The following is a 125,205-nucleotide window of genomic DNA, read 5'->3' as shown; positions in this document are numbered from 1 at the left end:
GGAAATTTAGTTTAAAGTTGAAGCAGAAAGTTAACAAAGAAAGTTGAAAACCACCTTCTGATACCTGAAATATCTGAGTTTTCACACAAAGAACACCTGAACATGTCAAACTGGTTCCATAGTAGAACCATCATTGTAAAACACACCATCATAGTATGGTGTGTTGCTCAAAAAACATTACGACCCGGCTGTCTAGGGTTGTCAAGGAGCAACACAAAAACAGGACAAACGCTGGTTTCCAGGGGGTTAGGCAGGTATTTATTTGAAAGTGTAAGTTTACAACAGCACAACATGTGAGCAGAAAAATCACAAAGTCTGTCTTTAGTTCAGCTGAAAATATTAGTTTTTGTCTTTCTTATTGACCAAACTTTTCAGGAAGTAGATGAAGAATAATTGAAACTCTCATGTAGAAGTCCAACTTATTTTGGATCCTTGTGGAGAGTTTAATCTTAGAGTTTGTACAGCTGTTGAGTTTTTAGAGTCACATGGATTGTTTTGACATTTAATAACCAAGTCCTGAAATAAAATTACAGTTGTGGATTTCTGTCATTTAGTCTGGACTAAACAAATAACAGCAGCATAAATCTCTGGATTGCGTTTTCTAACTTCATAATGATCAAAACATGAAATTTAGGTTGGTTTAAAGGAATATTCCACCTTAAATCTTTGAATGTTGACCTAAAAGGTTGGTTTCAGGAAGTATTCCACCTACAAGGTCCTCAAACATCGACCTTTAAGGAACATTCCACCAAAAATCCTTGGATATGCACCTAAAATTTTGGTTTAACCCAGTATTCCATCCAAAATCCTCAAAGAGACCTGAGGGGCTGATTAAAAGGAATATTCCACCAAAAACCTCAAATATAGACCCGAAAGGGTGGTTTAGAAAAAGATCCTTCAATGTAGACCAAAAAAGTTAGTATGGAGGAATATTGCACCTGAAATGTAGACCTGAGAAGTTGGTCTGGAAGAATATACCATCCTAAACATCCTTAAATGTAGACTAAAAGACGGTTTGGAAGAAAATTCCACCTAAAATCCTCCAATGTAGACCTAAAAGGTGAGTTTAATGGTATATTCTACCTAAAATTCACTACTGTAGACCTTGAAGGTTGGTCTGATGGTATATTTCACCCAACATCCTTGAACATAAACTTAAAAAGTTCGTTCAAAGGAATATTCCACCTAAAATCCTTCAATGTAGACCAAAAAATCTTGGTGTAAAGGAGTATTCCACCTTAAATGTAGACCTAAAGGATGGTTTGGAGTAATATTCTACTCTGAAATCTTCCAATGTAGACCTAAAAGGTTGATCAGATGGTATATTCTACTCAACATCCTGAAACATTTACCTAAAAGGTTGGTTTAATGGTATATTCCCAGAAGAACCCTTGAACATTGGGCTTAATGGTATATTCCACCCAAAATACTTGTACATATACCAAGAAGCCAGTGTAAAGGAAATGTAGACCTAAAAGGATTGATCAAAGGAATATTTAAACTGTTATTTTCATTATTTAATAACCTGTTATCAGTCAGAACCCTGGCAAAGTTATATTCATGATTTTTTTTCGTGGAAGTCACAAATAAAGGAGCTCTTGGTTTTTAGCGGCGTTACTAAGTCAAAAGCTGCTGTTTCAACACAGATACGTTCACATGCATCCACAAACCTCTCAGCACTCAAACACCCACAGACAGGAGGCCGGCTGAGCCGAGGCTCGGCGGCGTCCTCAGACCCACGAGTCGGGGAGTCGCTGAACTTGTTGGTCCGGTTTGAAGGCCTCCATGTGGTCCAGTAGAAGTCCACGTAGTCGGTGTTGGCTTTGAACCGCAGCGACTGGCCTCTATCAGGTGGACCGGCTCGTCCTCGTAGGACTCCTCCTGGAGCCTTGAGGGGACCACAGGAATATTCAGTAGCTGTTGTGAATTCCTAAGGCCAGTAACCTCCTAAATCAATCAAATAAATTAATTAACTATCAGAGAATTACTGGACCAGCTCTCCATCTAACGGGTCCGGTTCCCGTAGCCCATATGGGTCAACCCAGATGGGATCTGAGGAACGTTTTTAAGCTGGTAAGCGAGAAAATTCGCCTAGCTTCTAACTGCCTCCATCCAGACGCCTATCCTGCTTCCTCTGATAACTAACTCAACTGAGTAGCCACTTTCGAATGGTCAAATTAATTACCAGTCACGTCTGTTAACGGCAGCTTTTCTCTCATCGGATTCTGCACTTGGTAAGTTGCTAGGTTTAAATTTAGAGGTTAAGGAATGGATAACCCCAAGGATAAGTTTAAAAAAGGCCACCCTCGGCCCCAACGACTAGGTAATCTGACAGAACCTGTTTTAGATGTAATGCACACAATAACCTGACTTTTTACAAACTGAGAAGATATATGTGGTTAATTCATCATGATAAAAATAAATAGAATTTCCAATCTGTTAACTTTAATTGCAGGATAAATGTTTTATTATAATTTCAGCAGGGAAATAGCAATAGCCCATAAATCATCAGACAACCAATTAAACATTAATTTCTATAACAATCCTCTAATATGACCCCTAACTGGAACTATGCTTTTATCTAAGAAGAGCAATAATCACCCAAATTATGTAATTTGGAGGGGGAGAGCAGACGGTGTGGCCACACCTGCTGCTCACCTGAAGACCGACGCCCCGCTGGGGCTCTGCTCCAGGGAGGAGGTGGAGAGAGAGTTCAGTCCCGATTTAGATCTGCTTGTATCCTTTACGTTGTTTGGCCCAATAAAAACTTTGTTAATCCATTCTGGTGTTAATCCTTTGGAAATAGTAGAGTTCAGTTATATTCCTTCAGTCAGCGTTATTTTTAGATCACAGTCTTTTGTAATCCTCAAACAGTGCAGAAAGAGCACTCCTTCAGTCCATAATTCCAATAGAACAGATATTCCTTTGCAGATCATGTTGAATCCCCCGTCCGAGTTACGTGGTAAAATCCCCTTTGCTCAGAGCATTTCTACCCTGGCTTGCAACGAGTGACCACCTCGCAACGACTCCCAACTCGTGTCTCGATCCAGTGCAATTTATACAACAACTGAACCTGTTGCATATGCAAGAACTGCACCCTTAATTAACATACGTGATGACAGCATCCATCCCCCTCCTTACTCGTGCACTGCTCCCATCCACTGACCTCATGGCCTCTGCGTGCTCTGGGGGAACCAAAACCTTGGACCGCCCGGCCACCGCCCGGCCCCCGCGTGCTCTGGAGGAACCAAAACCATCTATTCAGGACTGTTCCACCAGCCCCCCCCCCAACTCATCCTAAGACCCCTCCATGTTTGAGGAAGTGAAACTAACTGTTTGGACTGTTTGGACCCTTCCACTCAGTCTCACTTCTCTGTTAATGTATTTGTTCCATCTGCAGCTCAGAGCAGGCCTCCGGTCAGGAAACAGATGTCAGACTCACAAAAATCCCTGACATTTATTTTGAGCTTAATAACCTTCACTGTGAACACTTGACCCCAGTTCACCTCAGCTCTTGACTTCTCACTTCATTACTAAGTTAAAAACCTTAGTTTTAACAGTAATCAAGACTCTTTCTAAAACATCTCAGTTTCATAGTAATCAAAACTCTTAAAAGCATTTCCATTCAATAAAGCATTAGTTCCTCATATTTGTCATATCAAAAACATCAGTTTCCCTGGTAACCAAAACATCACTTTTCACAGTGAGTTGCTGTTCTGACTTAGTTACTTCTTAAACAAAGATTATAAAAATAGGTATTTGAGTTAGCTTTAACACACTTATTAGGTTATAGCATGAATCAGTTATAAATCACAGGTTATAACATCACAATGTTCCCTTATTTAGCTGTTTTCTGCCAGAGTCTCCCCCTTGTGGCTGATTCTGGGATCTCATACCTCCATGTTTCTCAACACTGTTGGAGTTCTTCCTGTCAGGCTGGTGGTAGAACGGCTCTGAAGAATCTTGTACTTGTCTTATCTGGAACAATCTAACAGCCTAAACTGTTAACAGCAGTGTAAAGAAGCAAACACACAGGCATAGATTAGGACTCAAACTAGATTTATTTTAGAAAACAAATCAACTTAGAGGCATTTGTTCACACGTGGTTGAATAGGAGGCCGTCCAATCAGATTTAAGGTCTTCACTCTGTAGGTTGGTTGTTCGGTGACACTCTTGGACCTCCATCAGTTGACGTGGATGTTTGATGGTCTTCTTCTCTAGTGCCAGATGATTTATCCATGAATTCAGCAGCTACAGACTGAAATGAAGCTCATGCTGCCGTTATTGAATTCTTGTTCCAATCAAATGTTCAGAGCTCACCTTGAATGCAGTCGTCTGCTGTCTGATAGTTTTTCTCATTGTAGTTTTCAATAAAGTCTTTTTCCTCATGTCAGGATGTGGTGAGACTCTTTCTCAGTCTCTGCAGACGTCCCTCATTGTGCATCTCCAGAGAAGAAACAGAAAAACTGGTCACTGCTTCAGCATCAAACATTCTCCAGCATTGAGAGTGTTTTAGGAATTCATTCATTGTGTTGTGAACTTTGAAGGAGCAGAAACTTTACAGCTGTCAAAGATATGAGCTCCAATTCTATATGTTTTAGGAAATGAAGTTCATCAAATGATCACTTGATTATTGCTGATAACGCTCATTAAATTACTGAAGAAATCTAACATAAAAACCTGTAAACTCTCAGGCAGCTTTTGTTAAATTTTGTCTATAATTCTATCATCATGTTCTGGAACCAGGACTCTGCAGAAGTTCCTTCAATCAGATACTTGTGTGTTTCTATTTAAGGCCTCAGGTTTGAACGTACAGCAGAGGATTAGAAAGGAGTGATTTAATATTTAAATCAGTCCAGTAAATGTTTGGAGTAAAAATGATTAAAATTTTGATTTAGATAGATTTGTGTCTCACTTAAATATATCCAAATGAGTTCAGTGTATTTACATTTTATAGAAGATTTGATTTCTTAATCTCAATACTGTAGGGTCTGACCCTAAATATAATTATGTAAATGTAAATAATAAATAATACTGTAGTGCAGAGTCATAAACTTTAATCAGCTAAATTTACATAATAAATATCACTGCACAATCTTAACCTGAACATTCATATTATTGAGATAAATTTACATAAATCATGATATTCTAGAGTCTTAACTGGAATATTTCTAACATTAATCTTTTTGTATTGTGCTGATAAACAACAATAACCCGACTTTCAGATAATATTTGTTGTCTGTGATTGTGAGACTAAATTCCTCCACATTCTGGAACTGGACTGCATTTCCCAAAATGGAAACATGGACAGAATTTAACACTCATGAATCCATGGCAACGTTAACGTTTCTGCTTCTTACCAAAGTTCACAACACAAGTAAAGATTTTAATGTAAAACTTCAGGGATGACTGCTGACCATAAGTATTCTGATCAACATTTCATGATCAATATCAGGACAGATGTTACAACTCCAGCTGTTACATTAGACTGCAGTTATTCACAGAGAAATTAAAACATCACATTCCTCATAAAAACTAGATGGGACTTTTATTAAATAAAGTGTTGGTGAATAAACAGTGTAAAAAGTGCAAAGCAGCTCCATTAAATCAGGAGATGTGAGACTTCCACAGCATGGATCACCATCTGCTGTGTTGATTCATAGCTGAATGTCAGAATGAACTGAGATAGAAAAGCTGCTTTGAGCTGCAACATTACGGTCTGACAATCCAACACCATCACAGTTTTCATCTGGTTGTTTTGCTCCAACATGCTGTGAAGTTCAGTTTTTACCTGAATCAATACAGAGATTCTATTTTCAACCAAGACTGGAATAAAAAATAGAATGTTATGAGGTTATTAATGCAACTAGATCCTTTCAGATGGAAGGATTTACTTCTAAGTTCTAATTCAGGTTTCAGTTGGAGCACATTGCATTCACAAAGAAAAACAGCGAAACCTTCATAGCAACATTTAATAAACCTAAAGCTTCCCTGTTGGCACATTGGTGAAGTTTGTTACTGAGCATCTGAACCTTAAATCCAGTGAGACGACCATCTTCAGTCGAGGTCAGTCAGAGAACTTCAAGACCTTCCATCAGCTGGACCAGATGTGGCATCATCTCCCTCTGAACATCTGGATGACAGGAGAAAAGACAGAAATCAAACACAGATCACAGAAACACAATTTATTCACTTTCATCATTTTATAAAAGTAGCGTGAACTTTATTAAAACTTGACAATATCAGTAATGACAGTAAATGTTTTTATCTCGTGTTGAAGCTAAATTTAAAGTCAATTTTAATGACAGTTTATCCTGAGAGGAGTGAGAATGGAGCTTTTCTTTCCTTTTTAGAATATTCCCTCAAAATATTCTGTTTATTATTGGCTTTAGAAGCATTTTTCTTTACTTATTTGTTTTTAGATACCTCAGAATGATGCACTTGGCTGGTTTGCAGATAATTTCATGTACAATACAATAAAGATCTTCTATTATAACATTTTGCTAAAACAAAAACTGCAAACCTTCTCAACCATCTCTCAGTCTGCAACATTCCAATTGCAACAAAGAATTATCTGATGTAGTTATTAATATAATCTTTACTGAACCAGCCCTGGAATTAATAAAAATCTGTATGTGGATATGATTTTCTCTGATGGGACCACTATGGAAGCCGTAGTAACAATTAACTATCCTTTGAAGGGAAAGATTAGGTCTTCTTCAGGTGGATAAATAAATGCTCTCCCTTAAAAAAAAAAATGCATACAATAAAGTAAATCTCTTCTGCACTGCACACATACTACACTTTTGTATAACTCTGGATGTCAGAGTAAAGGCAGACAGATCCACCAATCAGCCACAACATTCTGACCACTGACAGCTGAAGAGAACAACATCCATCATCTTGTTCTAATGCAACGTTCTGCTGGGAAACCTTGACGTTCATGTGGATGTTTGACATGTACCACCACCTAAACACTGCAGGACAAACAACCCCCTAGTCTCCATGGCAACAGCAGTCCTTGATGCCAGCTGCCTCCCTCAGCAGGACAAATTAAAACTGCTCAGGAGTGGTCCGAGGAACACGACAGAGCTAAGCTGTTCACCTGGGTTCCACACTCCCCACATCCAGATCTGATTGAGCATCTGTAGGATGGTCCAGGATCAGCCTGGTCTAGGTAGGACCCACCCTGCAACCCACAGGATCCACAGAATCCACAGGACATCCCCAGAGGTTCTGATGAACCACTGGGTCAGAGGAGTTTTAGCAGCATGAAGGGACCAACACAGTATTAGTCAGGTGGTCAGAATGTTATACTGTTATATTGTCATGCTGATTATATGATCAGTAAATGTTACCATCAATTAGAACGTCCACATTGATCAGGGAAAAAAAAACCTACCAGTTCATTCAGAAACTGTGGGGTTAAACCTAAAAACACAGACCTCAACAGCAGTTTGTTTCAAAGCAGAACACCAGCCAGTTTTCACTAAAGAAGCTTTCAGAGCAACAATTAAATGACAGTTTTGTTCTCAATAAGTTTAGAGTCAGCCAAAATAATGTACACACATCAGGAAAATAAATTTTTTTAATAGATATTTCATTTTTGTAAGTACTTCTATACATATACATACCTCTTTCTAAGTTTCATCAAATCACGATAACTCTGTGTCCTGTTGTACGATGTTTTCCCAACAGATGGTGCTACCCTCATGAATGGAGCATCAACAAGTGACGTCTACAACACAACAGAAATGTCTGCAAGCCAGTGGCAACCACTTTGAGCACCTCTTGTAATTGTAGAGGCCAAAGATAACTTTTATTAATCTGGTGATGTCTGAATAAATTTGGTATTGAAATATTTATGCAAGTTTTTCTTTTCCTGATGTGTGTAAACATTATTTTAGCTGACTCTGTATAATGGGTTTCTGACAGGTCACCAGGCAACATCTTTTTATAATAATGACAAACATACCTGCATTCTACAGGAGTGATTTTCCTCATGTGCAGGTAAAGATGTGTGAGGAGTTTAGAGATGACAGGAGCAGGAGTCATCCTCACTAATTCAGCTTCCACCTAGAAACAGAAAGACCACAAAGAAACACATTGATATACTCTCAAACGTTCAACCTCACAGCCTCAAAATATCTGTTTAGGAAGTGTTGTGTTTCTAAATTCTGCTGAAAGCATTGACAGACATTCTCTTACAAGGTTGTGTAAAAAGCAGCCTGTCCTCTGAGCTACTGAGAAATTTTCCTGAACAAAGTTTCTACATGTAAATCAGCTCAACAAAAGCTAAAGCCTCAGTCACAGATAACAGGTATCGCAAATTATAAACAACTTTCTTTGTTAACTCAGACTTTCTGCTTCAACCTCACATAAAAGGGGGAGTTTAACTCATCAGGCGACTGAAAATGAACGGCTTGTGCAGTTCTAGATCCAAAAGTAGGATGTTTCAACTTATGTTTTACTACAAATACATGCAATAATAAATAAATACAATGGCTGGTTGTTAGTTTAGTCACTATTAATGTTACTTTATATACTGGATTGAACTTGAGCAGTGGAAGAGAGAAGGAATTTAATGAAATTATGGGGATTCAGAGAGGTAATGTTGCGCAATGTTAAGCGCGGTGTAATTCAAACCAGCTGAATGTTAAACTTCAGTGCAGCTCAGCGGGTTTCAGTTAACCTTAAAGTAAAATAACTTTTTTAAAAGCTAAAATACACAGCAGAGAAATACAGGTTGAGAAGGTCATTCTAATGACAGACAGCGGCAGCAGCAACTAACACAGGTGTTCAGCGGTAAGTTAGCCACCTGTGTTAATTAGCCCCCTAGCTAACTTAGCCGCTTAGCTAGCTAACGCGTCCGGACCAACTGCTCAAACACGACAAACACAACTCTTCACAAGTCGCTGACTTAACGTACAACAAAACAACGCTACTGGTGAGAAGTACTTATCTTCTTACCGTGTTTTACACCAAAAACAAGGTCAACAGCAGCCAGAGATGCTACCAGACGTGCCTACCACAGATATATATAGAAGACTAGATACGCTAGCGCGCTGTCTTCTATATTATCTCTGGTCTGACCAATCACTGCTCTCTGGCTCCGCCCTCTGAGAATCTTGTTGTCGTTTGGCTCCACACTTGCTGATGACCACTTCCGGTCTCAGAAAATGAAAAAAACGGACCTTTTTTCGTTTCTGTCTCCTACTGATTTTATTTTTTTGTTATTCTAAATATAAAATGAAAATCAAAGCATTTTTAAAATTTCGTACATCCCTTTTTGATTATGAAAAGGAAAAATGCCTTGTATTTCAATTTTAATTTTTGTATTTTAAAACGAAAATCAAATAACCACTCGTTTTTTGTTTTTCAATACCCGTTTCAGAACGGAAAATCAAATTGCCAAAATATACACGGACCAATATGGAACCAGTTTGTCATTGATTTATTAGGAATTAATAACAACAACTGGGGCTTAATTAGTATTTTCAACCAGTGATTCTTACTGGACTATTTTTAGACTGTGACATGTAATGTGAGAGGGCAACTGCATACACACGCCACAGGGGGAATCCTGCTCCAAGTGCAAAAAATAGACTTTGTAGTCTTCTTGCAGAGTAAGAAAAAGAGTTTTTCACGAATCCGAAAGGACTTACTGATGAGGTCAACCAGCGGAGTTTTATTTAGGCCTGCAGCTCCTCTGATGTTCCCCAGCAGCTGTCGTGAACGTGTCTGAGCGCATGTGTGCGCGCGTCCGGACTTTCCAATACTTCCCATCGGACAGCTCTTTCTGGTAAGACAACAACTCTGTTTAACGTTTGGTATAGATTGAACACATGTTCCTTTTCAACAAAACAGCTTCCGATGTTCGCCACTGTATCAGAAGAATAAGGGCAGATTTAGAGGTAAAAGCCTATAAATAGCAAAAAAAAAGGGGGGGGGGGGGGGGCTTTGGATTCCTGCTGCTGTGTGTGTGGGCCTACAGAAAGTCAGTGTAGAGGAGTAGCAGCATGTAGTACAGTAAGATATGGTGTGTTAAGGTGCTTTTGCATTTTCCTTTTCAAGTTTTAGTAAGAAATCTTAATGTTAAATACAAAAATGTGTTTATTAATGGGGAATCTCAGATGTCCTGAAGTGTAAAGTTTTTTTTTAACATCTCAGCTTCTCCTTCTTAATATTATGCATAATCCAACGTCTTCATTTCCACAGAAAATCACAGTCACCATGACTCTCCAGTGGACTGCTGTGGCTTTCTTCCTGTATGTAGAGATAGCAGTCAACCTCATCTTGTGTATCCCCTTCATATCAGCACAGAGGTAACACAAACCCAACACATCATCAGAAATTGCTGTGCACCAGCTCGGTTTCTGAATATGCAAAAATTGGATTGCAGCTTTGGAAAAAAAAAACGCTGAAAGAGGCAGTTCACAGAAACCACCAGCAGAGTGCATCTATGTCCTTCCCATGCAGAGCTACTGTATATTATGACAGTTGCACTCACAGTGTCCTTTTGACCCACTTCGCAGATGGCGTTTGATTTTCAGCTGGAGAATATGGAGCTGGTTATCTCCATATTGGAACAAATGCTTCTTTACCATGATCATGGTCCTTATTGTTCTTTTCCTTGGTAAGTAATCTGCTCTGAGTCAGAGACAGACTCCTGTAAGTGACAGACAGTGAATAATATTGAGCATGTTGTTGGCATGTTGCTCATCCAGCCAACATGTTTCTGTCCACGCTCAGATGCTGTCCGTGAGGTGCAGAAGTACTCGGGTCCAGAGCCCATGCAAGATGCTAAAGTGAACCCGAATTTGTACGACCACGTCCACATGAAGCTGTTCAGGGCCCAGAGGAACCTCTACATATGTGGCTTCTCTCTCTTCCTCTGGCTGTTGGTCTAATTTTATTCCATTTTCATTCAGAATGACGCAAACATTACTTGTCCACTTGTTTATTCATCATTCACAATTCATATTGTGAATTCTGTCTTCATTCTCAACCTGGTTCTTGTTGTTTTTCTGTCCTTTGACCTCGACACAGTATCATGCGTCGGGTTGTCACCTTACTAAACCAGGCTGCTGTCACTTTGGAGAACAGTGCAGGTCTTCAGGCTCAGATGGAAAACGCTGTCAAGGCAGCCAAGCAGCACCAGGAGGACAACCAGACACTCAAACAAGTAAAATAATTACTTTAAGACATATGACAATCTTTAAAGTTCTCTTTTCTCTTGGGAAGCCAGTTAAGGTTTTCTCCTTACTGTAACTTAATGTACTATGAACTAAAAGTGTAACATAACTGCACATTGCTGCGTTTTCTGGGTCACGTCTACCTATTTAATTAATACACTGTACGCATTAATCCATGCAGTGTTTTCCCACAGAGCCTTTTTTTCTTTGATTTCTGTTTTGTGTGTGCTGTGGTGTCTGCTGTTAAAATAATCAGCTTAAGCTCAGTAATTAAGGGGAATCCTTTGTGCTCAGGCTCTTCTGGAAGAAGAAAAATCCATGTCAGCAAAAAACCAGCAGCTGAAGCTGGAGGTTGAAAAGCTGGCAGGTCAACTAAAGGCTGCTGAGGATGGTGAGTAATCATCACTTCTTTCAAATATGATAGTCTGCAGTAATGGTGCTCAGTTAAAAAAAAACAAACAGATACCACTATTAAACATTAGCATAGCATGAATCATCATCATCATCCCTGCACTGAAATGAAAATTGTAGCCTTTTAACAGGGCTTTGATAGTACATAAAGCAATTTACTGAATGTGAGTTTTGCTTGTGTTTGCAGCTGTGCACAAGTCTCATGCTGAAGTGGAAGCAATGAGGAGGCAGGCCAAAGGTCTGGCACACGAGTACGACAGACTACTGAGGGAACATCATCAGCTGCAGGTAACAGTAACTCAGAATGTCTAATGTTTATTCATCCCTCTAATACAGGAGTGATTCTCTTTTTAATCCTGTATTTAATCCACAGAATCTTCAGAGCACAGAAGACAAAAAGGATCAGTAAACACAGATGTTTTCTGGTGTTTCTGCTCCCTCCATGGATACATTTTCTTATTATTATGGTGGGACTGTGCACCTTTTTTTAAAAAAAAATATATATGATAAGACAAATTGTATGATATTAGGACACATTGAACAATAGTGTTTTGTGGGGTAGTAAACTCTGAATTACTAAATTCTGTATTAAGTGTCTTTTGTATGTTTTTGTAATAATATTTTAAAGTCTCTAAATGAATGGGAAACAGTAACTCAGGGGTTCAGGCTTCAAGAATACTGTTATTTAAGAACATTTAAAACCTGAGAAGCACTAATGCTAAGATTTTTTTTACTGACTGTACGATTTTCATAATATAACAGAGCACCCCAATATTGTCCTGCAGTTAGCACACAATGACCAGTTTATACCTGCCAAATAGAGGTTATTTATCATCATTTTCATGGTATTAATGAATGCTAAATCACTGCTTTTACAACAATAAGTGTCTGTCACACAAGTGTGTCACCTCTGCTTGAATTTACTCTAAACTTTTTATTCAGACAAAACTGTTTTTTTTTGTTTTGTTTTGTTTTGTTTTTTGACGACAAATTGAAGGAAAAATCTGAACCTTTTGACCCCTCCAGCGAGGTTGGAGATCTTTTTGTTGCCATGGTTTGGCTCCTTATTCACAGGGCATGAGTTGTCTGATGAGTGAGAAAATGATGTCATAACCTTCACAGCCACCAGATTTCTACTCAATTTGACACCTTTGGAAGACTTTGCACCGACATGTCAGACAGCGCCCTCCACCACTATCATCATAACACCAAATGAGGGAATATCTGGTGGAAGAATGCTGTTTATCCCTCCAGTAGAGCTTCAGAGAGGAGCATTGAAGCGGCCCAACACCTCTCTAAGACACTATGATTTTTCCTTCAATTGGTCACCTATGTATTTGTCTTTTAACACCAACTTTCCAGTAGTAGATCTACCTACCTACCTGCAATTTGATAGACTGATTTTAGAAATGAAGCTAAACTTGACATCTTGCAGTATCATTTGTTGACTGGTATATGGCAAATGCATGAGGATGAAAAATAAATAAATTGTCATCGTCATGCTGAAGTCACCGATGGAGTTGCTTAAAAGACTGATACCACACTGACACAAAAACAGATTATATGTTGAAAACAAAATGTAATGAGGTTCATGATGAGGCACACTGGTGACTATAGACAGTGTATAACACACTGTACAATCAGGCATTATCAAAGCCAAGTATAAACATAATCACATTGTGTTCACAAAACTAGCATCTTTGTTTTTCAAGCTACAGTTCTGGAAAGTATTCAACATTAGAATTTGTGTTTTTTAGGTTGATTTGGTATGAAATGGTGACCTCACTACAGTTACCTTTCTGCTACCTCTGCACATGGAGCGATGGTTCCTGCTCTGTATGCAATCCAGATAATCTGTTCCTGTGTTGCTCTTAGCTTTGATCTGCCTGTTGGCCTTGTTCATTCACAGGCTGAAACACTTTGGGTGCTTTTCATTATGATAACCTATGCTTCCTTGCATCCCCGTTGCTCCTGTGACCTAGAAATCCTTGCCCCTCCACCACTATGTAGCATCTTCCGATTCCTTAAAAACATACCAAAGACACAGATTCATCCTACTCCTCGTATCTTCATGGGAGGAGCTAGAACACAAACAACAAAGACGAGTGAGAAAAGAGGGCAGACACACTAGCATAATGAAAAGCAGCCTTTGTCTCAGTGCAGACACATTCTTAGTTCCTAAACCAAGTGTGCTGCAGAAATACTGTTTGGTGTCCATATGGACTGTAGGCAAGGCCATGAACACTGATGCAATGGGTAGTAGCCATCTTATTCAGGCACCTTAATACATGTTAAATCCAAGCTTTGATTTTATCAATTTTAATCATAAAAACAAACACAGAAAATACAGCACAATTACATTCTTGTTTTCTACAAAAGTCTTCCATTGATGAAAAACACCAACATGTATGCAGTCCAGCAACAGCATACCTTGTTTAAAAAATTACCCATTTCAGATATTGCACATCTACACAAATCCTGTACAAATATATACTCTGTGTGCTACGAAAAATGTCCACAGTGTGCGTTGCTCAGTACATGTGAGGTGCTTTTCTAGCTGAGACAGAGGATTCGCTCACAAGCGAGTCTCTCTGTCAGGGTTGCAGTCCGGGCCCAGTATAAACTGCTCACAGTGTAACGAGCTGCTCTCCTCTTTCCTCAGCGACTCCAACTCAGCATTTCCATTGGTCAGTGCAATTTTTTCCTCCTTCTTAATATGTCGTTTAAGTAGAGCAAAACCCAAAATACAAAGGAAGAAAGAGACGGTCCTCAAGCCCAGTGTCAGGCCCAGGTACACTATCCTGTGAAAAAAATCGAAAAAAGTCAAACAACAAATCTTTCTCAAAGGTAACCTGCTATTAAATTTGAACTTTTTCCATTCTAAATTGTTTAGATTGAACTTCCCTTCGAACATTTTTATGAAACTAAAGCAATGCGGACTGAACTTTGCACAACACACTTGCTCAGCTGTTCCACAATATTGCCTCTTATACAACAGACAGGCTCAGAATAAAGACAAGGCTGAATTACTGTAATTTAAGCTTTGTGTTTAATACAGTCAAAGTATTCTGGTCTAACATAATGTGTCTACTAAATTCAGAGCTGAACTTCGGTGTTCTTTTCGCATTTCATTTTTATAATGTATCTTTTTACAAGGTGTGTATTAGATAAAACTGATTAGGGCTCAGATTTTTTAAAAAGTACCACCTTTCTGTAAAAGCGAATCACACAGCTGAATAAATGCATATATAGCCTTTAAAAAAAACTTGCAGGTAGCACTGTCTTTCCATTGGCACCACCATGATGCCCAATAGTAGAAATCCCTCTTTCCATTTTTCATCAGTGTGATAAGTTTGTTAATGAGCTCTATCAGATTTCAGGGTCACTAAATCATTGCTTTAAAACATAGACACTTTGATAAGAAACTGCATACAGTTTTAGAATAAAACTCTCTTCAGATTACCTGTACGCTGAGGTGTTATATATTCTGCAAGCTCCTCTTCCTCCACACGTCTTGTATCCCCATTTGAGGCAGGTTGTATCAATTATGGCTCCAAAGTATATGGGGGCCGGTATTCCAGCTGTGGTACAACATAAAATAATTTGCTACGTCATAAAAAAAGCACATTCAGGAAGGCTTTATCATATTCATCAACTGGAAAAATCATGATTTACATAAAATGACTTATGGTATTTAAAATATTGGTAATTAACGGACATCAGATGCCTATATGGTTGGTGGTTTAAAATGTTAGATTCACATGAGACCTTAAAAATTTTAAGAAAATTTAACAATGGTGATGATTTGCTGCCATAAAGACATTCTTCCTCCCTTCATACTTTAAGCTGAATGTCAGCTTTTAGGAGATTTTTGTGTGCCTGACATTGAAAGTCAATAGACAGTAATGTACAGAATACTAAATGTGGTTCTTACCAAGTGTACGAGTGGCCAGTGTGTGGATTCCAAGAGCCAAGGATTTCAGCTCAGGCTTAATGCACCTATGGGGAGACTGAGGTGTTAAAGAAGACTCAACTTTTCAACCTGGCAACACTAAAGGAATGGTAATGACTCACAGATTTCTACTTTACATTTATATGCTGTTCTAAGTTGCAAAAGTTTAAAATAAAATCCTTCAACTTGTATATTTTTTTATTATTTAAAGAATATCTGTACTGATGAGTCAGTATGTTCCATGAGTTCACATGGGAGTTATTGACAGACCTGACAAGCAGCATGAAGCCTGGTGTTCCCCCAAGAGAGATGATGAAGGAGCTGAGGACCGACAGAGCCATGAAGTATGGAAAGATTTTGTCACAGCTGTCCCTGCGGAGACACTGGCCCAAAGTAGCCGTCAAGTTGCCCGGTCGGGGATTAGCCATCGCCACGCACCTGCAATCGTCCAACACCTGACACAAAAGAAAACAACGGAGTGATCAATAATGGATGAGGCACAGCACAGCAGGACACGCTGCATGCAAATACAACCGAAATGTCACATGCTATTCTGAGGCATCACAAAAAGACTCGTGCATGATATGAAGGAAACACAGAAACGAAGTCTAAATATTATGCTTTGTATATGAGGTATTGGTTATACTGAGAAACATGGAAGTGTTGTGCAGGCAGTAGTGTGTCTGACCGTGTTCCTGCCAGAGCCGGAGGAGGAGGTGCATCCAGCTAAGCATGGGGACACATAGGTAATCCCATTCTCTCCACAGACCGGATCCCACTCTCTCCTTGAGCACAAGCAACCCGAATTACAGTCAGAGAAGAGAGAAAGTTCCTGATAAGACAAGCCTTCCGCTCTGCATGTGACAACATGAGAAAATGCATATATTATTGACAGCTCATATGAAAAATGGATCAAATACGAAAGCAGCCATTGCTGTGCATGGAATATGAAAACAGAGGCGGATAAAAGCAATGCAAAGGAAAGGAAAACCTAGGAAGTGCATTAGCTGAAATCTTTAGCAGCAGAATAGGACATAAGAAAAATGCACACATATTACATACCCGGTGTACGACGCTGTGATGCCTGCCACCTTTGAGTTCTCACAGCCCAAGGCTAAGAAAAGGAGTGACAAGAGGTAGCCCACCAGGGAGGTGCCAAAAGCAAATTTAGCTGCTCCCATGATACCCAGCTTGTACTTCTTCATGACAACTCCTCCAGAGAACATCCCAACAGCCACAGCCGGGATGTTGATCATGCCTATCCAAAACGCACAATACAGCTCATTCATTAAAGCACAGAGAATCAGGAAACAGCTTAATCAAGCAACATCGCTCTTCAAAAGAGATCAAAGTCATTCAATTACATCATAGTCAGTTGTGAATTGAAATTGTGTTGTAAAAGATAAAATGACTTTTGTTGGTTGAGAGGATACAGAATGTATTTCTAATCAGTCTCTTCAATTATGGGGATAAAAAGAGGGGTTGTTGCAACAGTTCGACCTTTAAAGTGGCCTCATTAATCTGTGTGCTTCTAAATCAATGCCTGTCATTTCAGTACGTCCAAGGACTGCGGTAAACCAGGCTGTCACACTGGAGCTGCTACATTTACCTAAGAGGGAATTGGGAGTTGGAGTATAAAAAATTCAAAAGCTGGCTCATGAAACACTTATGATGACCCTCCAGCTCACATCGCTTTGCATGCTTTAATGCTTCCCTTTCAGGAAAGCAATGCAGGTTCTAAACAAGCTTTTAACACTGCAAAAGTCTCATTTACAAAGATATAACAAACAAAAATGATATAAACAAGGTGAACATGAAAAATGATCAAAATAGTCTGCTTACCCATGAGAAAATTGGCTTTTGATACTGACTGGCCGTAGTGTTGCTCGATGTATTTGGGTTTGTAGGTGACCATACCGATGAGAGAGTTGAACTGGATGATGGTCACACATAGGTAGACGATGTACACGGGATTTCCAAGGAGACTCTTCAATGTGGGTACAAATTCTGTGGGAAGGTTTCAATGAATGAATGATACTTCTTTAAATACGAATGATATTTTTGTGGGTCTCCATGTCATTATTACGGACAATTGGGAAATAGCAGGAAATGTGAAAGAGAGAGGCTGGCTTTAAACGGGGACGATGCATTTCATAGCTGGCATCTTAACAGATGTTATAGTTGTATTAATGGAAAGCATATACCTTTTAATGCTTAGCCTTAGCATGTATTTAAAATGGCACATTTTTTCATGTATCTGAAGACATTTAAAAATCATAAGAAGTGCCTTCAAAAATAATCATAAAAAAGACAAATATTGTGATAGTAACTGGACGTTAAGTTGTTACAACCCTAATGTTTTACACTGACTGTATACAGATTACAATGCCAGTACTCATTATTCATTAACAGTTTTCCAGCACTACTTGCTATGATCATCATCATACCATTAGCCATCAGATGTAAATTAGGCGGCTCCTCCGGTCTGAACTTGTGCTCCATGGTTGGGGAATCTTTGATAAACCTGGTTTGCTCTGGGGTGCAGTTGCCATCGTGTTTCTCCACAGGCATCGGCAGTGATTTAGGTAGGAACCAGAAAGGAACAGCAGACATGAGGGTGATGGCACCAGCGATGAGGTAGCCGAGCCACCAGGCTCCCACCCAGCGGGCATCACCAGGGGTAATGGTGATAGTTTCTGTGAACAGACATGGACACCATCAGCTCTGTATGTGGCTTCATTTTGTTTGACTCTCTGAGCTCCAAGCGGTTTCTGGTTGTTTTGTGCTCCTGTCACATCTTTACTCACTTCAGGCTTATTTTTCACTACAATATAGAGTCCTGAATCTTTGTGGAAACGCACAACCGTGACTGGAAGAGGACTCAAAAATGTCTTCTGTGCAGTATAATGCACTTACAATGGCAAAAGAAAAGGAAAGAAGAAAAGATAAAGTTGTTTTTTTTAATGATAAAAAACTGGAATCAACATGTACAACATTTTTCCAAGTGCATTTACAGTTTTTATTTGTTTTGATATTTGTCTGTAAACACCTACAGTTCAGTCCAGTTCTGCAGAAAAGTCCTTGAATTTTTTTGTCACATTGTGTCAAGAACTGCAGAGTTTTTGCATTTTTACAGAATCTATGTACTTCAAATGGCAAATTTTTGGCAATTTTTTTTGCGAGACATGTGATGTACAGCAATTTTGCTGAAATACTGGAGGCTTCCCCAATGTAATGGTATGTCACAGATGAAAACTCACAGAACTGTCAAAAAGTTGATAATCTGCCAATTCTTTCTGTTTTTACAGTTTCTGTCTTTGAAAAATGGTGTGGTTTGGGGGATTTTTTGGTAGTTTTTATGACAACATAGCTGTTCAACCTAGAAGTGGGTTTTGGAGCTTAGGGGATTAATTTGCCTCTCAAGGAGTGTAGTCACATGTTCATGTATTAACTTCATTTATTGTTTTAGGTACAATACAGTATTTAAGAAAAAAATCAAGCAGTTGGTCACTCACCCATGTCCACATAGCCAACATCAACGTAGATTTTGGCACACAGTGATCCAAGCAGGTACCCAAACACAGGACCAATAACTGATATAGTTTGGACGCAACCTAAAATATATAACAGAGAAGGGCATATGCATTTAGTTACACTCATCACCTACTAGCACTTGGTATGTTATTGTTTGGGGTCATTTCTGCACCAATTTATTAGTTTTTATTTGCTGTATGTATGGAACAAGATTCACTTTGTCCCGAGTGTCCTTTTGTATGTCCTACTGCCTGCCAATTCATTTAGTAGCCAAATACTATGACTCTGGCTTCAGCAGTGTGACATGCAAAGCTTATTTCATATTGCCACCACTGTACTGCTGCAGTTTATATACTCAGATGTCTACAAATTAGATTATTTTAAACAAAATTAAGATTGTCATCGTGTTTGTAGGGATGAAAACACAGGTCTGAAACTGACTGTTAGAAGGACTGAAAAAAATGTATATCTATATTATGCTGTTTCAACAGACATTGCCTTGGTAAGTGGTAGCAGAATGGAATTAACAGCAGAAAGTAAAGAGGCCTTGGCTTACAGATACTAAATCTTTTCATTCTGATATAGGACTGTAAAAAATACCCTTCTTAAATGAATTACATTGAAGATAAAGTGACTTTAATATTGGCACCTACAGACCAAAGCTACTATCAGTGAGTAAGGTGCATTACCAATATAGAGAGCAGCGTTCTCAGTCTGGGCATAGTCATCTATGTAGGAGATTCCCAGCGGCTGCACTGGAGTCTCTCCAATCCCACGCAGGATGTTCCCCAGCAACACATAGATCCACATCGACACACTGGACTCTCGCTCACAGCCTACAGCTTGAAAAAAAAACAAGTGAAATGTGATTACTACTTGCAATGCAAACCAAATGAAATTCACAAAGCATTAACTCATTTTTTTTTTTTAATCAAGGTTTACTGTGTTTGTTAAGAGATAATGGGAGACAAACAATGTCCTCAAATGTGAAAAATAAGCCCCACACGCTGGACTCACTATGGAACAAACAATGCAGGAGCAAGGGAAAAACATTTTGACCGTCCTGACATATAAATGCACGAAGAGCAGCATGTTTTCAGATCGAATGCAGCAAAGATTCTATTCCTTGTCTTACCTCTGGAGGGCAGTATAGATGGTCTGTCACCTGCCCTGGAAGATTCAGGTGAGCTTGCTGGACATGGAGAGAGGTTATTGGTTGAATTCACTGAAGATCTAATAGATGTTTCGATCTTATAGCTGCGTATAAAATACCAATGTGACTGTTAAACAAGGGAAGGGAGAAAGCATCAGGTATTGTTAGATGCAATAAATGCAATAAACACATCAGAGGCTGCAATTTCAAGGCCCAAGAAATGCTGGCATTATGTTAGGATTTCAATGCTAAGATCAAAGAAATATGTTTACAGAATTTTTAAACACCAGTTAATGCATACTGACATGACATTTTGCCTACCGGCCAATGATGAAATGAGGCATGGCAATCAAGAAGGTCCCAAAAGACATCAAGATACAGCCAATTGCTATGATCTTGGGTCGGTGGAGCTTGGCACCAAAATAACTCACAAAGGCAATTACCAGCAAATTCCCTACAGGGTTGAGAAGATCAGAAAAGGAAATAGAGAGGAATCAAAGGCAGCAAATATGAGAAATACTGTGAAGAAAATCTATAGTCTATAATAAATTTAAGTCCTCACCTCATACGCTAAATAAAATGTGTTGGTGCTGTAATCTCTAGTAAACACCGTTTCTGACCTATACTCAGGACAGTGCCGATAAAAAGTATTCATCCCCTTGGAAGCTTTTGCCTTTAATTGCTTTTAAACATTGAATCATGGTGAGTTTAATTTGGCTTTTTGGACAAGAATATAAAAAGGCTGTTTCATATCGAAATGAAAACAGCTTTCTACAAAATAATATAAATTATTTAAAAGCATTAAAAGTATTCACCCCCTTTAAAGTGACTCAATTGAATTCAGTAATTCAACACAGTTTCAGCCAGTTGGTGCTAAAAGTTAGACAGTTAGTGAAATGGAGATCATCTCAGTTCACTGAATGTGTCTCAAGTGATTTTAGTATAAAGACACCTGTATATGGAAGGTCCAGTCATTGGTGAATCAGTATGTCTGGTAATAACTACATCATGAGAACGAAAGCACACTCCAAGCAACTCAGTGAAAAGGTTATTAAAAAGTATATGTCAGGCGGTGAGTCAAGAAATTTTCCAAATCACTGAATATCCCTGAGAGTACAGTTAAATCCACCACTGAGAAATGGAAGAAATACTTTCAGCCTAGAGAAGGCTGTCCTGAAAAACTGAGTGATCATACAAGATAGAGAGTAACAAGGATGGCCACCAAGACATCTATGAATCCTCTAAAGCAGCTACAAGCTTCAGTGGGACAGACTGTTCTTCAATAGTCAAAGCCTAATAGGAGAAATGTGAAAAGAAAGCCACAGTTGAAAAAGCTCATTTTAAATCTGGACTAGAAGTCATTAGAAGGCATGTGGAAGACTATTAAGTCAACTGGAAGAAGGTTCTTTGTTCTGACAAAACCAAAATTGTGCTTTTTGGCCATCAGACTAGATACTATGTTTGATGGACACCAAACACTGCACATCATCTCAAACCCACCATCTCCACTGTGAAGCATGGTGGAAAATGGAATGCTTCAAAGGGAGAATATTTTTTATAAGCATTGTGTTTTTTTGTCTGGATGAGACCAGTGTAGGTCCTAATCAAAGTCGGTGTGAATATTTACATATAGGCATATTTATCTACGGGACATACAGGCTGTCTTACATATTATTCCTTCACTGTCCCCAGTCTGGCAGAAACTAAGCGAACCATTACAAAATCCCTCTATTCCAAGCCTACATGCTGTAGCTTCAAAGGATTTTTCGCTCATTAAGAGTCAATTTGGTATGCGACTAGAGACTAGTCAAACCTCAAGGGGGATGCATGCATGCTACAGTAACAAGCCTGCCGACATGCTGAAGACATATTCTTGGCTTCTTGCATTAGTATTTAAGTGTATCAAAATACTTGCATGAATATCCGGTAAATACAGAGACACATGGCCAGAAACAGACTGAGAAACTCACCTATTTCAAAGCTCCCATCTATGATGCCGATCAGGTAGCTGGGGATGTCAAATCGTCTTTCTAGTTGTGTAATTGTGCTCTTCATGTAGCTGCCAGACAAAGCCTTGGCAAAGTAGGCAAAGGACAAGGCGGCAAGGAACATCTACAGAGACACAAAGAGAAAACATAAAAATAACAGAACCCTGTGTCAAAGTAAGTGGCTCTGAAGTGCTTTTTTTCTTCATTTTAATTTTAAAAGAATATGACAACCTGTGTTCTAATTATGAGCATCACTGTTTTTTGTTTGTTGTGGTTGTTGCAGTATTACAGAGTCAACTACAACCAAGTGATCTGAGCAGCCACATAAGAAAAAGGAAAAGTCCATTTAAATTTCAAAAGGCTGGACTAAAAAGTAAAACAATTTTTTTAGGGAAAAAAAACAACAATGAAGAAAAAGTGCATTGATTTAACTGGGCACTACCTGGAGATTTAAGAGAATGTATTTCTCTGAGTGAATATGTTTGTATAGACGACATGAATTTGACATGATACATCTTTCTAAAATAGGAAGCTCGAAACGTGCAGAGACTGCATCGAGCCACCTCCTCTTTCTGCCCAGCCACCTGTGGACACTGACAGCCAGTAACAAAGGGAGGATTAGAGGAGCCAATCCCACTAGGACACATTCACATCTGTAGAGCTGACAGACCAACCGACAAGCAGCATAATTGGAAGCAGGTGAGAGGTAACCTGTAGCTTTCACTCCTAGCAATGAAAATAGCCCAAGCTCAGAAGAGATGCAAGCACCACTGACCACCACATTATTTTCACCTGAAATATATTAGAATAAATAAGCGTTTTAAAGAAACTTCCCTTCAAAATATGTTCCAAAAAGTCTAATACAACCTACAGGAGAGTCCAAAAACATAATGAATGCACAACACAAATTGACCATAACAGATGGGCTCATTATTCACTGGGTTTATGCATTTATTTACAGTTTATGGTATATTATGTACATATCAAATGCTTTGTGATCGGAGTTTCTGTTCTAGTCTAAATGGTCAGAGGATCAGAGGACCTGAATGCTCTGATCTAGGTGGCATGCTGGTAGCAATTAATGATCATCATCATTACCACACTGATTGTTTGGAACACCATGAGTAATGAACCCGACAGCGTTAGCCAGGCTCAGTAGTCCTTCAGAGAGGCTCAGGATGAGTTTGTTTATAGAAGTGATGCCAAATATTGCAGCAGTGCTACTGTGGGCGTTCCACACAGTTCTGATTTTGCATCTCTGAGCTGCACAGAGAGTCATGTGAACTCTAAGCCCATTTGTCACTGACATTGTCCAATTTGAGTCTAAACAGCTTGAGAAATGAATAATACTACCTTTACGTCCAATAATCGTTTTATTTATAGATCCAAATTATGAGGTATTGGTATAGAGCAGTGTTTTCTGCACTGTGTAACCAAACCATCAAAGGGGGCATCTCAGATTGCATGTCATGTGTGTCTTTAGTCTAGGAAACCAGTATTTTATTAGAGAATTACCCAATTTAACAAACAATTATGTAAATTCTGCTATCTGTCTGTCTCAGGTTTCCTGCAGCTGTATCTCCATTTGCATTGTTTAGCAGAATTAAAGAAAAGAACAAAGAACAGCCCAGAGCGAATACAGAATTTGCTACACTGTCTGTCAATCAGGGAAGTAAATGAAGTGTATTTCCTTGTAGGTGACTAAACAGGCTGTTACTGTTTGTTTATTTTATTGTACAATGGTTCAGTTGTCTTTGACAGATTTTTCATACTGATTTTAAATGTTTTCAGACTTACATTGTGATGGAGGCCGCTCAGTGGCTCTGTGGTTAGCACCATTGCCTTGCAGCTAGAAGAAATCCGGTTCACCTCCTGGTCTGGGCCCGGGATCTTTCTGCATGGAGTTTGCATGTTCTGCTTGTGCATGTGGGGGTTTTATCTGTGCTCTCCGGCTTCCTCCCACAGTCCAAAAATATGCTGAGGCTCACTGATTATTCTAAGCTGTTCGTAGGTATAAATGTGAGAGTGATTGTTTGTCTCTGTGTGTCGCCCTGTCATAGACTGGTGATCTGTTCAGGGCGTTCCCTACCTTCACCCTAAGTCAGCTGGGATAGACTCCAGCCCCTAATGAGGATTAAGCGGTATATAGATAATGAATGGATGGATTTTGTGGTGTCTATCTGTGCCTTTTCCCAGAATCAACATTGTTGTTGCAACATTTTGTGCATTAATGCTTGTAGTTCACACTGGAAGGCTGTCAGTAATGTGCCAACATGGGCAGTGAAGAAAAGTACTACTGGGTCTCACCACACTGTCTTGTGGTCGGTATACCACAGGGCAATGCAGAAAAGGTAGAAGAGACATGGGACAAAAGAAAACCAAAATGTATAGGTGAAGAAAAAAGTGTCCTTGATTGAGATACTACAAAGTGCAGAATGAGACTTTACTCTGTAAATTATGCAGAATACGGTGTTACAATTTGCAAAAGCCTCAACAAACTTTGAGCGTAAAACTTCAAACAAGGGCACGTGGCAGCAGCTATGCACAGACTGTTGCGCTACAGAAAAGCAGCTTCTCTTTCCATGAGCTGTGTTCTAGCTGTGTAGCACTCAACACACCATATCAGAGTGCTGAAGAGAAAAGATCTTTTGTAAATTCTCAATCAGAAATCCTTGTACAGAGAAAACTGCCAAACCATTATTATTAATTTTAATTTTGCCCAGTGTGTTGTTGACAGTCTCTTGAGTTTTGCTTATTGTTCCACAATGAATGATGCTGCATTTCAACCTCTATCAACAGAACAACCACAGCTGACTGCTAAATCTTGTTTCCATCATCATCACGATACGAAGATCTGCAATAAGCACATTTCAAAATACTGCCTGAAATGCAATGAATAGGAAAAACTTTATATTTACACATTGCATGCATTCACACTCAGCAAGTCAACACGGAGCCCCGGATACATGGGCCACGTATTCACACCATTTTACACCTGGATTAATCTCCAGCCTGCCGTCAATTGCCCTTAATTGGTGTGATTTTAATTGATTTGGTCAGTTAGTTCAATGGTTGGGGATGGAGCAAAGAGTGAGGAAAATGTTAAAAGATTTCTGTTGAGTTCAGTAGAAACTATTTTAAAGGGAGTGGGGTACATCAAAGTCTAATTTCCTTTAACAATAATGATTATTTAAATTATTTAACTGGTTGGGTATTCACATTCTATGTGTTCGATAAAATAACTCACTGCATTTCTTTGTTCAAAGCCAAAAAACATAGGGAACAAACACACCTCAATATGAATCATTCACCTCAATTCACGTCCAACTATCCTCAATTTGACAGATTTTTTATTTTTTTTTAATGGTGAATATTGATTGAGTTGAGCATGTGTAACATCTCGGGTCATAAGTATTAGTTTTTGAGTTCAAAATTCATAAAGACAAGTTTTGCAATGCTTGAAGTGCAGAAACTTGACAGCTAACTTAGCTAAAGTCCTGAAATTTTGCAGGTTTGTTGATATGTACATATGGTCTTCAGTGGTACAACCTGCTTTGACAGAATAATAGAAAAAGTTACATAATGGTGTAAAATTACAGTTCCTATTGGTGCCAATCACAGGGGGAAAAATTTGCCACGTAGTTTGAAAAATAAAAGTTTTACGGATGGTGGAATATCGGAATAGAAAAAAACACAAACATAGAATACCATATGTACGTCTAAATGAGCTGACAAAACTTCAGGACTTAATTACATTATTTCTCAAGCTATGCACTTGAAACATCGCTCTACAGATTGTCATGAAGAAATGAACGCAAAAATGGACATGACATCCCCTTCTTTAGTTTTTAAGTTAAAAACTGATGATACCTATGACCCCAGATTTTACACATGGTCAACTCAATCAATATTCACCACAAAGTCAAATTAAAGATAGGCAGGTGTGAACGTTTTAAAAAAGTTGGTAAACTGAGGTGGCAAGATCTATTTATGTTTGTTTATTGCAAGTCATATCGTCTTATTAATATGGAACAATGTTATCGCACATCGCAGATTTTCCTCGTTTGGTGCAGCACTAAAACAATCCTAATCCAGGATTAGCAAACATGCAGAATGCTGCCAACATGTGTGTGCAGACAAAACCTCTTTCTCTAGATGAACAAGTGAATGTTGTATGAACAGAACCCCACTGAGAGGTTCATTGTAGGATTACCATTCACAGAAGGAAAACACGCATGGACAAGACGGCAGCATGACTGGAATACCTTATAACCGTTTCTTACGGTTGCCCAAGCATTTCACTAAGCAGCTTTATAATTAACATTCAATGCTTCCTAATCCAATAAAGAGGTACAAACCGTCCGTTCTGACCTCTTTTACTGAAGCACAAACTTTGTTTAAGGAATTTTTCACAGCTACTTAATACGAAGTCCAAAGGGTGCTGAGAGCTGCTGCACTCAACACCTTGCATGGTCTCTAACTGGCCTACTAGTAACAAGCGGCACACTCAACTCAGACTTTCAGTGGGTGTTCAGACATTTGAGGATTTGCACCAACATGCACAGAAAAAAGCAGGAAAAAGGGTTTCTTATAAATTAGGCAGGCAGAGGAAATCACAGTGCAGAGTTGCCTAAAGCTAAAGTCTTTACACATACATGAGACACACAAGGGAGAGCATTCAGCAACACATGCTCTCTGTGTCTCACTTCCTCACATATGTATCTGTGTGTTCCCTTTACGCCAGTCACATGAACTTGAAGATGACAATCATGTGAATCCCTCTGTCCTTTCCAGCTGGAAGACTTCATGCATGTTCTTATTACCTTTTTCTGGCATGTAACTGTGTCTCCACTGGCCTGTGATCTGTACTGAAGACCTGATGAAATGACTGCGGAAATAAAGGCACTTCCAAATTTTTTTTTGAATTGGTAGCATTTTTGTACTGTCACTAGTAAAGCCAAGTACAACATGTCAAATTCAGGAGCTGTCACACATGATAGTATGCAGTCTGACAGAATGTCAAAGAGCTTTTAAGGATGGAGTTACTTTTTCTACGTAGCACAGTACCTTCAGATTGGGGTGGCAGGAGTTCTTGGCTGCAGAGGAGACAGCGTTGTTTTCTAGCGTCCAGCTGCTTGTGGCTGTGGTGTCCATTTTGTTCATGGCAGATTCCCACTGTACGTTGCCTGGACTGTGATCTTAGGATGATTTACTGCGGCTGTTCTCAGTCGCACCTGTTGGAAGGAATTCAGATTGAAAGATCAGCAGATATCTCAGGCTTGACATCGACAGTGATAGTGAGTTATAGATAGATAGATAGATTAGATTAAACCTTTATTGATTGCACATGTTTTTGAAAAGATATTCCACCATTCTTGAGAGACACCTTTTTTCCAATGTCTCTTTGCTGCAGAGGTTGTGTTGAATTAGCTTTTTCTTTGAGGTAAGGTGCTATATTGGATTCAAGTCAGGAGACATACTTGGTTGTCAAAGTTTTCACTTTTTTAGAAATTTTTGTGTGTTTTCACAGTATGTTGGGGATTCTGCTGGCATATTTCTCTTGTGCCGAGCTCCTGCAGCCTGGGAGTCATCTTGTCAGCCTGTATTTTACCAGTATATCCACCAGTTTTTAATGGTGTTATCTGCAAATGTCATCTCCCAGCACATTCTGCACTCATACAGGCCCGTATCCCAAGTGTTTCACTGTTGGAACTATCCATTCGTTGTGGTAGTCCTCACCAAGTTCACACCAAACATGCTGGATCACATCTGAGCTGAGCAAATGTATGTTGGTCTGATCTGAACAAAGAACGTGCTCTCAATACTCTTATAAATATTCATTATTCATGCTTGCTTTCGTGTTATTTAGCAAAGTTTGTACTTGCAATTTTGTACCAAATAACAAGCTAGGGTATATTTTCTCGGACATCATCTGAGGTTGACATTATGCACTGGCTTTGCACTGCCTGAGATGTCACACAAACTTCAGTGTCCACTGATAACCCCAGTGCCAAGTCGAAAGCACTTGCCTGTCTGTTTTTCACTGCAAGATTGTGCAAGTAGTGCCAGCGGCGTCATTTTATGAGGACAATCACTGAGACTCTGATTAGAGGTAGTCAGGCTCACTCTATGCTTCCTGATTACCGCTGCAACTGTGTTTCCACTGATTTTTATCCGGTCACTGATCTCTGTGTGTCCTTTTCCATCTTTGTGAAGTCTCAAAATGTGATTTTTTTATGTCCTCTGGCAATTCCATTTGGAGTAACGATGGAGACAGAGAGGTAGACACTAGGTCTAAAGTTGAGAAAATTCAGGTGGCTCTACTTTGTGTTCTCTATTTTCAAGATGGTGTCTATAATGTATGTGTTTTGATTGTTTAGAAGAGTAAATGCCTGGTATGCCAACACACCAATGTAAATGTATAGGTTTTCAGTAATATTGTTCCCTGGATAAAAAAAATTACCTGTAGGCCTGACAAAGAGTGAAAAAAAAGCAATGAATGTATGAGTCACATCAAAATTACCACCAAATGCAAGCACAGCAAATGCATCTGACAGTAGTGCAAGTCTTCAAAACAGAATGCGACTATTATCTGATGCAAACAGAAGAGCAAGACATTTTCTTAAACACTGACGTAGTCAGTGCAGATGACGCTCGCATGATGCAAAGAATGCACAGCGTTAAGGTTAAACAGATGCCAAGACATATAATTTATGACCCCTGGTTCACACCAAATTTAACATATGGGTCAGCTATGCCTACAGTAGCATAGAGCGCAACTCAGGAACCTACTGGGAAATACAAGCAAGCCTTAAGCAGACTTAACAAGTCAACTGGTAGGTCAGCAAATACAGAAAATTGGCTATTTCACACTGGATAGGAAACTGATTACAACTGATCGTGTTAAAACAAAGTTACAAAGACTAAGTGAATATGAAGTACACAATACAGGAAACAACATTTTCAGAAAAATAATATGGTCATGATAGATGCAGAAATAAGTTTAGTAGAGTTTTGAAACAATCAGATAAAGAAAATATATACATGTATTTAGTTTAAAGAAGTTTTTTTTTAAACTTCAGAGGTTATAGAAAACCTGAAACATTCATCTAACTGGAAATATTCTTTTCAGTAACACTGGTCATATAAGAGCTTTTTAGGAAATGTACTCAACTGATTAAAACTGTGCAGAAAGAACAACAAAGAATGCAAACAAATGACCACGGTGGTAAGATTGGGTTCTAAGTTAATGGGTCTGAATAGAGATTGGGAGTTAGTAAGGTTTGTGCCAATTCTTGTTTTTGCAACAACAGTTTTAACATCATGCTTCAAGTCCTAGTCCTTGTTAGTTGTATTAAAATTACTTAGTATTTAATGGTGAGTTTACAAATGTAACAGCACATCGGTTTCAGGGGAAATCTTCAACATACAGCAAAATATAGTGGCATAAAGCATAATGTATTCAATTCTAACCAGCTAGCCAAAAACAGAAGAGCTGTTTCAAAAAGCACAAGTTGCTTGCATTAAATCGGTGTATTCTGATGCAGAGAAAGATATAGATTCATGGGAGCAGAGCTGTGACGCTTTTCATAAACCAGGCTGATTATTCAGTGACATGACAACTCCTTATAGATTTCTCCTCCATGCACTAAACCACAGCATGGCTTTGAATTCTGAGAAAAAATAAAAATAAAAACATAGCGGCAGCGGAAGACATAAAGGCTTTCATGCTCATCTAACATGAATACACATTAAGCAGAGCAGCAATTTGGCACAGCCAGACTGCAAACAAATAGTGATTTCCATACCACACTCTTATATAAACCTATCAATTAAGGCGGCACATACAGTAGAAACAGGAGTAATCTGCCTCGTCTTCAGATAATAAGACGATGACAACTTAATCACTAACAAATTTCTAAAAGGTGTCCCATATATTCAGACTGTGAGGATGCAATTCACTAAAAACTGTTAAAATGCTTCTGTTTTGAACCTTGTGTCTGACTGTGGGGTTCACTACGAGAGACACTGCAAATGCAAAATGTTCATTTTGCACAATTTTCTCAAAGACACTGTGAGATTTAAACACAACAGTGCAGTGAAGTGCACACAGAAGTCTACAATATTTGATAATGTGATTGTTTTAGTGTTCAAGCTGTATAAAATGAATACCTGCCATAATAAATGTGACTGATGTGGGTGTGTAGTTTCACAAAGGGCCTTGAAATCACACACAACACTGGGAAACAAAGAAAAGAACAGTGAAATCCACTGAGCAGATAAAGAATTGCTTTAAATCATGATGTTTAAAGCAAAAGGAAACTTTAAAGAGGGTTTAAAAAGATATTATCTACCCAGGATTTTTTTTAAACAGTCATGTGGTTACCGTTGAATTATTAGTGATGCCACATCCACGAATTAATCAATGCATACTGAAGAAGCTTTCTCTGCAAATCTCCTGCTTTTCCCACGGGCAGTTTGTGATGCAGAGTTGCTGCCTCCCCGGCTATGTTTTCTGTCTGCACTTATCCGAAAATACATCCATGCCAAGTCAAATAAACACAAATTGCACTAAACTAATGCGCGCAGCATGTTTCATTCATTGACTCTACGGAGAACATCCCCAATACTCACCGAACTCGGAGCTTCACACTGTCCCCTCCACGACGTCTCTAACTTCTTATTTATCCCAGAAAGCGGGCTTGGAGTGAAATCCCGTGGTTTGATTGAGAGCCTTCAGCCGGACAATATGACCTTCCTCTCCTGAAGTCACCTCCTCAGTCTGTGCATGGCGGAGAACGGCGCGTCTCGCAATGATCGACAAGGTGGATACTGAACACGGTGTTCACGGTGCAGCGCCCAGAGAGCTGCAGAGGACTAGTTGCCATGACATATGAGCTGCGATCAGCTGCAGGCGGTTGCTGTAAACATCCTCAGACTGTCGGAGAAGCTCAACACCGAAGCTGATTTCCGCAACGAATGACTGATCGATCAGACCTGTGGCTCTCAGGAGCGATCACTCGGCAGAGGGACTGCAGACAGGCTCATGATTTGGGCTCAGACAACACGTATGGGTTATTCCATAGGGAGGAACGGCATGTTCTCCTATGGAACAATCCATGTATGCGGCTTTAAGTGAGGATCAGGTGATAAAGAACATCCAAAAATGTGGGGCATTTATGTTTTCACAGTGAGGACACTACATTTAAGTATAGAGTATGAAATGTTCATAATGTCCCATGAGAGGTCAAGTATTTCTAATGGGAATAAAAATGGATTGAGAAAATGCAGACCACTTATCTTTGTCTGAAACTTTGTTAGATCCAAATGTGGTGCATTCACTGTGAGATCAATTTCCTCCATGCAAGTTATTCTAAATAATGCAGATATTGAAAAAAAAAAAGCATCAGACTTTCACTGAACATGTCTGGGTTATAAATCTGTCTTACTTAAACGTACTGAGGCCCATCCGCACCTTAAAACACTGGAAATAATAATAAAAAATACTTTAAAATATTAAGAAAATATCAAAAACATTAAAAAGCAAGTGCATCCTATAAGAGCTAATGCACATGCTAAAACCAGACAAATTTATGACCACATTTGTTTGCTTTTTAATAAGCCAAAAACCTTTCCTGGTGGAAAGCTGTGGAGTTTCAAACACTGTATTTACCTCAACCAACTAGTCCAAAGTTTAACTTAATAAATATCTTCAAACTGCAGTGTGCTTCACGAAAATTACAAACCAAAACAGACCAACAAAATGTGAGGATGGAATCAAGTTCCACATTGAATTTGCCTGAAAATGAATCAGACTGAACTTTTCTTGACCTACAAAAACAGACTCAGACAGAAGTTGATAAATGCAAGAGTGAATTACAAGACAAAATGTCAATTAAACTCATGGTGTTCTCAAAGAAGGATATTCGCATCGGCCTCAGAATGTATGCGTTTACTTCTGCAAGAAATGTCGAAGCAATTTGATAAAATACAGGGAAAAAAGGTACATCAATGCATAAAACCCATGCAAACATTGAGGTTCAAATGCACCTTCAGTGGCCCCGATAAAAATGCATCATTAGATAAGGTCACACCTCCCTTACTGAGCCCACTGACACACCAGGTGGCTAGACCTAATTTCTCAAGTTTCCCTGTTGCCATGGGGACCACAGGTCTATATACAGCAGTCTGTCTTACTCTGAACATGTTCACACCTCTGTAGCATCATTAGTAGCTTAACGCAACCTGTTAAGGACTCAAAGCGAAGAACTGGCTAAGGTGCTAAACTGCTTGATTCATTTCTGCCTCTGATTTATTGTGCTGCATTTCTGATTTTTACAACTGCAGCTGGAGGTTGAAATGACACTATTATGGTCTGTGATTACGACTCGATTTACACAAATCGGAACCATTTGAAAAACCACAATATTACCATTATTAGTGCAGCTTTAATCTTCTCTAATCAAAATTCTGTGTTATATATTGTGGAATATACAAAATGGGTGGGTATATGGATGTGAAATCCTAGATAGCAGAGTGGTATATATTGAGATACAGTACATGTTTAAAAAAAAATCAAGGGTCTACAGATAAAATAACTAGACAGGAATGAATGTTTTCGGAAAATTAAGCTGATTGAGTAACAAATCAAAGTACTGAAATTAATACAAAAATCACTCATTCACTTTAAACCAATAAAAAATATACAGATTGCTTTTTGACTGTTTTTTTTCTTAGCTCATTTTTAGCTTTATCAAGTTTCCAACTTGATAGCTCAGACTGACGTTGCTTATTTGACCATCAGAAATTGCAATCCTACTGATATAGTTACTCTAATATTAATTACCTGAACAAATACTGCAATGTACTCTAATGTACAGTCATTTTTCATCACTTCCACTCATAACTGTAATACCAATTGAAATGCTGCACTGAGAACTTAGGAGGAAACTGTGTCATTTCAGACTGTTGCATCTTTACAGATTTTAACGTAAAACAGATTCATTAAAAAAAAAATTGCAAAATAAACACAATACCGACACAAGGATACCACAGAAATTGTAATCTTGTAATTCAATGTATTCACATTACAACATCCACATGGTTCAGTTTGTGACAACGTCTAATGATCTTCAAATATATTCACTGTATGATACATAATACCAATATAGGCACTTCCAGTAAGTCTGGCAATATTGAAGCTACAGTATAGTGTCTAAATTACAAAATGGTAAAAATAAATAATGTATATCTAAAAGAGTTTTTGTAGTTTTAAAATTTCTTTACTGTACAGCATATATGTATATTGTACAAAATGGAGCATCAACCTGCAAGGAAATTAATTATTTTACGTTCACAAATACTGTGTATTTGGACATATTCTTCCTTAGTACATGTGGTAAGTGCAAGGTACTAGTGAGAAGAAAGAAATTCATTATTTAATCATGTGTCAACTATATAAAAATACTCATCTCATTTTGTTTACAGAATTGTAAAGCTTGTTTGGTTCCCATGGTTACAATTATTGTACACGTGTGAATAAGCATGACAATCAAATAAAACAAATTAAGACATTAAAAAAAATATACAAAACTGATATACTGCATCAGGTCGAATGCAAGTCTGACTTGAAACAGATGTAGCTGGGGAGCAAAATTCACACACTGTCCACTGTAGGAAACTGTGGTCACTGACAACAGTGGACGGAATTGAATTACCTCCAAAGATGAGAGCTGTTGTGCGACGAACGCTCTGCTACTTTTGCCAGCGAGGCGAAGCAGATCAAAGAGGAAGCGCAAGGAGAAATATGCTATAGGACCTTGTGTGAATAACAATTTCATCTGAGCATCTGTGAAGAACTGAAGAACTACTTACTGCATCGCTTTGCCCTTCATTACTTCACCGTCTCTACTTGTGAGGAAAAGCAGCATCCCTCTCTCCCTGACAGTACGAGATAACTGAATACAGGACAGAGTCACATTAGAGGGGCCAATGGAAGAATTCAGAGACCAACTCGCACCATTGTCTTGCTCTCGCACGTCAACTCTACACTGTACTGTATATATACATTCACAAAGCAGGAGTGTTGGAGGGGATGCTGTTATGCAATTGTACCATCCCAGTAAATGACTGAAAGAAAAAGGTGTTGGTCTAATTCTGGACCGCTTCAGTTAAAATGGCTGAGTTGTACCGAACAGCTTTCCTGCCCAACATTTGTGATATTTTGTCAAGCTAAATACAAAGTGTCCATTGTGTATGCAACCATGATTATAGCTCATTAGGGATGAAACGCATCAACATACAGAAAAAGAACACGCATGACATACAATGTGCAATGCATGATCATTGGAGGCCAAATAAAGAGACTGTAGCTGTTCTGATTCAGTGGCTTCTAACAATTCTGGTCTGATTTGGGGTTTGGGGTAAATGTCAGTCCAATGCCTTACTAATCAGGGGGTGGACCAATTACTGAGCTTGTGTGTGGCCTCGCTGTCCTCTGGGACACGCCGTAGCAATGACAGGGCAGAAGTGAAGCAGGCCCCTGTGGAGGCAGCGTTCTGTTCACCACGGCCAGGAACATCGTGTGAATACGTTAATACGGGATCTGCAAGAGTACAAGCACTTGATGTTCTACATCTGCATCTCACAATGTAATTCCAATTAAACTCTGTCACATATATGCGCACCGGCTGAAATGTGTGCTGCCAGTTTAAAGAAATGAGATTACAGAGGAGAGTAGAAGTGGAGCGTGAGATATCAGCCCATACGGTCATGAGAACTCGACAAGATCGGTAGTAGATAATTCATTACATACGGCCTCACTGCACTCGTAACAGTAGCAGACCCGCCAGCTCAATGTAGAGAGAACTCAATCAGCTACTTACAGATCTACTTACAAGTGTCTTTTCTTTATAGTCACTTTGAAATGTGGATATCAGTGATGAAAAGAGAAGCTGAATAATTATCAGACTCTGTGAAGCTGAAATGTAATTCGACTACATGACGACTTTCTCTGATTTAAAACTTGGCGCTTCGTGTAAAAGTACTTAACATTTTTAGAACCATCTTTAAATGTTCACAGTGATTGTAATGTTATACCAATGCAGCTGTGTTCGAATATTAGAAGGAGATGTTGCACAGAACTTGAGCAACAACGTGGGCCAGAATTCACATAGACTGGGTGATGGGACATTCTATATGACAGGCTGAATGTTTTGAAGAACGAAACTAATATATTAGAGCATACTGCAGCCATTATTGTTGTCTTGGCCTTGCAAAGAACCCTATCCACTGTGCATCAGTTTCACTAAAGGAATCTTTTTTACTGGCATCACACAGTAACAGTAGCTAATTCTGGGGAACCGTTTCAGCTCTCATCGCCTTTCACCGACACTGCTGAATGAACATTTTGAGGTGCGGACACGTCACCTGACAGACTAATAATTCGCTCATGTATCCTCTCCAGAACAGATGTGATCTATATTTGGCTGAACTGATGCACTCTGGAGTGGTGCCTGGTCTTAACTGGAAGAGAATGAATGTCTCCCTGAGGTGCCAGGAGAGGAGTCAGACAGATTCAGCGTGCAAAGATCACAGGAATAGTTGGGGGTGTGTGACATTAACGTCAGCCTCATTCTCAGCCTTTTATGAACATGCTTTTAAACTATTCTAATATCTCTGTGTATTTTTCACTTACTGTCCGTGTAGGCGGTACACGATTGCTCTGAATTTCAACAGCTGAGGTTTTCCTGAGGATTATAGATCAGCACACTGAGACCAAAAACACAGTCAGATGGTGTTGCTCAGTTATTTTAAAACAACTTTGCAGGATCATAGATTTCATTTCGATTTGATTTTCGCTTAATAGCTTACGATTTGTGTTTCTTTTATAACCTTTAAATGAATGTTTAACAGCTTTTCACAACGCTTTGGTCGTGTTTGTACTGTCTACTGGTTTTCTCTTTATGGTCCTGTATCCAGTGCAGATTAATTTCAACATCCCACTGTTTCTTGTGACTGCAGGTCTCTTGATTACAATGTTTGGTTCAGTGATGCCATATTTACCTGTATTTACAAATAATAGGTAATCTGCTGAGTTGAATTATGTCCTCGGTAGAAGAACTGTGCATATGAGCGAATTCATTTAAACACACAGGCACACACGAATGAACACACGTATAAAGTGTAAGGAGCCTCGAACCTTTGCGTGAATCTAAAATGGCTCCACATAATGGCATGAAGTGCTTCATTTGGCAACAAATGTAAAACATAATACGAATAAATATCTGATTTTGTATGCTAAAGCCCATGGGTGAGGGATTAATTTTGGCAGAAGTTGAAAGGAAGAAAATTACACCAATGTTCCTCATTTGTTGACTCCCTTTATAATCCTTGTATAGAAAAAAAACATATTAAGCCCAGATGAGGCCTCAAAAAATGCTAAAATCGAAACACAAGTACAAGTAACCGTGATGTCTATATATAACTGCATTCGGAAAGTAATTATATATAAATTGGCAGCAAATTTCTGCAGTCTTGTGTTACCACACTGGGTTGAGGCCTGTGCAACCAGGCTTTGCTCTTCTCTTGACAGTAGCAAAAGAGTCTGTATCCCAAAGTACACGAATAATCCCGTATTGCAATATGGAAAGCTCCTTTAAATGTTTGGTGAAACCGCATATTCAGATAAAATGTGTAAAGCACAAATTTTCCCACCCTGTTTTTGTGTTTTTCTGTATAGGCACGCATTTCCCAAACATCTACAGTGTTGTGTCTAAGTGATGTGCTGGCAACAACAGGAGTCAGTTGATTGGATAAGAAAAAAAGTAATACTTCTTCACATCCCTGTCCTGACCGATGCCAGATTTCCCCTGCGCTGTTTCACTGTGGGTCCCCCTCCTCTAGTTCCTCACGAGGTTTAGAGTCGTCCCTCACACACTCTGGCCACTCTGGTTCCTCCACTTCCTCCTCGGGATCCTCTCCTTCTACCACCTCCTCTCTGCTGCCTGACTCCTCTTCCTCCTCATGAATGGCCAGAATTGGTTCAGCTACATTGTTTAAATGGACAGACTCTGCTCCTTGGCCCTGCTTCTGGGCGTCCTCTGCGATCACTTTCTTCCACATCTCGTGGTTCTCCAGTAGGTGATGGGTGATCTGGCAGAAGACTTTCCTCCTCTTCTTGGGACTGGATTTTTCTAGTAGAAAAATTAAACAGATCTTAATTAAAACACCTGCATATGGGCTGCAAATTTTGCCTCTCGCCTCCACTAGTGTCACTCACCACTTTTACAACTTCTAAAGACATTTTTCTTTTCTGTTATTGCTCTAGTCAAGCGTGAAGTTTTAACCCTTAGAACTTCAAGCATTTTCTAGGCATTATTTGCTCCTGTCACATTTATACTCATTGTGGGTTCACTTTTTATTACAACATAAAATCCTAGACTTCTGTGGAATCAGGGCAACAACGGCTAGAAGTAGAGAAAATTCAATAATATATTTTGTGCAGTATAACACAGTTATAATGCCATAACACATCAAATAAATTTAAAAACCAAAGTTGGATTTCTTTGATTATTTGTTTTAGAGAAATTGATTAAAACCTGGAATCAACATGCATCAGTGTGATTGAAAAAAAGCGTGTCTCTACATATGAAACATGTTCTACCTGAAGATCTCATATCAGTGTGAACGCAGTCTGTTGTTTAGTTGGATGCTCCCTGAACTTTTGTCATGTGACTGTTGGTCATACCAGAGCTGCTAATGGCTTATGATTGCATCGAGGAGCACAAAGTTTTTGTTTTTTTGAACAGAATTTGGTAAGTACAAATAGTTTGTTTTTGCAGTGACACACGATATAGAGGAAATATCATGATTTAAAACTTTTCTCAACAGAACAGCACAAGAACTGTCAGAAAGTTGTAAAAAAAAATAACTGCTCTTCCTGTTCTTACACTTTCTGGCTCTGATAAAACGTGAAATTTTTGCTATATTTTTAAAGAAAACTTGGCTTTCATACTTACCAGTGAGTTCAGAGGGTTCAGTAATTCCCCATGAAAATGTAGAGATGAAAAAGTTTCCTAGTGATGTGAATTTTAAGGTATTATTGTCAAGTCAGCTTTGTGTCATCATATTGTCAACACCTGCGTTGTATAAGAATTTTAAAAGGAACTGCTCACTTACTGATTTCATGTATTTCCCACAGGATATAAATATTAAATGTGTGGGGATTGAATATACTGAATAAATTATAAATACGATGTACAGTATAGAGTCTTACTAAAAACAACACATCCTTTTGGCTTTCCAACAAGTTGTCATTATTCTTTATAATACGTTCTGATAAGTGGCTTTTTAATCTATTTTTGAACTGCAGTGGTTTTAAACTACAAAAATCCTCAAAGTGAATTAATTTCCCAGCGTTCAGAAGAGGAACAGCTGTTTAATGGTATTATTACGACGACTGTAAATGTCCTGCAGCATGTCGCATAATCCTATACTATTCTCCATATATGGATTTGCTCGTATCCATATTGGGTCAGATCCATAAAAAGTAAGTGATGGAAATAGCACAACTACGCTATGTTCAGTTTACATCTTTCTGATCATTTTCTTGTTGTCCTTATGTTTTGATGCCAGTTTTGTTGTGTAATGCTTACGTGATGCTTCTGAGCTGGTGGATGTGTCTTCTTCGGCAGTATCCTCCTCATCCTCCTCCTCATTCTCCACCATCTCTGGCTCCTCTGCTTCTGGGTTGGGCTCCACCCATCGTCCAGGCATGAGGCAGGCTGAGTCATAGGAGTTACACAGCGGTCCAACGATGTGTGTGATGAACGATTCCTGGAGTTTGGCCAGCTGCGGTGCTGCTCGATCCATGAAGGGGCTGATAGGAAGGCCCAGGCTGGACTCCTCATCACCCTGCAAGAAAAACAAAACATGCATGAGCTGCACTGGTGCAAAGTTATCCCAAGACATGGTATGATTCACATTTCATCACACATAATATCCTCCAAAAAAAGAGTCATTTAGCCAGAAGGGAAAGGCAGGATTGATGTCAGGCCTGTATTTCTCACATCCTAAATTACTTGTTTCACAATTAGGGATGGTTGTGAGTCTTAATAGTGTAAGAATATGCAGTTTTCTGCTAACTTCATCCAGAGACATGAAACTAAAGAACAATATTTGCAGCATGGTTGCTATTCAAACATACAGTCTGACAGGTGCAACAAAAGAGGGAAGCTAGGGAATAAAGCGGGGAATAAACCAGTAGCTCTCCAATCTGTGTCCTAAAGACAAACTGGAGGCATCGTCCTGACTGGACATACGTTGTTGATATCAGAAGAATTTCTTTGAAAAAAATGCCCACTTTGAAAGCAATTATTTCCACTGCCCATATATTTATTAATCATTTGTCTATTATGCAAAACCTAATTCTCTGTGTATGATCAACTGTAGACAAACGTTTGACAAACATTTTTCATGGTCAGCTGATCTGCTATGAGTGAACTACATGATTCACAAGGTTAAACTAGGTAATAGATGGAATCATTAAACTGAAAATGCATATAATTAGTGCCTAATTATAACCTTTTATGGGAACCTTGTGTTAAATTTGCTGTTAGATATTCATTCTTCTCTAAGATGTTACTTTGTCAGAGAGATTTTTATGGGTAAAATAATGGTACCAAAACCTAATATACTATTAGACTGTAAACTAAACAAATGCATCTAATATTTGAGCTCAGGTAAAAGTGCCCACGACAGCCATTTCTACTCAAAGACCAAAAGAAAAGCACAGCATGTGTGCTGTCTATGGTGTCTATATAGATGGGAATGAAAAACAGCTATAGCAAGGTTTCCTGGTTGCCTTGGTAACTGCCCCCAAGTGTCATCCAATACCCTATACAGTAAAATGTCTCTGTTCCTGCACAGCAGCAACATACTAATTTAAAGCACAATGAGATTCAGTGAAAGATTGGGTCTCAGATGGATCTGCAATTTGATGGAATTTCAGGACAGTTCAGTAGAGGTCCTGCTGTCACCATGACAACATCCTAAACAGGTGGGCGTTATGAATACAGAGGCCAGGTGTATTCTGATCAGTCTATCCAAATGAATACGAGATCATTGTTTTGGGATAAGACATAAGCTTCATTAACCCTCAACCTCTGTAAGCCAAGAGCTTTACCCAGAATAAAAATACTGATTCAACCAGGTCCTGATTCATACATCATTAGAAAGCCTGTCAGCAAGGTGAGGAAACCTCATCCTCTGTCTGATAGTGTATGTGTACATTGTGGTGTGTATCTTCGGTATACATGGCTGAACATGTTCTTAATCTAGGAGAGGATGTATTGCTTTGCTGGCTGCTTTTTTCAAGGGTGTCTTTGAAGGCTGTCAAGTGTAATCAGAGGCTGCTGCCCAACCTGGATGACAGTTGCCTGGGTACCCTGCTTGCGTCATCACACCTAGCATCACTAAAACTATTGTCACTGAAGAGCGTTTCTCCTCCCGAGCTTCTGCACTCTGCGTCTCTCCTGGTAAACCTGAAAGAGGCTCGTAACCAGCAGCCTGTGTCACCTAGCTGAAGCAGGAGGGTACATAAGGGCCTGAACATATTCTGCTTGACCCAGAGGCAATTAGCAGAGATTAACAGCCATTTGGTGCCAAGAGGACATACTGTAACAAAGGTCATTGAGGGTGGCACCAGGCTGAAGGCATAACTGGATTCTGTTTGCTATTGCAGCACTGTATATAAAATGAGGACACAATAGCACATGATTTAATAACACTGACAATAAGGCCAAGTATGCAAACTGTACAGCACATATGAATCAATGGTCCAGTCTTACAGCAGAAACTACAAATTAACATTACTGACTCTGCTTTTCATCACTAGTAAGTAAATGTAATGTAACTTTACAATGTAAACACAGACTATGACTGACCTAACAAAACAGATACATTAATCTTGTCAAGGACAGCTCCTCACATAATAGCAGCTCTCAGAGGGAGCACTGTCATTACTATTTCAATATGTCAGAGGGATTGAATGAAAAATGAATTAAGAGAGCAAACCAATCGAGCCTGACGTTTAAAAGGCTACATGGAGGAAAAAAATAAAGAAGGGAAGATTATATTTAAGTGTCTGTATGTTCTTCTATGTGTTTTGGGGCAAAATAGAATCGCCTTACATGAAATTCATACTACGTGACCAGAATGTATTCTTTTACACTATTATTTCATTTCTCTTTACTAAATTTCATTTTGAGAGAAAAATTGCTGTCGAGATGAAACTGGAACTATTTTGTGTTGATTTTTAAATTTTGTTTCACAAATCCCATGACAATAGAATATAGAATAGAATATTCTTTATTGTCATTATACAATGTATAACGAGATTGCAGAGCTTCTCCTTTACAGTGCAAGGAAATCTTAAAGTAGTGCAAAAACAGTCTATTTACATATATACAGTATAAATAACGGAGTGAATATAAATAGCAGTGAATGAGACAGTGGTGTGTATTGCACAGATGCACTATGTTGTTGGCTTTGTGTGAGACCTGTGAGAGTTCAGGGTGGTGATGGCTCTCTGAAAGAAACTGTTTTGAAGTCTGTTTGTCCTCGCTTTAATGCTTCTGTAGCCCCATCCAGAGGGCAACAGATCAAAAAGCTGAGAACCGGGATGTGAACTGTCCTTGGTGATGTTCTGAGCTCTGCTGAGGCACCGGGTGGAGTAGATGTCCAGACAAGAAATCAGAAGTGAATTTCTCTGTACCTTTTGACTTCCCATCAGATCCCATTTGTTTCTTAGATATTTCCTTTTTAAAAGGCATCCTCAAGAGTCACAAATAAACAAATGATTGTCTTGAAATGAACAGCAAGACAGATGTTTTCATAGTCAGCTTAGCTGACCAGCCAAGACTAGGGAGAAGAGCCACATTATTATATGTTATCAATTAATATACATTTTGTCTAACTGTGGACTGATGAATATCTAAAACTATTTGACATTAGTTTATAAAACCTTCCATTTTTAAGGAAATGAACACAAGTCTTCTGAGATCTCTTTTTTTTGCAGTGAAAGGTTCACATCAGCCTGTTTGTCTTGTGAACAGTAACCTCAAAATGTTTTTTTCAAGTCAAAGTAGATCTAACCCACACTTCCAATCTTGTTTCATTAATTGGACTCCAGGTTTGCGAACTCCTCACACCAGTTAGTTTGAGCTGATATCATTAACCTCAGTGTTTACATATATTATCCAACCTGCACTGTGAAGGTTTGATTGATATATTTAGAGTAGAAAAGGAAAAATGATGGTTTGTGTGTTACTGGTTCAAACAGATTGTGTTTATTCATATAACTTAGATGAAGATCTCACCACATTTCAGGACAAACAATGCATTCCAAAGAGTTCTTTTACTTTGTCCTGTCAGTTTAGCAGACAGTGCATGTTGTCAGCTACAGCAACAACATGGCTCATTTTACTGTAAGCACTTCAACAATTTGTGGACAAAAATGGAGGTTTATGAAATATGGAATAGGCTATAGTAGGCTTTTGAATACAGTTGTAATCATTAATAGTAGAAATAAACAGATTTTTGGTTTTGGTTTAAATCTGATTCTTCTACAGCACAAGACTACAACCAGACTTGATAGTGAATGCATTGCATCGATGAGGCCGTAGTCTGTGACAACTTGCTTTTTCTACACTGCAACTGTCAAGCTAATGAGGTTTGGCCTGAGAACAGTTTTATTTATTTTTTTAACAGATATACGAGATTATAATTTACCAGCATCCAAGTTAAATTCTTGTTGCATGGATTCAACAATGAGGTTTGGGTGCATCAAATCTGAATCAATAATATAATCATTTTATGGTTCAAAAATAACCACACCACTGACAAGCTAACAGATATTGTTGATTGTAGTATTTGGTACCAGCCAGATGTTTGTGTTGCTGTTATCCTTCCTGCACGCAAACATGACAGTACATTGATCTTTAGTTTAGCAAATACAAATGAGGCCTTAGTGCCCATCAGAGACGGTTGACACACCTGCTCATAGAACTCGTTGACAATCCCCTCTGTCCACTGCAGATGTAGGTCCTTGCACTTCAGAGGCCCATTGATGTCAGCCAGTTTAATGCACATCTGGCAGACCAGCAACCTGTCATTCTCATTGGACCAGTCGATACCTGTAGAGGGATCATCACCCACCTGGGAGATCAACAAACAGACGTGTCGACATTTAGCGTATTCAAACGTGTTGGCGGGTACAGTGTCTGATATGTAGATGTTATGTAAATGTGATGCCACTGCTCTGCTGTTCAGAAATTATGTATTTCAGTTCATGTCTGGAGCACAGCAATGCTGGAATTCAGATGAGGTTATTTGTCATGATGAAATCCGCTTTATTTAAAAATGCAGAGGTTACAATCACAGTTCTGTAAATAAGCTATAAGCACCTACAGTTTCTGCAAGCTATGACTACTTATAAATTTATTCTAATGAAATCTCGGGGTAAAATTTCAGATTTTCAACATATTTCTGGAGACAAGCCACCACCCAAAGGCCAATCTCAGCACTGGTTGAATGAATTCCTCTTTTCTAGTGACAGTCTGCCTAATGAGCCTCGGATCTGGAGAAACTCAGGAAGCTGAGGACTCAAGAACAAAAACATAATAGGTGCTTCAGAGAAAGCTAATTTGCTTCCAGGAAGAGCCGAGCAGGGTACTTTAGGAGACATTGCTGTTACTTTTGTTGCCAAGCCAGTAATCTCAATGCTAGCTGACAGGCCCTGGCCATCGAGCAGCACCACTGTACTAATACTCACAATGAAAAAACCCAGGACTCAAATCCAAAGCCAACATTTTGTCTGCACTTAAATGAGTTCTTGAAAAGCCGCACAGTGCTTTGTGTTGGTGACTTGAGCTGAACATATTGAAAGTGCTGTGATTTTTCTTTTTGCACAAATAGACTGTACCTCGAAAACCATGGGATATTTCCTTTTCCCTGAAGCTTACATTCAATGTTATACCAGCTGTGGCATGAGAAAAGAACCTCGATTCAAGACACTTGACTCCACAAACTGAATAATACTACAACAATTTAATGCCGAGAATTATTCAAACGTCTGGTTTCAAAGACAGTAACTTCAAACAAATATTTATATGCAAATGGTTAACTTCATATTTGACGACAGATACTCATAACCCAGTATTTGTAGTATTGTTGAATTAAAATCCCAAAGCTCTGCAAAAAAAGTTTTGTCTGCAATATCTACAAACTCTCGAGATCTTAATGATCCTTCTATATATTTAATGTAGAACATAAACAACCACAAGTATGCTTATAGAATACCTTGGCATTGAACTCAGCTAGGAAGTCAAAGTGCTTCTTCAGGTCCGTGGCCAGTATGGCCTCAATGACCAGGAAACGGAACCGTTTGAACTCCACGTGGTCCAGGTTGACCAGGAAGTTGTACTCTGGCTGTGACATGAAGAGGTTCCAAGCTGAGGCAGCGTGGTGGTTTTCAAGAACTGAGCGGTCATTGTAGAGCACTGCCTGCAAACACACACACAAACACTTGACATAAGCATGTGCAAAATGTCTGTAAATGAATCCAACAAGCTTGTGCATACAGTACTAAAAGAACCTTTTAAAAAGTGACATTAGATAGCAGCAGATGATTCCAAAGTTGTAACAAAAATGACAAAACCACATTATGCTTCCAAACTATTGTCAAGTAAAGTAGAGCTCATAGTTTTACTGTGTGACAGATAAACTGTCTTTCCGTATCAAGCCATGATGAGAAAAATACAGTCTCCAACCAGACAGATCATACAATCCACACTTGTGACATGTCAGTGTCTGACAGGCAGTAAGATGTCACTGCAACTGGTGATTGTCTGATTAAACTGTCTAAGATGATGGTGATTTGCATCAGCTTTGCCAGTGCAGTTTGGCAGTGAAATAGACAAAGTTGCAGAAAATAACCAATCAAATAATCATTCTTTTGACTATTACATTGCAAAATATCATAGAAAAATAAAGTAAAAGCAACATATATTTTCTACTTGAGTATTGCTAATTGTACTTAACTGACTTGAATAAATGGGCAGCTGAGAGTTCACTCAAAATATGAAATTACATTATTTAAGAAAGAATATAAGCAGACTTACCAGGATTGTAAGAGACATAAAACTTCCCTGATACTATTTTTTTCATAATAATCTAAACAATTCTAACCATGACAAAACTTTGTTCTGAATTCAGTTTCTACAGCTGTACACTTGTAATTTATCTCAAGGTAACCAGGAACAGCTTCACTGATCATCTTTGTACTGACTCTGGTCAAAAATGATTTTAACAGCTAAGAGTGTAAATTCGAGATTGAAAAATAAAGAAGAAACTCCTTAAAATTAGAAAATGTTAAAGGAAAGCAAGTCTGCCTGTAATCATCCGAACTAATTAATCATTAGAATCACAGGTAATGTTTAATGTGCAATTGACATTGTGTTCGTAGTTTGTTGTTTTAATTATTGTAAATTGTTGTTCAAATTGTGGCAAATGTATTTATACACTTACTTTTACTTATTCTATTTTAGATTTCTTTTTCTACTTCAGTCCAGGACGACCTCCCTAATTTTGTTGTAATGCTGGCAACAGTTGCATGATGACAATAAAACCTCTTATGTCTTTTTGAGGATTTAATGATTTACAGTGTATGAAAAAATGAGCGTAGAAAATCAAAGAAACACCTTCTTACTTTGATCCTAATATGATACGGTTCGATAGTAGACTGAATAGCTGAGTACCTGTGGGGCGCTGGTGGCTACGAGGAAAGCATTTGTCCGCCCGGGGTGATCGTAGTCGTGCATCGCAGCAGCCACATAAAGGGCCATGAGCTCCAGAGCAGGTATGAGGCCTGACAGGCATCCATAACCATCTTCTGACACAGTGTAGGTCTTTGAAACCAGGAAGCCCATATGACTGTGTGTTATTCCACTGTCGGAGTCTAGCCACGGGGGAGCAGACAAAGTGAGGAGGGTTGAAGAGCAGGGTGGCAGGATTTACACAGCACCTATACTTTCATGTGCACATGTCTGAATACACACACATGCAGTCTAGAGCACATACACACTGGGACACACACACACACTTGAACATTCAAATCCACTTATATGTGGATCAAAGGGATGGCCCTAGTAAGGCATACAAATTAGGTTATGGAAATATGAGTAAGAGGGAACTCTAATCTGCCTACAATTTCATGCTGTTCTAGACTTCAAATAGTGTTTGGTACATAAGTGCAAGTGCCAAAAGCAGTGAGTGAGATAAGACAAACTGTGAATAGGCTAAGAACACACATTCCTGCAGGTTTGATGCCCTGACATTAACGAGATGGCTCACAGGGAGGCTGCAGGGAGATGAAAAAATCTAAATGAACTCTGGCCTGAATATAGAAAATCTTTACTGTCATAAATGATCTATCAAAAGTGAAAACTAAACAAAAAAGCAAGATATTGTTCTATTTGTTCTTGTGTGACAACTTTTCTTGACTTTAACACCTTCAGTCCCACCTTTAGTGACTGATGGATTCACATGCGCACCAGCATCTCCTACAGGACATATAAATGTCTGCATGCATGTGCTGGTGAACATACCTGAGTCGCTGGCAGAGCCGTGGTCAGTAATGAGGCTGGGCAGACCAGGCACAGCTTGCGTGGTGAGGTACCAGACCGCATGAAGCACGTCTGTGGCGTGAACCCTGTTGTGATCTGGTTTAGAGAAGAAAAACAAGTCTGCTCAGCGTGTGTGGTCTTCTCCAGCAGGGCGCACTGTTGGGCTGCTTGTGTGTCTCATCACAACATAAAGGCAGCATAGGGTCATATATGACTGGATAGACTGTATAACATTTCCCTCTAGTGGTTGGTTTCATTGTTACAGCTCTAAACAAGATCATGAGTAAACTGATGCAAAATGAAAAACAAGCAGTATGACATTCGAGCTTACATGGTATGTCTCTGTAACCATTCTCCAGGGCGTGGAAGTAGTTCATGAATTCTTTTACAGGGATCTTAAAGGTCTCAAACAGGCCAGTGTCTTCAAAGAGCCTGTACGATACCTGGAACACAAAAATGAACTGTCAGATCATCTGTCAACTTCACCAGGTTTGAGCTGCATGTTATGAGTAAAAGTTTGAATTAACATAAAACTGAAAAACCTAATTTTGAACAATACGATTGCAGTATTGCAGATAAATATACTTTATACACGTTGTAGAGGTTTTTATTAAGCATTGAATTCAGCAGTTTGTTCCAAATCCTAAGTTGTTGTGTTGATTCTTCCAGACGTTCTCACCTGACTGAGGATCCGTCCACATTTCCCGTTGGTCCTCTCCATCAAGGTGAAGATAGGGAAGTTCCAATTGTTTAGCTGACTCATCAGCGGCTCCAAGTCGTCCATTATTAATGGCTCTGGTGCCAGAATTGGTTTGTCCTGTACAAGTGGCACACAGAGAAAAGAGGTAATGACATGAAACTAAAATGTAAATACTAAATGTTGCAATGAATGTCTGATTTACGTATGTTATATTGCATCACAGGCCAGCATCAATGTGACTGAAGGCACGTGTCTGACAGTCACTCTGCCTCGCCTCACCTCTGGAGGTATTAGTGCGTGGAGGATGACATTCTGGGAGGGGTTTTTTCCTTCCCCTGTGTCCTCCTCTGTATGTGCTACATCGCTGCTGTCACTGTGGTTGGCTTCGTGGGTGCTGTCATAGTCTGATGACACAACCACTTGGTCCTCTGCTAGTAAAAGAAAAACAAAGAGATGTCACACTGCGCCCTGAGGGGAAAATCCACTGTTAATCTCCTTAAACTGATGCATATCATCAGGTTTCTTGGGGTGTTGGATTTACTTCTCTGGTATATCCACTTCCCTTAATCCTGGCTCGCTGTAATAAGTTATTTTCTGCAGTTCTCAGAGTTAAGGTCCCAGAGATGGTGAGTGCTGTGTTAATTAACACTGCAGCATCTCTGATTGCTGCTATGCCCCATACTCAAGAGAAGTCCAACACAGTGCTTTAGAGTTCTCACCATTTTCAATGCTGGATTTCTACAGTAATGGATTGGTTGATGACTTCTGGTCCCAAATATGTGAAAAATGTCTTGCCCTGTGAACACAAATGACTGAGGCTACAATCTGTTGTTAACTTTTAGCTGATTATTATCATCATTTTAAAGCTTTATCTTTATTTACCAGCGCTGCATCCTGGTTTTTATGCACAGAAAACCATAGAGAAACAAAAGATCCAGACATGCAAGATACATTCGAAACCTCTGTGCAGTCCTGTGACATTAATATGAAATTCATTACTTGGAGCAGTTATGTGTTTGAGTTTTTTAGTAACTGCTGTGATTGTGTTCTTTCTGTATTAATCCTCTGAACTCCTTCATAAAAAATGAAGGAGTTTAATTTCTTTAAATATTTATTTAACAAAATAATAATAATAATACAAAAAACCACACCCACAGGTGTTACCAATACCGGGAAAAATAGTGGCTTTACATAGTAGAGATATTTTACCAGTTACATTTTGAAATAATTTTCCATAATTATATAAGCATCGCCTGCAGTTCAGCCTAGCTCAAGGAAAAAGTCAAAAATGTTTGTCACTGTTAGATCGCTAATAGCGTCATGGCTGTGCTGAGAAGTGCAGAAATTTTTGTTTGTTACAGAATCAGGTGACTGAAAATACACACAGAATACAACACACATCCATCCATCCATTAGCTATACACCGCTTAATCCTCACTAGGGTCGCGGGGGGGGCTGGAGCCTATCCCAGCTGACTCGGGCGAAGGCAGGGGACACCCTAGACAGGTCGCCAGTCTGTCGCAGGGCTACATATATAGACAAACAATCACTCTCACATTCACACCTACGGGCAATTTAGAGTAATCAATTAACCTCAGCATATTTTTGAACTGTGGGAGGAAGCCGGAGTACCCGGAGAAAACCCACGCATGCACAGGGAGAACATGCAAACTCCATGCAGAAAGATCCCAGGAAAGCCGGGACGCGAACCAGGGACCTTCTTGCTGCAAGGCGAAAGTGCTAACCACTACGCCACTGTGCAGCCCCCTACAACACACATAATGAATGATTAGTTAAAGGACCATCAAAAAGTTGAAAAGCCAATAATTCTGTCTGTTTTTACATTTTTAGGCTCTGATGTATTTTCTAATTTTAGCATTTTCTACACTTTTTTTCTAAGGATAACAGGTTTCAAACCCTCTAGTGGGTTTTTGGGGTACAGAGGGTTGAGCTCCTGAAGCAGCACATTGCAATGAGCACAGAGGGAGAGAAAATAGTGATTGACTGTATGTGACAACAAACGCCACACAAACACTGTTCCCATGCTGCTAGGAGGAAGTAATACTGGTAGAAAGAACAAACTGTGAGCATACCTGATCGTGGTATCCTGTCTCCCTTGTCTATAGAGCCCTCCCCATGGCTCAGTCTGATGTATGGTCTCCCACAACTGGAGAAAAGAAGGGTTTAGCTGTTAGTAAGATAAAAGAGGACATTTTTAAATGAATTCCATATATGCTACTTTAGCTACCATGCACGGCTGTACTTGTATTGCTCATGTTGTGGTGACAAAAATCTGATTTATACAGTCACATTACAGGGAGCCACCCCTCCATTGGGGGATAATGTAAATTATTAAATGTTAGAGTGATGAAAGTACAATCAGAGTCCATTTTATCCTCTGATCTGGGAGGTACATCCAAATGTGTTTTAGAAAATCTTTGTTCTGATTTTGAATGATATAATTATAATGCAGAGAATTCTAAACTGGCGTTTTTGTGTAAAAAATGAGCCCAAAATCAACAGAAAAATCACAGGGGGCACAAATACAGAACAGTACATGTGTGTTTGTTTGTAGAATAACAAAATGTGCAAGACGTTGGTGTTTGCAGCTGCACTAAAGAATTGGGAATAATGCCATTAAGTACATCTGTCTTTGATGTCTAACCAGTCAGCACAAGCTGTCAAGAAAAAAACTTAATGAGATTCCTACTGTGCTGTCCCCACATGAAACAGACGTCGTACAGATGCTTCAAGAAAATACTCATTAATGAACCTAATGGATGCACACATTAACGCAATGCAATGGGAGCAAACAACAAAACAAATTCGAAACAGTTGCTGATGCTGCCGTTGTTATAAATGACTCATTAGAAAGTGAGCCCACCCTCTTAGAGATTTATGACAAACCAGTGTCAGCTTTACGGCCAGAGCCATTCTTAAAGGAAAAAGAAAATATTCACATATATTGACTGGTTTATGAATGAAATGTCATCTTTCATGGAAAGAGGCGGCCTGTAGCGGCTAGTTAGCTGTTCAACACCGTGGGGAGCCTCCTGAGCTGCTCTCAACAGCTTTTCCATGTTCCTCCACTGAGGCCACTGTCAGGCTGTAGGTGGTTCCAATTAAAATACCTCTCCCTAAATGTTGTAAAACCTGCCTTCTCGGAGCAGGAAATGCCTGCCGTTAGAGCATGGTGTCACAGGGAGCACAAAGGCCTGTAGTGTGTCTATCTCCTTCTGATAAAGTGTTTCTGGAACACTTTTCCTCCGTACCCACCCAGCATAATGGTCCTGAGGCCCCAACAAAGGGAGTTCTGTTGTGTTTGCATGGCCAGGTTGGACCACTGTGTCTAATGCCTAGCAGGTGTGGAATATAAAATAGTTTGATAGTTTGGCGGGTGAACAGTTACTACTTTATTGTCAGGGGGGTCTGGGCAGGCAGCGGCGCTTGGCTTAAAAGGTTTACTTTTAATGAAAGTTGAAGAACTGGCAGACACTTTCTCTATTCTGCTAATGCAGCAGAATAACCTCAGCTACTGACATTGAGCCTTCGGCACAGAATGTAAATAAGGAGGCCGGCCATTTTCACTTGAGGAATCTGTCAGTCAGGTATCAAGTGACTCTGCTTTTATCAGAAAAAACTGTGTAGTTAGAGCGGTTAGCACTGTAGTTACAGTAATTTAACTGTCCCAGTGAGATATACCAACAGTATGAAGACAAAATACACATCCCAGCATGCTTCAGCCCCGTCTCCTAGAAATTACATTTCAATTCTAAGAACTTGTTTTGCCTGATAGCTTTGGGAAGAATGTAACTGCCGCCTGCAAATATGTTTGTTCTGTCAAGGAAAGAGCCTGCATCCTGCTGTGTGGTTACATTCAGCCCAAAAAACAAAAACACTTCGGTCAGGGTTAGGAAAAGACCATAGTTTCGGCTAATTATTGAAAAAGTAAACACATCTTGTCCTATACACCGAGTCTGTGTGGATTTTTTTTTAGCCGACAACCAAAAACCACAATGTTTCTGTAACCCTAACTGAAGTAAGCATGGTGAGTGTCTGAACACAACAATGAATACATTAATTATTCTGTCATTTCCACAAGCAGATACAGAATTTTGAAGAACAAAATTATGAATAAAACTTAAATGTTTTGTCAACTAATATTTCACAGACAGATTTAGGGCTGCAACTAATGATTATTTTCAGTTTTAACTGATTTGTGAATAATTTCCTTTATACATACATTTTTTTGGTCTGTAGAAAGTCAAAATATAATAAAAATTCAATTTCAGTCTAAAAGAGATTAAAAGTCTAAAATGACTTTTGAAAACTGTCAAAAAATAGCAAATATTTAAGATTAAAGGGAAAAAAGCAACCATGAGTTTGCTCATTTTGTGTGGTTTTGCTCAACTGACTCATAACTTCTTTTGTATTCTAGTTCTGTACAATCCTGTTGTTTCTTTGCAGACACTTTTATTGAGTAGAAAGTTTCTTTACTATGTCAATATAAAATGTAATTTGGGTGCATTAATCTTTGCCTAGATGCATATGCTCTTGTAAAAAGTAGTTATTATTACTATTATTAATAAGTAAACATAATTTTAGGGGTAGTTTTTCAGTGCTTGTTTTTACTAATCACATAAATTTAGTTTCTTGCTTTATACGTGATCAAAAAAAAAACTTAGAGGAATTGAGTCTCTAAATCTAAAGCACTGTAGCATTCATACTGCAGCTAGGAAGCCTTAAATTGATTATCCTGCTGTAATAAACACTGTAAACTGCCACATTGTCTGCCACTTCTCCTTGTATGTTTGGAGTCAGGCACTAAGCTCTGCTTGGCCTCCGCCTGCTACCCTTCTGCTGCAGTTTACTCCCACATTTTATACTCAACCACTCACAGCAGGTTGACAGATTACCTTTGGTTCAGAGCCCAAACGGACAGTGTCCAAGCCACGATAAACACAGCAGCTATTATTTCTGCTTCCAGTAATCTACCTACTCTCGAGCCAGATGACGTGAAGAAGATAACAGCACAGCGGTCTGGGCTGAGGGAAATGGAAGGTATTCAATCGCGCCCTTTTTACTGGGTCTGTCTGATAAAAGTCGATATTGTGGCTTTGAAGTTGGTGTTATTCCTTCTTAACACCGTACGTCACTGAGGGCTGACATGATGGAAAAAGGAGGCAGAAAAAAAGAAGCCTAATGTCCTAATTAAGATTGTACAGATTTGATGATGGAGCAGAGAGAAGGCAATTGAAGCCATGTGTTCATTTTCTCCCAACCTCCCAACCTCCATGTGTTCGCTCTCACTCCTTCCCTCTTTCCCAAACAATCTCTGTGAGGAGTTACTGCATATCGGGAACAATTATTGGTGTTTGATCTGTACAGAAATCCATATATTACTGCTGCCTTGGCGAGACACGCTAACAAATACAGGTTAGAGCACATAAATTACAAAAACTCGCCTTTCTGCTCCCCAAAACGTGTGATTTTTGTCTCAAAGCCGACTTGAGAGACGATGTGTTGGCAGGTTGAAGATTGCTAAGAGACCATCACAGTTTTGATCTGAACAACAACACGTTGTTTTCCGTAGGCAGGGGCCCCGCTTAAGTGTCTTTAAGCTAAACACTGCAGTCTCACCAGCCATCTTTTTAATATTTAGGCATCTGGATAAGAGCCTGATGCCTAAAAGAGCATCTAACTGAAGTGCTGCCCGGAAGAGACTCTTCTCCGCCGCAGTAAACTAAACCCAGAGCTTCAGCCTGTGCCAGCAGAGACAGCTGTGACAGTGTACCTAAGCCTGTGTGTGTTAATTGTGGGGTTGTGGTGACTGGGGAGAGGCCCAGGTGTTTGTTTACACTCGCACCGCCATAAGTGGCCATAGCTGGAGCCGGGCGAAGCTTCAAGACCAGGTGACAGGGCTTTGTGTACAGAAGCTGCTTGTGTGCTTACATTTACAGAACTTGTTCAAGTATCACACTGTCATTATGCAAACAGACCCGAACAAGCCACTGACGGACGCAGGCCACACAGATGTTTGGAGGGCTCGAAACGCAAAACAAAGCGGAATGTAATGCAGTAAATAAAACAATTTAGAACTAGAGGCTGTACGCGTTCACAGTATTTTATGTCAATATTGCATTATTTATTTATTTCAGCGTTTTAGCAATATTTACCTGAGGATACCTACTACATAATTACATCTGCAACTTTTACTTCACTTTGTAATGTAGCAGAGGCCCGGCAGGCTCTGTTTTTTATTATCCTGATCTGGGGCAGGGCCACTAGGTTCTTATCTTGTGTCATGCTTCAATTTAATGCAAGCCTCCATTGCTTGAGTAACAGTTGTTTTATTTTAGTTTATATCTTTGTTTTGTTTTTGTTATCTTTGTCAGGCACACAGCATTACTGTATGTTCTGCAGATTCACCGAAACAAAGAGATATTAACTCACTGAAAAGATGACGACATACAGTAATTGACCATGACATGTTTTTCTAAACTGTGGGCATTAATGTGATGCCATATCAGCCACCACTCCTCACAAGATTTTGGAACTTTACCAGGGAATTAAGCACCACTGTGTCATTGAAATAGTGTTTGATGTGGTTTAGGACAAGGTTCTCCACATAGAAACCCAGAACTCACACTGCAAAGAATGTTTTTTGGACCTCACATACACATAGGTGCAGCATGATGGCCTTGTCTGGACATTTGCCACAAAGATGCATCCAAAATATTGTCTACAATGTATGTTGCAAAACTACTGTTGCCCATAACTGGAGCAACGGGGCCAAATCATGAAAAAAGTTCACAAAAGTGGGGGAATAGCCATAAAGTGTATTTATAGAAGAGGTATTTTGTATAATAAGACACATTAAAGTAGTTCTTGGAACAGGGTAGATTTCTGCAGAGAGTCGGTTCATATTTCATACACATATTTTGACAATAGTAGCTATGAATACATTGTGCAGGTGCTGAAGTTGCTTTTACTTATATCTCCCATGATCCAACCTGACGAATGCAGAAGCGAATTGATCTGCTCTGCTCAGTATACATTTAACAAGACGCACACATGCCAGCCATGGAAAAATTACTGCACCTAATGTTTAAATGTAAAACCACACGAGTATCAGATAAAGGCCACAAATGGAGAGAGTACTGAGAGAGTGTTGCTGGCTAGTTAGCTCATTTCTGCAGGCAGTACGGCTGGAACAATGAAACTGAAGAACAAGAGCCTCATTTCTTTATGAGAATAATTCAGTTTTACTGTACAACCAGAATTAATTAATAGCTTCTTAAATCAAATCTCTCTCACAACAAAAATTTTAAACAATACACAGCTAAAGACTGGCTGGCTTGATTAACTGGCAACAACACGGATGAATTCTCTTGAAACAAGCATCATTTTACGTCAGCATAATCAGAGTAAATACTAACCATATTCAGTACAATAAGATAGTACTTTCCTTCATGCAGCCATTCGCTGTATAGCCGAATGGACATAATTGCCCTGAGGTGCATTTTTACCCCCAGTTTCCAAATAAAACACATACAAACAAACAGCAACTCCACTGGAAACTTCTTTTTTTCAGAACCCTCCACTCAAAATTAGTTTCTAAATTAATATGAGGATTGAAATAGGCCATGCAGTTGCACAGTCATGCTTCATTTTACATCTACCACTAGTTTGGACAATTGTTAAGAAATTTCAGAGAGTTTGTGGAAACACCGTGCTAGTTTTTAGCGAAAGGTTTGCAGACTGGTCCAGTAACTACACAAACGAGCTGATTTAAATCTCTTCAAATGGTTCAAGGAAAATGGCAGTTGTTCTTTTTTATTTTGGGAATTGATCTTCAGGTGTTCTGAGTTTTAATATACAGAAGGGATTGTTCTGTGCACAGAAGGTTGTACATGAGTGCAACTGAACAACACAGAGGTTAGCATCAGAAACTGTACTGTTTGAAGCCATGCAGCCAGTTTTCAGTGTGTCTTTGAGTCAGACATCAGACATGGCTTTCTGAAGTTCTTCTACACATTAATAATTGAGCTGCAGTTCCAGATTAGAGAAGAGACAAATGTTTTTATACAACATTTGGAAATAAATTACACACATATACAAAACTTACACTATGTAATACTGTCGTCACACCACAGGCATTGGAGACGCTACTTTGCAGCACAAAGACACGCAAAATTGACACGCAAACGTTGGCCTCCATCAGAAGACTTTGGGCTATGTGACACAAACTGACAGACTGAATACGATAGATGAAACATGAAGAGACTCTTTCTTGTTGAGGCATAGTTAATATTTTAAGATCGGGGAGCATGTGCTGACAAGTACTGCTAATGCATGAGCACAGCACAGAAAAATACCGTATGCACGATAACTCATATTTGAGTACACGCGAACATGCCTGTCTGAAAATTTTTCAAGCTGAAACTCCATTTTCTGCTCCTTTGAAAATCATGAAAAAGCATTTTCCCCTGAGCTGTTCTGAGATAATCCAAACATAATGTCACAGTAATCACAAAATAATTGTATGGAATGCAATCACTGCACTAATCACGGTAAAGTGTGCCTAAATAATTCACTTAGTAATCAGAATGACTCTAACAAATTATGACCTTGTGTTAATTCAAGATTTAATGCATCGATGTGACGTACTGGGAGGAAACAGCACTTCATTTACTGCAGAATAACTGTATCTGTATTAGTTCTGTCACATCATAATGCCAGCCTTCTCTATCTTATAACACATTTCTCCCAAAAAGAAAAAAAACCTCTTCAAAACGCCTACATAAAAGCACACACGTCAGAGATCTACTTCTTCTCCATGATACTTCTGTGCAGCCTGAGTCCCGTGCTATCTTCAGCACTAATGTGCTCAGGGTTGATGTGCGTCTTAGTTATTCAGGTTAATGTGTTCGCCCGTGGGGCATATTTCCATTCTGGCTCCCATTGCACACACATCCTTCTCCAAACTGCTGTGCCATTACTGCTCACTCACACTGATGTCTTTGGTATAACTACAGCCACACTGCTGGAAAACCTAATAACCTTCAGATTGATGTGTCATACTGTGGAAGCCATTGTAGCAGTCCTCCTTAAAGTGTCTGAACCACAGCTGTGTTTATCTATAGTACAACGTCACACCGCAGGGCCTAATAGGTAAAATTCTACTCTTTACTTCAAACATAGCACAGATTTTTCATATAACTCCTTTTGGGGAATAGAAAACCTTACACAGCAAGCAAACAACAGGGTAAAAGTGCATTTGATAAATCCTCACCTTGACCAAAGCAAAGGTCTGAGGATAAAGGACAAATATGACAAAGACAAGCAACAAATAAGAAACGTCATTTTTCATCTGTGGCTCAGGTACCTGCAGGTGAGTGTTTCATGGTAGGGTTTGATGCTGGCACTGCGGTCCCTTCGGACAGGCCCGGGCTCAATTGTAGGCAGTCCTGTGGCGGAGGTGGTGGTGGTCCACGTGGAGGAGATCCTCCTCAGAAGGCCAGGGTGGAGACTCCGCCTCAGACGCTGCACAGATGGGGGAAAACGCACACACACAGTTAACACTACTGGAAAACCAACTTATCATTCTTATATTTTGAAATGAGTAACATCTAAATCAATGAGTGACTGCAGGAGTCAAAAAACATGACTGTAATTGCTTTCGCATTAAGATAAAAACGCTACAAGCACTCCCATCTGTGAGATAGGGTTTGAGCATAGTCTCTTTGTCTCCATTCAAACGAATCATCTAGATGAGGCTGATGTTTTTCCTGCCTTTGGCCAAGTAAAGACTAATGACGTAGGTGACAACCTGGAAAGTTTTTCACCACTGGAAGCAATTCATTTTTTTCTCCACTGGATCCAAAGAGAATCAGTGCTGCAGTCACCATTGAAAGGATGATATTGGCAGGCAGCTGTTCCTCATGGTGCATTATTAGATAAAGTGAAGTGTGTCGCATTGCACAGATACATTTCATCATGTGGATTCTGCCTCTGCTTTTTCATTCACTCTGTGAGTCTCTTTTGTCTCGTTCTCTCAGTCGCAGCCTTTATCTGTCTTTTCTTTGCTCGCTCCCTGGGATTCCCAGTGGTCTGTGCCCTTGTGATGCCTCCATCTGTTCAGTGCCATGCAGGAGTTTGGCACAGAAGCGCTGAAAATGGCAGGCTCTCTCTCAGTCCTCTGCAGGGTGACCTAGTAAAGATCGCCTCAGAATCCTGAATGAGCCCATTCACAACCAGGCATCATATACTGAGTGCCTGCACACACGCTCATACACGGTGTTGGCTTATGTCACTTTAGGGGCGCATTTCACTGACTTACATTCACTTTGACGGCTTGACATAACCTTAATTTTTCCTATACATGCACATCAGTACCGCACTGACACATTTATGCACAGAAGACTGAATGCACACAGACCCACAAACAAGAATTCTCTTCCAAAAATCCTATATATGCTGGTGCTTTGACTGTAAAGATTTATCACCTGTGTTTTGTATGCTGTATACTGCATTAAAATGTATGTTTCATTCCTCATTTTGAAATTGGAAAACAGTGCTATGACATGACTTTGCAGCTCCATTGGCTCATTCTTTAATGAAAGCCGCAAACTGAAAACAGAAACACACACGCATCACCATCGGCAACAGCACGGCAAAACCAGGCCATCCTCAAAAAAAAAAAAAATCTGATGCCTGCTGCTGTCGATGTTATTTCAGTTCTATAAATGGACTTATCTCTATATCTGTTCAAATGTGAAGAATTCGATCAGTGTAAGTTCAAACACTTTACAGGTGGATGTGTTTCTGCAAGTTTTTATATATTTTTTTCATGTTAGTGCTTCTAATGCAGTTGTTATTTTGCGGCACGGACAAACAACATGTCCTGTACTGGGTACAAACTGAGTTGGAAAAAGGGCATGAAAGGCATCAGTATGCACCACTGCAGACAATAAACTAGCCAGCAGGCAGAAAAGCAAGTCCATGGCATTCCTCTTTTCCACTGACCGCCTTCACTCTTCCAGTTATTCTCCCAGTTAGAGCCGGGCACATTGTCACTGGGGAGGAGTGTGTTAATGGATGCAGCTTCACTGGCCACCGCTCTGGTCGTCCGAGCCACTTTTACTAAGTTGTAAAAATACACCTGTCAGACAAGCGAGTGTTTTGATGGCATGGCAGCCATCGACCACACAGCAGCTTCCAACATGGCCACAATGGGTATCTCCCTCAGATGGATGCACGATCGTGGTGGGGGTCCATTTTTGTCGACACATTCTCGCCCCTCTTTGTAACCTTTTGAGAAATTCATTCACCTTCATGTCGCCTCCACTCTTCCACTCGCATACCTTACATGCACACACACTGTCTGGCTCTGCACATCTGTCATGTTGACACAGCTGTGGCTATGAAAGGGAGAACAGTGCTCCAAGCAGTAGACGCGCTCTATTTTTCTTTGCTCAACTCTATGAAAATACACTCCTTCATTTGATGCTAAAAGCTCAGAGAGCAGGAAGCACTCATTAGCAGGAACACGGGCTAAAAGATTAACATGTGTAGGGAGTGCTGCGTGGTGTATAAATCATTTGGCCCTAATAAGGTGGACTACATTTCCATGGAAGGATTATTTCAGCTGCTTCCAAATAAAATTGTTTTGTGTCTGGCTCTTGACTACCTCTGATGAAGAATTCTGACTTTAGACATTTGGGTGAAATATCTTCTCTTTCATCTGCTTTTCGCAGTTGTGAATTAATACCAGTACAGTGTAAGTCATGATGTTTCATTACCTTGTGGATGGATATCTTCTCTCCTTTCTCAGGTCCTTCTTCTGAGTCGGAGCAGGTATAGGCATCGCTGGGGTTAAGCAGGGGAGCAGGCCGTGGCCGGTGCAGCGGCTGGAAGGTGAGCTGGGTGGTGAGCAGCTTGCTGACGGCCCGCAGTGAGGTGCAGGTGTTGGGGGGCAGAGAGGGGTCCGCCAGCAGGTCCGTGATCAGTCCGTGAGCTTCTCCCATCACTGCTATGTCCACCATGACGGTGGTGCCGGACGACTACATGGTGACAAGGAGACAGAGGAGCGAGAAATAAACATCATTGCTGCCGCAGCTAATGCGAGTCGATGCTAATTAATGGTCTGACAGCGGCTGTGTGCGGCTTCTTGGTGGCAGGCGTGAAGAGCAGGTGCATAAACTATGTCAGCAGCTCCCTTGTGAGAACACAATGTGGTTCACTGTGACATTGGCATCACTTTTGTTGTTTATCCTACAGAATTGGCAAGAAAACTGCACAGAAGGTACACATTTGATGATGTTTTTACATTACGACAAGCAGTTTGAATCTTTCCCAGTGGTGGAAACTGAATAAAAACATTTATTAAAATACTGCCGTCACTGTAAACTATACAGTTCTGAGGTATTTGTACATAACTTAATGCTGCATTAATCCACTTTCCTATATAAACGATGTGTCATATTACTATGCCTAAAGTAAAGCCCATGAAGAGTTATTACTGGGCTCTGCAGCACTTTTTATTTTATTTTTGCTCCACTGTTTATGAATATGTGAATAAGTATATGAATGCATGTCTGCTCAATGTGTAAATAGGAAACTTACAAATAAATACTCTTGCCATAACAACTTTGTATGGTATGCCAGTGTTTATGACTTACTTAACTGTTCCCAAGTAGCCAAGAAAGAGTTTCATTCACGTTCGTGCATTTTAATTTAAAGCTGCAATGGCAGAAATAAATTAGGCAAACACACAAACGAACCAAAAACACTAGAATTTGAGAATATAGAGCTCTCCTCCTGCAGCTCTTCCCTCCTCACGCTCTGTTCTAGGTGAGTATGCACTTAAAATGCACTAAGATAGTGAAATCAAAGGTTAACAATCATTTGTGGCTTCACCTGAGATTCAGATTTCACTCTCCTGACAGACAGTCCTCTGTTGAACCCACTGTCACCACATCCTGCTGTCACCATGAACTTGCTGCTATTTATACTATTGTATCCGATCAATAAAAAGCTCTGTGACTGGTTGAAAGAACAAGCCTCTAAAGCAACTTGAATTCTAGTGTGCTCACAAGTTAAAATGATTTTTTTGCAGAATGATGCCAAAAATAAATAAATAAATAAATAAAACTGCCCACCCCATCCCGGCATTAATGATGGCTCTCTACAGGGCCTTAAAATATGATGCTTGATTATGTGGTACATTAAAACACACAACAATGCATAAAATGGTTTTAAAGCCTCAGCATCAAAGTGCACCTTAACAGCAGCTCAAAATCTTTATTTTTGCTGACCTGCACTGGTTTTACTTCTCCCCTTGCTGCAGTGATACAGAGGTGTACTCCAGGATGTTTTAGTATGGCTGACTTTGTTGCATGTGGGTACAGGTGCGACAGAGCACATTTGTAGCCAAACCCAACAAAACCCATTAGTGATGCTGACAGTGGTTAGAGGTACACAAAAAAAAATAACAACCATAGAGGCCAGTGAAGCACTGCTTTAAGTTACGCTCTTTATGCTGACTGCACAGAATATGATCCATATTATAATACTACTGTGGAAGGGGTGAGAGTGGGGGGCATTCGGCCTGCATAATGCTACTTTTGATATTAGCATATTTGCATTTTGCTGGTAAGTCTAACATAAATTTCTTTTACTTGTAGTCTAGTATTACCACATTGCTGCACTGCTGCTTTTACGAAAGTATAGGACGTGAATGGTTGCAACACTGGTCTTATTATCCTTCAACTATTATGTCAGACTGCAGCCAATACAACAAAGAGAACAAGTGATTTATAAAACTACCAAAGTCTGTTCAAAAAGGCTAGCTGACACACCAGAGAATGTTTTATATGAGTGCAATGATGGCACACACAGAAATAATCAAATCCTGTTTTAAAAGCGCACTTATCTCAATGAAAAAAAACAAAGCATACAAACACACAAAACCGAAACACAATATAAAAATAAGAAAACCACAGATCGCTGCTACAGGCAACATATTCAACCATAGTGTTAGACTGAGACTCTGCCAAGATTTTTTAAAGTTTGTTTTATAGCCGTGGTATCACACTGAGGTACGCAAACACACAGACACACACATACGCACATCCTGTCACACATCAAAGGCTTTATTTTATACCTTATATGGCTCCTTTTAGCTCAGAGAAAGCAAAAACATGAGGAGGAGCAGAGCGTGCTTCTTCACAGTGGTAGACGCTGACATACTGGTAGCCCTGTTAAACATCTGAACAACAACATTGGGCTGAAACACGCTCAGTACAGCTGTGCATTACTTGATGCTTAATGAATGGACTCGTTAGTAACGTCTCAGCTACAGCCTGACCTTTGACTCCCTCACTCCTGACCTCTCAGATGGCCAACAGCCATCGTCTGTTTCTGACCGTCTGCCGCGCAGCTTTGAAGGCACCAGCGTGGTGTGAGCCGACCTTGTTTTCACAGGGTAAAGTGAAAAGTTCACAACCCGCTCTTAATTGCTGTGCCTTGAGCAGTTGAACAACCACAGCTAAACACAGGTCAGTCTCGGCTGCCAGCTAATTTATCTAATAAGCCCACGAGTTCCCTTTTCCCCCTCCCGAAGAATGTTATCAGATTTTTCTCCCCCAACGTCCCATTCACTTTGACACCAACTGCCAGGCACCCAGAATTATTGTGTTTACTCTGGCTAAGTAGCAAGCGGTTCACCTGAATAACATATGTGAACACCTTTCATTCGTGGGAACGGTGAAGGTTTCGTGTTTTATTTTCTTAGCATCTTATCAGATAAGTCACTGTATTTATAGAATTTTTCCCATTGGTGTGCAAAAATACTCAAGGTGTGTGTTCACTGAGTGTGAGGGAATTCCTCCACATGTGTGGATCCAAACGTGATGACAAGACACATTATTGATAAATCTGGGGCCAAGTTAATCTCTTTTAAAGACAAGAACACATCCTGTGAGCCGCTATGGAACGTTTCTGGACAGACCACTATTGTATTCATTTCTCTCTTCATCTCTGCTACATTCTCCTCTTCCATCTCCTTCTCCTCTTTCCTATACTCTGCTCTATTGCATGCTGGGAGGACGAGATGTAAACACCTGTCTAGCCGCTCATTTACAGGCTGATTTAGGACTTTTCTAAAGAGGGGGTTGAAGAAGAATATGGTTGCTGGAAAACATCTGGCTGGACAAAGACAACAGTGATCCTTAGGGGGTCTCAGTGGTTCCATGAACATACGCACATGAACTCATCTGCAACTTCAGACGAACTTTACCCACAGTTCTCAGACCACAGTCAGCTCAAAAGCCAAGCAAAAGTTTGACACACAAATACGCTGTGACACTGTCGCATACACAAACACTGAGAGAATCATCCTGAGCGTGCAGCACAATGACACGAGTGCATCCAGATAAATAGACTTAGCAAGAAGGATGAGCACTGCATCATTGAGCTCAACAGAGCTGGACCTGAGTGGCCATAGAAGGAGAGGGTGATGATAAATGTGTTGGAGTTGAATTTGCACGAGGAGGAAGCCACTTAATGTCCAGAACCAGACACGAGACATTCAGTGCAGTGAAAGGCTCCAGGTGCACGAGTAGCTTGAGACACGTGAGCTTTGGGACACAGCGGGGGTCTTGCTTCCACTGAATTTGTGCTATTCATATTACTCTGCCACAATACATAATGCCATTTCCTTGTTGAAAGAAAATCGTCTCTCTGAGCTGCTCTACAAAATGTCTGCAAAACCAGAAGTAAGAGCTTTGAGCCAAAGAAGCAAAGCTGACTGCAGGTAAAGATAAGAAAGCGAAGCCTGGAGCATCCCTGGCTTGAGCTCTGAGGCATCCCTAAAAAGCTGAGTCTTGGCTGGAAGGTATCTCCTGATGCTCCAAATCTTCCAACAATCTGTAACTTTAAACTGAAGAATTATCAATGGACACCCTGGAATGGATCAAGTTGTGAGTAAGTTACATAATATCATAAGGTTATATAAGCATTTCCTGTCAGGTTATATGATCTGTCTCATTCATTCTCTAGCAACAGGCTTCACTTTCTGAGGGGACGGATCTCATGCAAGCCTCACATTCACAGACTGATCTCCGTCTGGAGCATTTCAAAATTCACTTAGACTGCAGGTAGATCTCTTAACCTTAGATCTACTGTGTTGTTACATGAAACGCTGTAATTAAAACAATGCACTGCAGAGACTGTATGTGTGTTTAATTGCTTTTTTAAAATGGTGAGCTCTTTTTACTGCAGCCCTGCACAACATTCATAACAATACAGACGAACATCTGGGAACTGTCAACAACTGTCTGCCACTGGCTCGCACTCCCCTCTGTTGACATTTTGCTGAGAAATACACCCTTCAGAATTGTTCAGGGATCCAGCACCTCTGAGAGTTGTGTGGAGGAGAAATGGCAACAACTACTTCAAATTAAAGAGTGAAGGGAAACGGCTGCCTATTGGATTGTCAGAAAAGCAGGTTTTTGGTTTGAAAATTAGTTCCAACTGAAATTGATCAGCCTTTCCTTTAAAGGCAACATAAATGTAGTCAACAGAGTTATGAAAACAGCTGAAACATCAGGCCTGCATGTTGGGAAAGTGACAAACTGACGAACCCTCATTTAGAGATTAACACACTGGATGAGCTGCTCACCACTGAATTTATACTTTAGACATTTTATTTTGATGACTGTGAGAAAAAGACTTTTGGACAAGCCTGAACTACTGTCCTGACCAGACAACAACAGGAGGATTTTTTTACCATCTGTTTGACATTTTGTAAAATTCGCTTTTTTGCAGAGAACTGGATAAGAAAAAATTCTTACCTCTCTAGGGTAAATATGACATTTACACAGCAGCCGGTTAGTTCAGCCTAAAAACTGGAAACAGGCAAACAGAAAGCCCGGCTCTGCGTGAAGGTAACAAAATCCACCTGACAGCACCTTTACAGCTGGTTGATTATATTAATATGTGATAACCTTTTTTCTTCTTGTTTGTGTGTTTTCAGTGCCATATGCTTGCTTGTCTATTTGCAGGGTTATACAAAAAGTACCTCGCTGAATTTAATGTAACTTGGCAGAGAAGTGGAGCTCGGGCAAAGTAAACCTGTTAAATCTTTGTGTGGATCTGGATCATTTTGTTTAAGACTGCAAGATAGGGCAATGGCTTTGGCAGAAGACGGTGCTTTCTGAGTGCCTATCGAGTTTAATGTGTATCTTCAGACAGAGCTGTAGAAGAACTGGCTCTAGACTGATTTTTACTGACAGAGGAATGCGCTCATGTTCTCATTCAACTCTAAGCAAGACAGCAAATAAGGGCATTTTTTTACAAATCTGTCAAACTTGCTTTAAATAAATGAATCAGTCATACAGTACCCAGTGTTGCACTTTAGTCTAAGAAGCAGTAAATGTAAATTACAATCTCATTGCAGTTAAATATCTTGCTTAGGAGCCTATTTCTGTGCCACTGCTGGTCAACTGCAGTAACCTATCCAAGAAGTAATTCTTTGGAACATGTGGCTTCATTCCTGCTTGCAGCCATTTGGTATTTTTGTAGCTAGCCAATCTTTTGCATTTAATGGGCAGGAAGCACACTGCTTTTAAGAAGCAGGAAAGATTTTTGGTTTGCCAGCTGCCAGTCCTTTACTCAACCATTGATCCTCCTAATCCGGCCCCTGTGCCAGCACTTCTAGTCACAAAATTACTACAGATCTGTGTTATATTTGGTCACAAGCCCCGAGCTCTTTTCGACATGCTACATTAGGTAAAAGTGACTATCAGCATCAATAAACAGCTTTTATGACTCCCCAACAAGCTAAGACATATACTTAACCATGCGTGAACATTCTGTTATGACATTTTACTATGAATAACAACTGTGTGCGTGATCAATGGCCTTAATTGCCTGTGTGAACACAGTTTGGAACAGTACGTCAATAGACACGCCATAGATTAACACCAGTGCAGCAGTTCATATAAACCAAGCGGAGGGCCAGTCAAAACAAACCAGAAATCACTCCTGAAGAGTGAGAAGCTGTTTGTCCACACAGATTCTTTGTACTCGAAGCCCTGCTCAGCTGTCTATTTACCAAAAAATGAACTGAACAATATTGCAAATAAGTCTCAGAGTGGAATTAGAGTGAACATTGTCCCTGACTGATGCAGATTTAACAAGAAACAGAAAATTCAAATGCTTGCCTACAGTGTTTATGAACTCAAACCACACCCATCCGTGAAGTCATATTAACAACTACATCAAATTAATAATGCAGGAAACGATCTGCTAAAACCCCTGTGTGTACACATGCATTCCACAACATCTAAACTTGTGGCCATTAACGTCAAATATGAGGCAAAAATATGATGCAAAACTTACATTTCTCACATGGAACATTATGATTTACAAACAAAGTCATCAACTACTGCAACAGCAGTGAGCAATGGAGATGTGATTGTTGGTGTTCCTGCTGCGTCCTCATGTCTTCTGCCAACAACTCTGCAGAGGACTGATGAAATGCATTTGGTGCAACAAACAAAGCGCTGATCCCTCTGTCTTATGATGATTATTAATGGGACACACAGACATGGAGGTCACATATTTGTAAATTTCGAGACCATCCACTTTGTGCACTTTTAACCCCTGGGCTCCCTCATCTAAACATACAGTCCTCTCAGCCTCCAGTAAAACACCCGTGATATGTGGGCCTCTAAAATTGTGCAATGGTGAGAATATAATGCATCCCAGAGGAGAGCTAGAGACTGGACGAAAGTCTCGGGGGCCTACTGGAGAAAGAAAGGTATTTGATTCTCTCAGTAAACACATTTCAATAATGTAAGCAACTCTGCCTCTTCATAAAGAGCAGATACACACATGCCGCAGTGCTTATTTTGCAATTAACTCCACACACAAGCTGAAAAGTGCCGGAATGTGCTGAGCAAGAAGCTTGGGAATATATTCAAAAAAATACTTAAGTGCGTCCCTTCCTTTCATTTCATTTACGCAAAACTCTCAGCATGTTTGAAAAATCATTACGGTGCAGTTTTCTATTTCAGTGGCTGCGCAGTTAGTGTAATGGCCGTGATTACATCTGTCGAGATGGATTAGTCGGAGAGAGGCCTGGGAGATGGCGATATTCTCTGCTTGGAATAACAGAGGAGCGATAGAGTGTGAATCACAGCAGAAGGGTAACACAAAACTCCACCGAGACGCTCCGAGCTCCTTGCCTCAGCCCCGGCTCCGGCCAAAACTACGTACAGCAGCGCTACACTTGCCACTTCCCAACCAACCCTCACCCCTGCTGCGACCCAACTCCCCTCACAAACCCTCCGTCAGACCGAAGCGGTGCTGAGCCAGGTCCTCAGCCGCGGCCAGGATACAATTACACGCTATTATATATTTTATTAAAAGGGGGGGTTGCTGGGGGGATTTAGGGGGATCAAAACACAACAAAAAAGAATAACTGCCTCATTAAAGATTTAATGGAAGAGGTCAAGCCAATTGACCCTTAACATGCAACCATCTCAACTTTTGTTTTCTCTTCCACGTATTGCAGGGTGTTTGATTCCAGCAAAGGAGCCAACTAAGATAGAAAAAACCAGAGGAAGAGAGAGAGAGAGTGGTGGAAGCAGAGGCAAGGAGTACTGGCATGAAGGACGGAGCAAACAAAAGAGATGCATGAGGTAAAACAGATGCTGAGTGATGAGTGAGCGACGATTTACCACACGATACAAGCGGTTAAATGTGTATCCATCATCAGCACTGCAGGAGACAGATAGGAGTTCTTAAAACTCTTGAAAAATGAGTAAGCATAATTTAAATGAAAGCAAGTTAAAAGCCATTCAGTTTCTCAGAAAAATGAAAACTGCTCAGAGGCATTTTACCATCGCACATCATAAAAAGTAGGAGCTTGAAAATTGCTAATGCCTCTGTATTATTTGTGGCACATCCAATTATTTCCCAGGCAGAAGCGATTCAAAAGCACAGGTAGGTAAATGTTTTCATTTCTTTTCAGCCTTAAATTTAGTCTCGCTATAGGACCCTGTGTAATGAGAAAATACTGTACTGTACTGTTATGATGGGATCAACCAGAAAAAGGGCAGAGACCTTTTTCAACTCCCAAATCTGCAGTTTCAGAGATGTTGATCTGTGTTTGAAGTGCTCACAGCGATTTTGAGAAATCTTCAACATGACTGTAATGTCATGGCATGTCTGCCTCACAGACTGCTCTTCCAGCCGTTCTATAATTTAGAATAACAGTCACAAAATCCAGGCCTACAAGCGTTCTTTTCTCCGATAATCTCTCTGGGTACTATTCCAAAACCAGAGTGTTTTCAAGTTGAATACAAATATTTAAATAGCTCTGTCCATACATAACTTTATTGTCAATCCCTAAGCTAAAACATCCACCACAAGCTTTGGACAGGGGAAATAAAAAAGTTGTGGGTTGGAAAATGAGCCTGCTAATGTGCGCATGTTGGCGAATACGACATGGCGGAGATCAATCAAGCGCTCCGGTCTCTCTGTGTGATTTACACGCTATGAGGTGCGATGGAATAGTGAAGTGCAACCAGCTTCTCTGACCAACAACCTGGTCCAAGGCAGCAGAGCCAAGGGAAAACAGCCACGAGATGGAGAGTGATGCCAACACAAGCCTCGACTTCTTACACATCGTGTCAGTCTTTGGCCTATTACAGGATTCCACTGATGAATGCACAGCACCAATCCAAACAAAAAAGACGGAGCTGACCACTGAGTCTAAATGGCAGCTTAGGGAACGCATCAGTCAAAAAATATGTGCTTGCCTACAAAGATCACATAGCAAACTGATGCGATATTTTGACAATATTTCAAAATTATCACATGCTATTTGAAAATTTAAGGCAGCCGGATAATATTTTGGGAACAGATATACCACTACATGAGCGTTAGCATTTCGAGGATATTATAGCGTGTCATTTGTTTTAAAGCTTCAGTTTTGATAACTGTTTGGGAAAAATCCCCCATTCATTTGTAAAGGATATCCTCCTGATAGGAGAACATGCAGTGCAGAACACACACATACTGTATATGGCCATGCCGGTGCCAAGGGCATTGTTTGTTCTTCATGTACTCCAGAGTCCTGCCCTGTGTCTCTGCAGCAGCTCAATACATCAATTTCTAAACACATGCAAACACTCTCTCTCCCCCCAAAGATGGGGAAGGTAATCTCAAGGATGTGCGTCTGCCCTCTGTCCCCTGTGCCGAGTCTTTCCAGTGTCAATTCCCCTGGTCTTTAATGGCTTGTGCAGCGCCTCAGAGCCAAATCACAAACCTGTGTCCTTTAAAGTACAACAGCAACAGCACAACAAAGTCTCTGGTGGGAAGTGACGCCTCTGGACATGCTGTTTAACCACAACTAAAACGAATGTTCGAGCAGGCCTGGTGGTGGCAGGAGTTTGGCTGTTTGCGTCATTTATAAGGTGCGTGTTTTCCTGTCAGCTGTTAATCATTATTCCTATGACCTGTGTGTCTCTTTTTCAGTGCTAACCTGTGATCCTCGAGAGCCTCTCTTGTGGTCCCAGTCTGAGCGGGGCAGCATCTGTGGGAAACACAAACAGAGACATGTTCAAACCACAGTCCTGCGCATCCTGTTTCTGTTAGCTTCCTACAGCTCCATAGTGGGGACAGACTGTAGCAGAAAGGAGGAGGAGCAGGAGCAGCGATGCAAAGAAGCGGAGGACGTGTGAGGGGAATGGAAACGTTCAGAAATGCAAAAATGGGTTTTGTCTATTTTTTTTTTCACTTTCCATTAAGCGCAGACGTCTAATGCAATTTCACAGTCAGGTTTGGTTTACTTTAGCTCCTATTCACTGCCTAAGGGGCTGGTGGAGGCTGAGGATTTTTACGCTGTCTAATTACCAGCCACTGTGTCCTCCCACAGGCCTTGTAAATCCGTTTTCCACTTTCTTGGGAGTCACCAAATGCATGCGTGCAGCTCTGTCACTGACTTTTTGGTAAGCACGTTGCAGGAGAGCCAAGTCAACATTAACACCCCCCCTCCTTCTCTTCCCTGCCTCTGATAGGACTTTCTGCCCCAGAACTGAGAAGCCCTGAGAAACCCAGCATGTAGCTGTGACAAATTGCTGCTGCACACATCGAGGCAAGGGGCTCCGCATAAGAGCCAATTTGATAATTCAGGTGCAATTTACTGTGTCAGTGGAGGTCACTGAGTTGTGTCATGCTGTGAGCGAAAACATGAGGCAACAGTGGGCTTCATTTGTCAGTGCTATGGGCCTGTCTGGACAGCAGTGTTGTTTGGTGGAGTGTAACTGCTCACAGTTGAAGTTTTACATTTTTTGACCATAATAAATACAGGTATGCTTGTATAATGATTGGAAGGCCGAATGTTTTCCCATGTTTCTCCTTTCCTGTAGTGTCGTCTAAGTTTTTGCCTTCTGCGCTGGGATTTGATGCTTCTTCTCCAACTCCAATTCACTGGAGATGAACAGATTTATTTATTTTTTGCTCACAACATTAAATATTAAATGGAAAAAAATGTGCCTTATAGTAGAAACTGCATCCTGTGTTCATGTCCTGCATTATTTAGATGATTCACAGGCCCCACTGACAGCAATTGGAAGGAACTATTTATTCAGTGAAAGTAATTCCAATGAAAAATGTTTAAAAATTAAAAATTGGTATGTTGCATAATTTACTAAAAAACTGCTTTCTGATTTACTATTATGTTTTCAAAATCACTGATGTTAACAAACATTTAAATGTGTCACACAGAACAGAATTAAGCTGCAGTCGGGTTACAGTCACTTCAATCTTAAGTATTCGCTTATAACAAAAAATAATTAAGGCTCCATAAACGATAATTTAAAAAATCTTTGGGTATAATCTGTGAACAGTTTGACGCATTAAAATCTCAGCTGATTTGCTTCATCTGCAATGTGTGGGCATGTTTTACTCACTTTTGACTGACAAAGGCCAACATACACAAACAAGTCTCCTGCTAGCACCACATTTCAAGTCAGATGTTGCTATTTTATATATTTTCAAATCTTGCAGATTCCATTTTTTTCCTACTTGAGCTCCACCTAGGGCTGCACAGTGGCGTAGTGGTTAGCACTTTCGCCTTGCAGCAAGAAGGTCCCTGGTTCGCGTCCCGGCTTTCCCGGGATCTTTCTGCATGGAGTTTGCATGTTCTCCCTGTGCATGCGTGGGTTTTCTCCGGGTACTCCGGCTTCCTCCCACAGTCCAAAAATATGCTGAGGTTAATTGATCATTCTAAATTGCCCGTAGGTGTGAATGTGTGAGTGCTTGTTTGTCTTTGTATGTGGCCCTGCGACAGACTGGCGACCTGTCTGGGGTGTCCCCTGCCTTCGCCCGAGTCAGCTGGGATAGACTCCAGCACCCCCCCCGCGACCCTAGTGAGGATTAAGCAGTGTATAGATAATGGATGGATGGATGGAGCTCCACCTACTTCAACCAGCGAAATAAGGCACAAAGAGAAATTTCTCGTCAACCAATAGTAATAACCCAAACTGTTCCGAATTTACGACAAACTCACATAACGACAAATTGCTGAAAGTAAAAATTAGTAGATAGCGAGGGGGTAAAAGTTTCCAGGGACCTTTAAAGATCTGCACTGTAAATCAAGTTGGGAGTCACAGCAGGTTCACTTCATGTATTTTTAACTTTGATGACGAAGCTTTTCGTTACACTTTAATCATCAGATGTGCCTTTGACATATGTAGCAGGACACACTTTTGACCCCTTGGTTTCCTTGCGGGGTAGTTATTGTATTTCTCGTCCTTTAGTCAAGGTTTTATCAACAATAGGCGCTGCTGCACAAAATGTGGTGACCGTGACAGTAAGCAAACAAGGACACCATAGCAACTTACTGTAAAGCACACCCTTCATAAAAATAAAATTCACTGGGTGTGCTACGGCTTTCCCATAGTTTGACAATAAAATACAATATGAGAGGGTTTGCCCTTTCTCAACCACCATCTTCATTCTCTCAGATTGTGTTTTCTTGTCTTAGCACAAAAGCTGCGAAAAGCTTGGATTCTACGATTGTCAGCAAAAAAACCTCCATCAAACGTCAGCAGCTTCTCATGCACCACAATAACGTTACTATTGTAGGTAGAAAAGGAAGTCGATGGAGCAATCAGATGAGTAAAAGACAAACATGTGAGATTTAAACCACAGTAAATGACAGTCTCAGCCAGTCAGCGCTGTTTGTCTCATTCTTTAGTGCTCTGACGACAGCGCTTTGGTTTTCCAGTGCAGGAGCTGGCAGCGGCCCCTCTACAGTCGCGACAGTCCTGCTCCATTAGAAGGTCCTCGTATCAGTGAGGCTCTCCAGACGCACACATAAACAGCCCTTCAGTCTGACCATCTTATGTAACGGAACCTTTCATCTCCCTGCTCTGAGAGCCGGAGCCAGACTACACAGAAGTCTACATGCGCCTTTTGATGTGCCAAAACAAAAAAAACCACACAATGTTGAAAATGAGCATAAAATCTGAGCAGCGCAGATAACCTCTTGCACGGACTGACTTTACAGAACATAATAAAGGTAATCTTCTGTGTGACTCCTGAGAGGTTTGAAAATTATATCAAGAAAAACAAACGGATGATGTTTGTCTGGTGCCACTGGTTTTTTGTAATCAATAGTGGAAAATCACAAAACAAAATGTTGTTGGTTGAAATTTCCAACCACTACTGTTGGAATAAACAACAGACAAGCATCGTCTGTTTTCAGAAAAAAAAGCAACAGCATTGGTCCTGAAAAGATAATAAGCAGCAGAATTTAACAACAACACTCCACAGAGCCCAAAAATACGTGTATGTGACTGTAGAATAAATACAGAACAAGCTATATGTCTTCTTTTGGAGACAGTTAATCCTCTACAAGTAAGAATGATAAAAACAAGAGAAACAAAAAGTCTTGTTGGTGCTTTATTACCTTGTTTTGCTTCGGGAAGACAGAGAAGAGCAGTCTAAGATTATACTTAAAACATAAGACAGGTCACTGCCAATGTTATGTCTGAAGAGGTAAAACCACACATGAATGATTTCTTAGATATCTCCTGGTTTTTCATGGACACCCTCCAGGCAGTATAACACAGCCGAAGCAGTAAAACTTCCAAATGGATTTGTTTTTGTCCTAAAGCTCCAGTGCACCTACTGGGAAAAATAACAACTTTGTCGAAGTTATGCCCTTTGTTTCACCCTCTGCTAGATTCATTATGCCGCCCCATAACTTACAATAAGCCAGGTCTAGTCGCAGCTTTCCATCACTTCATACTCACGATATATAAGCGGCTGAAACGCAAAGAGAATAAAGATGCTTTGTGTCTTTGAAAATGAAAGTGCGTCTTTCGATCGTGGTGCTCGAGCTACCAAAGTAACACGACACACTCAGTGAGCTCTCAGGCCTGTTTATGAGACTGTGGTCCATTGTGACGACATTCTGGAGATTTACTGTGTCTCCATTATTCAGAGTGATGCTCTCAAGAAACAAACGACACAAAGAAGTGAGGGCAATTTAGTTCAGCTGCATGTTAACAGAAGATGCAGGCCGCCCGAGGCTCTTTTTGCAAAATAAATTGGACATGAGCAACAGTAAAATCACGCTGAGCTTAAGCAGCCCGTCATCGTAGAATCTTCACCGTTTGTCATGTTCCAAATGTGTCAGTATGAATTTTTTTTTCCAGCTGGATGTTATTTAACACTGATAATGTATTTTTTAAACATAATAATTCTGGCACTATGAAGATGTAAGCTTGGCGTTTATTTATTTAGTTTTCAAGAAGGTTTGTTCCAGTTTGCATGTGTGTTACTCACACTTGGATGGGAATTTTTGTCAGTTGTGTGTATATATATATATATATATATATATATATATATATATATATATATATATATATATATATATATATATATATATATATACATACATACACATACTTGTGACTCTACTATGTGATCACATCAGAACTGCTATTGTGGTTCATGTCGTTGCAGCAGTGCCGTGTGCAAAAGGGTTAGCTCAAGTTTAATACATAAATAGGTGACAAAAAACATAAAGTGTCTTAGTAAAGTGTTGGACCACCATGTCCTGCCAAAACAGCTTCAGTGCACCCTGGCATTGGTTCAACACGTCTCTCTGGGCTCTACTGGAGGGATGAACATCATTCTTCTAAAAAAAAACGTCCCTCATTTGTTTTGATGTTAGTGGTGCATATGTCCATCCAAAATCTTCTATGTGGTAGATTGTGATGAGACATGGTGATTGTGAAGGTGATAACAGATGACTCATGTTGTTTTCATCCACATGAAGCCATTCAGTGACCTCTTGTCCCCTATGGTGGGATTTTTATCCTAGAAGAAACCCTTCTTAGGAGGATAGAAATGTTTCATTACAGAATAAATATGATCACTCAGAGCAACTCTGTATAACAGAGGGGGTCAACGGTTTAGATTTTTCCTTTAATTTGTCACCTGTTTGCAGGTCAATCCAGATGGTGGGTTGGTTGGTAAATTCACTTTCAGCCTGTTTTCATTTCGCAAAACACAGTGACACATCAAGACAGAATCAGGAAAAATGGAAAGAGGCTACTCCAGGAAGTTATATTATCATCTGTGTGATGAAGAACAGCACGACATGAACATAAAACTCAAATCTGCAGCCAAAGGCAGATGGTGTAGGTGTTTTTTTTTTCAACTAGCGCAGTCATGGAAAGAAACAAATGATATTACTAATGGTGTCGTCCCATCAATTCAAACTATTTTTGTTTTATTTCTGTATGATCTTGGTTTACACTTTGCCAATCAAACTGTGGAATGTAACACAAGATTTGCACCATGAAATGTTACTTTTACAAAAAAAAAAAATAACCAGAATGTTCTAATTTAGGCAGGCGTGATAGGCTGCTATAATCTGATATCTCCCTAATAAACAACAGAAAACAGAGTCTAACGGACCAGTTTTCTGCCTGCACTACTGAAGTGGTTATTTTGTAGCAGCCTGCTGTAATTTGCATGTGATCTAATAAAGGTAAACACAGTGAAAGGTTGTGCGTAATGGCACTAGGCTCTGGCGAGGCAGTTGTCAATGGACAGGGAGCAGATTGATCAACGTGTGTGCTTCAGATGGCTGCAGAGATTTAATGAACTGAAGGAGTTTTCCAACAGCTGTGGATAACAGCCGGCACTGTTAGAATAACTTCTACTAATTTATAGATCAGTGCATCGATTTACTGACAGTCCTGCTTCGAAAACAGGAAAGATTCATTAATGATACATTTATCTGAAGAATAGTTATTTAAAATGATTTATTACATCACTTCAAACATTTTTTTTCATAGTTTCTGGGGATTTGCCAAGAGTATTTATTTTACTCTTCTTGGTTAAAAAGCAGCACCAGAAAAAGGGCAAGTTGCCAAAGCAAAGTCTAAGACACATTTTCCACCAAAATACTACCAGCTCGCTTTGCACTGAGCATTTCGATGAATCTGCCATCTGTCTGCATCTCCTCCCAAAGGTGTGCCGTGCACTCTGCACTTGGCACCAAAACACCGCACAGATGCACAAAGAGACTGTGAAGGTCAGGTGATTATTGTCGCTGCATTGCTTGCCCTAGTCGTTTCTCAGTTGTGAAAATGGAGCCCTAAATGTACAAATGCAACATCTTGATTCATCAAGCTGACAAATCTTTATATTAACTTTAACTAGTGTGCCGTTTTGCGCTAAAAACGGACAGTAGATGCTGTCCGCCATTTCTTTCTTAGAGAATCCTTCATGGCCGGGATGCAGAAGAGGCGTGTTTGTGTCCTGTCAGTCACTACACAGCTCAATAGGAGTTTGTTTAGAAAGATTGGTGGCATCCGGGTTAATAACAAGAAGGATTCTTGCAAGTATACAATATGTCAGACAGACAAAGAAAGTCACAGCCACAATATGCCACCACCCTTTGTAAGTGAGCTGCACTCTCATGACTCAATATAGCACCAGCCAAGGAAACTCCCAGCCTTCCTCTCACCTCCAGTGTTAAGAGGGCAGCAGTGTGGATGCCAACATGTAACCATGCCCTGCCCACCACCATGGCAAGCTGCCGTGCTTCTGAGGTGCTGGGCAAACACCATGGTGTCAAAGCACAAACAAACTATTGGAATATGCTTGCTGTTTGACTTGTTGAGAACCACTTCTCAGTAGGTGTGAAGTAGTAGGTGGAGTCACAGCTCAAACTCCACTTTCACAGCGATCAACCTGACGTCGCACAGTAAATCCAGACCCATTGTCGTCAACTCACTACGGACAACTTTTCTAAATTTGTGGGGAAGTGAACGGGAAACTGCTTCATCCTAATAAAGCTCAGCGCAAGATAACTGCAAGCGGTGTTTCTTAATCATTCATTCATGATCAGCCCTTCATTTGTCTCTTCCTCCCCCTTTTCTCTCTCATCCTATTTTATCCTTCATTACTGGCTTCATATGAATGAAGTTGATGTGTGTCTGTTTGGATCTTCAGCCGCTGTGTTAGCTTGTTAGTGAACTGGATTTACTGGGATGCAAAGTCATTGTCCGCTGAGGACACGGTTATAAGAAGTGCCAACTAGAGATCACCCTGCTGGAGACAAGGGAAGGAGGAAAAGAGCTGTGTGCTGATCTTTCAGGATGGTCGGGTTAATTAAGGCAGCGTTGAAGGGCCAGGAGATCAGTCTGCAGGATTTCCAATGAGCTTGACCCAAGGGTTTTATGAACCACCTCTCTGTCCAATTAAACTCACTACGCTCTCACTTAAAGTTGGGTCTGCAAAGTCATGAATTCACACATATGCCTACTTACACAAGTGCACACACACGTACACGGACTCACACACACTGCCTCGAGGTCTCTGAATATTTTCTTACTTTATTCCTCCTTTGTTCTTTTATCACTGCTCTCTGTCAAAGATATTCTGACGTCTGTAGTGTTTGACTCAGACATCCCCGCACTCACTTTCACTTCAGCCGACACAAAGAAAGTAGGTCAGGTTCTACTAAGTCTCGCTATGTGAAGACTTCATAAGTGACGGCGGCTTAGATGTGAGGACAACATCAAGACAACAATGAAAGGTGTTTGTGCTCACTTTCATAGCCGTTAGAACCACAGTAAACTCTACATTGTTCATCATGACGTTGGTAATGAGATGTAATCTTGTTCTGCACCTGCAGGTGGAGGTATTCTCATGATTAGTGTCATGTAGCTGTTTTCTCCTGGGAGCCACTTTGGGAAACAGTTTGTTTGCTTTTATTTGTAAATAATTTTGTAAAAAAAAAAAATGTGTATGTACAAGATGACATAGTTTGATTACGATATATAATAATAAAAATGGGATTTAATAATGGAACCATGTAGAATGAAGCACATATTTTGGAGAAGACTAATATAGTATCATTCTTAGCATGAATTCTACAATCTAAATACTGAATACATGAAGGTGTGATAATAGAAGCCTTTGGTCTGCCTGGTGCCCTTTATCTTATTCCTCCCTCTGATGTGTAGACAGATACAGGCCATGCGAGTAGCAGAAATTAGCTTATGTTACTTCCTTTATATCTGTCAGCCTTTCTAAATTTAGCATATGGATTACAGAAACAGCCCCTGCAAGTGATGGAAATTTGCAAGACCTTTGCACATCTAGGGAGTTATCCGCATGATTAACGATATATAATTTTATGGAAATGAGAATTAGACTTATTAATACTTTCTATCTATACTGTACTTTCACTCTTATTCTGTGCATGTTCTGCTCTATTACCTTTTCATCTAATAAACTATCATCTTACGTTCAATTAAAACTGAATTTAATTAAACACAAGTCGATATGAGAAGGACAGCTGGTATTAAAGGATTAACTTGCATGTGTACAGCTCTATAGTGAAGCTGCAAAATGTGCAAAGACAGACACAAATTTGTGACCCAAACTGTGTGGCTCCTCGTCCAGGTGACTTCATAAGCTCCGCCTCACCTTCTCCTCTGCTCCATCCATCCCCAGTGTAGCTGCCGGTGGAGGACACTTATAAATCCGTCCCTGCCTGCCTGCCTGCTGAGGGGAGAGTATGGAAAGTCGTTCCTATTCATGCTGGCTAATGTTTTACAGGTTTTACCGTGGGGGTCAGTCATCGTGGGTCATTTGCGTCATCGCTGAAGGGAAGGGAACGTTTGAGGTGGGCTGCCAAGGACAGGGGGAGGGGGCTGAGTGTGGGGAATGAGGAACACACTCGTGCGTGTGCAAAGATCAGCACATGTACACCTCTCTTTCTCATGCAGCGGCTTGCAAAGCACACTTAATGAAGAAAATCGCACTTGCCCGAGCGTTAAAAGTGCTCACATGCACAAATATGATCCCATGACATCTTTCTCACAGTAGCTCTGCATCTGCACTCCGGCTTCTGTTTAGCCCTCCCCTGCTCTTCACACATTCTTACTCACACTCTTCTAATTTCTGAAGTGCGACTAATGGGATTTATCATCTTTACGTTTCCAGGGAGAGACTTAGCCTGATCCTAGAAGAAGGAGAGAAAGAAGAGTCTCTACCAGAGATAGATCTGTCATTCTCCCAGGGTGGAAGCACAGGCCACAAGGAAGCCGTGGCCCACAGAAAACCTCAATGGGAGTACTCCAAATTCTGACCTCAAAAATGATGAAACACGACGGCAGGAAATGTGTCACTGACAAAATCTCTTCATGGAAGCCTGCAGTGAGAGTATAAAATATTTTTAAAGCCTTATCCATGTGATTTAAAAGGACATGCTTTTAATTTTCTGGTGATATTATTTGTCCACACACAGTTCTCCTAGCTGGGTGAACAAGAGGCGATCTGGCTGGGTAAACCTGGCAGCCCATCTCAAAACAGCATGCCAAAGCCATTAGTGTATAATGGTACAGTCAGGATTACTGCTGGGGCCTGGAGAGCTGAGAAGGGAACACAGCACTCACTTGTTTGTTTGTTTTACAAGCCTCTGCTCTGTTCAGTCTGCAAGGTGCCAATGGGCTTTGTGTGGTTTAATTCCCAGTCGACCCAAACTGTACAGCGCGTCAACAATGGTAGCCACTCTCCGGCCGCAGCACATTTGTTTCCAAGAGTCATGTCCAAATAAATCAGTAATGACACTGCAATTCATTTAAAAAACCTGAGCTAACTTTTCCTCCTCTGATATAAAGACTAAGTTAGTGCTGTCAGTCAGTGGTCAATAGATTTCCCTAAAATTGACTGCACCTGTGTGTTCATTGGCTAATTAGATGAGAGAACAACAAAATTCTACCTTATATGCTTCTCATGTGTACATGGCCTGGTTTTGTGCTTATCAAAAAAAGGAAAGCATTGAGATAAAGACAGCATTTCCTCATTATCCATCAACTTAATGACTGAGCCCACTGGCCTCCTTCGGCGACACTGGTGTTTTCCAGCTGATCTTTCATTACATAATGGAAATGGCAGCATTGATTTATGCCTTCTTATAGACTTTCTGTCGCATTCATGAATTACATTATGACAGGCCAGATGGTTAGGAATGCAGGCAGATAGAAAGGGTTAACACACACCACATTTTCCAGATTTTGTTGCTCATTGGTGCCATTTAAGCTAAGAAAAATGTGCACTTTAGTGCACAGTGCAGGTCTCAGACAACAACCGGACTGGGTGTTACAGTTCCACTGTAAAAATTTTTTATGAAGCCATAAGTCTGACTGGGACAGCGGGCAATATTTCTTTTGGAAAACGAGATGTGCGTCAAGCAGGATTTTCAAAGGTAACAAACAGTTTAATAACAAAACAATTCAGACCTGACTTTTGCATGAAAACCAAGGAAAACACACTAAACTTATGAATAGTGTTAATTTTGGCTAAATAATGAACTCTTTGAAATTACACTGCACTAGCCTGAGGATCCAACTTCAGCTTTGCTGTAAGATAATTTGGAGGCTGCAGAATGAGAATCGGAGAGCAGAGCTTAGTCAAAGGCAACATTATGAAAGCAGTATGGGCATTTGTGCATGCATGCAACTTCCAGTGCATACATTATTTCATCTTTTATTCACAGCCCTGACTCAGCAAGGTCTGTGTTCTGTGTTTTGTCTGTGCTCATCAGAGAGAGACCACACACACTCACACGCACGCACGCACGCACGCACACACGCACGCACACACGCACGCACACACACACACACACACACACACACATCTACCCTACTATTTCAGCATTTACTGTCCCATCAAGATTCCCACAGGACTCCAGTAAACAAACAGACAGCAATTGCCCTTTCAAGCATATGCCTTTAAATCACATCCCTACGTCCTTCATAAATCACCGATGTACAAACATAAACGTGCAGTCAGGACAGCACCTATGCACTGACTGATGGTACTCAAAGCATATGTGTATGTGCATGAAAGTGTGTGAATGCCAGCTTCCAATAAACAGCATGTGTATCAGTGTGGGGGCATAAATCTCTGCTTCCTCTTTTTGCAGGTGGAAGGATTTAAATTACAGAGTCTGCTCCCCTGGAAGAGGCTCATGTCAACCCCATGGGCAAGTTTTACACCATTAGCTTGCAAACTGCTAACTTTGCCAGTGAAATTCCCAGAGGCAGCATTCTCCATGTTGCAGGGATGAAGGGTTCTGTGGCTACAGGGGGGCAGATGATGGCCTTCCCTCATGCACTCTGGAGGGCTTCTCTCCATGAGACACAACACGGAGTCTTTAAGAAAGGGCCATCATGCTGATAGCCGTCCTAGAAACCTGGCTTAGAGCATGGCAAACAGGGACAAGGTACAGGAGATACTGGTTGTCCTCTGGGGAAATAAGCTGTAGGCTCCATGACTGACACAAAGCCATCTTCTTCGATCACACCCTCACTGACACACTGAGGCTTAGTGAGCAATAAACAAAATATACTACCTTAAAGCTCTCTGTCTCACTCGACTAAATGATATATGATGTGATAATAACCAAAGATTGTGTAGTAATAATATGTTGTCACTGTGTCGTTCAGGAGTTACGCTTCTGGCAAATACGTATGGTCTGAGTAGAGCTCAGCTGAAAAGTGACAACAGCCCTCTGACTGGACCACCCAGACTGATTGTTCACAGGCCCATAGCCAAGGCATGTTTTTTTAAACTATGACATTGTAAGTGAACACGTGGTTTAATGTGTTTAGACTGTATGTGTGTAAGTCAGAAGTATTTAGATACTTTGCTTGCGTAAAAGTAGTAATGAAGAAAGCAAAAACATGGTTTCATATGTGACAAATCTAAGGTAAAATATTTGTCTGTGTGCTGCGAGGGGCTTTCCGTATCATTTTCCTTCTTAAGAACTGGTTTGTGGTTCGAACATGTATGGCTGAATTACTCCAATATTGCAAGCAGAGTAATTTTACATTGCTTGCAGAGTCGTAGGTGAGCGAGTAGTGTTGAGGTGGGCGGAGAAAGTGGCAGGGCTTTTATAGATCGAGTTATTTTCTGAAAAAAAAGAAACAAAAACAAAAAAAACTTTAAAATATTGCATCTTGATCCCCCCCCCCCCAAAAAAAATAGATTGTCAGGAATTAATCAATGGCCAGAGGGGTAGTTTTAGTTACAGTCATTATTTTTTTTGCCACTTGGTTGCACAAAAGAGGCAGTAAACACATGACATAATATCAACTTTTAATTATTATAAGTTACATATAAACTGTGAATTCTAATATTCCAGCGCTGTCCAACTAAACTGTATTTTTTTCTCAGTTTTGTTCTCCACCAATCTCTGAGTAAAATTATTTGTTGATAATCAGCTAAATGTTCCAGTCAGCTTGTTGTCATTTTCTTTTTCTAACATTGCGTCAGTATAGATCTATATTTATTTTATGGAATATTATTGTAATGAAATATTATTACTACATTTTAATGTGCAAGTTTCATCTGCTTGTGACTTGAAACAATTTTTATCTTGTTTGTGGCTGATGTAATTGAGTAAAAAGTGCAATATTTCCCCTTGAAATGCTGAATATAAAGTATTAAGCTGCATAAAATGGAAAAAACCGAAGTTGAATATACTTCCAATAGTTAAATTCCACAACTAGTGCAGAGTGACCTTGAATGGATGTTTGTTTATTTGAGGAACGCGTTTGTTTATAACAGGGCACCAGCTCTATTGTGTGGTTACACTGCATGTCTGTCAGTTTATCCATGTGTAGGTGTACAGTAAATGCAGTATATCCCCATATGTGTGGTGTGCATGGATCAATTTTCATGTCGTGTCTGAATATACAAATGTGTAATAGTGTGTGTGCATCCCATGTGTGTTTCGGATCTGGAACAGAATTAAGGCGGACCACAGCTAGGAAAACACTGGTAAAAAACTTTGTTAGTCTGCTGTTTAAACATGGAAAGAATCCTAGTAAAAATACACAAAACATTTGTTTCTTTTAACACACTCTTTTAACACATGGAGCTTCTGGATGCTCTTGATCGGAGCTACTGGTGCCACCCACACACACCAGGCCAAACGGCTACTTGTGTTTACCTAGCCATGTGACTGAAGCCATAGTACATGCAGTGACGTCAGCTCACATTCCACACATTCATCAGTCTCAGTTCTCACTGATACTGTCTCAGAACAGAGGGGCAGAGATCATACATTATAAAAGTTGCAATCATTCACTGGGCCTGCGTTAGCTATATTTATCTTATCCTGATAAAATAAATAAGCACTACTCTGTGTTTGCCATCTGTTTTCATAAGCAGTAGTGCGCTCAAGAGCATCCATTGCCTGAAATAGTCTTCCTGTTCCACTTAAAACATGCAGTCCATAAATAATTGCAAAACTGCTGTCAAGAGATGAATACATGGAACAAACTTCTCACTACATAAAAATGCAGGAATACTTCCATTTTCAACTACAATATAATAATAATAATAAATTTTATTTATAAAGCGCTTTTCCAAAAGCTCAAAGACGCTGTACATAAAATACAATAAGATAGAACAAAACAGATAATTAAAATCAGTAGATAGTAAACAAGTTCAAGATAAAATACAGAATCACTTAAGGAAAGCAGATCTAAAAAGGTGAGTCTTTAAAAGGGATTTAAATGTGGTGAGGTTGGTGCAGTCACGGAGGGCATGGGGGAGTGAGTTCCAGAGTGTGGGGGCGGCAATGGCGAAGGCTCTGTCCCCCCAATGTCGCCGGCTGGTCCTGTGCGGGATGGAAAGGAGGTTTGTGTGGGAGGAACGGAGATTCCTGGGGGGGGTGTAGGGGAGGAGCAAATCGGTAAGGTAAGAGGGGGCTAGATTATGGATGGACTTGAAGGTGAGGAGAAGCAGTTTGTACTGGATGCGGTGTGAAATGGGGAGCCAATGGAGGTTCCGCAGGACGGGTGTGATATGGTCGTGAGAACAGGTTCGGGTGAGGAGTCGGGCAGCAGAGTTTTGAATGAGTTGAAGTTTATTGAGAACTTTGGAGGTGGAGCCGAAGAGAACGCTATTGCAGTAGTCAAGGCGGGAAGTGACGAAGGCATGAATGAGGGTTTCAGCGGCTGAGAAGGAGAGGAAGGGGCGGAGACGGGCGACGTTGCGGAGATGGAAATAGGCAGTTTTGGTGATCTGATTAATGTGGGGTTCAAAAGTGAGGTTGCTGTCAAATATCACACCGAGGTTGCGGATGTGAGCAGAAGGAGATAGGGTGGTGTTATCAATGGTAATGGGGGGGTGGGGAAATGGTGTGAGTGATTTAGGTCCGATAAGGATGAGATCAGTCTTGTCACAGTTTAGCAGGAGAAAATTTTTCCTCATCCAGGATTTAATGTCGGCCAGGCAGCTGGAGAGAGAGGGGAGGGTGGTGGTGGCGGTGGTGTTGGTGGAGATGTAGAGTTGGATATCGTCGGCGTAGCAATGGAAGTGTAGGTTGTGGCGGCGGATGATGTTGCCGAGGGGGAGGAGGTACAGGATAAAGAGGAGGGGGCCAAGTACTGATCCTTGAGGGACACCATGGGACAGGGGGGCGGTGGGTGATGTGCAGTTGTTGACCTTGATGAATTGTTGTCGATTAGTGAGATATGATGTGAACCAGGTGAGGGCGGTGCCGGTGATGTTAATGGAGGATTGAAGGCGGGACAGGAGGATGGAGTGATTGATTGTGTCAAATGCTGCAGAGAGGTCGAGAAGAATGAGGATGGTGACTTGTCCAGAGTCTGAGGAGAGGAGGAGATCATTGGTGACCTTGAGGAGAGCAGTTTCAGTGCTGTGATGAGAGCGGAATCCGGATTGAAAGGTTTCATACAGGTTGTTGGAGGTGAGGTGAGTTTTCAACTGGGCAGCGACGACACGTTCTAATGTTTTGGATATGAAGGGGAGATTGGAGATGGGCCGGAAGTTGTGAGGGGAGGTTGGATCCAAACCAGGTTTTTTGAGGATGGGGGAGACAGAGGCGAGCTTGAGGGGTGAGGGGACACAGCCAGTACTGAGGGAAGTGTTGATGATGTTAGAGATGAGGGGGGCGATAACAGGGAGGCAGTTTTTGAGGAGGGCAGTGGGGATGGGGTCCAGGCAGGATGTGGAGTTTTTAGTTCCAGTGATGAATTTGGGCAGGTCCAGGGGGGAAACGGGCGAGAAGTGGGCCAGGGGGGGAAAGTTCAGAGGGTTTGGTGGAGGAGAGGGGGGATCAAGTGAAGTGGGAGAGGTGACAAGGCTGCTGTGGATGGAGATGATTTTGTTATGAAAAAAAGAGAGGAATAGGTTGCATTTGTCAGTGGTGAACGAGTTTGAGACTGTGTCCGGGGGGGCAAGGAGTTTATTGACAGTTGAGAAGAGGGATTTGGGGTTGTTGGAGCTGGTATTGATCAGGTCAGAGTAGAAAGTGGACCGTGCAGATTTCAGGGCGTCTTTGTATTGTTGGAGGAAGTCGGAGTAGGCTTGGCGGTGAACTGTCAGGTTTGTTTTCTTGACAAGACGTTCTAGCTGTCGTTTATGGGCTTTCATGAGGTGGAGTTCAGGGGTGTACCATGGAGCAGAGTGGGAGAAAGTAACTAATTTGGATTTGAGGGGAGCAAGCTGATCAAGACAGGAAGAGAGAGTATGATTGTAGTGGTTGATGAGGTCAGTGGGGTTATTGATTGACGGGGGAGGGGAGACGGACAATGCAGTGGTCAGTGAGGCGGAGAATACAGAGGGGGAGAGTGATCTGGTGTTTCTAAAAAAGATTGTCCGTTTTTCCTTGGGCAGGGGGGTGGGGAGGCTGATGTCCATAGTTATTGCTAGGTGGTCAGAGATGGAGAGATGACAGCTGGAGATATTTAGGACTGTAAGACCAGAGGAGCAAACCAGATCGAGGATGTGTCCATGGTTGTGGGTGGGGAAATTGACATGCTGGGTGAGGTTGAGTGATTGTAGGAGATCTAGGAAGTCAGAGATCTCCTACAATCACTCAACCTCACCCAGCATGTCAATTTCCCCACCCACAACAACAACAATATGTTTTGTTTAGTGCTTTTGCTCATTATGTTGGCTGCCTATTGTCACATTAATGTCATTTTCTATCTTGTATTACAGAAGAAAACAATGGTGATCGGGATATTACAATGTAATGTGTGAATGATAATGCAGAGTATGTGGATTAACCATTAAAATCAATACCACCAGTACGGGATTAAGTTATCATTTGCTTGGATTAATTTATGCAGTGAACAGTTATAATTTATAAGTAAAATAATTTACTGGTTTCTGTGGAAGTGTGTGGAGCAAGGAGGATACAAAACTTTTTTTTTGTTACAGCTATTCACTGTTTAGCGGGCAACATGACTGATATAATAAAAAACATATTCGAGGTTGCTTTGGTACTTCAGTATTTTTGAAGCTTTAATTGCTCAATGTGGAAGGAGTGATCAAAAAGTTCAGATAACATTCCTGAGTGCAGCACAGTCTCATGCATTTGTAGTTTCACCATGGAGTTGCAGCAGCAGCACTGTGTATGAAGTGTGCCAGGATCTTTGTCAGCAGTGTCAGGACAACCCGACCTTCATGCCAAGGATCATCAGCAGTGACAAGAGGGCAGTCTACAGTTATGACCCAAAGCAGCTTCACAGTAAGGGAGCCTGCAGCCTAAGACCAAAGAAGGTGCATAAGGTTAGGAGTTTACATAGAGCATGCTAATTTACAGGGTGAATTTACACTGTGAATTTTACCCCCAGGGTCAGACTGTTAAGACCGAGTTCTACTGTAAAGTCCTGAAGTGCCTGAAAGGGAACATTCGATGCAAACAATCGTAACTGTGGTGTGATGCCAGCTGGGTCCTCCAACACACCAACACTCCCACTGACATAGTCTTAAAGCGTGTTATTTGGCCGAACAAACACACTCGTCGCTCCAGTCCCGCCTTACATGCCAGATTTGGCTAACTGTGACTCCTTTTCCCTGAAATAAAATGGAAGTTTAAGGTTTGCCATTTTGACACAATGGAGGAGATCCAGTGTGCATTTCAGGATAATGCTTGACCTGCTTACAAACTAGGATTTCCAAGCAACGTTCCAAGCATGGCAGGAGCATTACTGCATTTTTGAAGGTGATATCGACTAAATCTAAACCAGGTATGACTTTAGCTTTTTATTGGCAAAATAACAATATGTAGACCTAAAAGATTAAGTAGTTACAGACGGCCATAAACTTGCAGTATAGTGTGCCATTATGAAAACTTCGTACATTGAGAAAAAGTACATCACATCTCAATGCTACATATTTGCAAAAGTAAATACGGCTTTAGAAAAAAGCAGTACCAACACTACAGATTTTAAGGAAAATGTTGACACTGAACATATTAGCATTTTTACATTTTCCCACAGTATCTGGTCTCACAATACAAAATCCAATTATAGCAGCTAAAGCTTAAATTCTCTTGTAACTTGCTTATTGTATGGGGCAAAGACTGTGGTCAGTATATAATATGAAAAAAATCAACAGTAAGTTGAACATTGCAAAGAAGTTTTATTAACATTTACCCAAAAACACCTTTATTAAACCCATGTCCACACATGATGCATTTGAACATAATCTAAGCAGCAACTATGCTTCCTTTAAGACATAAATGGGATAAATTTGTAACATCTAATTGTAGTTTCTTTGTCAACATTTGATCATAAACGTGAATTTATTAGGAAAAAAGTCAAATTTTCCTACTTCACAAAATGGTGGCGACAGTAATGAAATCAACCAAAACTCTCACAACAGATAAAGCTTAAGACAACAAGACTCTTACAGGGCTTCTGAATTCTTAGCCTATCCTAAACAGCCCACTCTGCTGCACAGCTGAGGAAACAATTTGCTGAGACCTTTGCCTTTCACATTCTGCTCCCCACGCCATGTTCTAAAGACACCACACAACAGCGGCCTCACAATGCTACCGTCTAAAAAAGCAGAGAAAACATTATGAGGAAATGTGATGGGGACTGTGTTTAACCTCACTCAGTCATTGCATTGTCCAAATGCTCATTTGTTATTCTCTTAATTGGCCAATCAGTAATCGTGACAGGATAATTTATCAAACAATGAAAAGAAAGATTAGTTCTCGTTTTAAGATCGTGTTCAGCAGAGGTTCACATCCCGTATAAGTCCAACAAAGTGGGTCTGTAGCCTGAAGCTAGTGTGACTTCTCATCTGTAATTGCTTTAATTGCACTTTCCATAGACCATGTAAAAGCAGAAAAAAAATAATGTCTGCTGCAGCTCTGAATAAATGACGACCATTGTGAAAACAATCCTGGCTCGAAAAATGCCCAATTGGAAAGGATAATCCACTATAATGGGAAGTAGTTCAATTAATTAGGCAGGTAGACCAGAAGAGAGGCATCATAAAACTGGGCCATAAACAGCTACAACTGCACAGTTGATAAGGCTGTACTGTGTAGGACTTGTAAATACAAAATGGCCACCCCGGAGTTAAAAACTGTGGAAATTTGGGCAAACGTTCATATTTTTTTCCCATCTGAAAAATCTGCATGTTTATTATCCGCCTGTGCGCACTAATCTAATGGAAAACAGACCCAAAATAAATTACTTCTCCCCATATAACCTGATTAGTACAGCTGCACCAGCCTGAACCAAATGGATCTGGTGCAGATAAACAGCTGGGTTACAAAAAGAGGGGTGGGGATGAGAACGCAGAGCTCAGATCTGGCTGTCTCTGTCGCTGCCACACCGTAAATCATCTAAGACAAGAATCGAGGAGGAATCCACAGACAGAACTACGTCCACATCTAAAACATTCACTGTTAGCAATTTCAGCATTAAATAACTAATCACAGCTACAATAATGAGCTGTCAGAAGTTAAATGACGAGAGCAGTGCATTTACCATGTGTCACAGTCTGATACCAACTGGTAGATTAACAATGATGGGCTGCCACACAGAGAGACTAGATGAGAGAGATTCATTAAAGAATAGTTTGAGATTTTGAAGATATACTGAAACCACTTTTATATTTGTTCGTTAAATTAATCTTTAGCTGAAATGAAATATAAAGTGTTGATAAATGATCTTAAGAGAATGTGGCAGACAGATTGGCTAGCTGTATCCCCGTGTTTCCAGGTTTTATGCAAATCTAATTGTCTCCTCAGTGTAGCTTCATGCTAAACTCTATGCAAAGAATCAGATACCCGTTTTTCTCAAAGTGTTGAACTATTTCCTTGGTTTTGGTGTTTTTTCCTCTTGCCAAACATTTCTACAGCATCCGCTTTGCAGTGAGTAAATCCACCGCAGCTGACTCTAATGCTCACCTTGTCCTTGTCCTTCACTGGGTTCGATCACTCTGCTGAGCTGGCAGTGCCACGCTAAAACTGTGGGGCGACCAGGGGACCTGCATTGGCAGAACAGGCCTGCCTCAGGCAATTACGCCCTCAACTGTGGCTCATCGGTTTATGGTTCGATAGCGCTTCCAGGGTCCCAGGTCAAAACTCCAATCACATGCAACAATACACTAATGGGTACGGCATTGTCTGTCCCTGGGCCTCTGAAAGTCAAGGCCAAGTCAGCCAGAAACCCAGTCGTGACTTCAGCCTGACGAGCGAGGCAATATTTTTTTTTAACGGCTGTCATCTGGTGGGGCTGACTCTGGCAAACCGCACAGAATCACACATGCTCGTGAACTACCCCTTGTGGTCTGCCTCTTTTTTCCTCCCTCCACATATCCACAGAGAAACTTCACACTCGTGCACCTGTATGGTGTCTGTACACTGGAGTCTAATTAATAGGAAAAAGACAACGACCGCCTGTGAGGGGAGCCTTGTTGATTAGCAAGGGGCACAAAGTCTATTTCAGCAGTCCAGCTCACAACCAAACCGTGTCACGGAGACAGTCAGTCATTCTGATCACACTCCTGACTGGATGAGCGATGGATTCGCATGACAGAGCCGAATCACAGCTTGAAAGATAAGTCCAACGAAGCAATGCCCCTTTTCTTAGCAGCAATGCACCACTTTCAATAGAGGAAGGATATGGGTTGGAAATGGGCAGTGTAATGCGTTCAGCCCCGGCCTCTCTAAGCACTGACAACAGACAAAACACAGAGCCAATAACGGCTTCACTGTGTGAGTGTTTGGCTAGCCAGACAGACCGGCTGTTGCTAGCTAGAGGTTGAGACTGGTCTGATTATTGACATTTTGATGGTTTTCAGGTTCCGAAATAGTCAGACTTTGTGGAACTCTTGATAGATTTTGGCTTCTGCAGTACTTTGAATTCCACATATAATATATTGGCTATCAGAGCGGTACATCCAGTTGAATCTAACTATGTGAACTTGATTACAAATTAATCTAGAGAGTATAATTAGGCAGCAGCTCATTTTTCATGAAACTCTTATTCAGTTTGGCTATAAACTGAAAATGAACTTGCTTTATTGTCCTGTGGATGGCTGGAATTGTATTACTTGTATTCTGTAGGAACGAATTCACAAGGGAGTATGTTTCTTTTTCATCCGAGCCTGTCCTCTCACCAGAGCGAGGAAAGAGAAAGGAAAAGCAGAAACTGTAATGAGGAAGAGCCTGTAGAAAAGAGAGGGGTCTGTCGTTCAGTGGAATTCAACAGTGCATGAAAGGCAGGGAGAAAAATGAATACATCTGGCGTGGAAATAGGAGAGGTGGTTTGCTCAGCATTACAGAGTTTGGAGACCAGAAGAAAGGAGAGGAGGAAGGCAGAGGACAGAGAGTGAAATGGGTTCTAATCATGAAAGAGACGGAGCTGGGAGGCAAGAGGAGACAGGAGATGACTAAAATAGGGACGGCTCAGAGTGGGACGTGAAGAGATGGAGATGAAATGAGAAAAAAAAAGAAGAAGCAGAAGGTAAAAGAGAGCAAAGTCCGTGGCGCTAATCATACAAGCGCATTGTGAAACTATAGATTAGGAGGAGGTGATTTTAGCTCGAGGAGTAATGTGTCCATCCCGAGCCGGAGCTTTGAAAGCTGTAGGACGAAATGTGGGGGAAAGAAAAAAAAATGAACGCACCTCCCCAGAGTGGGGAGCACTGTGTTACCATGGAAACAGCCCTGACGTCAGAGCACGCATTATGTGATTACTCATAGAGTCTGTTGAGGAGCGGGCCAATAAAACAGGGACCATTACTCACACACAGGGAGATGGCCGGAGCTCAGGTTACACACATACTTCAATATGCACACACACATACACTAGGCGCACACACAAAAAAAAGCATATAGACACACACGTGTACACACAGTGCCAACTCATTCTAGCCGCTCCATCTTAAATAAAAAGCAGACTGATAATACACCGTATGAACATTTTTACAATCCAGACTCAGTAAAATGGTCAGAATTTTATAAGGACTCCTGATCTGGAATGGAAAACATGCAAATTCATCTTTTGCTTGATGGCCTCAGTGCTGAGGAATGAGGCAATAACCTGAACATTTATTGCTCGGTGCTAAAATCTCGACACAAGCGTCCACTCGGTGACCAGAAATCTGCCTCTCACACCCGACCAGGAAGAGCACAACCACGACCTCATCAGCACAACCACAACCAGGGCATCACTGACAGAATCTGCATGTTCTGCATTCCACGCACTCTGACCCACGTCTGACTAAGCCCATCAAACATGGACGCTGACATGTACACTATTGTGCGCCACAACACACACACTTGCATGCACATTTCCTCTCGCCGTCTCCCACACATTCTCCGCTGGGAGTTAAAACACTGTTAGGGCTGATAAGGATCCAGGCAAACAGTGTGGATAAACAGTCACTCTGGTAATTAAGAACCACTGGCCTATCAGAGGAGACAAACATGTGATCCAGACTCCATTACTAAGGCCCTGCACATTCCCACCACAGAGACCATTAGGTGAGTCCAGACAGTCGGCCAGAGTTACCATGACTCAAAACTACAGACAGGGAGCTCCACCTCTTCTGTCTTGGCCTGAGAAAGGGCAGAAAAAATCTATTTTATAGACGGGTCTGATGTGGTCCTCGTAAAATTGACTCCGTTACAGTGTTTTTGTGGTTTATTAAACCGATTTTATTATTCTATTCACTACAGGGTTAAAGTGGCGGTGAGACGGATGTAAATGCAATTTAAAAACCCTTTATCAGCACTTACAGTGGCTTTATACCTGCTACTGCTCCAAAACTAACTTGCTTTGACAAATTCTAGGATTGCTAATTTAGTTTTTCATTTGAACAACACATATCCATGACACTCATTGTAAATGCATCTTTTGTACTGAAGCTACAGACTGTAAAACAAGGATCATGGAAAATATATATGACATCTGAGTAGAAAACGGCAGCCTGTCAAATGCTTTCTACAATGTAAGTGTTTGTTTAAGAGCTTTGAGTGGGTCCTTAAGATATTTGTACATGGCGTTGTTTTAATAATTCATTTTATCTGCTTTGTTGCTGCTTTACAGGCCAAGTTAAAGATAAGTTGGTGAAAGACTGTGTTTGATTTAAGATAGTTCTTGATTTCAGGTTGATTGATCTTTCCATCATTACCACTGGAGCCCAGATGATCTATGATTTGGACAATTTTATCAGCTGGCATTGGCCTTTCACAAGAAAATGGGTAGAGGTGGGTAGTAACGAGTTACATTTACTCCGTTACATTTACTTGAGTAACTTTCCGAGAGAAAAAAAAAGGTACTTCTGAGAGTAGTTTTACTCTGCCATACTTTTTACGTTTATTTGAGTAAATTTGCGAAGAAGAAACGTTACTCTTACTCCGTTACATTGGGCTACACTCGACTCGTTACTTTTTTATTTTCCACATTAGATATGCTTTATTTTGCCAGAGATGCCCCATTGGATCTATCACATGACTGTGTTTCACCAATCAGATGAAGGAACAATAATCACGTGACTCCGTTTCACCAGACATAGCCCTGCAGTCACAAAAACTCTACACACGTAGCAGAGGGGGAATGAAAAAAACGGGGGCATTTTCGAGAAGTTTGATCTTGCTTCGGAGTCCGACAACATTAGCATAGCATTAGCATGGATATTTCCACCTTCGGCTTTTGTCTTCTGTTCACTAACATGGGTTAAGTGAAGCATGACGTCACGCTTGGTAGGTCCGCGTGATAAAGCGAGGGGTGGGGGTGGGGGGGTTCCAACTATTGGGATCTCAAAATTAATATTCAGACACCACCACAATGACCGAATATTCGGGTCCAGCCCGAGTTGTACTATTATTTTCTATCTACTGAGCCTGTGCCATTTGGAGGGAAGTGAAATACAGTGTATCTTGTCACTGGAAGTAGTTTGACTGTTCAAATACAAAAACATTACTACAGGTATTGGTTTCAAAAGCTTTATGTTGTGAAAAACTGAAATTTGTATTTCTTGTGCCTTGTCATTTTGTAAATATGTTATTTATTTTTGCTATTGTTTTTATTTTATTATTTGGAAATACCAGAATTTGCACATTATTTTACATTTTTTCTGTCTAATCACATCATTTCTAAAAAAATAAATGGGAAATTACAATCAAACAGTTAATCAGTACTTGAGTAGTCTTTTCACCAAATACTTTTTTACTCTTATTTGAGTGATTTGTTCGATGACTACTTTTTACTTCTACTTGAGTGATATTATTTTGAAGTACTCTTACTTGAGTACAATTTGGCGACTCTACCCACCTCTGGGAATTAGTATTTATGTTATCCAACATCAAAACTTTTTTTTCAAAACATAATGCAGAAAAAACATGCTCGGGACAATTTAAAATACTCCTAGCATTGTGCAGCACATGTAGCACAGTACATATCACAGCTGAGCAGATGGTGGTGCGGAGTAAAGCAGTGTCTTCATGATAAGTTACTCATTAGTTTCTGAAACACGTCGCTGAAAAATAACAACCTTTTTTTTGTTTTCAATGTAAATTTTGGCAAATGTAAAGATATCAGAATTATTTACTGCCTTAAATTAGCAAACACAAAGGTGACGGCCATGCTTAGGAAATTAGCAACAGCGAGCAAAATGTGTACTGAAACTTTCACTGCTGTTGCCTTTAATGTGACTGCCTTTAATTCAGATTTGTGCCAGGGTTTTAAAAAAAATTGCAGAAATGTCACTGAGTTCAAACTACAGTAGTGAGACTGCTGTCAGAACTGTTACATAAAAGTGACTCTGGCACTGCCGTCATATTTATATAATAAGCTGCATGTCTGAAAAGGACTTAAGGCCAATTGCCTTCATGTTTTGTTTATTTCTTTAAAAGGAGTAAATAGGTTTTGATAAATATTCACCTAGATTTCATGTTTTCACACCCTGCCATAAAAAGAAACTGATTACCACCGTATTCCATGTATTTCCCCTATTTAATATTTTAAAATAATATACAGTAAATAAAAAAAATGAGAATTATAAGTAAATATCTTTGAAGGACAGCAATGCTATTCCGTTGTCAGGGGAACACACCAAATACTTGTAATGACAGTCTTCATCACATTCTTATGAAAACCTTCTGCTGCGACTGAGACAGCTTATTACCCATCAGTCACAAGACGAACTGTAACTGCAGCCGAGCGACTTCACAAGCTCCAGTCAGATGTGAAGGTTCAGATCTGTCTGTGTTCCTCTGGGGCTCCAACATGATGTGACATGTGTGAGCTTCTTCCAGCATCAGTCTACCTTCCTCTGAAGTCTCTGTATTTTTAACTGTCCTTAATGTCCATGACGCAAGCTCCGTTATTGCATTTGGGACAAGCGCTTCATGTCACTTGTCTGCCATAAATGTGACTGAGCTCTGGCCAAAACCTGATATACTATACTCTGCATCATCACTAATTTGGTTACAGTGATACCATATCTGAGATGATCTGATTAGAGGCGTACAAGCCCAGTAGCTCTCCCTCCCTCTGCATGTGCTGTAAAGTGTGTGAATGTGTTTTATTGGTTCACCTATTAGCAAACACACATGCATATATTCATGGGATGTGTGGGCAGGTATTACTAGTTTTGTTGTGAAGACCTAAATCTGTTGACAATGTTACATTCTGATGAACTGTTATGTGAACAAGAAGCAAATCCCTACAATGCAAATCATTACATTTTAAGGTGAAGACATGTTTGAAGGTGAAGGTAAAGGCTCAGGTTAGGAAAGCAGAAGTTACGATGAAGGTTCGAACAAGTCTCCAGGATGTAATGTCCTCTGAAGTTAAGGAAACACGGCTGTGTGTGTGTGTGTGTGTGTGTGTGTGTGTGTGTGTGTGTGTGTTGAAACAAGCTGCAGTCCACCTGGCAGGCCGGTGAACTTAATGAGTCTCGTATTCATGCAGCATGCACAGCCACATCCACTGCCTGAGGCCCTGACCAGGTGCTCTGACACAACCCATCTTCAAACAACGTGAGCAGGATCCTCCCAGAGGACTGAGCCTCTCGTAATGTCACCGTGACCAGCAACATACCACCCAGAAGGAGCACTTTTCTTTAAAGCTTCACTCTAATAACATTACCTATGACTGACTTTGGAAAACCTGGGAGGCTCTCCAAAGCATTATCCGAAGCGGGGAAATTGAGTTAACTTTCAAATGTAATTTATTACCGACTAACTTCTGAAAGTTTAATCACATTGCAAATAAGCTTATTGCTTTTTACTGCATTAATAAATGTAGCATATTGAGTTAAATGGGAAATATACTCCAATTTCATGGCAGTAAAATGATTTAAGGTACTTATTTTGCCAACCTAACTTTACAAACTACACATAAAGTCATGTCACGTGCCATGTGTGATATTTAAATAAGTGCCAGTTTGGTTTGAATATCTTCTTCTGGACGCTTACTGTTTCAGATTATTTCACGTGATAATAATTTTCTCTTTCATCATAACACATTACCGTCAGTTATGATTGTGGTAATTCCCATTCAGGAGAATCTACTGTCAGTGGTGCAATCATGCCATAATTACTACCATGATTAAACACAAAGAGCCAAACATCTGCAGCGCTAAATACTGCAAAATCACCCACCAGGAGATGTTTATGAAACATAAAAACAACACCAAATCTGCTTGCCTAAACAAAATGAAGCAATAGTAACTGGAGCTTCCTCATAATTATCAGTTGCATGTGAACTGAAATATTTATGATATAAAAAAATGTGATAACATATTCATGAAATAGATTGGAATAAGCTAGTTTTCATACACATTTTTACACCTATAAAAACTGTTGTGATTTTCATTCTAGAAAATTTTGTTCACTATAGAAAATAAGAGGAGAAAACTATTTTGTTAATTCATATTTTAATATTCAGAATTAGGCCAGATAATGGTAAAGGTTCAAAACTATAATTATAAGCTATAAGCCATACATTTATGCAGATACAGTTGCAATATGACCACATGTTATTTGCATGTAATAGGAATGTGTCTTTGCATGCTGGTGGGAAAAGACAGCTGGTCTTGTAGGAAGCATCCTGTCCTGACCTGGACTCGGTTCAGTCAACTCAGACCCAGCATTTGAAGAAAAGGCCAAGAGAGGGTTTACACCTGCACTGAAGAGAGCAAAATCCTCAACTCTCATTGTAGTGTGGACCAGCAATGACAACTCTGCTGCTCGCTCTCACATTGTTTCCCCATGATCCTCAGATTCTCTCAGAACAAAGGACCAACTTTTAGGGCTCCTGGTGAAGGAGTGTTAGAATATGTTGAGGCTCCAAATGTTTAAGAGAGAGTGAAACACAGGATAGCTGGCTGCTGCGACCTGCAGATATGAACAACTTGGCCAGTGCTTTACTACCAGGGCATCAGTGAAGAGCACTATGGGACTTTAAAGAGAATGTGTGTGTCCAACATGTATCATCCCCTCTAATGTTTTTTTGTCAGATGTGACCTCTGGTTCCAGTTCCTTTCCAGCAGCTGACCACCATATGTAAAAGGCCCGCACAGGTCCACTGAATCCCTGACTAATGGGCTGCACAGATGCCACTTTCCTGGAACAATTCCTCCTGTGTGTGTGTGTGTGTGTGTGTGGGTGTGTGTGTGTGCATGTGTGTGTGTGTGTGTGTGTGTGTGTGTGTGTGTGTGTGTGTGTGTGTCGCTGCCTTGCTCCGTGCAAACAGACTCTGACGTTCCACACATTCCCCTCAATATGTTTCACCACTGTCTGGAAACAATGAAAGATGCTGGGCGAGAAGTGCGGAGGGCGAAGAAAAAAGTGTAAAGAATCATGGAAAATGACATGGTGGGAGAAAGGGAAACACATGAGGGGGAAAGTTATGCTGCTGTTTGGATAAGAGTTGTTGAGGGTAAGTAAAAAGGGAAGTACGTAAACTAACAGCAGCTCAGTTGTGAAGGGAGGAGAAGAAGGAGAGAGTGAGGGCAGATTATTGACTTAATGGCAGAATCAAGGCTGTCAAGGGCTTCAGAGACACTGTTTGTGTAGTTTGGACTGGCTTTGCTAGAGCGTGTGGCGTGATGATGGAAATCTTACACTCGCTCAAGACACGTCCGCTGACCTTTTCATCTACCGGCCCCTGAATCAGTCTTAACATTCTGCCAACGTGAAATGAATGGGTGCTTATTGCATCTGTGGCAACATCACAGGCTCCGGCTCCCTTTATGCAGGCGTGTGCGTGTGTCATGTGTGCACGTGCAAGTGTAAAATGAAGCAGGAATAATCTTTATTAGCATGTAATGTTGTTGGCTCTGCTCTCAGTTCTCTGTCACTCAGCAACCATGAGGAGCCGGGCGTGACGAGAAACATAAAGACCTAGTAAATTGAGTTGCTTCTTGAAGGTGACCAGTCTTCATTACCGCTGACATTTCAAGAAATAATGAGCTTATCATAGACAGTATGAGCATCTTGTTTGCTGGATTTTGAATTTGAAACACACTTAAAAAATAAAAAGCCCAACCAAACATCAGCCTGAAACAATATAGCCTCTGAGTCTTCCCCTCTCCCCCGTCAACATGTCAATAGTGCACAGCTAAGCTGGTAATTGAGGTCGATATGTATTGATGTTTGTCTCTTCCATAGATGTGGGATCTGCAGAATTTTCTCAGAAACTAGAAATTGACTTCCAGCTACCGGTCTGGCAGGTACAAGGCAATGCAAGTCTTTTGAAATGGAGAACAGCTCTATTTTGGGAACACTTCTATATAAAATATATGAAAATATCTTTCAAAAATGCTCCAAATAATTGCAGAAATTCCTGGGAGAAAGACTTGCTATGACATTCTAGTGACGTTCATATGAAAAATTCTAATCGTTCTGCTCACTGTTTTCACCAACATAAAATTACTACAAACACTGTGAATGAACACATTGCATCCATGATGTGACTTAACTGACTCAAATTTGTGCTGTTAACCTGAATTATGTAGAAGTTCAGCTATGCCACAAATGGTGATTCAGGTTTAGGTGGTGAAATCAGATTAGACTGATTAGAATTAGATTAGAGTTTAAATTCACGTTGTGGTGCACAAACAAATCAATAAGCTGACTAAAAATGCTTGCAGAGAAAACCAGAGAAATAAATAAAAGTCACTATTTTTACAAATCCTACAATAGCAGTTTTTTTTGACAACAATCACATACAGAGCAACATATTTTGAACATTTACTTTTGAGAGTTTATTTCCACTTGTGTAATTTCAGTATTCTTCTTTTAGCTCTATTTTGTTCTCCATCACCTCCTGAGGGTAAATAATTGGCTCTGTAGCTGCTTAATGCTCCACATATGTTTACCAGCCAGCGTCCAGACAGTGGATTGATAAACGTGTTGTTACTGCTTCTAGGAGCCAACAGAATAAAGTCGTGGGCCAGAAAACCAAAACAATGAGCTAATATATGCTAAAGAGCAGAAGGGGTCTGCAGAATCAGGGAAGAATTCTGTCAGATCAAACTGTGGCTATGAGTGAGACCTACAAGTAGTCATGTGATCCATTGCTAATATAAAAAATATTGATAATAGATGCTTTAAGATTAACATCAAGTAAAAGTCAAGGAGACACAGGTCAGAAAGCTTTGCTGCTCTGATGGGAATACATGTCAATCTGAGCTGGACTATCCATCTCTTGAAAACAGCCCTATGACAGGCACTTTTCAATTTTCAAATGAAAAGGCAAATAGCAGAGAGATAAAGAAAGCCTACAGCACTGAAACACATTTAACTAACTGACAGACCAGAAAGAAGAGCTTTATATAACATCTGAAATAATGGCAGAGGGGATGAGGAGAAGATTGATGGAGCCGATGGAGAGATGAACATCCACCTTACATAACAGCAGCAATGTAGAAGCTGCTGCAGGCTCCTTTTTCTACCCCTCTGGGACATTTTTAGAGAAAACCCACCAGATATGACCTGAATGGCCCACTAACACCCTCCTTTTAGTCGTGCTTTACCTCTTCTGTCTGTACTCTGGGAGACGACCACATCAGTCCACACCCCTGCACAACCACAAACCCAGATGAGACCCGGCTAAAGTCCCCGCGCTGTTTATTAATTTTTTGCGAGCATTTTAATGGAAAATAAAGGCAGAGTAGGAAGTGTGCATACAGAAAAGGTGCTGGAGTGTGTGTGTGTGTGTGTGTTTGTGTGTGTGTGTGTGTGTGTGTGCGTGTGTGTGTGTGTGTGTGTGTGTGTGTGTGCGGCAGGCTCATCTGTGCAACATCTGCTCAACCAGCCCAAGGCTCCTTGCCTCTTGAGAAGTGGGTCACGTTTCCTGATGACGTCAAAAGTCCTTCTGCCTCTCCAGTTTGTGGAGCTCTGCCAAAACCACCACATGCCTTTCCTCATCCTTACAATGGAAATGCTCTCTCTAAAGTCTTGATGAATCACCAGCCAAACCCAACACTATTCTTAAATATTAATACTCAAGTGGGTCTGGTCATGACAAGGTGATGGGTTGATTATTAATGGAGGAAGAATAAGATAAAAAAAAACTTACATTAGCTTCAACAGGAGACCAGTAAGAAAAAGATGGGTCGGGGGGAGATTATGTTGGTAGCATCATTACACAAAATTCAGAATCTGCATTCTGGTCTCAACACCATTGTTGTGATCCAGAATCAGGCTGCTAAACAGCCTCAAGCCTGAAGAACTGACGTGAAACTCTTTCCACAGTCAGAGAAGAGAATCACAGGAAGAGACGAGAAGAGAAGAGAAGAGAAGAGAAGAGAAGAGAAGAGAAGAGAAGAGAAGAGAAGAGAAGAGAAAGAGAAGAGAAGAGAAGAGAAGAGAAGAGAAGAGAAGAGAAGAGAAGAGAAGAGAAGAGAAGAGTGTCTGCTATAGAAGGTATGGAGATTTCATTCTCGCTGTCCAGCCCCGGAGGAGACGACGCAGCGACCAGAGAGAGTATGAATGGAACAGCAGCTAATGGAAAACACTATGGAGAGAGAAAGCGTGGAGAGAGAAATCTGAGGTGGCCCAAGGCACATAACCATTAAAATAAAGGCCCAGGATGCCTATTTATATCCTAATCACGTTGTTGTGAGTCCCAATTTTCACCTTCTCTCTTTACGACACAGAGATTTCCTAGAAATACACAAAGCATGGAGCTATATGTTATCTGTATGGATGAAGGGCTGTGGAGAGGAATTCATTTGAAGTTTTCTGAGACAATACCGTCCGTCTTATCAATGAGGCTCACATGTTTTCATGTCATGTTTTTTTCTGACTTCTTGTTTCCCAGAAAAAGATGTGAACCCGTGTCCACCATTGCCTTGTGCTCTCTGAAGCAATTAGCCGGTGAGCTGGGCTATCTAGGGCCAGAAGGGGTGCCTGGATCCGGCAGCCCACTATCTACACTGCACAGGATTGTCTCCACACACACACACACATGCACAGGAGAGCCTGCTGTTCATAGCCATTGATTGTGGCCGAGTATAAACGGATGTCACCTACACAAGAACACGTCCGCCTTGACATCGCTTACTGTCTCCAGGCAATGCAGCAACAAATCAATGAGACCTCGCCTGGCCAGTCCGCTGGACAACGTGTGTGTACATTAGCAGCTGGTCACAGCGTATAGAAAAGTCGAGGCGTACAAGTGGAGGCGGACACCACTTCACTGTACTCAGGGTGTGAACGGAACTTTTAGGAGATAGACTGAGGACAAGGCATAGCTGCTGCCTTCGTCTCACCGATTCTGAACTGAGAGTCACACTTCCAATCTGAATAATACAGTGAGGAGCTGAACCCTTGTTAGTGTGGGAATGTCTTGGGGCCTTTTGGATGTCTTGTCCTCCCCATGTACCTAACAAGTGAATGTCAGCTTGAGACAACATTCACTTTAAAAACAAATTAAACTTTTATTGTGCTTTGCACATTCAAAGAAAAAGAAGTTCCTCTAAACTTCTTCTAGTGTCCTGTATTAATAAATGATAATGCACAAACTTCCACGCATATAAACATCTAATCATTTAACAAGGATACTCACAAAGCCAAATATATGAAACTGACAGACTGATTGAAAATCACTGTCTTTTTTCTCCATTTATAGCTATTTTTATTAATGAAAATAACTTATTTCCTTCAGCTGACCATTACCAGCTTCTGTTTGCAGAGTGGAGTTTAAAAAAAAAAAAAAAAAAAAAGTGACCGAGCTCGTCCAAAAATGGCCTTAAACTGAGCATCAAAGGCAGCATTCCAGCACTGGTATTTGTTCATACATGTCGTGTCCATAAAAACCTCAATCATATAGACACAGAGTACCATCCCTGAAATTCTGCACAGAACTACAGATATGCATTGCACTTTTAATATCTGCCTAATTGAAAGTGACTGGGAAAAAGCAACCCTTAACCCAAACCCTAAGGCTCCTGCCACTGCAAAGGGTGAAACAGCCTGTCTGACAGACAGATGTACAGACAGACTTTTTTTTTTTACTCCAACATATTTAGAGAGCAAAACATAGCATTGAGCAGGGAACAGCAGAAGCCTTGTTGGCTGCTGGGACAGACAGGCTCATGGTGAGCCAGTGAGGCAGTGGGCTGGACGGACAGGGAGGCTTACCAGGCAGAGGTTACAATAATACACTTCCTTGCACCTCTGCACTGAGCTACAGACACATGCAGCCTGCTAACTCAAGTGCAAGACGTTGAATTCCAAAGGATTTTATTGATTTTATTCCAAAGTCAGAGCCTGACCAAGCTAAATTAAATTAACTATTTTTCCTACTTCAATTCCAGTGAACTTTGTAATCAAGAATTTAAACAATACAACATTCAAATATTGGTTGTCCAAGGATATTTGCTCTTATAAAGACTGTTTTCTAACATGTTTAAAAGAATACATCTGAGTGCACTTTGTAATGGTGGAATGTAACTCAGTAAGTTTACTCAGCTAATGTTCTTCATGGTTCCAGCCGCTTGCAATTTCCATTTCCTTGAATGTAACACTTCTAGTCAACTATATTTAATTGGCAGCCAGAATTTTCAGATCAAGATTTTGCAAATAAATGTGCAGATTAAACTAACTTACAGTAAATAACAGGTTGGAAAATGAGCTAAACCTCAAAACCCCAAATGCTTCTTAAATAATGCGGAATTATTAATATTAATCACATCACAAAATATACACAAACACACATCAATCTGTCAGGGGCCATTTTAATACCATAAGGTAATAATGGATGAATAACTCAGACCCTTGTGTGAAATGACTGAAAAACTACAAAGGTATGACTAACAAAACTTACTTAAAGTATCAAAAATACTGTATAGTTTTATGTACAGATCTTGACACCTCTTGGGCAAATTATATACAATATTTTCTTGATTTTAGAGGGGAAACAAACTAAGCACAAAAATTGAAAATATCAATTAATTTAAAAGAATATTTTCAAATATTAATGAACTTTAATAAACATTATATTTGAATCTGTTAATTTAAAAAATAAGGATAAAAATGAACTGTATCTTGTTTTTGTTTGGCACCCTAGCTATCTCTGCAGTGTTAGACCTTCATTAACTCATTAGGTCTTAATTGCCTCTTTTAGACTTCCAACGCAGGTGAAGAAGTGTCTTTAGGACTCGTCAGCTGATGACACTTTCAGAGCTGATAAATTCTCTCGCTCTTCGTGGTAACACTCAGCAACCAGAGGCTTCTCCTGACTGAGGCTCTGAGAATTAAGATAACTGAGAGGCTATAAAAAGATATCAAAGCACCTGATATCAGACCAGCCTGCAAATTCCACTGTCCACCCTTCCACTTTTAAAGTTCATGAACTAAAAACAATCAGCGCCTTAACATTTGCTGAAGGACTCTTTGTTGATTTCTCTAGGATGCAACGGTAATATTTACCTTTTGCACATAAAAAAGCAGTAAAATATGTCATGTCTCCATTTGTATCCTAAACTTTTGCATACATCTGTACTGCAGGATCTTACTCTATTTATATTAATGACATGTTAATATGGAAGAAGCATTATAACACTGTAAAAAGTACAATATTTCCTTCTGAACTGTGGTGGAGTAGTAGTATAAAGCAGCATGAAACTAAAACAGTCAAACTACCTCTAGTTTGTACTGAAGCATAGAATTTAAATAAAAACACTTTTTAACTTTCAATCTCAGCTGTGCGTATGAATTAAAAACTTTACATTTACCCCTGTAAAGGATCCGAATACTTCTTCAACCACTGGTATTTGGAAATAATCTACAGCAGGCCTGTGGTGAAATGGAGAGGCTGGAATGTTTAGGGGACAAGTTATGCTGCAATTAAATAAAAGATCTGCAAAGCTCTGTCCTTTGAAACCATAAGAAACTAACCTGGCAAGGGGGTTTACTAAATACAGTCATCGATCACTGAAAAACGCCCCCTTGTCATGCTCTTGAAATATATAATCAATTAATAGCTGACTATGTTTGGATTTATTGGACAGCTGCAGTCAGAAGGGTTCAAAATGTTCCTGCTTGTTAAATGAATCATGGCAGCGGCGGCCCGCTCTGTTTCGAACGCAGACACAATGGCCACACAGGACCTGAGGGATTAACTGAACTTCCTCTCTGAACCCAGACACAGATGAAAGGCCACGAGATCAATTCATTTTTAGGACGCTGCTGTCCCAGACTGTGAGCACTCCGAGAGGGAAAACTTAACAGTCGTTTCTTCCATTTGTTTCTCACACATTCTATTGACTGCAGTTATTTAGGACTACACTTCCCCCCAACTCTCTGCTTTAACCTCCCTCTCATGAACATGCGCACACACACACACACACACACACACACACTTGAGCACACACTTCCCGGGGCAATGTGAGAGTGTCTATTCATTCAGCAGAGTCCCGCTGCACACCTGGTGACAGCCCAGGATGGTGGTGTTGGCTCAGGTCATGGTGTAGGGGGGAGGCAACGTGCAGAGGCCCACAGCTCTGTCCTTCAGGCTCTGCTCAACCTGCACATTCCAGTTCATATAGCAGCGGGGCGAAGGCAGGAATGTCCCGTCATGTAAGGGATCACTGTCTTAAAGATGGGCTCCTCGTGTGATTGAAAAGGCCCCTCAGACGACACACAGATGAGGTGTTGCGCTCAGTTCCCAAACTGATGCTGCCATGCCAGATATGTACTAACACCTATGATTCATATTTAATCATTTTAGTGCTTTTAATTCATATTTTTCCTAATTTTAGACAATGCTGTATTTAGAGAAACCTCACGAATGACTGCCTTGTGTTTAGATGTTAAAGGTTTATCTTCTTTTGCTTCATAGAAAAGGGTTTGCTAGAAAACAATGCTCATGTATCTCAAAATATTATCAACAAAACTATCAAATCGGTATCAGGACTAAAACTCAGCCTTACATTGGAGTTCCTGATGTGACTGCAAAGGCCTACAGAGCTCCAGTGCTGTTCAACCCTGGCGGCAACGTTAGCGACGTTAGCCAGAAAAGCAGCCATCAGCAGCCACGGAGAAGGGACCACAACGTTGAGTCTCCGAAAAAGGACCCACCATAAAAATTTCACAGCCATGCTTTGGAACTGGGATAAACTATACTTGTATTGGAATATTCTGTCAGAAGATATTTCCTGTAGTCCCTGTGTGTATTGTTTGCTTGTGTAGTTTCTGTGGTATTCTGCTTATTATTTTTGTGTTAGGACAGTTTCCAAAGTTTTCTAGAGCTGACTGTCACCTGTTTCTCCATTTGCCAGCTTTTATGTCTTATCAGAATACGGACCATTATTATTAGTGTTTAAACTTTGCGTTCCATAAAAGTTTGAATGTTCCTATTGGCAGTTAGTGCTGTTACTAGCATTTTTTGGGAAATAATAACAGAGGAAGGTCAGTTGTTCGCAGTGGACAGAAGATCCTTGAAACTTTTAAATACCACGTCCTGTCCTAGCCTTGTTTATTTTTATATTGATTAGAAATTCCATGATTTCACCAACGAATAATGCCACAGCAAGAAAAAAATGCCTGATGTGGGTACATATGTTCTGACAACATGTAACATTTCAGAGTTCTGGTTTCTACCAAGGTTCTGTGAGGAAAAAAAATATGTTTTTATATCTCAAAATAAATGATCAACACTGATATTATTATGGTAACAATCACAAACCTCAGAAAGCACACTGGCTATAGTATTAGCAGTGACGTATCTCAAAAAATATCCAGCTCCAATCACACTTACACCTACTGTATCATTCACATGTGCAAGTGCACCCAGTTGTCCACATACATGATCACACACTCTCTATCTTTGCCTCACGCACAAACATACCGATGCCGAAGCACAGACACCTACTTACTCTCTCATACACACATTCATGCCAGGAACATTCTGTTCACCTCCATTACCGAAATAGTCGATCTCTTATGGTAACACTGAAAACTTGAGTGACATAATTACCTCAGTCTAGAACAGAGAGCAGAAGAAAGTACAGCGCATAATCTACCCTTCAACACACACGAAAAAATCCATAATTGGCTTCAGATTCGACCATTCTATTCAAATGTGAGGCAGTTATTAGGAACCTGAGGTGTTAATATGTGTGATGTGTGTTAGGACTGGAGGCCTGCGCCTGTCTAGCAGTTCCAGCTGTGTTGGGTTGTGTCTGTGGTTAGAGGCCCTCCATGTTTCTCAGAGCGGATTCAACCTCTCAGCCGGCAGCAGCTGGCAGCCATCAAGCTGCTGGCACCCCACACACACACACACACACACACACACACACACACACACACACACACACACACACACACACACACACATGCTCGCACAGACGTCTGTAATTTCCATAGTAATCAGTAGGGAACCAAAGCGTGGTCGTGCCAGGGGTAGGGAAGAGAGTGAAGAGGGGTATTCAATTCAGTCTTGGACCTCTGGCTTGGTTGGCTGAGGTGATCAGAGATAAAGAGAGAAAGATTCAGGATATGAGCTACTCTTGCTGCTGTAAATGAAGGTAATGAAAGAAGTGGACACAGATGGGTGAGCCATGTAATGTAGACTTGAAAGAATAATTCTGCTTTATCACAACGTGGGTCTAATTTTCGTAGTTTTGGTCATCATTACTATCGATAATATTAACTGTGTTCTCACTGAGATCCAGGAACATGGCAATATCCCTAAAAACAGTTCAGATGGAGCAAAAATGAGGTGGTCAGATACAGGTGTTAAAGGAAGAGTTCCACATTTTGGGAAATACATTTATTGATGAGGCAAGAGTTAGACGAGAAGATGAATACTACGTCTAATCACATGTGTGAGGGATAAATATGTGGTACAGGGAGAAACAAGCTTACTACACTTAGCAAAATGACTGGAAGCAGGTGGACACAGCTGGCCTGGATCTCTCTAAAGGTAGAAAAATAGCCTATTGGTAACTCTAAATCTCTTTCATTAATGCATTGTAGTTTGTTACACTGTTGCAGATTTTTTTTAAAGTTGGGGAAGAGAAAGGCTAACCACAGCTCGCAGCTTTCATGCTAAGAAAGTCCTTTGATCCAGAGACTATAGCTTCATATTTATCAAAGGCAAGACAAGACAAACTTCTCATGTAACTCTCAGATTTTAACATTTTCCTCTACATTGTGCTTCTCATCTACACGCAAATTTACATAGGTGTATATTTTAGAATCCAGAGAACTGGGGTTGCCACACCTCAGTTTGTGCATGCCCATTTCTGCTTTGTATAATGAGCATGAAATAACAACAATGGTGCATATATAGTATTTTCTTTACATTTGGTTTGTGCTAAGCTTACTAGATTCGTAGTTAAAAGTCAGCAGAACCAAAAAATAAAATTAGAATGATCCACTCTGGTGTTTGTCATATTCTTAATGCAGACTGGTCCTGCAAGCATATTATAGCTTTCGTAGTAGACAAATATTCATATTTGTGTAGACAAATTGCATCAGCAAAAACGTTTTTCCCCAAAATGTTCGACTATTCCTTTCAACAAACAAGCTTCAGAGTCTTTTAAACAGAAGACAGAGGCAAATAATAATAGCGTTCCCCAGACTGTGCATTGTTGACTTTAATCCCAGTTTACAAGCTCAGCTTTGACCTGCTGTGTGTTCCTTAGTTTTCCTGCACAGTGACGGATTATTACCAGCTTTAAAGGTGCATTGACTTTTGGCTTTAACCTGAAATGAAGTGCTTTAGATAATCTGGCTTCATGTTTGGTTTCATTTTTAGTCTTGTAAATGTAAAGAAACCGATTGAGAAGCAATTGTTTGATATCTTGGCCGGATGGACTTTGCAGTAATGTTGTCACTGTGTTATTAAATTTCAATAAACATTTCAGTGGTTCCACTGTTATTGTAAGTGATTGAAATGGAAGTGAAAATTATGAAAATTATGAAAACAAGATCCAGGTTGCAATAATCCCAAATTAACCTTTAAACATTGGGAAGCTGACCGTCGCAACACAGGCCAAAACCTCAGACTGATGTGACTTCATGCTGTGCAGCCAACATGGCAGAAGTGACACCTACAGCTCTGGAGCAGTTTGCACGCTAAAAGTTGCTACGCTGCATCCGTCAAATGCCAGACTCTTCCTCCGTTTAGGGGGGTAAGAGTAAGCCTGCTGTTTTGCCTGGCTACTAAGCAAAACCTCAAATGACCTACTTTCATTCCTACCCCAATTTCTCCACCCCTTGCATCCTCCTCACACATGCACAGCGCAGCTAATACACTGGGACTGAATGGGGATTGAAAGTGTGAAGTGGATCGCCCAATCACAAGACACACAGTCCCATGCTGATATGAGCTTCCTTTCCAAGTGCACGGGGAGGCTTTCAATGAGACCGTTTCTAGCCCAGAGGGCAGTCCAGTCACACACAAAAAATAGAAAAAAGTATAAAAACATCATATCCCATGAGGCTATGTGTTTAGAATACAAACAAGCTGTTTGGGATGAGAGTGTGCTCGGGTAAATCACTGGCCCACAGGCTATCACCAACCTCCTCCATCCCTAACACAATTCAATTACGCACGGTACAGCAAAAATAGAGCAACAAGAAACATTTACAACAGTAATTGTGTTTGGATCCCTTTCCACAGGAAGTCATTATCATAGATTTTAAGAATATCTTTATCATCCAAGTTAAGAAAGAATTTCCTCCTCTGGTTGGGATAATATTTGTGTTGGTGTCAGTGAGAGGACAGAGTGCTGTAGAGAGGGGTGGAGTTACTGAGAGAAGAGGGAGTGGCTTCCAGTACCTCATAAAGAGAATCCTCTAAAAAGCAGCTCACTCCCACTCACTGCCTAATCAGTTGTGCTCAAACTTTGCAGCTCAGGTAGTTAAAAACATTCAATGTGTGCTGGAAATATGGCAGACTCCTTTCCTCTGCAGGGAAAGTTCGGTGACAGCGCTGATGTCTGCAGCAGGAGAGCCTTGGACTCAAATTTCCTTACATGCTGTGAAAAGCGATCCACACCACAAGTCCACACCTCGTCCTCCAGTTCAATATCCCCAGCTGGAATACAGAAGACTGGCTTGTCATTTTGTATTAACCCAAGAAAGAAGAACTATCCCACAGAGGCCCCCGCTAACCGCTATCAAATCAGCTGATAATGACTTTCTTTTATTAAGCCCATGATGGGGAGGACAACCCCAGCATTGCAAAATGCACCTATTTTGTGAGCTGATAGATGCTGGCAGCCAGTTTGTAATCAAAAGGAGGGAAAATGACTGTTTATTAAATCTCGAGTTGTGCAGATTTAAGCGCAGCCTCGGAGCATGGCTTTGGCAAAGCGGCGGAGGGCAACATGTCAGCTTTAAGACTTCTGAGGAAGAAGAGGCAGAGAGACTCCTCTTTGCTCTATTTATTTTTGGAATAAAGTGTTTTTATACAGCAACTATCAATCTGAAGAGCCTTTTTTGAAAAAAATAAAACTCTATGGGAGAAGCTTCCCGAGAAAAACAAAGTTAAGTATCGAATGTAGGCCTCCATTTAGCCTCACCCTATCCTTCAAACACTTCAGATGCACAGCAGTAATATAAACATCATCGGGTCAACAAAGTGCAGCTCTTCTTTAAAACATCATAACTCCATAAAACACAGCTAAAGGGCGAACTGTTAAAACATCAACCAACGTCTTATGTGATCGACCAAACAACCTGCTAGAAAATTATAACCCCGCTGCCGTTGGCCAGTAAACCTGTATTTGTACATTCAGACAGAGTCAGTAAGACACTTTATAATGTCGGACATCTCCACTGTTCCCATCCCCATGTGGTGGTTCCATTGCGGCCCCCAAAAGTGTGTCTGACCCCCCTTAGGGAGGCCAGAGCGCAGTGTGAGTGAGGTGATGACTGGAGTGGATCAGCACGGGCTAGTTTACACATTACAGACCACACAGACAAGACAAGACACGGTTAAGACAGCATATGCACGCCATGTGTGTCTCAATTACAGGCAGGCCATGACCGGTCAACTGCTTAGCAGCACCATCAGACATGAAGGGGAATCACTCAGGTTTTGTTACAGAAACTCTAATATATTCTCTTTTTTTCCATACCGGTGCAGTCAGTGCAGCCTGCTGTCTTCATGTGCCACAACAAAAAGCTGTAATTGAGATCATCTTTCAGCAGAGGGCTCCAGCCTGGCCGAGGTGACAGAGCAGAGCAGAGTTACAGATGCTGGAAATGTCTGCACTGTCGCATGATAGCTGGCTGTGTTTGTCTACTGGTTCCATCCTGCTCAGCTTTTAATGGGACGCTGCTGCAAGAAAAAACTAAATCTAAAGCAGACCAAAGCGTGTTAATTGCCACAGTTGCATCAATGAGAGCTGTTTACGACTAATGTCTTGATTTTAGTGCTGTTTTTATTGTTCTTTAAGTGACTCCATCTTGAATCCCTTAAAGAAATGGAGTCTGAATCCAAACATAATGGTATCCATCCTCTTTTTGTCTTTGACACATTTGGTATCTTTGCAACAGTACACTGACTGTGACTTTAATACAGTTTAGCTTTCTAGTGTCTGTATTACTACTGCTGCTGCTGTTTGGAGTGAAAAAATAAGAACGTTTAACTTTCGCCTATATTCAGTTTCCTTTTAGTTTATAATGGGAGGTCATGAAGTGTGAATCTAAACATGGCAGGTATAAACAAATGTTTAATGCAACAACAAAAAGATATAAAAAAAACAATGCATAGTGAATGAGCTACATTCTTTGTATATTTGCAAGATTTTTTCCATCATTTGCAGGAGTGTAAAAAAATCTGATATTTTTGCACATGCATGTTTACAGGCACAAAGTAACTATTCAATGTTAACTATATAGCCAGCTATTTATCAGCTCACCGCTCAATGAAAAACGTAAATACATTTGGACTCCATTAGTGCAGCAAAGCAACCGCTGCATATCAAATTAATAAAGATGGACACTTGAATAAGCTTCAGCTGCAACATCAAACCTAAGATCAGAAAAACGTGTAAACTGTAAAATATCTGAGAGTCTTTTCATATCCGATTTGTGTACCAAATGTGTTCGTGTATGACCACAAAGAAAAACAAACAAACACACTACAACGCTAACTAGCCCTAAGAGATGAGGGCATCTTTCAAGTGGCCGGGGCGACAGGGCAGCCTCTCATCTCCCAACCAAACCACACTCACAGGTCACAACGAGTGCTTTGATCACTCCAGAAGTCTGTTTCCCATCCACATGCTCAGCATGATCATTGATTTTCCATGAGAAGGGGCTGAGAAGCTGACATGAGTCTGTTTGAGTGGAGCCCCCACTTCTCCCTTTAACACAGGTATGCATGTGTATCAGTATCGGAGGAGGTTTAAAAGCCAGTGCTACTACATTCCTGAGGTTTAAGGACAGCAAGCCTCGATAAGTGACGAGAAACAAGTGGCATTTAAGTCCAGGGCAGAAAAGCAGTGGTTCAGAGATCATCTGGGGAAAGTATTTGACATAAATAATTAGGGATGATATGAATCACTGACATTGTGTCCTCAGCTTGCCTTTCTCATAAGCACTTGAAAGCTCTCTTTCAAAAATAGCCTCCTTTTAGTAGCAAAATGCCAAATTTGGTGCAATATTTTCAAACGACAACAGAGAGCATGGCATTAAACCAAAGGCCTGTGTGTATGAGTGTTTTCCCCCACAAGCATCACCTTGGTCTGAAGCTTGCAACATTTCAGAAGAAAATGTGGGAAATTTGGCTTAAATGATCGCTTTTGTAAAAGATATTGTATTCATTTGTATTGTTAAAAGGGAATTTTAGTCAGTAATTATTTAATAAATGTCAATGTGGTGGTAAAATAGAAAAAAAATAAGTTCATTAATATCTTTTTTTTTCCTGGAAATGGAGGCAACGGGCTAATGACAAGATATCAGTCCAAAGATGATTAGTGCAGATTAGATCAGATCAAAGTGTAATATGCACACTGCAATGTACAGTCACAGCATGTAAGCACATAATAATAATAATAATAATAATAATAATAATAATAATAATAATAATAATAATAATTTGGATATAAGAATGTTATTCTAATTATCATTAATATTATTGCTGCTTGTATTATTGTTTTTGTTGTGTTGTGACATACGAGCCTTTCTACTAAAAATGTGAACTCTCAGCACTATATGAGCTCCTCAGCGTCCACAGCAATAAAAAAAAATTATACTGAAAATTATAATCAGTCTCATAAAAGGCCCACAGTTCTCATTTTATTGCCACTGCACTGCTCCCTGCTTTCCTCCTTTCACCACAAAATCCAAAATTGGTCATGGGAAGAAGCAGAAAACAAGGCAGAAATAGAAAAGTTGAACGGGACAGAAACTTCTTACCTGGTCCCTCTGGATGCATGGCAGAGAGGTCCGGCGATGTGACTTACTGTTGGACTGACTGTGTGCCATGTCTGAGGCTATCACAGAACTGGACCTCCTGCGCCTTTTAAATACAGGGATCTCTTCCCTGGCTCCAGTCACGGGGGTGCAGCCCTCCTTGTGTCTCCCTTGGTTGGGAAGGAGCTTGTCAGCATACCTCGCCAGCAGGATGCCCAGCACTCCAACCAGGTACGCAACGTACGGTCTCCAAGTGGCCCGCACTTTGTGCAGCGAGAAGAGCGAGATAGTCCTGACCACGCTGATGAAAACGATCACCGAAATGCCCTGATTCAGCCGCGCTACCATGAGTGCGCCGGTGGCCACGCAGAGGAGCACAACCACGGCCGCTGTGGTGAAGGAGAGCAGCTGCTCATCTGTCCCGTCCAGAAGCGAGCACGCCGCGACTTCGCCCAGGTGGCACAAGGTTAGGAGGGAGAGGGCGGTCTGGATTAGAACCCCGCAGCGGATTAAGTACACACCGACCCAGAAGAAGGCACATACGAGGGTGAACAATGGCGAAACCACACTCCAGCAAGTTTGCAACAGCTCCGCCGAGCAGCTCCAAGCCAAGTGAAGGGGAGACGATGAATGCGGGAGTGTGTTGTCAGCGCTGCTGCTGCCTTCAGCTCTCCAGTCTGCACATTTGACCAACAGAGCGAGAAAAACCGAAAGCGACCCCACACACACCGCGCTCCGGAGTCTCTGGGAACTCCATATTTTTGTGAACATTAGCCTCACCCACGACTCATAGTCCCGGTCACGGCACAGTGGGATGACACATGTTTTCACATAACCATTGCGATCCGGTGCGCTGAAGCTTTTTTCATGAGTGCTACTCTGCGCACCGGTGCCGTAAGCTTCTGCAGGCATCGCCATCACTCATGGCAGATATGAAGTATGAGGAAGTCTATAATGCATCTATAGCAGTGTGGTGGTGGGACAGGACATGAGTTAGTGACAGAACAAACATCATTTATTGTAAGCACAATGAAAAAGCGCCGCTAATACGCACATATGCCTCTCCATTTACGCATGGAGAGGTGCTCTCAGTGAATGCATTCTCTTTGTTTTTCCAGGTGCGGGATGAGAAACTGCTGCCCAAACAGCATAAAAGGAGCCTGGATGACAGAATAAGTCAGTTGTTTCACGGATCTAGGGCACCGCTTCCCTGCACACACACGTCCCGCTTTGCCCTCCTTTGTGGCGCGCCGTCTCTTTCACTTCTGCTGTCATTCTCTTTTGCTTTGCGGCTCCACGGCCCGGTCCGTGCAGCAGCAGCAGCAGCAGCAGTCTTTGCAAAACATCAGTCCCGTTCCGAGAACCTTCAGCCATAAACCATCGGTTTGACCACTTCCCGGTTTCTCCCTGAAACAGTAGAATCTCCCGGTACTTTCGAGGATAAAAGCTGCTGAGGAATTTAAGCTGTTTCACTGATTGTCCGCCGGCTTGTTGCTGGGCGTTTGGAGGCGCAAATCCGGAGTGTTTGTCACCAGCTCTCTCAGCTCATTCACACCCCCGAGTTCCTCTACTCCACACAGGGAGCAGAGATTGCAGCAGCAGTGAAACCCCCAAATCCTGTTCAGCCAGCCCAGCAGGCGTTGTCCTCCCTAGATCTGGCTTCTGTTTAGATTTTTCATCCTGTTTGATATATTTTGTAATACTTTTCTTTGTAAGATATTTTTGTATGTATATATAAAAATATTTTTTATGTTTTTTAAAAATTTAAGCAGCACAAAAAACGGGTTTAAATAAAACAGAGTTCACCTAAATCTTCCTTGAGGTCCTCTCTGAGTGAAATCGGCATGGTGTATTTAGCAGCAAACAGTTGAGGCTATGTTACACATTCTGATTTGTGCTTTTGGTGTAGTACTTGTGCAGGGTTACCAAGTCGACCTCAGGGCTCCAAACTGCCTTGACACCAATTCATTTTTAATTGAGGAGAAGTGTGTGGATGCTGACGAGAGAAACGGGAGCTCTGCTTGTGGAATGTTTCTCAGTGAAATTCCCAGAACAGTCCTGTGATTGCCCTCTAGCTTGACTCCTAATGTCCCCCGCTCCACCAGGTCATTGAAATATTTATCCCATCATCCCACTTTAAGTGTCACTGATGATACGTTGCGTCACGGCAGAGGGTTTGCATCAATGTTTCAGCACAGCAGATCTTCTGGGCGCATAAGTACATGTGTTCACAGCTCAGCAGGCACATGTGTGCTCCCTCAAATGCCCACGTAATGTTCTCATGGGATCGCACCTCTTGGCATTAAGTGAATAGATGCAACATATGCAAATCCACAGCAGAGCGTGCACACATGTAACCTCGCTCATGTTTATTGCTGCACAAACAAAGAAGCTGCCGTGCGTGTAGTCATTTTATTTGTCTCTTTCTTGCACACATACACTTTTAACCCTCAAACTTTTCAACATCTGGTCTTCTCACAGCATCTAAATGACGACAGAATGCTGTCTGTCATGCCATGCTCCTGCGTTTACAGTCCAGTGTCCTTCCTGTTTTCTCCACCCTCAATCCTCTTTCTGTCCGTGCTCATTCCAACAAACCGAGACAGGTCTGCACGACTCTATCTATCCATTGGCGTATACAGGGCCCAATGTATCCCTTGTCAGCTGCGATTAATGAGAAGCAGGGGAGGAGAAGAAGCGCTAACAGGGAGCGATAGGAGCAGGAGGAGGCCAGGTCCTGTCCATCACCTCTCAGCACATGTTCACTCAGAGCCAGACAGCCCTTTCAGTGCAGCTGCGGGCTCAAAGCGCGACCAGATTTTTGCGACAACATTTTTTTCCACCTTATCAGGTAACTTTTCTCTGGTAGAGTTGAAACAATGTTGCTTTATCTGAATTGTTTCTCTCATGGATGACAGGAGCAGAAACATTCCCTCTTCACAAACTGAAGATAAGAGCAAGACAAAAGAGAGAGGAACTGAAGTCAGTCTGAAAACAGGGATTTGCAAGCATTCGTTCTACTAGTAGGAAACAATGTTGGTCCTCTTTTACATTGTAGCGCCAAAACCATCAACTGAGGAGATAAAATGTTGTTTAAATAACTATATCTCTGTGTGGCAATGACACAGAAAATGAATTTTATTATCTTAGAGGCTGGAAAATAAGAGTAAAGGCACAGTTGCGCAAGATGTGGAATCGCTGGAACAACACCTGTGTTATCAAAAGTGAAAGCCAACAGCTGGACATGCTTTCCAGTGAACTGTCAATGGCCAGGAAGAATGAAACTCTTCATAAGCAGACATCTTTCCCTCATGAAAACCCTCACATTCCGGTTCAGATGTAGTTTGTGGCAGATGAAGATGAATCACTACACTCCTCGGTTGCAGCATATCTATCACTACACCCAGCATCTTAGAACAAGCTCATCGTGAAATTTGCTTTCGATTGTCTCCACGAGCACATCTAGAGGCCATTCTGAGTTACCCGGAGGAATTTTAACTACTGGGGAATGCACACGTAACCGTCTTACCCTATTTGGCAATGCCACGGTCCATTGTAAAAGAGGAATCTTTTATGAGGAGCAATTCATCAGACATCTGGTTGTGATGTTGCATGGGGGGCAGTTGTCAGATGTGACCTCACTCAGACCTATTATGGCCTCTGGGACTGTTGCTGACAGATCAGATGCACACTGTGGAAGCATGAATGTCCACAGGTCAGTTTCCTACTGAGTTGTTTGCCATTAAACCACTTCATCCTGTAGCCCTGATACTCTCCCAGTATCCTATTTGAAGATGAGGCCATATCTTACACTTGATTTACATTTAAAGCAATTCAGGTTGTAAACAGGTTTCAATAATGCTATATATAATTATAAATAAACAGCAGATGCCTGTTTGATCACATTTTGGCAGAAATTGTAAGAAGATAAAAAAAAGGAGTTTAGTATTAAGCTATCAAAAGTTTTTCTCTATATTATACATCAAATGCAGGATGTTTTAGAGTTGAAAGTCTAAGGAACGGAAGGAAAAAAAGAAGAGTGGGCAACTGAATAGAGTGATGGAAACAAGTTTACATTCTGTTTGGCAGTTAAGTGCAGAGAAGGAGATCCATCGCAGTATGTTTACCAGCCCTCATGGCCAGCGGCTGGCTCACGGCCAACTTTCCACTGAGGTGCTGTGGACACCCATCTCCACACACACAAATGCCACCGCCACCATATACACAGACATGCACGTGCACACCTCCTTACACAGTCATTTAAATGCCCATGTGTATACACTCAGTTGCACGAGTGCCTGCAGAACATGGGCCTTCCAGTCTGGACGCCCAACAAATCAACAGGCATCTTTTCTCTTTAGAAATATGTTTGCTGTTAACCAAACAGTAATTAGTCCGTGCTGTCTTGTATTACATAATCAGAGCAAAAATGGGGAACTTACAGCAGAGCCAAGCGCATCATGAGTCTGTGTGCTGTGATTTCAACATCTTCTAAACAATATTCCAATCGAAATCAGGAATTCATTAGAACAAGAGATGCTACAGGATGTACACATCAAGATGCAATTTTATACATCCCATATAAAGCGATTTTAAAATGCATCAGTGAAAGATGATACATGATGATACAAAACCTCGCCTGTCACTGCATGATGTAATCCCCATCTGGAGAAATAAATAAAAATATGTCATGCAGATCTGCCATAGTTAAGCAATTATTATTAACAATCAATTGACAGAAGAATAATCAACAGCAGTTCCTTAATAGGCACTTTTACAGTTTTCTAACATTTTATGGATCAGTTGCTGTCACTACAGTTTACAATTAAGCGACTACAATTACTGCGACGGTTCAATACAGTCTACTATAGATGAGGAAAGGCTCTGCTGGGTCTCCGGATGTCCCTGAGTCTAACACACTAGTCCTGTTTCTTTGAGGGTTTGAGGGGAAGTGGTCATGTAGCCCAGTAAACAGAGTAAGGAGAACAATTTGGAGGCCTAGATGACCCCAGTGCTTGAACCCCAGAAGATATGAGACATGTTATCCTATGAAGAAGTGCGCAAAACCGAAGGGTTGGGGAAAGTGGTGAAGTCAGGGTGTGGAGTTCGGCCACTTTGTTTGGAGAAATCATCATGAGATATCACATCAGAACCATTATATCCATTATATGGTAAATGTTACCTTCCATGCTATTACAAACACTGGGGTTTAGTAGATGATTTGCAAAAGCTAATGCAATATATGTGTTTGTAGAAAAATTGCCATAAGATGTTTTGGTTTTGATAGTCCTCTGATATTACATTTAATTAGTGAAACAGTTTAACTTGAAAACCTTATGTGTATGAAAGACTTGCATCTGCTTTAAAAGCAAGATCTGACAGACTTTGAATTGAAAAATGTTTTTTGTAGAAAATATGATTAAATAACTAAACTAATTAACCCTTTGATGCATAACATGGGTCAAAAGTGACCCAAATCCAATGGAAAATGGGTATCTCCTGACCCACACTGCAGATCAAATGGTTAACGCAATTGGAAGAGGACTGCTTCAGGAGAAGTCTTTAACATGATTATGATTATTTAATAAGTACTGTACTGCTGTGTACAATTTTGAGATTTTCTAACTTCACTGCAGAGTTTCCATTTCATACTACTTCAAAGTAATTACATTGTAGACGGAAACATTGGAAGCATTTGACTGCAATAGTAATTATTTAACTTACAAATTAAGAGATGGAAAAATTATTTAAAACTTACTTTACTCTTTAATCAGCTACAACCCCAAACACTGAAGCGGTGTTCATTTAATATTGGTACTTTTACTTATTTCTCTAAACCCCAGTTTGAAAGGCATGTTTTCTTTAAAAATCACCATAATGATAATATTTCTGATGGTCCGTCAACAGGATATCCTGTATGATGTGTGGTTCCATTAAGAAAAGCAACAAAGCTTAAACTTAAAATGATGATATTTAATCAAAATCACTTTAATCTACATGTCTCATTTTAAAATTCACAAATGCTGAACAGGAATTTCCCAAAAAAGATTTTAAAAAAATTCTGCCCTCTGCAGTGCAACCATGATCCTATTAGTGACTTAGCTGTGACCAACAGTCATGTGACAAAAAATCAAGGACTTTTTTTAGGCTGGACATTAGGTTGTATTTACACGGAGCAGATAGGAGACAAGTGTGAAAACAAATTATGTAAACAGTAAAATATCTACAGCATGCAGAGCCACCTTTTTTTCCCAGTAATATTAATGCCTCTGGGCACCTGGAAAAATGTTGTACACATTAAGTCCAATTCTTGTAAAATAAATAATTCAGGAAATTCAACTTTTCTTTTTGTATGGTGTATGTAATTATAACTGTGACAGGGGAACAATCATACTGCACAGACCACATTTTTGAGTTCTCTCTACTTCTAGCCATGACCGTGCTGTTTCCATAGACGTGCAGGACTTTACTGCAGTGCAAAATGAGCCAGAGTGCAAAAAACAACCACAAACTGCTTGAAAATTCAGAAGATTAATCGATGAATGCTTCCTCCAACTATACATATCGTGCACAGTTACACCATTGTTTAAGGGCAGTGCTATTTTATAATCTCAATCCGCCTAAATTCTCTGGCATGTCATGGTAAAATAGCTGCATGTGTCTCTATCACGCACAAACGGACAGACCATGTGCACACTAATAGGATTCAGTTTTTGAGAATGATGGGGAAGAATATCGAGATTGAATTAGAGGATGGGTACTTAATTCACTAGTGTGGGTGGGAGCGCTGCGGGCAGAGAGAAAGCTGAAACACTGCCTCAGATGAATAATGTAATTCAAGGTTTGAGTGGGAAAGGAGCCACACGTTTTATTGCATATATATTCAGGGGAGTTAGGAAAGTTGCATGTATGAGTTTTGAATATTTCACATCAAAGTTTTCTGCAACTGCAGCTCGCTTAGACCATGTGGCAGTTAGCTGGCACGGGACGCGGTGCATGTCTTAGACACTAGATATTTGCTTGAGCCTAGGATTTATGCTAACCCAGGGAAACTGCGGGAACTTGTATTATATATCTCTGTCTCTCTTGTTCTGCGGAGTACAAACTTACTTCCTAAGCCTTCTCAAATAATGCAAAATAAAACTGTAGATCATGGCTTGACACACCAGGCAGCCCGATGTAATTGGTCTGTGTTTGTTCAAGACATGCCAGGAAAAACACAGGCCGTCCACCTTGTGTAACAGTTGTCCAGCACACAAAAGTCAGCTTTCATATGGGCATCTGGGCCAGGCGAGAAAGGCCAAGAGAGCTGACTGCTCACTTTTATTTTTTCAACGTCAGTTTACATGTTTTCCTAAACATGAGGAATGCTGTTGGGAGCTGAGGCCCAGAAACAGATCCTTAGGCTCTATTCACTTGTCAGGGAAACAGGGGGTCATGGGTAAAGTGCTTCACGGCAACTTTCCAGTCAGGAAAAGGGATGAGGGTAATGGGCAGCCTTTTCCATAATCGCAAATAACAATCAAACAAAATGTTATTGACTGCAAAAAACTTCCGCCTTGTTCTCTGAGTTTAAGTAACTAATTACCTGGAACAACCTTCAAAAGGACTCCCCACTGTCGGGAGAAAACTGAGCAACTCCAGTTTTGTTGATGTTCAACGGAAGGATCACAAGGACCTCTGTGGCATGACGAAAATCCCATGACACTCCTGCTGACGAAACTCTTTCCAAGGCGTCTGGATGGAGTCGAACAAGCAACTAAATGTGATCAGTAGATTTTCTGAGACTTGCTGAGGCACAATGAATTTTCTTCAGTTCACTGGTGAAGTTAGCAAATACGACCTTTCTTGACGTTTTGCTGTAGCATCTTCGTTCCTTGAAATATTATCAAGCCACTAGGGAAGCATGGTAATAAAAGGGAGGATATTCCCTTTTGATTTTAACTTCAAGAAGATTAGATATTGACTGTATGTGACTGATATCAGGGTTTTTTTTAGCATCCACAAATAAAATCCAGTGTTTCCACTGTCTTTCATAGGTTCATTCAGTTATAGCTGGCTGCCCACTCAGTAGATTAAAAAAGCTGATTGTGACTTTGGGAATGTGCATCGCTATAAATGCATATGAAGGCAGGAGTACGGTTCATGTTGTGTTCCATTACGAAGCTGTTGACTGTGTGACAGGCAGTCCTGAGAGTAAATCTTGAGCCTTACTTGAAGCCACAAGTTTTGAAAATGTCATTACAAGTTACCAAAAAAATGTGCCCGGTGTAGTTTTCCTTTAATACACGCTTGTTAGAGAAGAGTGGCACAGGAGAAAACAAGGACTGATGTTTTAACCGAAGCAAATCAAAGCTACCGAGTTTTATATTGTGAAAAAGGGAGCAGTGTTTTTAGCACTCTGTAACAGCAGAAACCTTAAGTTTAGGTTAGAATCTGCATCGGGAGAGAAGGTCAGATTTCAAACTGCAATAACTTTGTGTCACTGCCTGGGCTGGCTGGCCACTTCATTCTCCTGGGGTGTAAATATGCTACTGGAGAATGTGTCTGGCTGCGCTGGGAGGCCTTCATACACAGAGGAATCTGAAGTACATGCTATTGGTCTTTCAAATGCCAGACACAAACAATCATCAGGGATGGAAACCTACGGAACAATTTAGGGCACCACTCAGAATCAGCCAACAGCTGTGGGCTTTCAGTGAAGCATGCAAGTCGACTTTCCTCTCCTCAGGCCAAATCCTCCAAACTTCACCAGACCTTCATGAAAGTCAGTTTTTCTGAATCACTTGTCAGGCGATTTACTGTAAAACACGATTTGGCGTTTTGATAAAAAACAAAGAACGGGGTCTCAGGTTGATGGTAGCTGACCTATAGAGGGTTTGCAGAAGAAGGCAGCAGACAGGCGACCTGGCACCTAAACAGAAGCAGAGAAAAGACGCCGCTGCAGACTTCAGAAGCAGCAGCAGCACACTCAGCCTCCTCCCTGCTCTGTCCAATCAGCTCGCATCTCGCATGGCTGCTCCTCATCTCTACATTCTGACGGCCCCTCTCCCTTTCTGCTTCTTTCTAACTTTTATTTGGGACTGAGGCTTTTAAGCTGCCATGTATCCGCCCGCTGTTTGTACCATTTATCCCGATTGCCATCACAGAGCACGGTGGCGGCACGCGTTACGCTGTCCTGGACAGGGGAAGAAGAGGAAGTAATCCATAAAGTGTGTGGTCCCTCAAGAGGAAGCAGGTAGATTTAGACCTCCATTTACAAACTCTCACTCTGCACTCTTCTTCCCTCCTCTATCAATAACATTTTTATGGGAAACACCTACATGGTCGATACCCTAAACAGAGACTTTTAAGGCAAAGTTTTGAGCTCTTAAATTGAGAATATAAAGCATCTCCATCCGTCACTTTTCTCCTTTCATCAAATGAGGAGGAGGGACTTAAAGTCTCCCCATTAAGAACAGAGTGAGGACAGTTGTGTAGACAGACAACAGACTTTAAAAAGCCCTACTTAGTCTTCCCAGTGGCTGTTTGACGTCATTTAATGGAGGCAAGGCTGCCTAAAGTAAACTGACAAAAATGAGAAACTTCGCTAACAGCTTACAGTTGTCATTCGGTTAAGCCTGAGCACTGTAAACACGAGGGGAAAATGATACATGATGCTCGCCACTCATGCGCCTCCGTCGAGTGCAATATGTGCTGTAAGTTCAGTTTGAACACAGCGGAAAGACCAATAATTATTTACCTCATCAGACGAGAATGATATTCTTCTTACTCCGTGATCTCTTAACACCCTGTTACAGTCTCAGGGATCCCAGCAGATATATATATAGCATGACATAAAACATCGTGTCACTGATAAGCGAAAGCCTGACCCAAGGAGCATAAATGAATAATCAACTTTGAAATTCCAGATGTGCTGATCTGAAGGAGGAGAAAGTGCCAGGGCCTGTAAACCTCTAATTTTACTTCATATTTCCTCTGGGAGACAAACAGCAACCTGCCTGTTTTGATAATGCATTCATGCTTTATTCATATTTTATGCAGTCAAAGCATCACCAGGCTCCAGACCTGTAAGGTGCTGGACAGGACAAAGGGAGACACTGAAGAAGCCAAAAGCCAAACTGAAAACGGTGACAAAAAAATGCGTCACATCCTCCTCATGTTTTCCTGCATTCATTTTCTTCACATTCACGTGTAAAGTCACATTCTCCCACTCGGTCAAACACACAAGCCCTCAATATGTTTACTTGATTACCATGGAAATGGACACAAATATAATACCATCAGCGAGTAGCAGCGCAGCTACAGCATCTGACTGGATTAATCTGCAAATGCAGTGCTTTGTTAGTAATAAGGATTTCTCTGACTGACATTGTTTAAACAGAGGTTTAGATTTGGCAGAGACCGAGGACGTGTGTTTAATTTACCATGAAACCCTAGATTTTATTGTTGTATTTTAAAGCACAAAATAGCAAAAATCACATTTCTTCATTCACAGCTAGTAATAACTGTCCACTTCTTTCCTGACTGGTTGCTCAGCCTCCTCTTTTGTTTAGAGCAAAAGAGATTTGGTTCTTTTTACAGAAGACATGTGTGCCCCAGGATACACTGAACATTACCTAGTGTCAGGAGTGTTTATAAGAGCCTGCTGCAGCACAGACACTGTGTACCCACTGATCCGTTAACCTTTAAAGGCAAAGCTGGTGAAGATACATGTCACTGTTGAAATAATGACTCAAAATGAGGGACGCGGATTGTAAATTGTGGTTTGAGTTACACACAAACCTGAAATACAATAATAAAGATATATTTTCATTGTATATATTTAAAATAAAAAAAACAAACAAACATGAACAAAAAATGTTATAACTTTGTTCCTTAAAGATCAGATATGTCATTCTGGGAAGGTTGGTAATAGAGCTGCATAAGTTTCTGTCATGTATACGTGCATATTTATTTATAAGGCTATTGTGAAAAATGGTGATTTATTAACAACTGATTATATTGCTACTACAATTCATGTGAATCCATCAAAACTTCAGCATTTCTACAGGCTAGTCAACACTGTTAGAAGCATTTGTTACTTTTAGGAAGCTAATTTTGCTACTTCCATTAACCCCTTGACGCCTATTGTCGCAAATTCGCAATATACCACTTTCATTCAGACTGTAGCCGAGATAGTGTATCCATTCCCCCAGTGCCGGCTTGTGCATATTCAATACGTACCTCAGAACCTTTTGCAAGCACTGGTTTCTCGTAGGACCTGTCAAAGTGGAACGTAATTCTTATATATCTGTTATTATTATATATATGTTCTATGTGTACTAGACAAATTAACGAGCTCCACTTATTTTAGCATCAGCTGGAAAGCAAAAATACACAAAAGCTGTTTTAAAATTTAATTCTAAATAAATTCAGGCGTCCAGGGGTTAAAAAGGTAGGCTTCAAAGAAAGACGTCAAAAATTTTCCTCATTAGCTGGTGTGCAGTTCTGCTTGGGAGATGCAATCCAGGATACAGGACTACATCGGTTCAAGGTCAAAGTACTTTATTAATCCCGAGGGAAATTACAACAGTCTGTTGCTCACATCCACACAGACACAGAACAAGGATAAAAGATAGAGTACATATTTAAAAAATGCAATAAATAAATAAATAATTAAAACAACACTGAAATGTGCACGTTATCAGACACAGCAAAACAATGCTCAGGACATCTCCGGTTACAAACAGATGCAGCATCCAGACATAAAATAATCTGTTGCAATGCAACAAAATGATTGTACTGAAATTCAGGGGTTTTGGCATAAAATTTGGAGGGACTGTTAATTTATTGTATTTTATTTCTCCCAGAGGACACTGGACAAAACAAGACACCTTAAAGAGGTCACTAGTTCATCACAGGTCTAACACAAAGAGACACACAATGGCACTCACACTCAGCCAATTTAGGACCAATTAACTTACTATGCATGTCTTTAGGCTTGAGGAGGAAGTCAGATCACTTGGAAAAAAACAACTCAGGCACATGGAGAACACGCATACTCCACACAGTTGGTGCTTCATTTAGGCTCTTTTTATTGAATATTTGTAGTTATTTTTGATTCATCTGTTCATTCCTGGCTGGTGTAAGTGTGTGTTTTCTGCTCCATGATGACTGATTTGCTCTGTGCTTTTCATGGCCAGTGTTTAGATTGCTGTGCTGCTAAATATAATTAAAACGCAATGAAAATTGTACATTTTCTTTGTCAAAAAACACAGCACCACCGTCATTCAGTATTTTTGCTTGCATCCTGTGGAAGGTTCAGGACGTTCAAGGCATCTGGATTCTCTTTTGTGCCCTGTATAATCTGGCATGTTTTTGTATCAGCACTGGTACATTTACGATGGGGTTCAGTCAACTGCAAGAAATCTGATAAATAAATCAGCAAGTTTTTAAGGTCATCTTCTGTTTAGATGCGTTTTTCTGTTGACAAAACATTTATCCGACTTTCAAGTCCTGTGACACAACAACCCTCCGAGTGCTTCTTTTTTCTCTTTCATAGGACTGTAATGAGCACTACGCTGAATACAGACATGAGCCCAATTTCCCAGAATATATGGTGCTGAAACATTTCTCGGGGTCTGCATTATGCACAACTTATTCACGGCTCACTGTGAGCCTTCAATAATTAAAGTGCTAAAATGGCATATGTTTAAAAATTTAAACACCCCCTTTTGCTGGACTTGTGCATTGCACTGTTCCTCTCACTGTCCTACCAGTTTGTTGTTTATGAGGGACACGTTATATAGAGAACTTAAAGGGATTTAAACTATATCTCAGGTGCACAGACGAAAGACAGTTGAAAAGAGAAAGTACAGGAATTAGAAATGCCACAAAAGAACAATAAAAAGTGGCCTATTGTATCATTTCTTTTTATCACTATTATTTCTGTTTCATTGATCTTTCGCTGTCACATTTATAATAATGATTATCCTCATTTGGAAATAAATCATGACAGTCTCATTTTATCTGACTCTCACATAATATGTTGGAGTGTAAAAATTTTAGGATGAAGCATATTTACAAGTTTAATAATTGAACAAAGCCATCATTAGAAATCAAGTCAAATAAACTCAGCCTGATGTGCAGCAAAGAAACTAAAATGACAAGCACAAAAAATAATCTAAGGAAAAACTGATTAATAAATCCACAGGAGAGGCAGTGGGAGCTGCTGGAGTGTGTCCTATCCCTGTAGTATCAGATTAAGGGTTTAATGACTTCCAAAGACCCAGGTCATTTCCTGCCTGTACTTCCTGGTGCTCTGGCAGACATGTGTTGGACTTTCCCTCAATCCACTCTGCTTCGCCCCAACTGCACTGTTCCCTGAGGAGAAGGCCTCCGTACAGTCCAAGTGGCAAAAGGAAAAAGACTTTGGAGCTCTCAGATAGACCAAACCATCAGGCCCTGGCTCTGATCTAATCTGTGCTGGGCAAGAAAACCCAGCAGAGCTTGTTATTAGTCTAGTGCACGGAAAAAAGTGCTCCTTCCTCTGCACATGCACTCTGACTTCGGCCTCACAGGCCAGATAAGCCTTCAGACTAACTAACCACTCAGGAATCCAAAGATAAAGTCTGTTAAGGGAACTTATGCCTGCGGATGATGTATGAGCATGTAACCATGGCTGAGTGTGCGTGACAAGCCGAGCCTGCAGCTATATTTGCATGTGTATGAGAGCATTTTATAGTTGTTTGTATGTGCAGCTGAGGGCACATGCACATCATGTTTGGCTTTAACAGCAGGCACACCATCTGGGAAGAAAACTGTATTTTCAAGTTTCCTTGGCTCAATATTTTGCTGATCCATGAAGG

The 125,205-nt window shown here is 40.6% G+C and overlaps 3 protein-coding genes and 1 long non-coding RNA gene across 13 annotated transcripts; 1 reads left to right on the top strand and 3 right to left on the bottom strand.

Annotated features, from left to right (window-relative positions):
* Positions 1-4,042: 4,042 nt before the first annotated feature.
* LOC129348219 (uncharacterized) lies at positions 4,043-9,908 on the bottom strand. Of its 5 annotated transcripts, none has more exons than XR_008600694.1 (5): positions 9,666-9,908; positions 7,976-8,076; positions 7,635-7,738; positions 4,321-6,133; positions 4,043-4,217 (listed from the first exon to the last, which is right to left on the bottom strand). It is a non-coding gene; the product is annotated as an uncharacterized LOC129348219 (long non-coding RNA). The 5 variants fall into 5 exon arrangements; XR_008600692.1 differs by lacking the exon at positions 7,635-7,738 and adding an exon at positions 7,106-7,247; XR_008600691.1 differs by lacking the exon at positions 7,635-7,738 and having other exon boundaries at positions 4,043-4,258; positions 9,666-9,907.
* On the top strand, positions 9,535-13,106 carry LOC111573645 (B-cell receptor-associated protein 29-like). Of its 2 annotated transcripts, none has more exons than XM_023277911.3 (8): positions 9,535-9,802; positions 10,219-10,325; positions 10,536-10,636; positions 10,753-10,900; positions 11,050-11,185; positions 11,490-11,586; positions 11,794-11,894; positions 11,980-13,106. In XM_023277911.3, the coding sequence occupies exons 2-8, from the start codon at positions 10,234-10,236 to the stop codon at positions 12,013-12,015; spliced, it is 711 nt and encodes a 236-aa protein (XP_023133679.2). In that variant the 5' UTR covers positions 9,535-9,802; positions 10,219-10,233; the 3' UTR covers positions 12,016-13,106. The 2 variants fall into 2 exon arrangements, with proteins under 2 accessions (XP_023133679.2, XP_035807610.2); XM_035951717.2 differs by lacking the exon at positions 9,535-9,802 and adding an exon at positions 10,017-10,039.
* Positions 12,102-33,127, bottom strand: LOC111573637 (solute carrier organic anion transporter family member 1C1-like). 3 transcript variants are annotated; one of them, XM_055008075.1, is made up of 15 exons: positions 30,868-33,127; positions 27,301-27,467; positions 22,216-22,357; positions 20,567-20,699; positions 20,228-20,349; positions 19,782-19,934; positions 19,074-19,172; positions 18,006-18,254; positions 17,401-17,565; positions 16,621-16,816; positions 16,247-16,412; positions 15,829-16,013; positions 15,541-15,605; positions 15,070-15,187; positions 12,102-14,407 (listed from the first exon to the last, which is right to left on the bottom strand). In XM_055008075.1, the coding sequence occupies exons 2-15, from the start codon at positions 27,394-27,396 to the stop codon at positions 14,182-14,184; spliced, it is 2,115 nt and encodes a 704-aa protein (XP_054864050.1). In that variant the 5' UTR covers positions 27,397-27,467; positions 30,868-33,127; the 3' UTR covers positions 12,102-14,181. The 3 variants fall into 3 exon arrangements, with proteins under 3 accessions (XP_054864050.1, XP_054864051.1, XP_035807608.2); XM_055008076.1 differs by lacking the exons at positions 27,301-27,467; positions 30,868-33,127 and adding an exon at positions 24,031-27,289 and having other exon boundaries at positions 16,247-16,343; XM_035951715.2 differs by lacking the exons at positions 27,301-27,467; positions 30,868-33,127 and adding an exon at positions 24,031-27,288.
* A 153-nt stretch (positions 33,128-33,280) lies between these two features.
* On the bottom strand, positions 33,281-112,495 carry LOC111573642 (cGMP-inhibited 3',5'-cyclic phosphodiesterase 3A-like). 3 transcript variants are annotated; one of them, XM_023277908.3, is made up of 14 exons: positions 111,359-112,495; positions 69,173-69,223; positions 59,421-59,681; positions 57,005-57,162; positions 49,710-49,783; positions 47,896-48,047; positions 47,596-47,733; positions 47,248-47,359; positions 46,899-47,012; positions 46,050-46,249; positions 44,593-44,796; positions 43,288-43,449; positions 38,889-39,147; positions 33,281-37,427 (listed from the first exon to the last, which is right to left on the bottom strand). In XM_023277908.3, exons 1-14 carry the CDS (start codon positions 112,271-112,273, stop codon positions 37,114-37,116), a joined length of 3,114 nt encoding a protein of 1,037 aa, XP_023133676.2. In that variant the 5' UTR covers positions 112,274-112,495; the 3' UTR covers positions 33,281-37,113. The 3 variants fall into 3 exon arrangements, with proteins under 3 accessions (XP_023133676.2, XP_023133675.1, XP_054864049.1); XM_023277907.3 differs by having other exon boundaries at positions 47,896-48,044; XM_055008074.1 differs by lacking the exon at positions 69,173-69,223.
* Positions 112,496-125,205: the final 12,710 nt, after the last annotated feature.

This window comes from Amphiprion ocellaris, chromosome 3, assembly GCF_022539595.1.
Source record: "Amphiprion ocellaris isolate individual 3 ecotype Okinawa chromosome 3, ASM2253959v1, whole genome shotgun sequence".
Taxonomy (NCBI): domain Eukaryota; kingdom Metazoa; phylum Chordata; class Actinopteri; family Pomacentridae; genus Amphiprion; species Amphiprion ocellaris.
Note: the sequence above shows the minus strand (reverse complement) of the source record. Positions and strands in the feature narration are given on the sequence as shown.

Bases quoted from the DNA above. Each gene is read 5' to 3' on its own strand.
- LOC111573645 (XM_035951717.2), top strand. The intron at 10,637-10,752 runs GTAAGTAATCTG...GTCCACGCTCAG, and splicing joins CCTTATTGTTCTTTTCCTTG to ATGCTGTCCGTGAGGTGCAG. The intron at 11,186-11,489 runs GTAAAATAATTA...CTTTGTGCTCAG, and splicing joins ACAACCAGACACTCAAACAA to GCTCTTCTGGAAGAAGAAAA.
- LOC111573637 (XM_035951715.2), bottom strand. From the start codon at position 24,159: ATGCACAAGCAGAACATGCAAACTCCATGCAGAAAGATCCCGGGCCCA. The intron at 20,350-20,566 runs GTAGGCAAAATG...TTTTATACGCAG, and splicing joins CCTCATTTCATCATTGGCCG to CTATAAGATCGAAACATCTA. The intron at 16,413-16,620 runs GTATGTAATATG...TGTCACATGCAG, and splicing joins ATCACAGCGTCGTACACCGG to AGCGGAAGGCTTGTCTTATC.
- LOC111573642 (XM_023277908.3), bottom strand. From the start codon at position 112,273: ATGGCGATGCCTGCAGAAGCTTACGGCACCGGTGCGCAGAGTAGCACT. The intron at 47,360-47,595 runs GTGAGAACGTCT...TTTGTGTTCCAG, and splicing joins GTGGACGGATCCTCAGTCAG to GTATCGTACAGGCTCTTTGA. The intron at 43,450-44,592 runs GTATTCTATAAG...TTGATCTCCCAG, and splicing joins TAGCTGAGTTCAATGCCAAG to GTGGGTGATGATCCCTCTAC.